The sequence below is a fragment of the Phyllostomus hastatus genome, unplaced genomic scaffold (genome assembly GCF_019186645.2).
Source record: "Phyllostomus hastatus isolate PE091 unplaced genomic scaffold, TTU_PhHast_1.1 phas_contig_150, whole genome shotgun sequence".
Classification (NCBI taxonomy): Eukaryota; Metazoa; Chordata; class Mammalia; order Chiroptera; family Phyllostomidae; genus Phyllostomus; species Phyllostomus hastatus.
The window spans coordinates 35,119,256-35,263,434 of NW_025333611.1; the positions used below are offsets into that span (position 1 = coordinate 35,119,256).

At 40.4% G+C, this 144,179-nt stretch overlaps 2 protein-coding genes and 1 pseudogene across 3 annotated transcripts; 1 reads left to right on the forward strand and 2 right to left on the reverse strand.

Annotated features, from left to right (window-relative positions):
- Nucleotides 1-33,065: 33,065 nt before the first annotated feature.
- Nucleotides 33,066-59,537, reverse strand: LYRM7 (LYR motif containing 7). Of its 2 annotated transcripts, XM_045829527.1 has the most exons (5): nucleotides 59,284-59,431; nucleotides 48,318-48,390; nucleotides 46,826-46,896; nucleotides 43,877-43,958; nucleotides 33,066-33,399 (listed from the first exon to the last, which is right to left on the reverse strand). In XM_045829527.1, exons 1-5 carry the CDS (start codon nucleotides 59,299-59,301, stop codon nucleotides 33,329-33,331), a joined length of 315 nt encoding a protein of 104 aa, XP_045685483.1. In that variant the 5' UTR covers nucleotides 59,302-59,431; the 3' UTR covers nucleotides 33,066-33,328. The 2 variants fall into 2 exon arrangements, with proteins under 2 accessions (XP_045685483.1, XP_045685475.1); XM_045829519.1 differs by lacking the exon at nucleotides 48,318-48,390 and having other exon boundaries at nucleotides 59,284-59,537.
- Nucleotides 51,459-55,568, reverse strand: LOC123807674 (annotated as a pseudogene).
- A 3,787-nt stretch (nucleotides 59,538-63,324) lies between the features above and the next one.
- On the forward strand, nucleotides 63,325-67,250 carry HINT1 (histidine triad nucleotide binding protein 1). The gene is made up of 3 exons (XM_045823800.1): nucleotides 63,325-63,499; nucleotides 65,412-65,516; nucleotides 66,942-67,250. Exons 1-3 carry the CDS (start codon nucleotides 63,389-63,391, stop codon nucleotides 67,104-67,106), a joined length of 381 nt encoding a protein of 126 aa, XP_045679756.1. The 5' UTR covers nucleotides 63,325-63,388; the 3' UTR covers nucleotides 67,107-67,250.
- Nucleotides 67,251-144,179: the final 76,929 nt, after the last annotated feature.

Below are 144,179 nucleotides of genomic sequence, written 5' to 3' on the forward strand. Positions count from 1 at the left end.
CAAAATACTCTTCCTTCAATTTCTTCCTTGAGACGTTACAGTAGCATTCCTTCATAAAGAGCAGTGAGAGAACTTGAAATGGAATTATAGTACCTACATGATTATTTCATGCTCATTGGTTTGCATTTAATAAATCATCAGTATTGTAGAGGTTGATTTCTCTCTGGTTAATTTTTTTTTAAGATTTTATTTATTTATTTTTAGAGAGGGAAGGGAGGGAAGGAGAGAGAGAGAGAGGAGAGAGAGAGAGAGAGAGAGAAACATCAATGTGCAGTTGCTGGGGGTTATGGCCTGCGACCCAGGAATGTACCCTGGCTGGGAACTGAACCTGGGACACTTTGGTTCCCAGCCTGCACTCAATCCACTGAGCTACGCCAGCCAGGGCAACTCTCTGGTTATTTTTTTTTATTAATCTGAACAGTTTTTTTAATTAACTAGGTTTATCTTCTTGTGAACAGTAATTGCACACACGTGAGATTCGATGGGCAATGTCAATTTCATGACCTATTCTGCTATTCACGTATTGTTTCCTAGACAATTTTTTCTTTTTTAAATTTTTCTCACATACAGACCTGCCTATTCTACTCCAGGTTCAATGTAAAGAGAAAATCATGAAAATCTCTTTGAAGAGCCTGGTGTCTTAAAAGAGAAAGAAATTAACTTATTTGGAGGAGGAGGAAGTTAACATTTTGACCATTTGACAAGTTCATGGGAATTTCTTAAATCAGGAAAAGATGAAAGTTTGGGGGTTTTTTAGTTGTTTTTTTTTAAATAACTACCTTTAGTAAAGAATGATCTCTATAATGACTTATTGGTTTAGAAAGGTGAAAAGGACCAAAGGGACTTTTCACAGTTTCTTGTTCAGCAAGATCTTCCCAACATATTCTTTTGCCAAGAAATGATTTCCTATTCCATTAACTGTGAATTGTAAATCAATAAGACAGATAGACAAAGTATTAAAATAAGTCACATACTTGTTAAAAATTCTGATAAATAGTCCTGGCTGGGGTGGCACAGTGAACTGAGTGCTGGCCTGCAAACCAAAGGGTCACTGGTTCGATTCCCACTCAGGGCACATGCCTGGGTTGTAGGCCAGGTCCCCAGTGGGGGCCACGTGAGAGACAACAACACACTGATGTTTCTCTCCCTCTCTTTCTCCCTCCCTTCCCCTCTCTCTAAAAATAAATAAATAAAATCTTAAAAAAACAAAGAATTCTGGTAGCTATAGTGTTACTCCTTATATCTTCACTTTATTTTTATATAGTTTTATTACATCTGTATATGCTTTTTAATAAATAAGTTCAGGAGTTTTTTAAAAAGATTTTACTTATTTATTTTTAGAGAGAAGGGAAGGGAGGGAGAAAGAGAGGGAGAGAAACATCGGTGTATGGTTGCTTCTCACATGGCCCCCACCGAGCACCTGGCCCATAAACCAGGCATGTGCCCTGACTGGGAATAGAACTGGCGACCCTTTGGTTCGCAGCTGGTGCTCAATCCACTGAGCTACACCAGCCAGGGCACATCTATATATGTTTTTAAAGTGCATTGTTTTCACTGTTGCTTCTACGTTGTGCACCTTTACTCCTGTTAGTGCCTCTGCCTGGAACCTGCCCCACGCCCCAAAAACACACCTGCCAACCTCCTCCTCCCCTTTAAGATTTAACTCAGGGGTCACTTTCTCCCGGCCACTTGTTTAAAGTACACTTTTTAAATTAATGGAATTGTTTAGTAGTTTTAGGTTTAGTAGTTTTAGGACACAGAAAAACTGGGTGGAAAGTACAGACAGTTACCATATAACCTTCATCTCCCACCCTGAAGTTTCCCCAATATTAACATCTTACATTAGTGTGGTATATTTTTTAAAATTAATATTTTAAACAAAATTTTAAAATTTCTTCTAAGGAAGTCTTGATATCTTCTGTTAGATTTATTCCCAGAGGCTTGATATTCTCTATTATTACTATAAATACTTTCTTCTTTTTAATTATGTTTTCTAGTCATTTGGTGCTAGTATACAGAGAAACAACTGGTGTTTGTCTACATTAGACATTTTGTTAACTTGTAGATTACTTTTGGTTTTCTTTGTAAACAATATCAACTATAAATAATGACCATTTTCTTTCTTTCTTGGCAAACTTTATGTCTATACACTGGTTAGGACCACCAATGTAAGACTGAATAGAAAAGATGATGGAGGGATCTTTGTCTCATCCCTGTCTTTAAAGGGAATGCTTCTAATATTTTCCCACATAAGATGATGTTTGCTCTAGGTTATTTACAGATAACTCTTAATCACATTAAGAAAGATGAGAAAGTAGATCCAACATATATAAAATTAGTGTCCTCAAAGATATGAGCCCTTCCCCCCAGAAAGGACCGTCTTAAGTATTTAAAGACATAAATCAAGAAAACTTTTTCTCCAAATAAATGGTAACTTGACTCTAGTATGAACCAACCAACATAAAACATACCCTAGCAAGGACCTTATTGAGCATCCTCATTAAGAAAGAAAACTTTGATTTGCCAGGCTTGAGTTTCATATTTCTCCACAGCCCTGATTAGAAGTCGGTTAAGTAATTTCTACAAAAAGCTCAAAGCTCTCAAGGATAAAAAGTGTGACTGAAGAATTTTATGCCCAGTGAATTTCTTTTCAGGTATAAAAACAATACGAATACAGTTCTGATAGAAGAACCCAGGGAATGTAATACCCATGAGTTCTTGAACTAATACTTGAGGACCCACTTTATGCAACTGAGAGATAAATGGGGAAACTATGGCAACAGGACAAAGTATGCGACATTGAATTCATGTAACTGGGAGAACTAAACAAAATAAAAGTCAGGCTTGTGGTTAAAATGTAAATGTTATAATTTCTGATGTTAAAGAAATGTTACTTTTAACAAAAGTTGGGACAGGAAGAAAAAATAAAGACTCAGATAATACATATAAGAAAAGTCATCCGGTATTGTGATTTTAGAAAATCCCTTCAGGTGATTCAAATATGCACCGAAATTTAGGAACCACTGCATTATGAGACTAATAATAATTACTTTCTTGTTTAAGCCTCAAATATCCGTCATAGGTTTGCCACACTGTGGACTTCTACCGGTCTGGGGACTGTTGGACAAGGAGTGGGCAGTGTGCAAGAATCCATCTATTCAATCTTGTATGAGAGAACCAAGTATTTTTTTCTTCTTGGTATAACACATTGTTTTAATGTACAGTCTTGGCAAGAACAGATGGTTCCTGACCATGAACCTGACTAATTGTTACAGAAATCACCCACAAGAGTTACAGTGAATAAACGTAATCAGCATGCCCTGTACCCGGAACATCCCTATCAATCACAGAGACTAACAAAAGAACAGTAAGCACGGTAAAAACCAAAAATAAGTAAGTCAGAAAACAAACAAACATCCAAAAATCCCCAGAAATAACTACTGCCAGCTCTGGTATCCAGCAAACCCAGCAAGAAGGCTTGGGGTCTCTTCCTTAGCAGAAGAGGAGTAGGGAACTGTTGTAATCCTTGTCCTTTCTTATTCCCATAATTTTCTTATTTCAGTCTGGCCTAATTACTTGTCTGTAGTTTTGCTCCACAGAAGCAGAGAAATGCATTCCAGACTATCAGCCTGGCTGTGATTCTGAGCCACTGGTAGTCGATATCATGACTTTTCTTCCACATTTTCTCTGTATACTATAGGAACAGCTCCAGTAATTGTGAATCCCTAGCTTTAGCCACAAAGAATACACACATTCACTTTGATTGATTGTTTTTCTGGTAGGAAAACAAGCCCGAGTTTCCTTTTCCCAATGAACCCACTGCTCCTCGGTGATCTGCATCTTTTCAAGTGTTGAGGATGAGTAGATCTTGCTGCGGTGGCCTAAGCTCTCAGGCTGGAAGCAGACTCTTCAGCAGCGTCTCTCACTCTTGGGATCCTGGGAGTCAGCGGCCACCCCACTCACTTCTGGGTTAGCAGACACTTCTGGGTTGGCCTTACCCCTCTGGGGCTTTAGACGCTTCGCTCACCCCTTTTCCAATACTATCTGGAAATGTCCTTTGTGTGTTTGAAATTACTGTGTTTTCTGGAGGTGTGAGTACAGTTTTCTCCATATGCCCATTAATCATATTGTTTAGATCTTCTTTACCTTTTTCTGTTTTTTTTGAGCCTGTTTATTATACCAATATTAAAAGACGTGACTTCATATCACCAATATGGTTGTGATTTTGTCTAATTCTACTGTAGTTACATCAATTTTTTAAAAATATGGGACCATGTTAAATACATACAAATTTGAAATTTTATATTTCCCTGGTGAATTGGAATGGGACCTTTTATCATTACGAAGTGTTCATCTCTAGTAGCACTAAAGCCTGATATTATTAAAGCTGCATCAGCTTTCTTTTTTGTTAGCGTTTGTATGGTATATAACTTTTTCCATTCTTTTGCTTTCAATTTCAAGATCTCCACTCAAAACAATAGGAGTTTACTGAAATCTAATGAGAAAGCCGTGTAGGTCAGCCCAGTGAATAACTCCATTGTCTTCCGGCTTCTATTGTTGTTGCTGGATCTGTGGCCCCTTTAAAGGTGCACACTGCAGATGTGAGCCTGGCTGCAGGAACTCCAGCTCAGACAGTTCGGAACAACTGTTGCTACAACAAAGCTCTCTCTCTCTCAAGGACTGAGGCTAGGAGTCTCCTGGGCTAATCCTGAAACAAACTGAATTTCTGAGGAGCTTTAACTTTTTATTGACATCCAAACCTCTCCATTTCACCAAGAATCTTTGCTTTAGAAATGACCTAGTTCTGAGATCAGAATTGGCTACATAATTAGTGCAAAATGAAAATGTGGAGCTGCTTGTTAAAAAAATTATTAAGCGCTGGCCGGGTGGCTCAGCTGATTGGAGCATTGTACCCGATGTGCCAGGGTTGCCGGTTCGATACCCAGTCAGGGCACATGCAAGAGCCAACCAACAAATGCACAAATGGGTGGAACAATGGATTGGTGTTTCTCTCTCTCTCCAGTCAATCAATCACATAAAATCAATCAATAAAAATATCTTTAAAAAATTATTAAGAATATCAACACAGCAATAGCAGAGCATTAAGCCAAGTTCAGGGTCCTTCCGAGCATGGGACCCTGCGTGATGACAGAGGCTGCACAGCCAGGAAACTGTCTGTCTGAGAGAGGCTCTGCTTGCTGACCAGATCCACTATTTCTCTGCACAGATGGAGCCATTTGTTCCATGAGGACTTGGGTGAAACTCAAAGGAGAAGAAAGCTAATAGCAAAAAATGAGCCATAAATCTTTAGGAAAAAATCAATAACCTTCTTGCAAACATATATAGACTTTTTCTAGAAAGAATATATAAATAATGAATTTATAGTTTTCAGCTATTAATTTCAGAAGACAACTTATCCTAATTGTCATAAGAAGTGTAAAGAGACTAATTTTTGCTCATTTACCACAACTATTACCACTTAGAAAAAGGTAGAATTGAGGTGGAAGGAAAAAAAAACAGAATTCAATTCTGTTTTCTGAATATTTCCCCACAGTCATCACCATCCTTCAGATTTCACTGCTGAAATAACTTAAATGAAACAGATGCACACCAGAAAGTAAACAGTAGTTCCATGATGTGTAGATGGAAGAGTATCAAGCCAAATTAAAAGTTGATACCTAATAAGATACCATGCTTTCATTACACTGGGAAAATGTAAAGCAATAACATTATTTATTTGCTCAACAAATCTTTATTGAGTACCTATTGTATGTCCAGTAGAGAGATAGTAAAAAAAAAATGATTGTATATGTGTTTGTGTATGTATCAAAGATTAGTGCTAAAGGGAACAAAGCGAGTAACAGGAAGAGGAAGCAGAGAGGGGTTGAAGTTTTAAAGGGATGGTGGTCAAGGCAGATTCCACTGAGATGACATTTGAGGAAAAACATGCAGGTGTTATGAGAGGTTTCAGTGTTTGTGGATATGAAGAGATTGTTGATAAAGGAGAAGACATAAATGACGCAAGATAGTCTGGGAGGGGACAAGGGGGTGAGTCAGGGGCACACGCAAAGGGGCTGGCCCTGTAAAGGGAAAAGACAACTTGTTTTCTGAGATCAGAGAAAAGTATTTAAAAAGGAATTCAGAGTAAGAGCGCTCTGCAAAGTGTTGACTTTCATGCAAAGTGAAGGTGATGTGAGCAGCCTGGGAGTGTGTGCGGCATGTGTGCCAAAATCTAAAGAAACAGTGGTGATGCTAGTAGAGAAAAGGAAGTACATAGGACAATATATAAATTGAGAGCTGAAGTATAAAATAAGGAAAACAAACTTATTTAGGATAATACATGACAAGATAGTGTTTAATGGATGATTAATATCACAGCTTATAAACAAAGCACCATGCAAAACTAGACCATAATTTCATAATCTTGAGAAAAACATAAAATAAATGAAGGAAATTCAGGGGGTAGAAATTTTCTAGCATGCACCAGAAATTTTTTTTAATGTCAATAAACATTGGTTTAGATCATATGTTCCCTGGCAATAAAGGCAAAAATGAATTACATTATGACATATATTATTCATTTCTGACATAAGAATGCCAACAAAATCACTGATATGGACATCTACTTTCCCAGAACTAATTTTAGGACAAATTTACCATAAGCTCTTTGATGTTTAAAGGAAACCAAATAGCATAATAGATAATACTTTTACCATGATTTTATTAAAACCAGGGAATTGCTATTCAAAATTTTATAAACCAGAAGGCATAATTCAGATCACAGGTACAAAGAGCGTAGGTCCTTTGTTTTGGGATGATCTCATGTTACACGGATGTTTACTTAAAAAATAAAAGATTTTACTGATTTGTTTTGAGAGAGAGATAGAGGGAGAGGGAGGGAGGAGGGAGAGGGAGAAGAGGAGAGGAGGGGAAGGGAGGGAGAAAGGGAGAGAATCATCGATGTGTGAGAGAAACATGATGGATTGCCTCCAGCACGCCCCCAACCAGAGACTGGCCTGCAACCCAGGCATGTGCTCTGACTGGAAATGGAACTGTCGACCTTTTGGTTTGCAGGAGGACGACCAACCCACTGAGCTACACCAGTCAGGGCAGGGGTGTTTGCTCTTAAAGAGTCGCACTGAAGTTCTGAATAAGATCTGGCTGGAGTTAAAATGATCTACAGAAGGTTGAGTTATGCTTGATTGCAGCTCAGCATATAAATGCACTTTCCTGATAGCTTTTACAAAGCCTTAAAATAAATGACCAGTAGAAATTAGATGTACAGCTTGAGAGGTAACCAGGCAAAAATAAACAAACAAAGGAATGTTAGGGGTAGAGAATCTGATACTGCTATGTTTATGAATAAAAGAATAGAATAAAAAAGTAGTTTAGATTCTGAGCTAAGAAAGAACAATAAAAATCCATAACATGATTTTGAAATTCAGAAAAATGTTGCTTCAAACTTATAGAAATATATAAAATCTGTAACTAAGCCTATAAGAAAGACAGAAAAGTCACCCAGGTGCCAGAAACGAAAAGATACGTCATTCTAAGTGGGAATGGTAAACAAGAATCTAGGTCACTTGTTTTGTGATCTCTGCTGATACTAAGGCAGATTACTGAATACAAATGTTGACTCTCATAGCTGGAGACTGGGGTTTAATAAGCATAGGAGAACACAACATACAGACTTGGGCCTTTTCAAGCAGAGATATGGAGCTGATGCTTCCCCCAAAAAGGCAATCACTGAATGGATTTCTCCTCCGGCTGGAAAAACTACATCAAATCACAGAGGAGTCAAGGAAGTTTGCCCTGAGCAGGACGCTGGCATAGAGATCCCCAACTGCCCCGCTGAGAAACAAAACCTAAAGCTAAGCCTCTCTCAGATGTGGAATCTGAATTTATTCTGCCCCCACGGTGAGGGAACTCCCAGCCGAGATATTAATATTAAAGCTGGTGCTGGACCCCAATGAAAAACACCAGGGTGCCTGCCCCTAGCTAACCCAAGACTGCTCTATAGAGATGCTGTTTCAGCAATGGTCAGGTGACTTCTGCATGCAGGGGTCACAATGAAAAATGACAAACTCACTCAAGATACATTGCAAGTCATTTAAAAAAAGTCAAGAAAATTAATTTCAAAAGAATTCATAATAATAAAGAAATTTTAAAGAAAAAATTTTAAGAAAAAAACAAGAACCAAAATTACAGGATAATAACTACGAAAAAGAACAGGTAATTTTGATTTTAAAATATACATATCTTCTGGAAATGAAAAATATCATTTGATTTGAAAAATTCAATGATCTTGTTTTTACTAAAGCACAGATTTCACACAGCTGAAGAAAACAGCGCAGTGGAGGATGGAGCAGAGAAGATGATTCAGACTAGATCATGGAGGAGTAAAAGGATGGGAAAATCACATGAGAGGTTAGGGGACATGAAGGGCAGGCTGAAAAGCCCAATGTCATCTAAAGGAGTTTTAGACAGAATAGAGCAGAGGCTATCTATGAAAACATAATGGCTGAGAATTTTCCAGAAATGATGAATGAAATAAATCCCCAAATCAGAGAAGACTGGAGAGAGACTGAGAACAAATAAAAATAAATCCAAACTCAGACACATCACAGTGATGCTACAACATAAAGAAGTTAAAAAGAAAACTCTTATGGCAACTTTGAGAAAAAATGAATACTACAAAATAGCTCAGATAAAAAGAAAAAGGTGAAAGGCAACTTGGAAGTACAATTTCACGGACAACGGATATGTCAATCGCAACACAGAAACCAGAAAGCAAAAAATAATACTTTCAAAGTGCTGAAGAAGACAAACTGCCGGAAGAGAATTCTGTAACAAGTGCAACTACTGTTCACAAGTGAAAGAAAATAGAGACGTTTCAGAGAGGTGGATTAAGGGAGTCTGCCTCTCACAGAACTTCATGTAACTTTCTAAACAAAAAGAAAATGCAACTAAAAAACAGGGAGATGCAAGAAACAATGGTGAGCACAGGACCGGAAAATAACTAAAAGAGCAACAAAAATGACTAAGTTGGTTGTTTGAAATAACATGACCCCCTTTCCCCCCACCCCTGCAAAACGACCAAAAACAGATTTTACTTTGGGGGGAACTAGATAAGTTGATTTAAAGTTTATATGGAAAAATAAGAATAGTTGAGAAAATGATGAAATAGAAGAATAATGAGTGTGACCTTTCTCTACAAGGCAAACAAACATGTTTATAAAGACAGTGATTTGATATTGGTATCTGAATACACAGAAAATCAGTGGAACAGAATAGAAAATGCAGGCATTTTGTTTCAACATGTTGGAATGTGTTACGTGACAAAGGTAGCACAAATCTGTGGTTTAGGCAATTCGTGTGTTAGAATAACTGGCAGCTATAGGGGAGGGGATAAATTTAATTTCTACCTGCCTAAAACCCCACACCAAAACAAAATCTTAGTGGATGAGAGACTTAAATGTAAAAAAAGTAAACTATAAAAATACTGTCAGAAAGTATGGAAGAATATTTATTAAAAATCTTGAAGTGGGGAAGACTTTTCTAAGTGTGACCAAAAATCCCAGAAACTGTCAAAGAAAACAGTGATAAACTTATCACATATATAACCAAAAATTCCTGAAGGTCCCCCAAATTTAAAAAGTTAAAAGACACATGATAACCTGGTGGGGTGGCGGGAGGAAATCTTGTAATCATAAACAAAAGAGAAAACCCCAACAATTCTATGGGAAAATGGCCACAGGCTATGAACTGACATTTCACAAAGGGAAATACCAATGGTTCTTAATATATGGATGTATAAAAAGACTTTGGACTTGAGTCATAATAAAAGAAATACAGCTCAAAAGTACAGCAAAATGAAGTCCTTACCTATCTGATAAACAACAGAATTCCAAATGCACTTAATGAAGGTATGGAGAATTTTTAAAAATAAATATGTAACTGATAAAAATGTATTTGATGAGCCTGAAGGTGATTGGATATAGGAAAATACTAGTTGCTGCTTCAGTTAAACTCCACAATTTCATTTACCTAACACAAAAGAAGTGTATTTTTTGTACATGAAATAGTCCAGCACAGGATTTCCTAGTCGTGGGAGTAACTACTTCCATCTTTTTGCTCTGTGGTCTTTTCAAAGATTTGGTAATTAGTTCCCTGTGTTAACTTCGCTCGGACAGACCTAAAGCTGTCTCTGTGTTTTGAACTGGAGAACAGCTGATACGGGGATCCATCCACCAGACTCTGCAACAAGTCTGATTATTAGTGGCGAGACGTTAGCGGATTTTCCCGGGAAGGCAAGACTAGGACAAGATGCCAACCCTGGCTGCTTCCCTGGAACACGGTCTGGGCAATGAGCAAACTGAAGTGGATTTTAAGGAATTAAAAAATAAGGCAACATAACTGTCATTAGGACAAATTGGATATTTGGCAACACTTCTGGGGACTATATCATTAAACAAAATCAACTGTATGCTTACAAATGCTATGTGAAAGGTTTCATTTCTTGAAAGAAAAGAAGGAATCATCAAAGGAAATATGGTAAAATGATTATCTGTTAGATATGGGTGCTGTGTGTATAGATGTCTCTTATAGTTTTCTCTCTTTCCTTGAAGAAAAAGAACTACTTTTGGTCAGAGCTCAAAGTTTTCTTACATTACTAAAACCCAACTATACAGTAAATTAAATTACAGAATACATGGGGACACTGTATAGGCTATTAATGCTTAGTAAATATTATATGAAAGAAAAATATTTCTGAAACCAATCACAATAATTTGATAGTATATATACCACCTTCTTCCCAACACTATAAAATGAACTTGTTTCCTCAGCACATGCGCACAGGGGCAGAGGGTGGGGGAAGGGAAGACAGAACTCAGATAAAGGACATAAGTCTCACAGAAGCCAAAGACTGAAGCCAAAATTTCAGGGAAACTAGAAAGCCACCAGGAACCAAGGCTGTTCTATGTTTATAGGCTATGGGGCAGATCCTTTATGTGGTGCTGCTGTAGGTTGGACAGACAACGAAAGACATGACTAATGTGCTTATTAACCATGAAGCTGGTTACGCACCTCTAACAAATAGCCCACTCATCCATTCATCTACTATAACATCAGTAAAATAGTGGCTGCCATTGTTAATCCTAAAATTTCCTCCTTTAACCTTCTTTGTACCACCTTTAAGTCTAGAATTCTAGAAACTGGTAAACTATAACACATTTGAAAGCCACTACATTTCAGTTACCCAAATAAACAGAACTTTTCACTTTTATACTTGGTAAGGAAAGTTACCAATGGAAACTGAAATAGAATAGCCCCAAATAAAATGAAATTCTAAAAAAATGAATGTTTGACTTCGGTTTTACAAAACAAGCATATTTAACCTGATGTGGGGTCATGAGCTACCAAATAGAGGAGTTGGATTTCATAACTATAAAGTCCTACTTCTTATAAGACCACATCTTCTCAAGGGACCTTCTTTAAAATACCATGAATACTACTGATGGTGATGGTGCCCTCTCTTGATTGGTCAGCTGTTGCACTGTCCAAGTCATCAGGCTTCTTCATTTCATACTTCTCTCCAACTGTATGATGCCAAAATCATACAGTTACCTGGGGGTAACACAATCTAAAATGCTCTGAGTAACTGTATCAGTCAGGGTTTGACCAGAGAAGCAAACCAGGAGGAAGAGTATTTGTATGCTAAGTAGAGGCAAGTTGGTGGTGATTTCCATTTGGCCTTTTCTACTAGAATAACCTTTATTCCAAGACTCAGGAAACCAATGTAGGGCTACTTCCAGATGCTGAGTATATCTATTCCAACTGTGCGTGCCAGAACTGGAGAAGTAACCGTAGGGTATGAATTCAGGGCCTTCAGAAGCTCCTCCTTTCACTGGTGGACCATGACCATGCTTTGGTCTCTAGGAATAAGTTCCAGAGTCCTACAATCCCCACAAAGTTAGGTTATTCCACTTCCCCAATGCACATCACCCTGGTAAATGACCACAGGTCCCTTTGGGGATGGTTATGAGGCAGACTTACGGAATATATTTTTGACTGTGTATCCCTCTGGGGAACCTGGTCTCCCTTAACGCTAGGGGCTCTGGGTTGTGAATTGGCTCAATATGGGAATGGTTTCAGGGGCCAAGACTCTCTGTTGTACAATTCAAGTCAGATTTCTGCTCATCTAAACTAGAGTTTCCAGACTTCAGCAGACTGGCCCTCTATTCTGACCTAGGGACACCATGCGCAATTAGCCCAAACCACAGATCTCCTTGAATCAACTTGTTCTGAGAACTACTTTGGCTCTGTGGTTGGTTAACCATGCTTACCTTGTGTTTGGCAATGAAGTACTGCCCCTTGGTCCCTGCCACCTCGGGAACTTACCCTCTTTCGGTTCCAAGTTTCAGTGAACATCCAAGTGAACTGGTAAAGTCACTCTCCATTCCTTGACCTAACCTATGGGGTCCAGAACTGCTGCTCCGTGCCCCCATATCCATACATTTGGCCCGATCTTACTTTATGCTCTTCCCACCCTGCTCCAACACTCTTAAAATCCCAAACACCCAACATGTTTTTATCAACTGAAATCAGCAAAAATTTGCCATATTTTTAGTGCACTTGGTTCCTTTTCATGAGTCATTTTATAACTGACCTCCTGAGGCCTGCCAGCATGCAAGCCTGGTTACAGGTCAAGAGACAACGAGAGGTGGCCCTGCACCAAGGTCCTGTGCAGGCTCCGTCTCCTCTCAGGTTCGTTAGGTGAGGGGGCGCTGACCTTTTCAGACAGGAGGAAGGGCTGCTTCTGCTGGCAAAGAAGGCTGGGTAGAATTTAGGTTGAGGACTGAACTTCATTTAAGTCTGCCCACAGAGTCCACATACTGACTGATTTTATAGAGAGAGGGGGAGGAAAAGAGAGAGAGAAAGAAATATCAATTCGTTCTTCTACTTCATTGGTTGATTCTTGTATGTGCCCTGACCAGGGATAGAACTTGCAACCTTGACGTATCGGGACAACGCTCTAATCAACTGAGCTACTGGCCAGGGCCCACATACCGGTTTTCAAAATCGCTCTTCTTCGCAGTCAATACCCTAAGTTGAACAACAACAACAACAACAACAAAAACCCAGTGGAATTGTAAAATCAATTTGCCTTGTAATTCAATCACTTAAAGAATTAACTTTTGGTTTGTTTCTTGGAAATCTTTCAGAAACTTTGTTTCTGCAAGAGATAGAACTTCTTTTAGGGCAGTCATAAATTAGTGATTCTGAATATCCCTAGAATCCCCTGACTTGTAAGTTACAAAAAAAAAGTCACCTTAATATTGAGAACCAAGTTCCATTCCTTCAAAAACTCTCACTCATGTGACTAAAACCTTGGGCCTCTTCTGAGATTCTGTCTTACAGACGTATCTCTGGGGTTTTCAGAGGTTGTCACAGTCTCACAAACCGTGCGAGTCTACCGTGTGTGGCACTGCTGTCCCTTGGATCTGAGTTCTGTCTGGCTCTGGGCCACCTGGCTCCTGTCCCTGCTGTGGTTACTGTATCTCCTGCGTCCAGTCAGCCCATGTCATTGTCACCACCAGTCTGCCCCAGGATGCTAGTGCTCACCTTTCTTTTCTAAAGTGGGTAAAGAAATCATTTCCTCTTCCTCATGTTCTGTACTCTTGTGGAAGCCCATTTCGGGGCTGCCTGGGGCCTGAGGTGTTACACAGTGCAAGGAGTTTTTCAGTATTATGCACACACTTCCCTTCCAGACATATCCGGGCTGGAGTCAGAACCTGTGGGGAGGTTGAAGAGCGGGAGGCAGTGTATGGACACAAATCCTCGAAGTCGAGAGCCTCAGGGCTGTTTGGTTGACCGTGTGGGGCTTCTTTCCCAGAGACTGTGACAAACTTCCTCTAAGCAGCTGTGTCATCCACTTTTCTTTTACCCAGCTTCCGACTCAGTTTGAATTCCTATATGAACATTTTTTCAAATACTTGTCCCAAAAGATGCCTGAATTTGCCCTGACTGTTGTGGCTCAGTGGGTTGGGTGTCGTCCCACAACCAAAGGTTGCTCATTTAATTCCGGATTGGGACACAGGCCTGTGTTGAGGGTTCAATTCCTGGTGGGGGCTAGTTTGATTCCCGGTGGGGTGTGTACAAGAGGCAACTGATCTACGTTTCTCTCTCACATTGATGTCTCTCTTCCTCTATTTCTCCTTCCCTGCCCTTCTCCCTAAAAATAAATAAATAAAATCTTTTAAAAATTAAAAAAAAAGATGACTCAATTTTTAGCTCAATCAAGAATATCAACAGATCCAGTGGTGTGTGTGGGCCTTGTTCACACTGGGACACAGAGGACAGCCCCTCCACTGCAGGATTTAAACTCACGTTTGGCTTTTTCCCAGGGAAGTAACACACTCACATATACATACATATGTGCATACACACACATCTGTGAACAAAACAAAAATCTTTGTCCTCCAGAGTTTACATTTTAGTGGAGAGACAGATAATAAATAACATAGAATAAATTTAAAAATATATGTATTAGCAGGTGATGACTACAGAGAAAAGGGAATTGTAGAACGGGTTAAGGATAATCAGAAGTGCCAGCCGTGTGTGCATGCACGTGTGTGTGGGTATGCGTGGGTACAGCTGTAGAAGTAAACAGGGGGCTAGGACAAGGCTCATTGAGAAGGTCCCCTCACTGAGGGGAGACATGAAGGAGAGGAAGTCAGCTAAGGAGAAGGACGTTGAAGGCAGAGAGTGCAGCCAGATCAAGGCCCTTACCCCACAGTGGGTCTGGGGTAATAGAGAAACAGCAAGGAGGCCAGTGAGTGAAGGGGAGTGGAGACTGAGACCAGAGGCAAAATGGGGTGCCTCGTTAAGTAGGACCCTGAGCCTACTGTAAGAGTTTTGGCTTTTACTCTGAGTAAAATGGGAAGTTATTGGAGGATTCTGAAGAGACAAATGACACGATCTGTTTTACATTCTTATAGTTCACTCTGGCTACTAACTATGGGGTTTAGGTTAGAAAGAGAGTGAGGAGGTTACTGGGTTAGTTCAGGTGCGAGAGGGTGGTAGCGCAGACCAGGGTAGTAACAGAGGAAGTGGGGAGTAACTAGATTCTGGTGATATTGGAAGGGAGCACCAAAAAGGTTTCCCGATACACCGGATGTGAGAGAGAGGAGTCAGAGCTCACACAAAGGCAGTGACGGAGCAGATGGAAAGATGGAGTTGTCAGGAACTTTCAAGTGCAGGTGGAAGAGCAGAGCTGAAGCTCTGTTTAGACCACAGGTGGCGAACACAAGGCCTGCGGGGCGAACCCAGCCCCCAACCTTGTTTTATCCGGTCTGGCACCTTCTTTCTACCCAGCTCTACCCAGCGGCAGCGCCGAGCTCCTTGCCCCTAGTTAAGGAGTAGTTACATTTACACAGTCCTAAAATTACATTTGGCCCTTTGAAGGTGATCGTGAGGCTGACGTGCCCCCGGTGAAAATGAGTTTGACACCCCTGGTTTAGATCTGTGGACTTTGAGATTCCTGTTCGATAGTCAAGGGGGGTTGTTGAACTGGCTGTTGGATACATGTCAGGAGTTCAAAAGAGATGTCTGAGCTGGAGAGATAACTTTGGGAGTTTTCAGACTGGAAGGTACATTTATAGCCCAGAGAACAGATGAGATCATCAAGGCAGGCAATGCGGGGAGAAAAGGAGGGAGGGCCCAGGACTGAGCCTGGGGCACTCCAACACCAAGAGGCTGGAGGGAGGAGACCAAGTCAGCCAGAGACTGGGAGGGAGGAGGATAACTGAGTGTGCAGTGTGCTGCAAGCCAGGTGGAGAAAGTGCATCGAGGAGGAGCGACTGATTGACGTCATAAAACGGTGCCAGTCAGGTAAGATGAGGTCTGAGGACTGACCACTGGAATGACCAGCATGAGGCCAGCCGATGGCCTTGACAAGCACACTTTCAGTGCAGTGGTGTGGGCAAAGGCCTTGCTGGAGTAGGTTCAGGAGAGAGTGGGGAGGGGAAGAGTGGAGACAGAATTTGCAGATGGCTGTTAAGGAGTTTGTACAGAAATCGTGCAGCAGATGAGAGCAAAAAGCAGGTCAAAAGGTGTTTTTTGTTTATTTAATCAAAGACAGTAGAAATAATAGCATGCTTGTTGGCTGACGGATGGTGAAAAATTGACACCACGGGCTAAAGAGCAGGAACAATGGGGACAACTTCACTGTCTACTGATTCAAACGCTAATCTCTGCTGCTGACGCCCTCACAGCCACACCCCAAAATAATGTTTAACCAGTTATCTGGGCATCCTTTAGCCCAGTCACGTCGACACAGACAAACTGACCATCACACCCAGCTAAAGTGACATGGATTTAGCCCCTCCACTGTGGACAGCACAGCACTACACACGCCAAATGCAAAAGAAGGGAGGAACGGGCCTCACAGCGAACAGCCTCTTGTGTGAGCACCCCGTCAGTGGGGAAAACCCACAGACAACTACGAGCAACCCCCGGACAGCCACTCTCCCTTTCCAGAGGATGAAGCTTTCACGGACTATTTCTATTACAGGATAGAGAAGCTTCATGCCTAACACAATATCCGCTGCTTCTACAATTTCTAAAGTAGAGAGGAAAATGTTTCTAGTTGCTTGCAAAAATAAATTCTTCTTTCTCATTTTCCCTCTTTTCAGCCCTTTTTTCCTTACTTCCCATCAGTTGTTTTCCATAGATGAATTGTGTAAATTTAATATTTTATTAATTATTAGCATTGAAAAGAACATGGCAAGTTACCATTGATTTTAATGTATATATAAAGTCAGAAATCAAATAACTAAACTCTACCCAAAGAATATTTACAATAAACATTGTGTAAAGTTATGCTTTCAGTGATAAGACAATTAGTAATATTAATAGTACATCGCTCCCCAAACCTTTCCAATAGCTGTGACTCATCATTACATAATGCTCACGTGATGAGCTCTCCTGGTTTCAATTCCTAAGAAAGAGTAACTAAGTTTTTCTACTTAACAGCTCTGTGTATACAAGAAATTCCCACTTAAATTTCAGTATTGGGATAGAATCTTACAGTGCAAAAATAAAACAGAGTTTTCATAAACGCACACACATAAAATCAGTAAGGAGTTCAGTTCTTAGCAGTCCAAAAGTCCCTGAGTCCTGAGACAGAGGATTCCAGAGAAGGTGAGGACACAGGCTTTTGCCTGTAGACGGCCTGGGTGGCCCCCCAGGTTTACCTACCAGCTTTGTGTGCGGGGTCAGGTTATCTAACCTCTCTGTGCGTCAGTTTCCTTATCTCTACAGGAAGAATAACTGTCTGGACTTGCAATTGATATTTTAACTACTTCGAAACAGCACCTGGCACATTGTAAGATCTTTATATGTTAGCAATTATTTGCATGATTTGATAATGACACTGAATCAAAGAAACCAGAGATACTGATACACGAACTTTAAAACAAACAAAATGAGTGGAGGTGCCGACTCACACATACCCCTGCACTGGCCTTTACGTCTCTAGTGCGTGCCTGTTGCAGATGAGTACCCTGCAACCCTGTTTGGCCCCAGGTGACACACTGTCCCCTTCTCATCCAGTTGTTCTGCCTTGGCAGCTTCTTTCACAGAGTGACGTGTGCTCTGCGTGTGCACTGGCACGGACAAGCCACCCTTGCCTTCTCAATACCATGTCCAGTGATTCCCCCAGAAAGACAGGCACAGGGACAGTAGCATTTTCTGCCTCCGTCCTGCCACTCACTGAGTTTTTGTTTCCTACTCTGCCTGCCACCAAGCTTCCAGATTTGCCCTAGATTCAAGTCTTCCGGCCTGTCCCCCTGGAAGGTACAATAAGCATGGACTGGTTTCTTGGCTAACGGAATTAAATCATTGTCACCCCACCCATTCTCTTAAAATAGCAGATTATTTTCTCACCTTCCTAGCACTGTTTCTTAGCTAATTTAATTGACTCAACATCACCCTATCCATGTACTTAAAATAGGAAATTGTTCCTTTCTTCTTCCTTTCTCGTTCTAAATGGAACTCAGCTAATTGTAAAACATGAGCCTTTCTTTCCTCTATTGCCATTTAACGTGCAGCATCTTCAAGCTAGAATTGAATGTCGATGGCCATCAGAAAGATGACTTCTTTCTTTGTCTCCCCTAAATACACCTGGGGCATGGGCCTCCCCTCTGGAGACTGGGCATGAGACTGACCGCAGGGGGCGTCCTGGGCAGGATGCATGGGGAGGCACAGATGCCAACTTGGAAAGCAGACTTTCCATTAATCTGACAAAGACTCTGTTCTCTTATGACCAATATTACAAATAAAATTTTAAAATGCAGTCTTCTTCATAAAACAAAAATCTCCCCCCAAATGGGTTATCATCATAGATGAATGATTTGTGTTCACCTCTCTTACCAGTGGGCATCATCTAATCCACTGAGGGCCTGAATGCAACAAAAAGGTGAAAGAAAAGCGAATTTGCTTTCTGTTTGAGCTGAGACATCCATCTTTTGCCCCCGGACATTAGTATTTTTGGTCCTTGGGCTTTCAGACTCTGACCAGGACCAACATCATCACACTCCACCACCCAGACCCCCCAGCCTCCGGCCTTCAGACTGGCACTGAATCACACCACAGCTTCCCTGGTTCTCCAGCTTGGAGGGGGCACATTGTGGAACTTCTTGGCCTCCATAAACAGCACAAGCCAATTCCTACAATAAATATAAATATTCATATCTATTTGTTGTTTCTCTGGAGAACCCTCACTAACACTCTGAGTGAGAGTGGACAAGCAGAACATTTAGTCTCAGGTGAGGTGCTCCCGAAAACATCCTGGCCTTGGAGACACACAAACGCGTGTGTTTGACTGGGGATTAGAGGCAGACACAGGCAGGCGCTGACAGCGCAGAACTGTGCTGCGGCGAGGGGGCCGTCACCAACGTCTCCGGGAGTCCCAGTCCATCCATGGCTCGTCCTGAGCAAAATTCCAGAAGTCGTTCTGCTGGATTTGCTTTGTGATCTTAAATAATTTATAGTCTTTGGTCATTCTACCTCATTTTCTACATCTATAATAGGACATTCTATCGAGGTGCCATAGAGTCACATTAGCTAAATGTGCTGTTGCAGAGGAAATAAGTGTTATAACTGCTTGCTTGGAAATATATTTTCTGAGAAAAAACAGGATTATTCCTAAAACAAATGACATAATTAAATGCAAGTATATGACCAGAGCATAAAGTGCTGACAGCTTACATTTATAGAAATTCAATACTTTTAAGTGATTCCTGTATCAACCATTACTCATCAATATGGATGTAAAATATAGAGGAATTAGAGTGATCATAAGCAGAAATAATCAAAACCTTATTCCAATACACTTATATTGCAGTTGCTGTGGCAACCCACAACTTTCCTTTTCCTGTATCGTGTGTGCATCGAAGCCACAAAACATCTTGGCAAATGACATTATAACAGCCCCAGGCCTGAGTACAATAGTTAATAACCCATCTCACTGAACTGTATTTCAGTCATATTTGTTCCTTACTGTGGAGGGAAATAATAAAGCACTACAGTTCCTGGAAAATATGACCAGACTTTATTTTTAGTGTAAAGGGTCAGAATTTCATTCTTCTGAAAAGGATACTGAGGTACACTCAGAATAAGCAACAAATGTGGACTTAAATGTAGGCTGCTATCAGGTAGCTTCTTAGTACCAAACTTAATTAAGTTAATTAAATGATAATTGATGATTTTTAAATCTTTTTTTAAAGATTTTATTTATTTATTTTTAGAGAGGGAAGGAGGGAGATAGAGAGAGAGAGAGGGAAACATCAATGTGCAGTTGCTGGGAGTTATGGCCTGCAACCCAGGCATGTACCCTGGCTGGGAATCGAACCTGGGACACTTTGGTTCCCAGCCCACGCTCAATCCACTGAGCTATGCCAGTCAGGGCTGATGATTTTTAAATCTTAAAATATACCAGGACTGTGGCCTTGCTACTTACCGATGTAATTTTATGTTCAAGTCACTATGCCAAGATCACAGGAGCTAAAAATATAATATAAATTGTACTCTTTTAAAATAAAAATTATATTGTAGCACAATATACATATATTCAGAAAGATACACAACTTGCAAGTATTTGAGCTCAATAAATTTTCACAAAATGAACATTGTGCAATACCCACTTAGATCAAAATATAGAACATTACTAATACCCTTGTAGCTTGCTTCCAGTTTGGGCTAATAGAAATGGTAATGCTGCCACCATTTTTGTACATGTCCTTTGGAGAACATAGTTCCATACCTCCAGGGTACAAATGCTGGTTCATAGGACATGCATGTGTCCAGCTTTAGTAGATACTGCTAAAGAGGTTTCCAGAGTTGGACCAATCTGCATTCCTGATGCTCCACACCCTTGTCAACTCTTGGTATTATCTGTCATTTACATTTTAGTCATTCTAGTGAGCATGTAGTCATATTGCCTTGCACTTTTATTTTTTCCATTTCCATGGTGAATAATATAGTTGTGCATATTTTTCACAGTTTAGGGGCTAATCAGGTATCTCCTTTTGGAGATGTCTATTCAAGCCCTGTGTCCATTTTCCTAAGGTAAGTCTTTTGTATATTGATTTGGAGGAATTCTTTACATATCCAGGATATAAATCAGGTACACAAATTGAAAATATCTTCTTCTACTTTATAGTTTCTGATCATTTTCTTAATCTGTTTTTGACAATGTGTTCTTAAGTTTAATGTAGCTCAATTAATCATTAATTTTCTTCTATGGTTAATGCTATTTTGTGTCCTAGTTAAGAAATATTTGCCTGACCCAAAGTCAACAAGATATTCTTTTATGTTTTCCTTTCAAAGCTCTGTTGTTTTCTCTTTCATGTTTAGATCTACATGACATTTGAAATGAATTTTTAAAAGATTTTATTTATTTATTTTCAGAGGGAAAGGGAAGGAAAAAGGGAAGGAGAGAAGCATCAGTGTGTGGTTGCCTCTCATGCATCCCCTACTGGGAACCTGGCCTGCAACCTAGGCATGTGCCCTAACTGGGAATCGAACCAGCAACCCCTTGCTTTACAGGCTGGCACGTAACACACTAAGCTACACCAGCCAGGGCTGAAATTAATTTTTCAGTTTCGTGTGAGATAAGTACTAAGATTTTTTTCATATTGACAACCTATTTACCCACTCCAGTTAGTGAAAAGAACATCTTTTCTAAAGACAGGCCTACACAAGAAGGCACTTCAGAAAACATGTCTTTAAAAGCAGAATTGTATATAATTATGTGGCAAATTTGGAATGTTCTAGATTGCCAATTAGATAGTGTAAGAAAATTAATTTGTCTTTAGACTAGAGGCTAGCAAAGTTTTAATGTAAAGAACAAGACAGTAGATATTTTAGGCTCATATAGTTTCTATCACAGCTGTTCACTGTTGCTACAGTATGCTGCTGTATCACAGACGTAGCCACAGACAACACCTAAATGAATGGCCATGGTTGCAGTCCAACCAAACTTTATTTATAAAAACAGGTGGAAGGCTGGATTGAGCCTGATGGAAGCCTGGATTTTGCTAACTCGTGCTCTAGATTGTCAGCAGATTACCAAATAATTACGTATTTCTCGATTTCCTTGCATCAGTGAAAGCCTGATACAGGAATAGGCTGCCGGCAGACCGGGGCCTTCTCCTGCTTGGGGACTGTTCACAGGACTCGGTGCAGATTCGCCCAGTCTCAGCTACCTCAGCTCTTTCCCGAGCACCTATGTCAAGACTGACTGAGTCACCACGAACTGCCCCAGTGAATCATCCCCAGGCGGTCATGTAGTAGGAGTCTCTGGGAAGATTTGGAAGGATCGATTATGAAGTTCCCTGAGATGAGAGGGAAGGATCTTCTTCAAGGACCTGACTGGAACACCGCCCCAGTGGACACACCCAGGGGGACCTGGAGATCAGGAAAACCTGCACACAGGACAGGAAATGCCGCTGTGTTCCCTGCTCCAGTGCAGACGAGCTGTGTCCACCGTGTAAATTTAAAAAGACTGTATCCTCACCCTCTATCAATGGCCTGTTTCTGTCAATCACTTCACAAGCCCTTAGAACAGCTACACTTCGGGTTACAGACTATGACCTTCACTGTAAGTGAAAATGAGAAATTGGTCTAAGCCACACACCAGTCACAAGGAAAAACCATGTTTCGTCCAAGTGGCAGACACTCTCCCCTTCTGAAAACATTCTTCATGCACTCCTTGATATGACATCACCAGGTAAACACAGTTTTGTTATGGGTCTAAATAGAAAAGTTGTCAATGCATTTTGCTAAGCATTTTAGGCTCCAGCCTCCCTCATGGAATAGTCAAATTTCCATTTGTAATTTATATATTTTAATTAACCATCATCATTTTTAAATAATGGGTTAAAGTGTCATGAGAAGTTAATCAAATTTTACTTAGGTAGTTGCTTAATCAAATCGCAGGATTTTAGAGATAACAGCAGTGGACAAGTCAGCTACCTCTGAGCATTCTCCTAAGTCTTTCCTGAGTTCCTCACGTACACACAGTTGTTTGAATCAAAGGTTGTTCCCTTCATGCAAACAAGGCCAACCAACTGTTCCCAGACAATTTGGAATTTGGACCAAGGGATTTTAGCCCGGAGTGGCTGCTCTTGAATAGAGGAGGTGAAAACTCAGGAGCTGCTATTTGCACTTACTTTCCTCCCCTGAACTGAAAAACAGAGCCAACTGAGTAATAGCGAAGAAGCAGCAAGTGCGGGGGCAGGGGTGAGGGCAGCGTGGGCTGCGTGCAGATGGCCCGCCAGTCTGTTCCTGCAGCCCCACTCTGACCAGCCTGAATCTGGGAGACACAAACTTACTCCGTAAACCAATTCCCTTTCTTTCAAGCTAGCCAAAGGGGGATTTCCAGTACACATTAGTAAAATATTTCTAACTAACACATTATCTAGTTCACACTTCTCATTACACAGGAAAAGAAACGGAAGTCTGGGGATGATGAATGATTTACTCAAGGACCCTGTTTCCAGTGACACAGCTGTGGTTAGGGTCTCGTCTCCTACTCCCTCTTTGGTGGACTTTTTACCAGGCGGTGCTAGACAGACATCTATGAAATGAATGAATGACTCCATTCAGTAACTCACTACAAATCTCAACTTATAATTTGCTCTTTTCTAATGGGCTTGACATCTTCATTTGGTCTGAATAGGTAATGTAACTGTCCCTGGGGAACTTTGCAGAAGAGGAACATCCAGCTTTGGTTGTACTTCTGCTCAAGCCATTTGAGCTGCCTAGGAAAAGCGTATGTGATGAAGTGGAGTTGTGCATTGCCCAGATGCCCTAGCTCCTGGGAGTGCTGGCTGCTGGAGGTCCATAGCTCCTGCTCTTTCTGAAATTATGCCCTGAAGGGGATTGCCTCACTGAAGTTATAAAGCCTTTTCCATGGGTTCAGCCTGCCCTCCATGGAACAAAAGCCGGTCCCTTGCCTCAATTCAGCACAATCTGGAAGGCCATTTAGCTCAAGGCCTTGTTTGTAGCTGTATCGCAGCTCCCCAGCTCCCTCTGCCCAGTCACCGCTCCCTCCCTCACAGGGCTTATTCCGGAGCTCACCCCCAACTTAACCTCCTACGAGGACATCTCTATCTCCAAGTCTGTTTTTCTGCAAATCTTACCTAAGACTGTAGCTCTTTCACTTTGTTGCCAGAGTAAAAAATAAGAAGGAAGAAGAAAAGCTCCCAGAACAGTTTGTGGCAGAGAGCTCGCTCCCCCAGTTCTCCTGCCTCACGAAGTCCTACTTTGGCTTCCTTTTTTTTTTTAATGGTGTTAGGTGTGAATTATTTTATATCTGTTTACTTCTCCAAGAGATAAAAAGCACATCATCTTTCTATTTATTATAGACCACAAACCACTTTCTAATAAATTACTTTCATATTCTTAAAACTCTGTTTAATCCCTAAAATAGCACTAATCACACCAAAATCGTCCACTTCCTTGCTGGTCTTCCCTGCTAGACTGTCTTGTCTTTGATTCTCTAGCACCTCTGTGAGACGGACCCTGGGCAATCCAGTAAATGCCAATTGAGTAAATGAAGAGACTGCAGTCAGTTAACATTAGGAAAAAGATGACAAACAGGAAAAAGCTCAACTGAAGGCCCAAATCATATTCTTTGAGTTAGATTTCTTATACTCAGAAGTCTTCAGATTTTAACAATGAAATGCCAGAAAGATATTTTAAAATATTATGTATTTTTTTTTTCCTTAGAAGTATCGGCTTCTGGAATTTGGAGTCTGGCAACACGAGAACTAAGCTAACATCAGACCATTCCCCCAACAAAATGCTGAATAAGATTTCATTTTCATTTCCTCCAACTTTGATTCTGAAAAATTTCAAAACTAAGGGAAAGTTGAAAGTCTATTAAAAAATGCATCAAAACCTTTTTTTCCCTTTCTCTCTTTGAGTATCTTCATGAACTTATGGGTTATTTTACTTTTTATGTAATGTGTTAGGCTATTATAGTTATTACTTTTTTATAAAGATTTTATTCATTTATTTTTAGAGAGGGAAGGGAGGGAGAAAGAGAGAGAGAGAAGAACATCAATGTGCGGTTGCCAGGGGCCGTGGCCTGCAACCCAGTCATGTGCCCTGACAAGGAATTGAACCTGCGACACTTTGGTTTGCAGCCTGCGCTCAATCCACTGAGCTACGCCAGCCAGGGATATAGTTATTACTTTTGATGCATAAGTAGCCCCAAATTTGATCAGTAAGAATCCCTTCAATCTCGCTCCTGTGTTCTTTTAAGACGACCCCATGAGTCTTTCAGCACGGCTTTGCATTCTGGCTTTGTCTTACAAGGCTGAGCTCACGAGAACAGAAAGCGAATTCCCACACGCCAGAATGGAGAGGTCTGAAAGCCGATGCAGAGTGAAACTATAGGCTGACATGGAGATGGTTCTGGAGGCAGTGAGGAACCTGACCATAGACTGTTTATACAGCTAGGGACTTAGCCAATTCTCACATATCAACAGGTGATGAGTCCCTGGACTTGGGTGTAGCAGTAAATAGAACTGTATCTGTTCTTTTTTTGTTTTGTTTCCTTTTTAGATTCCACATGAGACCATCCAGTATTTGTCTCTTTCTGACTTATTTCACTAAGCATGATGCCCTCAAGGTCCACCCATGTAGTCACAAATGGCAAGATTTCCTTCTTTTTTTTTATGGCTGAATAACATTCCATTGTATGCATATATATGTGTGTGCATCACGTTTTCCTTATCCACTCACCCACTGATGGACACTCAGGTTGCTTCCATATCTTGGTTACTGTAAATAACACTGCAGTGAACATGGGAGTGCACATGACTTCTCCAATTAGTGTTTTCAGTACCTTTGGGTGAGGACCTAGCAGTAGAATCGCTGGGTCATATGGTAACTCTATTTTTAATTTTTAAAGGGGACTCCACACTGTTTTCCATAGTGGCTGAACCAATTTACATTCCTACCAACAGTGCACGAGATTCCCATTTCCCCACATCCTCTCCAACACTTATTTCAGGTCTTTTTTTAATAACAGACATTCTAACAGGTGTGAAATGATATCTCTTTATGGTTTTGATTTGCATTTCCCTGGTTATTACTGATGTTCAGCACCTTTTTATGTCTGTTTGCCATCTGTATGTCCTCTTTGGAAAAATGTATTCAGATCCTCAGCTTACATTTAATTTTTTTTAATTTTTAAAGATTTTATTTACTTATTTTTAGAGAGAGGGGAGGAGAGGGAGGAGAGAAACACCAATGTGTGGCTGCCTCTCACACATCCCCTACTGGAGACCTGGCCCACAACCCAGGCATGTGCTCTGACTGGGAATCAAGCTGGCGACCCTTTGGTGTGCAGGCGGGCACACAATCCACTGGGCCACACCAGCCAGGACCTCAGCCTACTTTTAAAGTAGACTGTTTATTATTGTTATTTTTATCATTGCTTTGTATGACTTCTTCATGTATTTTGGTTATTAACACCTTATCAGATACCTGATGTGCAAATATTTCCTCCCATTCTCTAAGTTGCCTTTTCATTTCATTGATAGTTTTCTTTGCTGCATAACGTAAATAAGTCTTGGTATGGATAAATGCCTTAATTTCTATCAGGTAAATACCTAGGAGTGGCAAGTCCAGTATATGGGGAATATATGGTTAACTTTTTAAAAAACTGCTGAACAGTTTTCCAAAGTTGTTCTGCCATTTTTCATCCTTGCCAACCCTTAGTATGGTCAGTCACTCTAATTTTAGGTATGTAGTAGCATTTCATACCTTTTAATTTCTAGTGACTAATGATGTTGAGTTCTTATTTTCCATTTGTGTATCTTTTTCAATAAAGTGCTCAAATATTTATCTATTAAAAATTGGGTTATTTTATTATTATTAAAAGTTCTTTATATATTCTAGATAAAAGTTCCTTATCAGTTTATGATTTGTAATCATTTTCTCCCAGTCTATAGCTTGTCTTTTCATTAGCAGTTATCTTTTGCAAAGCAAAGTTTTTTAATTTTGATAAATCCTAGTTTATTAATTTTTTCTTTTATGTATTCAGTTTTTGGTGCCATATCTAAGAAATCTTTGCCTAACCCAAAGTCACAAAGATTTTCTCCTATTACTTCAAAAAGTTTTATAGTTTTTAAGTTTTACATTTAGGTCTGTGATCAATATTGAGTTAATTTTTGTCTATGGTATGAGGTATGAATCAGAGTTCCATTTTATTTTTTTGCATTGGACAATTAATTTTACTCTTTTGTCGTGGTTGATAGAGCTATTTATGGACCTTTATTATTCCTCACATATTTTTGAGTAAGTTTTACTAGTTCTTCAAAAAATCCTACTATAATATTAACTGTGATTACAATGAATTCAGAGATCATTTGGGGAGAACTGACATGAGCATATGTTAATTATTTCACTGAAATTCCTGAGACAATCATCAAGGCTACCTCCATTTTGCTAAGCCTATTGGAATTTTAACTGCAATTGCAATACTGGAATTTTTACTGTGACTATAATACAATTACTCCCTCTTCAATAAAACACTTTCTTGACTTGGCTTCTAGGACTCTACATACCAGAGATCAACAAACATTTTCTGTAAGGAAGCCAGATAGCAATTTTAGGCTTTGTGGATTCATTTTTGCGGTAATTACTCAACTATACCATTGTAGTGTGAAAGCAGTCATAGATAATATGTAAATGAATTAAATGTGGTAGTGTTCCAGTAAAAATTTATTTACAGGAAAAGGTAATGGGTCAGATTTGATCCCTGTGAGGCATTACTTGCCAACATCTCCTCTACATTCTCCTTATTTTCATCCTACCTTACTGGAGACTTCTGTCTCTTGTTCTTGTTGTTCCTTAGCTATTTAATCTCTTAACACCAGTGTGTCCCAGGACTCAATAATTTTTCTTCTTCCTATATAACCAGTTTCTTGGTGATTTCACCCAATTCATGATTTTATGTATTTTATATGTATCAATGGCTCCCAAATTTATTTCTCCACCCCAGACTACTTTCTGAACTACAGATATGACACCCAATGTCTATTAACATCAACACTGGGTATCTAACAGGCCTTTTAATCAACGCATGCCCAAAACTAACCTCCTGATCTTCTTCACAAGCCTAGTCTGTTTTCACCATCACAATTGATGGTGACAATATCCTTCCAGTTGCTCAGATCAAAACCCTTGGGAATAATCATCCCTGACTCCATTCTTTTTGTCTCATCTCACATTTAATCCACTCAATAAATCCAGAATCCTGACACTTCTCACCACTGTCTAAGCCACCATCATCTCTTACCTAGAATAATGCAAGACTTCTAACTGGTATCTCTGCTTTCACCTTTGCCCCCAGAGCCCATTCTCAGTAGAACAGCTTGAGTGGTCTCTTTAAAAACTTAAAATCAGATTATATCACTCTTCTCCATATCAGCAACCTTGAGTAAGAAGAACAAAGTAGGAGGGATCACAATATCTGATGCCAATCTATAGTACAAGGCCACTGTAATCAAAACAGTCTGGTACTGGCATAAGAACAGACACATGGGTCAATGGACCAGAATAGAGAGCTGAGGAATAAACCCAAGTCTCTATGGTCAATTAATATTTGACACAGTGGGTAGAAGATTACAATGGATTAAAAATAACTTCTTCAATAAATGATGTTGGGGAAACTGGACTAATACATACAAAAACATGAAACTAGACCACCAACTTACACCATACACTAGAATAAATTCAAAATGGATAAAAGACTTAATTGTAAGTTGTAACACCATAAAAGCCCTAAAGAAAAATATAGACAGGAAAATTTCAATTATGCCACACAGTAATATTTTTACCAATGAATCTCCTAGGGCAAGGGAAATAAAGGAAAAAATAAACAAATGGGACTACATCAAATTAAAAAGCTTCTGCACAGATAAAGAAACCATCATCAAAATGAAAAGGGAACCAACCATATGAGAGAATGTACTTGCCAATGATACCTTGGACAAGGGTTTGATCTCCAAAATGTATAAAGAACTCATATGACTCAACACCAAGAAGACCAGCAATCCCACTGCTGGGAATATTACCCTAAGAATCCTGAAACACCAATTCAAAAGAGTTTATGCACCCCTAAGTTCATAGCAGTGCTATTTATAATAGCCAAGTGCTGGAAATAGCCAAAGTGCCCATCAATAAATGAATGGATCAAAAAACTGTGGTACATTTACACAAAGGAATACAACACAGCAGAAAGAAAGAAGGAACTCCTACGTTTTGTGACAGCACGGATGGAACTGGAGAATATTATGGTAAGTGAATTAAGCCACTTGGTAAGAGGCAGATATCATATGATCTCACCTACAAGAGGAATCTAATGAACAAAATAAACTGTCGAGCGAAACAGAACCAGAGGCATGGAAACAAGGAACAGACTAACAGTGAGCAGAGGGGGCGAAGTAGGAGGGGGATAAGGGTGGAAAGAAGGAAAGGGACTAGGCAAGGAACATGTATGAATGACCCATGGACATGAACAACAGGGTGGGGACTGACTATGGGAGCAGGGGGTGGGCTGGGCAGAGGAGAGCAATGGGAGAAAAACTGGAACAACTGTGACAGAATAACAGTAAAATATTTAATAATTTTTTAAAAGGTAAAGTTAAAAGAACAGGCCAATAAATCCTAGACTTTGATTTAAAAAAGTAAAATAATGAGAGAGAGAAAGGGAGGAAGGAAAGGAGAGGAGGGAGGGAGAGAAAAAGAGAGAGAAACATCAATTTGTCATTCTGCTTATTTATGCATTCATTGGTTGCTTCTTATAAGTGCCCTGACTGGAGACTGAACCTGCAACCTTGGCATGTCAGGACAACACTCTAACAAACTGAGCTACCCACCGGGGGCCTGGCTCAGCATTTTATTAAGAGTAAAAACCACAGTCTTTGTAAGAGCCTACATAACCTGGCATTTACTCTCCACCTCCCTCTACCATGTATTTCTATGACTTTATCTCCCGTTTCTCTCCCTCTAAATCACTTTGCCCATCACTGGCTCTCCTCAAACACAGCAGATGTGAACCTGTCTCTGGACACTGTACTACAGTTTACTCTGCTTCGAAAGCTCTTCTCTTAGTTTTACGTGCATGGCTGGATTCCTCACATCGTTTGTCTTTGCTCAATGGACACTTTCTTAATGAGCTCTTCCCTGATCACAGTATTTAAAATTACAACACTCTGTTCTTCCTACCTTCCTTAACTCCTTCTCCTTTCTTATCTTTCTCCGTATTACTTATCACCTTCTAATTTACTTTTTAATTACTATGGCTATAACACCCTGATCCAATCTTGTCTAATTGTATTCATTGTTTATATCTCACTTCCAGGAAGTAAGTTCCGCCAGGGCAGTGAATTAGTGAGAGACCCGACAGGAAATACATGATGCATTTAAATTATGGTAGTCTGAGAAAGATTTATGAAGGGACTATTTACAAAACTGTGGGTATAGGAGAATCCACATGGGTAGCAGAAAAGAATTGTTGCTATTCCAGGCCTAAGGAGGGGAGGGAAGCTCTTCCCCGAAGTGGAAAGAAAAAACTGTGCAAAGATCACCTTAAGAGGAACTTTGAGGGATACTGCCAGCCTGAGGCAACCTTTCAGGGATAGAGCCAGGAAGAGAAATACCTGCCTTCACTCCACTCCCTCCTTTTGATCTCTGGCCAGGGTCCTCCCTGGCTGAACCAACCAGAAGTCAGGGGGTACAGGAGGCACTGGGGCTGGTTCACACAGGCCAGTCTTTCCAGGGAAGGCTGAGAACAGGGTCAGGAAGGACTGAGAGTGAATCTAGAATGACAAACAGAAGATGAGGTGGACATTTTTGTGACTTTGGTTCATGGCTGCACCCTACTTGTGTCAGCTTACAATCTACCAGTGTCAAGCTCTCCGTTTGGAAAAGAAGGAATGATCGCTTATGCCAACTGCTACTGAGAGAATGAATAAAGGGCGGGCTGAGAATTGACCTCTGCACTTAACAAGTTGAAGGGCAGGTAACTGGGACAAGAAGGGTTTTGGAGGAGAATCTTGACTGAAGTCTGCACTAGAGAGAGTGGGAAGAGGAGTGGATGCCCCTGAGAACAAAGAGCAGAGGAATGGTGCTGAAGCTTGAGGGCAGGAGGGGTTTCAAGTAAGTTTTTTTTTTTAAATGGGAAATATTTCAGAATGTTGAATGCTGTAGAAAACAATCTAAACAATCTAGTGGGAAGAGGTGAAAACATTTGGCAGAGAGAAATATTGCAGGAGCAAAGTCCTTGATGAGCTAAGAGCGTTAAACTAATTCCAACATACTTGAATGGTGAACATAGTGGCTAAGGGGTGTCAAAGCCCTGTGCGGTCGAGGATCCATGTATAATTTCTAACTCCTCAAAAACTCAACTTGTCCCTTGGTATCTGCAAGGGATTGCTCTAGGTCCCACCTCACAGATATCAAAATCCACGAATGCTTAAGTCCCCTACATAAAATGGTATAGATCAACGCATACAGCCAGCCCTCCGTATCCATAAATTCCTGACCGACTATGTATCAACAACTCTGCAGGCACTGGCAGCTCAGTTGGTTAGAGTCCTGATATGCCAAGATCATAGGTGTGATCCCTGGTCAGGGAACATACAAGAATCAAACAAATGAACATATAAGTAAGTGGAACAACAAATTGATGTTTCTCTCTCTCTAAAAATAAATTAAAAAAACTTAAAAAGAAACTATAGGTTTACTGAAAAAAAAAAAAAAATCACGTATAAGTGGACCTGTGCTGTTTGAACCTGCGTTCAAGGGTCAGCTGAAGTGTAACTTGGTATATGATCAAAACTGCTTTCTGTGTAACCAGGGGAATGATGGGCTATTTGATCAAATGATGCTGAGGCCAAGTGCTCTGCCGTAAAAAATGATGTAGATTCCTCCCTCATATCAAAAACAAAAATAAATTCTAGATGATATAAATACTGGAACATAAAAAGCAAAACTTCATTGTTCAAAGGAAAATTAGAACATTTTTATGACTTGGGAGTAGAAAAGAATTTCTTAAAAACATACAAAAGCAAAATTAATAAAAAAGATTTAAAAATGGATACATTAAAATAAACTTCCATAATACATGTTTATCATAAACAGAGTTAAAAGACAAGTCACATATTAGAAGAAGACATTTGCATCACAGATAACCAATACAGCATTAGTATACAGAAATGCATACACATTTAATTTTTGTGTAGGTATAACTTCCACATACATAATAAGAAATATACATGGGACATGAAAAGTTATATATCAAATCTTTTTACATGTATAATCCATTTCACAGACTACTAACTAATCAGTTCAACAGTATTAGGAAGCATCAAGGGTAGTGTCTGGTTTAATGTTAAGTGTACTACATCTAAATAATTTTGATAATGTTTTGAACTCCTAATACTATTTTTAAGTATGAAATTTGATATCTGACATGGATATACCAGTAAGTTTTGCCAAAAAACAAAGCATTGAGATTCTTGTAAAAACTAAAAACCCTGCCTGGGCTGGTATGGCTCAATGGTGTGAGTACCAGCCTGCGAACCAAAGAGTCATCAGTTCGATTCCCAGTCAGGGTACATACCTGGGTTGCAGGCCAGGTCCCCAGTGCGGGGTATGCAAGAGGCAACCACACATTGATATTTCTCTCTTTGTCTTCCTCCCTTCCCCTCTCTCTAAAAATAAATAAATACAATCTTAAAAAAAAACATAGAAAACCCCTAAAAACCCTGTGTCATCATCACTGAGTGAGAGAACTGATTAGAGAATGGGAGAAAACACACTGTTCACTGAGAAAAACTGAGTGGTAAAGATACTCATAAAAGAGAAACAAGAATATTAAATACGATTTTATAATTCCTACCATTAGATGGCAGAATGCCAGGATGTTTTGTAATACTGTAAATCTCTTCAGGACTGGGATGTGTGAAAGAAGAAAAGCCATTTACGTTTTACTGATGAAAATGAAGAGGATGCAGCCATATATTACATTTGACAATAAAGTCTAGCCGCGGTCTAAGCACAGCTAACTCTACTAGGGCTGTATTATACAGTTTGACTAAGGGTCACTGTTTCTTTTGAAAATTGAGATTTCTCTATTCCACAGTGATCCTAGGTGATTTTGATATTATCTATCATCAGAAGACTGATGAAAAAGTTGTCTTTATAGGAACAAAGAGATATTCTCTATCTCTACAAAGAAACTGTATTATTTACTACTTACGAAAATCTTTTCAGTGATTTAGGAAACAAAGGTGACCTTCTTGGAGAGTTGGCACACACTGTGATATTCTAACCAATTTAATGTGCTTGGGACTAATCGTCAATTTAATCTAATAATTTTAATCTAATAGTTTCATTTCACATAGGAGGAAAACCCATCCACTTGTCAAAACACTGCATTCTCAGTTATGCTAAGACTCATTGAAGTCAAAGAAAAGTAACCTCCCCAAACATTTATTTCACTTCATAAAGTTTGATTTTCAATGAAAATGAAATGTGTTATCTAATGTTCTTTAGAAATACTTAGCTATGGAATGCAGTTTTTAGCAATGTCCTTTTAAAGTGAAATTCAATTATAAAACTGTACTTTAATTCACTTATTTTCAGTATGCCAGTTCAGAATATCTGCATTTCCAGGACTTTTGTTGCAGTTATATATTTTAAAATTAAAGATTAAAGACTTGATTTTATCCTAGAAAATTCATGGCTTCTGCGTTGGTGCATCACAAAATGGCACATTATCTAGAAGAAGGTCTTTCCTGGGGACCAGTTCTGAAAGAAAAACAAAAAGGGAATAATTAACATCCTTAAAATTAAAAATAAATACACTCATTTGCCCTAAAATTTACAATAAAATATGGACTTTTAGGCAAATCTTCCAGAGATATTTTGTTTCAGTTAACTCCTAGGGTGGGGTCTTTTGATTTTAAATGTAGACAGTAGGATTCTCATTTCAGACCATATAAAAACATGTATGATCAACTTAACCCTTTATCACTTAATTATTAAATATAACTAATTAAATACCTGAACAGAATTCAACTAAAGCACATTATCAACCACCTGATTACAGTATACTGATAGTTAAAACCATTAATTGGAAAATGTTTTTATGCTACTTACTACAAAAGCAAGACTGCTTTCTCAATTTAAAGGTTCCAAATTTTACAGAACAGTGGTTCTCAACTAGGAGTGTTGTGAGTGGCCACACCAACTGAAGAATGCTACTGGAAGTTAGGGGCCGGAGCCAGGGACGTGCGGGATCGTCTGGCGCTGTGATGAACACTCCCGGTCATAATGTTACTGGTGCCCCACTGAGAAATATGAGCAACAACAAATACTGATTTCTAGGTAAGACATGTACTGGAATCAACTGAGGTAAAGCTCTTAAGATACAAAATTTTGAAGAGATATATGATTTCTCCTTTTTAACTCCAAAAAAGCTGAAGTCAGGTGAATTGTCAAGTTCAAAAAATGTGCACACCACATTCTATGAACTAACTTGCCTAAACTCCTCAAACACATCGTGAGCATGAAAGATGAAGAACGACTGAGGAACTCCTCCAGATTAAGAAAGACGAAAAAAACATAATGACTACCTGCCATTTGTGTGATTCTCAACTGGGTAGTAGAGCAGAGGAAGATTTTCTTTCCTGCTGCTATAAAGTGCAGTTAGGAGAAATGGAAAAATCTGAATAACTGAACTGTATCCATGTTAATATCTTGATTTTGATAGTTATATCGTGGTTACATTTTTTAAAAAGTCCTTGTAAATTTAGGAAGCACATAATAAATCACAGGTGGTAAACACAAGGCCCTCAGGTCGAACCCAGCCCTCCACCTTGTTTTATCCAGCCCAGGACCTTGTTTCTACCCAAGGCAGTACTGAGTGCTGGCTTAACTGTTAAGGAGTTGTTACATTTATACAGTCTTAAAATTACATTCGGCCCTTTGAAGGCAACCGCATGGCTGATGTGCCCCCGGTGAAAATGAGTTTAAAATATTTTTAAGAAATATACCCTAAAGTATTTCTCCAGTTCTAAATCCAAGTGGGCTACCATAATTTTTTTTTAAGAGCCTTAGCAAGAAAAGAGGCATTATCCTCAAGAAAGTTCAGGCCCAGGCTGGTGTGGTTCAGTGGACTGAGTGCTGGTCTGCAAACCAAAGGGTCACTGGTTCGATTCCCAGTCTCAGGCACATACCTGGGTTGCGGGCTAGGTTCCCAGTAGGGGGTGCTGAATGAGAGGCAACCACACATTGATGTTTCTCTCCCTCTCCTTCCCCCTCCCTTCTCCTCTCCAAAAATAAATAAATAAAATCTTAAAAAAAAAAAGGAAAAAGAAAGTTCAGCAAAAAAATGAGAAAGGATGGTGAAGCAAATGTGGTAAAATGTCAGCCTTTCTGGAATCTGGGTAAAGGAAATTCCCATATGCTTCAACTTTTCTTGCATCTTTTCTATAAATTTGAATTCAATTTAGAGGGAAATTAGAAATTCTCACTTATTTAAAAATAACTCATCTGACTAAAAATAATGCTCTTATTACCAAGATGGTAAATCTGGTTTACTAAAATAAAAATCAGTTAAATAAGTATTATTTAACCATTGTTTAAATCTCAACTGCTTGACCAAATCTTTAGAATTTGCACCAGATTATAGTTTAGGTTTTAACTTATTAACAAAGGCAGTACATTGTTCCATTCAACAAACATATATGTGCTTATTTTATGCTGGGCATTCCATGAAAAAATGAAGGTATAGAGGTGAATATAATAGTCTCTTCAATAGAACGTGGTGAGTATATTTCATAATACATGTTATACATTAAAAGATGCTAAGAAAATAGGTCTTAGAAGTCCTTATCCTAAGAAAAAAATGTAACTTTGTATAGGTCCTAAAACTACACTTTTTGTGGTCATCATTTCATAATATATACAAATATAGAATCAGTATATTGTACGCCTGAAACTAAAATAACATTATATGACAATTTGAACTCTCAGCTTCAGAGAGTTCATAGTCTAGTGGAAAAGACAGATTAACCAAAAGTCCAACAAATGATAGTTTAAATGAGTAAGAGATTTAATTTTCTCATATATCAAGAAATATAGAGTAGGTAGTCCTAGGCTACCAAAGATACTCAGTGCAGTAAGGACCCAGGCTCCTCTCTTCCTGTTCTGCCCCGCTTCATGCATGGTTTTTCCCTTCATTGTTGCTATCACAGCACATCTGCATTCCAGACAGGAAGGGAGAAGGACAAAGTGCAAAAGGAGAGTGATAGGTTGGCCTATGCCCTTTAAACAGGAAAACAATAGTCTTTTTGGAAGTAACGTCTAATACACAGCTGCTTACAATGACCAGAAATGTGTCACATTGTCTGCAAAATCACTTTTTTTTGCTTGGCACACTGCACCTTGAACACAGTATTTCAGCTGGTAAAAAAGAATGAACACTGGAGAGGCACAAGCAACCCACCATTTTAAAGCTACACATGGACATATGCCCTTCTTCCCATCTATAGAACATATTCATTTACTACCTGACCCCTCTGGTCTCACTCATCCAGATTCTAATCAAGGATCTCGGGATGATGTGCTTGCTTTTCCATTAGGTCCAGCTGTGGCAACAAGGTAGCTACCTATTAGACCATAGTAGAGAATAGGATCCAGCGATAACAACCTGGAATGGGAAACACACAGCAAATCCTAAAACCTGGTGGGCAGGAAAAGCAAGGGCTCACTTTTGGCAAAGCAATAAATTCTCTAGTCAGCCAATATGGCAGCTGCTAACTGTGTTTTCTGGGAGAGTCAAAGATCCTCTATTGCCCACTGTCCTTCACAGCTCCTGGTTCTGCCCTCTGGGGGTTCCTCCTTACCTGGAGGTAGGGATATTGGGGAAGATGCCCTTTTGTGAGTCTCTGAAGCTTTCAGAGTGCACTTCCTGTCGATATGTGTTCAGGGGCACAAGGCCGGCCCTGAGAGTTGAAGAACGATAGCCAGGCTTGGGGTATCTTGGCAATACAATTCATTCAAAAACTTTATAAGCTTTAGATATGTTTTTTTCTCAGTCATTGTCATGTACAAGTAGCCAGAGGCAAACATCTTGACACATACTTTCTAAGCATGAAGATGTTCATCCTTTGGTAATGGCTTCTGTTCTGCACATCCCCTAACCCTTAGCTAATGGACACTTCTTCTTCTTCTTTAATTGATTTGAGAGAAAGAGAAAGAGAGGAAGAGAGAGATTTGTTGTGCCACGTATTAATGCGTTCATTGGTTGATTCTTGTATGGGCCCTGATCGAAGGATGAACCTGCAACCTTGGCGTATCAGGACGACATTCGAACCCACTGAGCTACCCAGTCAGAGCTAATGGACACTTCTTCCTTTTCCTTTTTATTGTTATACTGTTACAGTTGTCCCAATTTTTCCCTTTTTGCCCTCCTCCTCCCAGCCCCCTAAGTGAACCTAATGGACGCTTGAAGTAATGAAAAACCATAGGCTCAAGCGAGTAGGTACGTCCTATATCTGATCTTTGTGTGGCAAACAAGAGGGCTTGGGCCATCGATCTTATTTCATGTTTGAGCTCAGAAGCCCCCTTCTTGTGTTGGCGTTAGTTTTAGTGGATAGGAGCAATTGACATTTTCAACCCTGCAAAGCTCTATCTAAATCAGGGATTTTCAACCTTTTTCATCTCACAGAACACATAAAGTAATTACTAAAAGTCTGCAGCACAACAAAAAATATATTTTTTGCCAATCTGACAAAATACATAGGTATAATTTTGACTCATTCACACCAGACAGCTATGGTTGTGTTGGCTGTTGTCAGTTTTTTATTTGACAATCTAAGAGAAAAGAGCTCAGTGTCCCTGACCACATAGTCAAGTTTTGCATGTTTAAAAAATTCTTGCTGCACACCAGTTGAAAATCACTGCTATAAATTATAGGAGTCTCAATCAGACTTCAGAATGTGGACAGAAGAGTTCCGCTTGGCAAAGGAGTACTTCCTTCTATCTTTGCTTTGCAGCCCAACTAGCTTAATCTGCCTTCATCCTCTTTTTCAATATTTTGCTGAAAGCAGGAAGAAATAATCAGTGCACACTGACATTTTGATTATTTCCCCTATTGCAGTAATCTCAGCCAGTACTTGGTCTGTGTTCCAAGAAACAGTGGGAGGCACCTACCTTACATTTCACCACACATGACAAGAGCCATCAGCTTAAAGCTTGTAATGGTCAGGCTCATGATAATCATACCGCGTTCCCCCATCCTTGCCTTCAATTCAACTAAATGAATATTTTAGGTTGTGTGATTTTCAGTACTTCATCTGTGGAAACAACTTCTATTGTTCTTATTTAAAAGTAACAGAAGCTGATTCTGGCTGATGATATAGAGAAGGCATTTAGTAATGGGTATTTGGTCTAACACGTGGAATTGTTGTAAGAGCTTAAAAATTAGGCAGACTTGCAGATAAGCTGCTAGGAACAATGTCCAAAGCCATGCCACAGAACTGGACTGATGATAAAAACCACTGCTGACTATGGGGCACTAGAAGAAACTGCCACCTTTTCTACCCCCATGGAGCATAAGATGCTACATTTCAGATGCTCCTTTTGACATCTGCTCCTGCCACCACACCAGGGCCATACTGTATCAGTCACTTGACTCTGCAACCACTGATGCTATTCCTACCAGCAAAACAGATTCTGTGCTAAGCCCCTTTTTCTCAAGTGCATTTCTGAATATGGATGAGTGTGTTATACCGTACGCAGCCCATGCTTGAGCTGCACAGGAAACTGAGGAACTGACTTTTCTAGATTCTATCCTGGGGATTTAGAACTACTCCCTGAAAAAAAGCAAGGACATTCAAAGAGTGGTAAATAATCAGAAAACCTGTCAGATTTCACTACTCCATCCCTTCATAAATTTCACCTTATTAGGTAATCTTTGGAATCAAAAGATACAGTTGAATTTTTCTGTATTCGTTAATTGCTAACACTTTAATTAGGCCAAATATATCAGTTAAATTTACATGCAATACATTATTTTTCACCATAAGTTTGTTTTATAATTATAAAACCCCGACTCTGCTCTACATATTATATATTAAAGTACCATAATAATATTAGTTTATTAAGTTGCCAGATCTTGATAAAGAACTACATTAAGATCATGGTTTATTTCCTATACTTTAAGCCCCTGACAAACTATCTACTATGGCCATATTAAATGTATTGTTAAAAAGTAATTCCTACTTGGCCATAAAAAAGCAAAAAAAATCTTACCATTTGAGAAAGCATGAATGGACCTATAGGGTATTATGCTAAGTGAAATAAGTCATTCAGAGAAAGACAAGTACCATATGATTTCACTAACTGTGAAATATAAAGAATAAAATTAATGAACACACGAAACAGAAGGAGACTCCTCATGGATACAGTGAACAAACTGATGGCTGCCACAGAGGAGGGGCGTTAGGGGACTGGGTGAAAAAGGTGAAGGGGTTAAGTACAAATTGGTGGTTACAAAAAAGTTACAGGATGTAAAGTGCAGCACAGGGAATATAGTCAATAATGTCATAATAACTGTGTGTGGGGCCAGGGGGTACTTTAAATATTGGGACATCGCTCTGTGAAGTACATGATTGTCTAACCACTACGCTGCACACCTGCAACTAATATAAAATAATACTGAACATAAACTGCACTTTGAAAATAAAGTTTAAAGGGTAATTTCTTAAAATAAAAAGGCTCAAACTCAATTATGGCCCTAAATCAAAATTTAGGTCAAGATTTTTAATAAATAAATAAATAAATAAATAAATAAATAAATAAAAATAAGCATGAAGGAACATTTCCAAACTCATTTTACGTGGCCAGTGTTGTCCTGATACCAAAACCAGGCAAGTACACTACTACGAAAGAAAATTGCAAGGAACAGGTATAAATGACCCATGAACATGGACAACAGGATGGGGACTGACTGTGGGGGGTGGGGCAGGGGACAGTGATGGGGGAAAATTGGGACAACTATAATAGAATTAAAAGAGTTTTTTTAATCATAAAAAATAAGTGAATGCAGAAAGTGTATTTAAAAAATTATAGGTCATTTGATATCCCTGATGACCATAGATGCAAATATCCTCAACAAAATATTAGCAAACTAAATGCAACAATACACTAAAAGAAACATTACACCATAATCAAGTGGGGTTTATTCCAGGGATTCAAGGATGGTTCAACATCCACAAATTAATCAATGTGATACACCACATTAACAAAATGAAGGATAAAAATCATAGGATCAGCCCTGGCTGGTGTAGCTCAGTGGATTGAGCTTGGGCTGCTAACCAAAGGGTCACCAGTTCAATCCCCAGTCAGGACACATGCCTGGGTTGCAGGCTAGGTCCCCGGTACTAGGCATGCAAGAGGCAACCACATACTGATATTTTTCTCTTTCTCTTCCCCTCTCTCTAAAAATGAATAAATAAAAATCTTTAAAAAAAAACTCATAGGATCAATTTGATAGATGTAGAAAGAACACTGGACAAAATTTAAACTCATTTATGATAAAAACTCTCAACAAAGTGGGTATAAAAGAAATGTACCTCAACATAAGAAAGGCCATATATGACAAGCCCAAGCTAACATTATCCTCAATGGTGAGAAACTGAAAGCTTTTCCTTAAAGACCAGAAACAAGGCAAGATGTTCATTCTTATTGCTTCTATTCAACATAGTACTGGGACTCCTAGCCAGAGCAATTAGGCAAGAAAAAAAGAACTAAAAGTCATCCAAATCAGGACAGGAGAAGTAAAACTGTCTCTATTTGTAGATGACATGACATCATTCATAGAAAGCTCTAGAGACTCCACCAAAAAAAACTGTTAAAACTAATAAATAAATTCAATAAAGTTACAGGGTAAAAAATCAATATATAAAAATCAGTTGTGTTGCTATACACTAATAATAACCAACTAGAGAAATTAAGACAATGATCTCATTTACAACTTCATCAAAGAGAATAAAATACCTTGGAATAAATTTAACCAAGGAGGTGAAAGACTGGTATGTTGAAAGCTCTAAGACATTAATAAAAGAAACTGAAGATGATACAAATAAATTAAAAGATATTCAGTGCTCATGGAATGCAAGAAGTAATATTGTTAAAAGTTCAATACTATCCAAAGCAAGCTATAAATTCAATGCAACCACTACCAAAATCTCAACAGCATTTTTAACAGAAATAGAACAAACAATCTAAAAATTTGTATGGAACAACCAAAGACCCCAAATAACCAAAGAAACCTTAAAAAAGAAGAACAAAGCCAGAGATATCACACTTCTTTATTTGAAACTATATTACAAAGTTGTATCAACCAGAAGCGTACAAAACAGACACATAGATCAATGGAACAGAATGGAGGGCCTCCGAATAAATCTATATATATGGTCAATTAATACATGACAAAGCAGCCAAGAATATACAATTGGGAAATGATAGTCTCTTCAATAAATACTTTAGAAAACTGAACAGCCACATGCAGAAGAATGAAAATAGATGCCATGTGCCCTGACTGGGAATTGAACCAGTGACCCTTTAGTTTGAAGGCCGGCACTCAATCCACTGAGCCACACCAGCCAGGGCCCATTTATATCTTAATAGAAAGAATAAGGCCATTATTAGAGCCATATAGCATTATATACTAATACATAAAAGAATCAAAATTTTCCATCCTGTGTGAAAATTAAATTACACAGAAAAAACAAAAAGTAAAAAGAAATTTAAACCAATACTGTCCTATTTAAAACCAGGTATCTGAAACATAGATATAAGATTTAATTATTTAAAATAACTTAAATTTTTATTCACATAATAGAAATAACCTTTACTTGTGATCCCCTGTATAAAATGTTGGCTATACACTACAGAGCTCTAAGGAAGAGCTCTAAAGCTAATAACTACAAATTTTTAATTTAAAATTAACTATGTTTACTATACTTATAAATATAACTCAGATCTAATAATTTCTGATAAATCCTCATAAACTAAAAATAACTTTAAAAGCCATATAGGACTGACATACATCACTAGGTATCATGATTTATTATAAGGCATTATGATATGTGATACAAGAACAGGAAAACAAATTAATTGAAGAGATTATAAAGCCAGAAACAGATGTAAACACATATACAGTTACTGGCTTCTAGGACAAAGGTGACCCCGCACCGCAGTAGGAAAAGAGTGCTGTTTTCAGTGAATGCCCGGTCAACTGACTGTTTACATGTAAGACGTAAATCCTGACCCCTCTCTCACACCACATATAAAAATCAACTCTAGTTGACATAAACAACCAAATGGGAAGATCCAACAATAAAGCTTTTGGAAGAAAGCATGCGTAGGAAAATCTCTTCAGGACCTTGCTTTAATACTTCTTAAACAGGACTCAAAAGTACAACAGGTCCTGAAATAATGCCATTTTGTTCAACCTCATATCAATGTAATAGTGATAAGATGCCTTAGGAGCTTAACTCTTGTTTATATCAATTAGCCTACAGAAAACTGGTTTCATTATATGTCACTTCACTAAAGTTGCAAAACATACTGGCACCGTTTAAGACTTACTATACTAAACACAAAGAAGAAAAATGGATACACTGGGCTACATTAAAATTAAGAACTTCTCATCAAAGGTAAAAATGAAAAAGGAAGCCATGAAGTAGAAGATTCTTGTCATTCATATATCCAGCAATGAATGTGTATTCAGAACATATAAAGAATTCTTTGAAAGCAATAGTGAAAAGGTAGATAATTGCTAAGAAAAATGGGCCAAAGGTTTGAATAGCCACTTCATAAAATACCTGGCCACTAAACAATTGAAAAGGTGCTAATACTTCATTAGTAACTAGAGAAATGCAAATTAAAGACACAATGTGATACCATTAGACAACCACCAAAAAGACTAGAATGAAAGAGACACGCAGTACCCAGTGCTGGGGAGGATAAAGCAACTAGAGCTCTCGGACACCACCGTTGGAAGTGTAACCATTTTGGAGAACTGATTAGCAGTATCTACTTAAAGCTAAATAAACACACAGTCCTTTTGACCTGGAAAATTCACTGCTTTATACATATTCCCAAGAAAATGCATTATATATGTATGTGTATGTAGATATATATACATGCACATACACATATTTTTTAAACCAAAACTCACATAGAAGAATATTCAAAGAATCATTATTTATCATAGTTCAAAATTAGGAACCCAAACAAACAACAGAAGAATAAATGAACTTTGGTATACTCAAACAGTATTCATAGAAATGTTGCTATGTACAACAATATAGATGATTTTCACAAATGTAATGTTGAGAGAAAGAAGCCAGACAAAATAGTAATCCTGTATGGTGCCGTTTATATAAAGTTAAAACACTTGATTAAGTTAAAAATTGACAGTGTTAGAAGTCAGGACAGTGGTTATACTTGTGGGGAGGGAGTGTGTGGCAGGGACATAAGGCCATGAGAGGGCTTTTGGGGTACTGGTAGTATTATATCACAGAGCTTGATGCAGATGTTGGTTACATGAATATTTCACTTTATGAAAATTCACTGGGATATAGGTACAAACTGGACACTTTTCTGTTTGCATGTTATACTTCAATCATTTACTTTAAAGGGGAAAAAAAGCCCTTCAAAATTGTCAGTGTCACCTTTTTGTTGTTATTGTTGTCTCCAAAGAAACTTTAGGGAATAAAAACAAAATACAATGTGAAATGAGATTCTGCCGAAGCCCCATCAGGAGCCTTGAGGTATAATGAAGGATCCTCTACTGTATTTTTATTTTCTATAATCCCAATTTTGATGAATTAAAATACCTCTAATCACAGAATAAAAAGTAAAGAAACAGACTTAGTCCAGGTAGGTGATAAATGATACTAGAAATGCTAATAACTTTAAATAAACATAATAAAATAGCCATACTATCCTTGTAATTATAGTTTTATAAATATAACCAGTAGTTAAGATTAAAAAGAAAAGTTAAAAAAGAAAAAGAATAAAATATGGTAAAACAAAGTTTCATAATTCAGCATTTTTAAATGCTTGCCTTACAAATGTATACAATATACATATACCACATTGTCTGGCAAAATCAAGCTGTTTTACTGATCAGCATTAAAAACACTGTTAATTGCTCAATATTTTAAAACACTGCAATCAGAAAATAGTTTTCTTTAACTTTACTTACTCAGTGTATCGTGATCTGTGTGAATGCCTTGTATAACACATGTTCTGAGTACCAATTCCACATCGGAACCTATTTTTATTAGCTGTTAAGAAAACCAAAACCAAAGAATAAATCCTTTGAATGTTTTTTCAATGGTTCATATGAATGTACTATTTTTGAAAAGAAATTGTTTATTACAATTTCTTTTTTTAGGTAATACTGCCTTTAACTTTTTTTTTTACTTTTTCTAATCATTGCAAGTGTACAGAAAGCTCAGATAGGTGTATACTTTTAACTTTCCCAAAACGGACTTAGAACAGTTTTTTTGTATATATACTTTACAGTGTGTTTAAATAGTTTTGTTTTGGCAGTATGTGAATATTTCTTGGACAGAGATGGATGTTCTGAGAACTAGAAAGTGTTGTATTAGGAGGCACAAGACTTGGATTCCAACTCTGGTTCTGTCATTAAGTGTATGGCCTTGGGTTAATAACTACTCTGAACTTCAGACCTCATCATCTGCAAAATGAAGACCTGGACTGGAACAGAAATTCTCAATGGTGTAGGCACCTTGAGGGGCTTTGAGACTCTTTCAGGGGACCCATGATGTCAAAATTATTTTCATAATACTAGAGCCTTCTGCACTGTTTGAGTTGTGAGAAGTAGAGCTTCTCTATGAAATACCTTTTGAACTTGAATAAACCACTGACAGGCAGGCAAACTACGATTATTCAGACTTGAGTATTTGGGAGACTTTCTCTTCAAAATGAGTGAAGTGAGGCAGGAAGTGAACAGGGGCCTGATGATACAGTCTCCCAGGTCATGGTAGATAAGGACTTTTAGATTCTGCTCTGGGTGGGATGGGGTATCATTAGGGTTGTGAGCAGAGGAGAGATAGAGTATGTCTTTTTTAGAAAGGCTCAGTCTGCCTTTAAAAGTACTGAGAACGGCCTGCAGGATGTTAGAGCAAAAGAAGGGAGATCCAGCAGGAAGCTGTTGAAACAATGCAGTGAGGTATGATGGTGACTTGAACCAGAAGATGATGGGGAGGATGAGAAGTGGTTGAATTCTGGATATATTTTGAAGGTTAAACCAACAGGACCTGCTGCCAGATTCAATGTGTGAGAGAAGGAAAGCAGACAAGAAAGAGACACCTAGGTTTTTGGTCTGAGCGTCAAAAGGAGGGAGCTGCCACTCATCAACATGGAGAAGGCTGTAGGAGAGCAAAGCTGCCCAGCCTGACAGACCTGAGAAGGGGATTAGCAGGGTAGAGAGAGGGGGAAGAAATAAAAGATCTCCCCACCCACTGGAGGTGCATAAACTGAGTGGAGTCCTAGGTCTAAGGCTGGGAACAAGGTCAGAAGGGGAACACGGGATTAGGGGAGACCAGAGGGAGTGGACAGGAGGTGGTATGTATACATCCTGGAGCATCCCCCTCCAGCCGCCAAAATATACACATATATCCATTGGTCTATATATCCAGTAGGTCTAATAGGAACAGAGTTTCACACTGCAACTAATCTTTAAGGAAATTTATCACTTGTTGGCATACAGTATCAAAGAATATTCACCATTATTTGAAAAGACTATTATATATCTTTCCAACTACTTAGTTGTGTGAGGCTCAATTTTCTTCAAATACTTCAACCTAAAAAACATACTGAATGAGGAAGCAGATACAATTTAGCTGACTTCTAAGCCAGACATGAAAGAGATTTGCAAAAATGTAAAGCATGTTACTCTTGTCACTAAATTATTTTGAAAATATAGTTAATTTTTCATAAACAATGTATTTTTAACATGTAATAAGCTTTTTGTTTTAAATGATTTAATCAATATGTATTTTTAAAATTTCTCAGTTTTAAATTCTAATATGGTAAATACTGATAGGTATGACATAAAAACAGCACTTTTTAGGGTCCTCAATTTTTAAGAATATAAAGGGGTTTTGAGAACAAAAAGTTTGAGGACCACTGGTCTATGTCTTCTTAACTTCTGTATAAATAAAAATTACCATATATATCCCTGTTTGCCCTTTCATATGCTTAAGAGAAATCTTTCCCTTTTTTCTTCATCTTATAGGGATAGAAATACTTGAGCTATCTCATTTTATATCATTAGCTTGATTATTATAGATATTTACTACTTCAGAAGTGCCATTTTAAAAATATAAATGCATATTTATCAAACTTTTTTAAGATGTGGACATTTTATTAAATATCCAAAAAGTTCTCTAATTTGTACCATCCTTTTTATCAAACTAATTCTAGGAATCATAACTACTCCTGCAAATAATTTTCCATTTCTCATTTTCTTCGTATGGGTCTTTCCCCCCTATTTTATACAAGGTTAGCTACTGGAATACTCGGGAAGTTCAAGACTGAGACAATGTATATATGCAACATGATTTTATACAGAAAATAAATCATTGTGCATTTTTTTCAATGAATATGTATTGGGAGTACTAGGGAATTCACAGACTAATATCAGTAGACTGTCTTCAACTAGAACAAGTGACTAAAATGCAAACATAGAAGGCAAACCAAGAGTAGGTCATAAACTGTGGCTGGTTAATTCCACTGCCAACATAGGAATTAAAAAAAAAAATATGTCTAGTTGAGCTCAATGGGGAGATGTTCCCTCTGTAGCTCCGAGTTACTACAGCACACATTCTCCTTACTTTCAGTCACTTGCCTTAAGTGAAGACAGCATTTCTGTGCTGTCTAGGATGATTCAGTTGCTCTTGTTTTGACCATGGCAGCATCCATGTTCTTTTCACCACACAACTTGCCATCTTATAGATACAAGCAGATGAACCAGAGGAGGAGAGCCATACTGAATAAGTGAAGGTTATCTATACTTGTTCTAACACTCAGGGTTTTTATATCAAATAATACTTCTATTTTCATCATTTCCTCTAATTGCCAAGAAAATTTATGAGTTTTATTGTAATTGAAAAGATTACTATACCTCTTCTATTTTCTTAGGAGAAGTTTCACTTTTATTATTTTTGAATTCTTCATTTATCTTTCTTCTGGCTGCTACAGAAAGAAAAATACATACACAATTATTTGCTTTTCTAATTTATAATTCCTGTCCCAATAATTTATATGTTATTCATTATGAATGGCTAGTTCTGCAGTAGAGGAAATAGTTTTGCCCCATGTAAAACAAAGTATACAAATAAGAAATAGATTAAAGAAGTGGACAGACTGGCAAACTTGTACTTAAACCTAATATAAACATTCAGCACTCTAATACTTTTGTTTCCTGCTTTTTACTTCCAACCTCATTTATGTATGCCTATCTGTTAGATTCTAATAAATCCAGTGTTTTGTTCCTATAAATCTAAGAATTTAAATTAAAATTTTTAAGATGGCAAAACCCAACATATATAAGCACATTAAATAACACATACATACACAAATTAAAATAAAGTTATAGCAGCCTCAGGGCCTTGGCCGACAGGCAAAGTGAGTGACAAATAAAACTGTTGTTTATATGCACCATCGAGACTGTGGCATCATTGCAGCAGCATAATCTGACAAACTGCCTTATTGTATTGCTGTGAGCATTTAATGGAATAACCCATGTAAAGTCGTTAGTAAATATGCAATGTCAGCTGTTCTTATAATTATTTCATTTTAAAACTTTTAAAATAGCAAAAATATGCTCTTTTGATGGAGAATAGTCATAAAACCTTCCTTCTATGCTTCATAATTGCAATATGTAAGGTGGTTAGGAGTCTGGGCTTTGGAGTCAGATTGCACAGACTGAATCCTAGCTCTCACTCTTACTAAGCACAATGTAGGGCAATTCCTTTCACATTTTTGTTAGTTTCTAATCTGAAAAAATAGAAATTATAAAAGCAACTACATCACTAGGCTGTTAGAAGAATGAAATGAAGAATTTGTACAAAGTGCAATATAAGGCATATACTTTAATATTCAAGAAATTACTTTCAGTGAACTCGAAAAACTTGAATTCCTGGGGACAGTGGGGACACTTTACCTAGGTTAAAGAGGTTTAGAAATACATGAGGACTGGAACTGAACCTGACCAACACAGAACCTAAGCTTCACATTTCTGACTTTCAGATAAGATAGAAACCACATAAAATAGTGAAATACTGAATTTGGAACTATTTGGGATAGATCCAGTATTATTTTTCATAGCGGCTGTCACTTCTAGAATGATACAAGGTATTAACAATGTGGTAGTATCAGGTCCTAGAGAGTGTGAAAATTTGATTATAAAATAGAGAAGTGACTTTAATTTTCTTTAAGTATATACTCCTCAAAAAGTGTAATGTCAACTAATCTTCATAATACAAAACAACATTAGAGAAGAGGTAGTGAAGGGCATTCCCTAAGATGAGTCTTGACTGTATACAAGGTCTCTTGGATATGCTAGCAGCCATCTGAAGAATGGACTTATTCCAAAGGGAAAAAAATTAAGTTACCTTTTAATGCTCTGGTATCATTTTTAAAAACTTGTTGTCTGGTCCTGTGCAATGTTTTAAAGAGTTGTAAAACCTATCAAGAAAAACAGAACTCAGACCTCAAAAGAAAAAAGTCACATTTTACATAATTACAAGATTTAAATAATATTTCTTTTCTGTTTGTTTCTTAGACTATTTTTCAAAGTAGCTGATGAAAACCAGGGTTTGTCAAAATACCTTTCCATTAATTATATATCCTTAAATTAAAAAAAAATAACTTTATTTACAAAAATAATACAAAATTCTTTGAAACAAAACAATTCAAAGATAATTAAAAAGTTAATAATCTCCCTGCCAAAACCAGTCTGCTAAGATAAACAACTTTACCAGTCTGGTATGTATTGTTACCATTTTTCTTAACATGGTGAGGCCTTCATCTGTTCTTAAAGTGAGACACACGTATATACAAAGTCATGATCTTACTACATCTTAAGAGAGCCCAGAACAAAGATATTTCAGGAAATTTTGGCAAGTTAAATTGTGATTTCTCAAAAGATAAGTAAAATGCTGAGATTTTTTAGTATTCTACGACTGTGCTAAAAAATGGAGAGAAAAGAGCCTGGCACTTTGGTAAGAGACAGACAGTGGCTGAGGCTACCTAACATTTCTCAAATCCAAAAAGGTCCTCAGTATTACTTCCCCAATATTGCTTTTCCTCCTGTCTTCTCAATGTCAGTTATGGAAGACACAGAATTTCTCAAGCCAAAAATCTCAAGGTCAACTTTAAATATACCTTACTCTTCATGTGGAAATGTTAGGATGTCTAATTTTTTGGTATATCCACCATATCCCCAAACTATTTAAGATCAGATGCTCCCCACCTCTTCCCTAGACAACTCACAGAGATTTGTCACCCTGCCACCCTTCTCTCCTTTCCTGCAGTCAGTTTATCACACAGTAATATCTAACATTTACTGAGATTATCCTGTGTGCTAGGCACTATTTTAAATATGCTAGAAAACCTATTACTTTAAAGGTAGACACCAAAACAGAAACAGGAAATGAGGGGCAGAAAACATAAAAATAAAACAAAACAAAACAAAAAACAAATAACTACAATTAACTCGTAAGTTATTGCAAACATGGAATAACAACAACAACAAAGTTAAATTAAAAAGGAACATTCAAAAACTCCCAAAAGCTCTTGCATACCAAATGAATGAGAGCAAAGATTAAGTAAAGTAAAACTGCCCAGAAAGTAGAATAAAAATTGAGAGAGAAATTGAGGAGAGAACAGATAAGAAAATTAAGGGAGTGGCCTAGATGGCTCAAACAACAGGGAACAGAGAAAACAGAAATTAAAATGGGGATAAATCAAGAAAAGTCCACCAAGTAAGCTACATGAGTTCCCAGATTGAAAGGGCTCCACCAAGTGCCCAACACAAAACCCATACCACTTCTCATCATAAGTTCAGCACAATGCTAACAAAAAGAAAAATCTGAGAGAAAAAACAGTTCACATACAAATGGTAAAAAATCAGAATGGCACCTGACTTCTAAATAGCATCACTGTGAGGAGACAATAGCATAACATCTGCAAGTTTTGAAAAGAAAATGTCCAGCTTAGAATATCATACATAGCCAAATTATTGGGTATTGTACAAGGGCAAATAGACATTTTCAGAAATGCAAATTCTCTTATATGCTGTATACCATTTCTTGGAACACTACATGGGTTCCACCAAATATGCTCCACCAAAACAAGGGATGAACCACAGAAGAAAAAGGCATGGGAATCAGGAAGACAGGTGATCCAACACCAGAGAGGCACAGATGATGGTCAAGGACAAATACAGGTCAGCATTTGTGCAACCAGCCAAAAAAGCAACTAGTCTGGACTATAGGAAAAGCCTGAACTGTTCCAGAAAAGATGTGACTAGGGAAAATATAAAACTGGTAGACTTTAGTTTTGTTCAGAGTTTGGGAATATATAGGAAACTAACTAATGATAAAAACAAGGCAGTTATTAATTTCAGAAAAATTAAGAATTACAAGCTAAAGCAATATAATTATATTTATATTAGAGAGCTCAGGTGTGGATAAGTTTTATATAGTCAAATTATACCAGAGACAAAACTGATTAACCATGGGAGGGAGGTGGGGAGGGCTAGGTGGGTGGGCTGGGAGTAAAAGATAGAAAACTATACTTGAACAATTAAAATAAAATTAAAAACAAATAAAAACTGATTAACAAACACTTGTATATTGAGATGAATAGGGTGTAAGGAGTAGCTTAGTCCTCAACCTCCATGGTTAAAAGTCAACCAATAATATCACCAAAGAGAAAATAAATTAACATCAGTTTAAGCATATTTAGAAACATAGAAGTAAATATCATAAGAAGAAGCTAAAATGATTAAAAATTCTCATCTCCGGGGAGTAGGAATTAGGACTATGTAGACAGAAGTAGACACCTACTGGTATTTGTGTAATGATATTTATTTTTTTCCTTTTTAATTCATTTGTATTTGTCACAATCTTTTTAAAGCAGAATGTGACTTGAGCATTACATTTCCATTCACAAAACTTGCCGAGTTACTTTTGAATGGCTTTATGACATGCCTAGGTTGGCTTATGATTTTGCTACTTTAAACAATACTTTTCTTTGGAATACAAGCCCTATAGATAATTACTTCCATCAAGTTGGTACAGCTTAGCATACTAATTTCTAGAGGCCATACGTGCTGTTGATAACTACAGGAGATGGAAGGTTTAAAAAGTAGATCCTAGGGGTTGAAGGTTGTTTTTAAACATGTACATCTCAGTATACTTCAGTGACAAAAAATTTGGTCTACTAAGGAATCCACTTGAGAGCTAAACACTTTAGACCACAAAGTTAACAAACATTAGATTACACATATCTCACCACAAACAACCTCATTCTGTTAAAAGAAGCCAATATGAAACTAGAAAAGAAAAACTAGCTCCGCTTTAGTGCCTGAAGTATCACAATATCATCCACTTAGAAGTAGAAAGAAACCTTTTCTTTAAGTACTGTCATACCATACAGATTTTTAGAATGTTAATTTAAAATAAAGGAAAAAGTCCTTGAAAATATATTACCAGAGGGAACAAAGGTAAAGTATTGAACACACATACAAGTTATTGTTCAAGTGAGCTTAGTCTACTTCCTCTGTGTGATGTGTCATCATTTCCTTTGAGGGCGGGTGGCATCTCTTTAGTTACACCAGCAATGCTGTCATCAGTAGTGGGGTCATCTTCATCAATACCTAGACCAAGTTTGATTATCCTGTATATCCTGTAAGCGTGTGTCTGGAGATCTTTCAGACTGAAGCCAGGCGACAGGAGCGCCATCTCATGGAGGATCACCAGGTCCTTCACTGACTTGTCATTCTTGTCAACCTCTGCCTTCTGCCTTAAGGTCTTGATGATGCAATGGTCTAGGTTTGTCTCCAGATATTTCTTTACTGCCATGTAACCCATTGTTGTTTCTCAGGGCTTTAGCCTGCATGATTCTTTCCATGTTTGCTGACCAGCCATAGGTGCTTGTGACAATGTAGCATGGAGATGTCACCAATCAGTTTAACATGATGACCTTTTCTACTTTTTTCTCCAAGATGTCCTTCATGATTTTTCAGAGGTTTTCAAACTTGTTTTTTTTACCTTTTCCTGTTGTTGGTTTTTCTCTTCTTCATCTTCTGAAGTGCCAAGCCCTCTTTGGTAACTGACACTAAAGTCTTCCCCTCAAATTCCTTCAGCTCCTGGACAGAGTACTCATCAATAGGCTCGGTCATATAAATAACTTCTGGGCCATGATTTCAAAGATGTTCCATGAAGGCCCGAGTTAGCTATCTGGTCCTTGGTCTCACCTGTGATGTAAAAGATGTGTTTCTGGTTCTCCCTCAACCATTCCATCACCAGAAGAAGATCATAGTCTATTAACAGCTCTGAAAGCTTCTGATTTTGAGTCTTCATGTATTCCAGGCCTAATATTTATAGAGAATTTCTCATAACACTTTTTGTAGTTTTCTTTATCTTCTGCCAGTTTAATAAAGAGTTCTAAGCATTTTTGACTGAATTCTTTCTGATAACTTTCAAAATTTTGCTTTGTTGCAATATCTCCTAGGAAATATTTAGAAAGAGATCCTCGGAATCCACCACACCTCTAATAAAATTCAGATATTCATGGATTAGCTCCTCAGTTATCCATGATGAAAACACTGCAAACATAGTGGGGGTTTTTATTTCTGTTTTTTAAAAATATATTTTATTGATTATGCTATTACAATTGTCTGATTTCCCCCTTCACTCACCTCCACCCTGCACACCCTCTCCCACCCACATCTCCCCTTTAGTTCATGTCCACGTGTCATAATTCTTTAGCTTCTACATTTCCCATACTATTCTTGCCCTCCCCCTATTTTCTACCTACCATCTATGCTACTTATTCTCCGTACCTTCCCCCCCCCCCCACTCTCTTGTTGCTAACCCTCCGTGTGATCTCCATTTCTGTGGTTCTGTTCCTGTTCTAGTTGTTTGCTTAGTTTCTTTTGGTCTTTGTTTTAGGTGTGGTTAATAATTGTGAGTTTGCTGTCATTTTACTATACATGTATTTTTTATCTTCTTTTTCTTAGATAAGTCCCTTTAGCATTTCATAAAATAAGGGCCTGGTGATGATGAACTCCTTTAACTTGACCTTATCTGAGAAGCACTTTATCTGCCCTTCCATTCTAAATGAAAGCTTGGCTGGATAGAGCAATCTGGGATGTAGGTCCTTGCTTTTCATGACTTGGAGTATTTCTTTCCAGCCCCTTCTTGCCTGGAAGGTCTCTTTTGAGAAATCAGCTGACAGTCTGGTGGGAACTCCTTTGTAGGTTACTATCCCCTTATCTCTTGCTGCTTTTAGGATTCTCTCCTTCATTTTTACCTTGGCTAATGTAATTATGATGTGCCTTGGTGTGTTCCTCCTTGGGTCCAACTTCTTTGGGACTCTCTGAGCTTCCTGGACTTCCTAGAAGTCCATTTCCTTTGCCAGAATGGGGAAGTTCTCCTTTATTATTTGTTCAAATAACTTTTCCATGTGTTGCTCTCCCTCTTCTCCTTCTGGTACCCCTATAATTCGGATGTTGGAACGTTTAAAGATGTCCTAGAGGTTCCTAAGCTTCTCCTCATTTTTTTGAATTCTTATTTCTTCATTCTTTTCTGTGTGGTTGTGTCTTTCTTCCTTCTGGTCCACTCCATTGATGTGAGACCCAGCTTACTTTCCATCACTATTGGTTCCCTGTGTATTTTTCTTCATTTCACTTATTGTAACCTGCATTTGTTCATCTAATTTGCGACCAAAATCAACCAATTCTGTGAGCATCCTGATCACCAGTGTTTTGAACTGTGCATCTGATAGGTTGGCTATCTCTTAGTCACTTAAAAGGATGGGTTCTGGGGCTTCTATTTGGTCTTCTGTTTGAGCCATCTTTCTCTTTTTTTGGTCTGGTCGCACCTATTAACATATTGAGGGGCAGAGCCTTAGGTGTTCACCAGGGCAGGGCACCCGTCGCTGGGTTGTGATGTATGTGGGGGCGGCTTGAGAGGGAACAATGGCGCTTGCTCCATTCCTGGGACTTCAGTCCCTTCTGCTGCTTCCCCTGAGCAAACTGGGCCCCTCTGGTGCTAATTCCCATGTGGGTGGGCTTGTGCACACTGTGGGACCCTCCAAGGACCTCTCCTGTGATGCTGGGTGTATCTCCGTGCGCCTCAACTCCCACAGGTGTCCTCAATCAGTGTCCCGAGGCTCTATTTCCCAGCGCTGAGATCCTGGGTTGCACACAGTGCCTTGCTTCACAATCGCTGCCTCACTGGGTCTGCTGGTTGCCACCCCTCGGCCAGGGTCTGCCAGCTGCCAGTTGCGCACACAGGGTTCACCCACTGCAGCCTTGTGTGCCTCAGATGACTTACTCGCCCCCAGATGCCTTATGTGCTGGTCCCAACGCTCTCTGCTTTTCACGCCGAGACCCATACATACCCTGCTGCCCAACTCTGCCCCTCCTACCGGTCTGGATGAATGGGTCAATTTCAACTCCTTGGTTGTCTGACTTCCATTCAGATCAATTTTCTATCAGTTCTGGTTGTTATTCTGTTTCTAAATTGTTGTCGTCCCTTTCTTGGTTGTGCGAGGAGGCAAAGTGCGCCCACCTATGCCTCCATCTTGGGCAGAATCTTCTTTCTGTTTTCAAATAGGTCAAAGGGAGCACATCTTGGGAAAAAAAGCACAGCTCCAAATTCCAATTGTCCTTTAACTGAAAAATGTTTCACTGCCAAGTGATCCTCATAGTCATTAGTCAAGCTTTTGTAGAATTCCCCATATTCTTTCTCAGTAATGTTGTCAGGATGTCTGATCCAAACTGTCTTTGGGTTGTTCAGCTCTACTTGATCACTGTACTTCTCCTTGATCTTCTTCTTCTTGTTGTCACCACCCTTCCTTTCTTCTTCCTCTTTGTCAGAACCAACATCTTCAGTTTCATGTTTGTCATTGAACTTCTTTTCTTTCTCTTACTTTTCTTCAGTTTCATCATCACTGACTTCTTCATCACATTCTTTCTCCACAAAAAGAGCAATGAGTAGTCAATAAATTGAGAATGTTTTTTTCACGATCTCCTTTATCTTTCCCTCCTCTGAGCACTCAGTAAGGTCTTCTTTCAGATGCAGGGTAACCTTTGTTCTATGACCCATGGGCTCCCTGCATCAGTCCAAACTGTGAACAATCCTCCTACAGAAGGCACCCATGCATACTGCTCATCATCATTGTGTCTGGTGATCACAGCCACTTTTTCAGCAGTCAACAGGCCAGTCTGACACCAAATTGAACAGAGAGATATCTGTACCAGACTGCAAAGCTTCCATGAACACTTTGGTCCCAGATTAAGCAATAGTACCATGGTTATTGATCACATTGGCCTTGGTCATTGCAATTTCAGTATCCACAATAGTGAGGATTTGGTCTTATTTGTTTGAAATGAGATTAAGGTGTTGCTCTTTCCCAGAGTCCAGTTTACTGGAATCTGTCAAGATTTCATATCTGATCTTGTCCAGAGCTTCTAATGAATTTGAAATAAGCTCCCTCAGAAAGATCTTTATTCAAGTAGAAAATATGGATGATCAGTGACATCAACTGGGCAACTTCCACCTGAAAGGCAAATGTCTCAACCTCCTCCTCCTCCACATCAGCTGCATGTGAGTCTGGGTTTCCTCAGGCATCTCAGCTAAGGGACTGTGCGGGCTCCGCAGTAATGCAGCACCAGCATGCAGAAGCAACTGGCCAAGATTTCTTAATCTTTACATACTTATCACCTGTATAAAAACTAAAAACTTTATTCAAAAAAAGAGGAAGGACACTATCAAAAAACAAAAGACATCCCACAGAATGGGAGAAAATATTTACAAATCATATATCTGATAAGGGGCTAGTTATTTTTGCTACTATACCTTCTAGGGCAAGGGTAACAAAGGAAAAAATAAACAAATGGGACTACATCAAACTACAAAGCTCCTGTACAGCAAAAGAAACCATCAACAAAATGAAAAGGGAACCCACCGTATGGGAGAACATTTTTGCCAATGAGGCATCTGATAAGGGGTTAATGTCCAAAATATATAAAGAACTTTACAACTCATCACCAGGAAGATAAATAATTCAATTGAAAAAATGGTCAAAGGACCTGAATAGACACTTCTTCAAACAGGACATACAGATGACCTTTTTTTTTTAATATGAGAAAAAGCTGAAGGTCACTAATCATCAGAGAGGTGCAAATTAAAACTACAATGAGGTATCACCTCATACCTGTCAGAATAGCTATCATCAATAAATAAACAGCAAGTGCTGGTGAGGATGTGGAAAGGGAACCTAGGGCATTGTTGGTGGGAATGCAGACTGATGCAGACACTGTGTAAAACAGTATAGAATTTCCTCAAAAAATTAAAAATGGAACTGCCTTTCGACCCAGCCATCCCACTTCTGGGAATATACTCTAAAATTCCCGAAACACCAATTCAAAAGAATATATGCACTGCTATGTTTATAGCAGTGTTATTTGCAATAGCCAAGATCTGGAAACAGCCCAAGTGCCCATCAGTAGATGAGTGGATAAAAAAAGCTGTGGTACATTTACACAGTGGACTACTACATGGCCCTAAAAAAATAAGGAAATCTAACTTTTTGCAATAACATGGATTGACCTGGAGATTATTATACTAAGTGGAATAAGCCAGTCAGAGAAAAACAAATACCATATGATCTCACTTATATGTGGAATCTAATGGACAAAACAGAAACAGGGGCAAGGATATATGGAACAGACTGACAGCTATCCAAAGGGGGGGAAGGGGCTGGATGAAAGGAAGTGAAGGGATTAGCCAAAGAACATACATGCATAACCCACAGACACTAACAACAGTGTAGTGATGGCCAGAGGAAAGGAGGGGCAGGGGCTGAGTGGAGGTGGGCAAAGGGGAGGAAAATGGGGACCTCTGTAATAGTGTTAACAATAAAAATAAAGTTAAAAAAAAGTTTTACAACTCAATAATAAAAAAATTAATAGGCAATGGATTTGACTTTTGTTTTTCTTAACCCCCCCTCTTTTTTTTTTTTTTTTGCCAAGGATTTGAATAGACATTTCTCCAAAGAAGAGAGATAAATGGCTATTAAGGCCATAAAAACATGCTCAACATAATTTTCCATTTGGGTAATACAAACTTAAATCTCAGTGACACTCTATTAGGAGGGCTATAGTAAAAAAGATAGTAAAAAACAAATGTTAGCGAAGATGTGGAAATACTGGAACTTATACATTGTTGGTAGGAATGTAAAATGGTGTAGCTGCTTCAGAAAACCATTTAGCAGTTGCTCAAAAAGTGAAAGAGTTATCACATGACCCAGCAATTCCATGCCTACGCATACATATCCAAGAAAAATGAAAACATGTATTCACACAAAAACTTATACATGAATGTCCATAGTAGTATTATTTGTAATAGTGCCAAAAAGTATAAACAACCCAAATGTTCATAAACTCATGAATGGGTAAATAAAATGTATATCCACATTGTTATGGTTTGACTTGTGTCCTCTCAACACATGTTGAAGTCCTAGTCCCTAGTACCTGAAATTGTGACCTTAGCTGCAAATAGGGTCTTTGCAGATATAATCACATTAAGATGAGGTATCATTACTACCCTGGAATTATCAGAGCTAATATCACCTTGGAGTTAATACACTTTTATTAAAAAGTAGAGTTAAGTCATAGATTGTCTTCTCATCCCCATTTACTTGTACTGATCGGACACATTTAGGCAGTGTATATAGAGAATGTATTCTTCAGTCAGATCAGTTTGAATCTGACTTGGGCACTTATTGTAAGCTTGGACAAGTTACTCAGACTTTTTGCCTTAATTTTTTTTTAATAATGAGGTAATTTTAAGGGTATATGGTATAATTTCTGTACTAGGTTTCACTGAAGATAGTCATTACTTACACCTTCCTTCTAAGCCAGGGTTATGTGCCCCTCCTGAGTATATCCCCAACACTGGGCACTTACTATGCTTATGTTAATTGTTTACTTGTGCCATACTTCCTCATAGGCTTCTTGGTTACCTTTACGTCCTCCGTGCTTAACATAGGTGCCTTCTACACATTGTAGGCCTGGCTAAAATGCTTTTTTGGAATGAATCCTTTCATTTGTATTCAAGTTTTCCAAACAACTTCTCATTTCAAGGACTTCCCATATGCTAATTCCTCTCTCTGGAATGGTCTTTTTCTTCCTTCTCCTAGCTAATTTCTAAACTTGAGGTCACAACCTAACTTTAACTTTTATTAGAGCTATTTTTTGGCATCCCTGCAGATAGGTTAAATCCCAATTATATGCACACAAATACACTGTATTTCCAACTCAAAGCGCTTAACACAATTTTAATTAAGTAACTGTTAAAAATCTCCTGACCTGCTAGACTTCTGTATGAAGGTAAAGGTGGCCTGTTTATCGTTGCATCCGCTATGCCTAGATAGTATAGGCTAAATGTTGGCTGTTAGGTATTACTAATAGCTATCATAGCCACTCCAGAAGTTTTCTGAATGAATAATCCTTTACAATTCTGTCTCTCTTGGTGCTGTGACATATATTACAACGTGCTGAGAGCAAGTTCAGCAGTACATGAGACACTGCTTAGCGGCTCCCTGTTACTGACAATAAGCATTGCTCTTACTCACTATATTCTAGCAGGCCATTTCCCCCTTTCTATGCCTGTGTTTGAGCCAGTGCCAGGGACAGATCCCAACCAGCCATGCTGATATTTAAGATTCAGAATGGCTCATCTCTAAGAATTACGCAAAGCCAGGAAAGTGCATCAGCTTGATGACAAATGGACCTGAGACCAGGTCCTCAGGAATGTGACTCTGGCAGGGCCATCGATTCTCAAGCTCATTCAGAGCGCTTGGGTCTCTGTTCTGTGTCGCTGTTATTTTTGGTAATGAACCTGCCAGGACTCGGTTTCCTTGGTTCCTAGACTTCTGTGTAGCTTCCAGTTATATGACTATACCTTTCACCTCTTTTGATGATGGTTGAAGAGCAGGGCTGCCTTTGGCGTCTCGTATACTCCCCAAGGATGGGAAATGGGTCCCTCAAATACTTGGTGGGGAGAAGAAACACGGGCAGAATTCAAGTCTTGCATCACAGAACACACTCGGTACCCCAGTGGACTAAGAACTAGAAGGCACTGGTGCCTCCCTCCCTCCTAGGCACCTGCACAAACCCTTGAATACTCTTCGGGGTTAGGCACCTGACGCGTCGGGGGCAACAGCCATATCCTCCGTGGAGGGCCTGAACCCCAGCTACAGGACTCCAGAAAACATTCATCAAGCTTTGCTCTTAACACCCACAGTCGACATCGCACCCAACACCTCCCCATGCCCTGTCACCTTGGCTGCCTGACTCATGTCTCTCCTCACCGCGGCGGCTACCTCTCCGGCGGTCTAGTCGCCCCGCCTCCAGCAACCAATCCCGGCTTGCGCGGCCAACTCCGTAACTACGCATCTTATGCACCGCAACCAATCAACACACAGCATCTCCTTTGTAGCCCCGCCTTTCGCGGAGATGGAGAGAGGGGAGTTTGGCGAACCAGAGCCGCCAGGATCCGGTAAAACCGCGAGAAGCCACGGAGGTCGATTACAGGCAGGAGGAGAACGGAAATCACCTGGACGCCATGTTAGTTAGGGGCTGAGTCACTTCCGGCTTTTCTGCTGCAACCCCTGGTGGCGAAGAGTGAATTGACATTTACAGGATGTCTTCAGCATCTTCAATATACATACCATTCATTACCTCCTGTTTCGGGTTACGGTTTATCTATTAAAGAACCCTTATTATAACGTTTTCCAGTTGCGACTGTCTTCTTGTAGAATTGCATAAGTGAGAGCCAAGTCATAACAACGGTAGCGGACTGACATCGATTGGAACGGTGACTCCCAAAAGTGCTCTGCGCACCTTCTCTCGTTTTATTTCCTTAGAAGGTGAGGATGAGTTACTTGCTTAAGGCCTCAGGGCTTGTAAATGGAATCCCTGTTCCTAACCTGAAAGCCTAGTCTTTAAACACCTAGCCTTACTTATTGGCTTTGTAGTCAAGCAGCCAGAAATGGTTTATAGATCACAAATAATCACAAAGCACTTATTTAAGTACATTTTAACTTATGACCTTGTAAGCATCAAGAAAAATCCCAACCTTGTCCCCACAGAATAATCTTTGTTTGCCTTTTGCATACCACACAGCCTTTCAGATAACTTGTAGATAAAACTTACTTTTTCTTAGAAATAAAGAGATTTTGACCAATGGGTCTCCAAGACCCTTTTCCTCCTCTGTGATTTATGTCATTTGAAAGTTATCACAAAAATAGCAAGATAAGTCTGCTTTGCTTTTTTAATACAATTTTTTATTTGTCAACACATTGGGCATTCTATATTATTTTATATTAATTTTAGGTGTTCAGGGCAGTAGTTAGTCATTTACATACTTTACCAAGTGCTCTTCCCAAGAGGTCTAGTACCCACATGGCACTGTACGTAGTTGTAACAATATTATTGACTATATTCTCTATGCTGTACTTTACATCCCCATGACAATTGTGAGTTGACTTTGCTTTTTTATAAAATATATTAGACTTGCAAAAGAGTGTTTAACACAATCAATTAAGCCAAAAATACTGCGTACTTTCTTTAATCCGGGAAACAATAAAGTGCATGATCTTGTGATATTGAAGTCTCCTGATTGCCAATGAATGATAAAAAATGCTTACTTCATTTCCAGTTAGGATCATAGTCTACCTTCCTGAAAGTTTATAATTTATTGTTATAATTTCTAGCTAACTGGGGTCTTGTATTCAATTAACCAAAACCCTTAATCAGCCAATATTTGAAAATACAGTCCCCATAGTGCCCAAGTCAGTTGAGTCCTGAAGCTTCTCTTTTCTTAGATAAATCTCTATGGTTCCTTCAGCTTTTCCATAAATGGGGTGACTATTCTGGTTGTTCTGGGAATATGTCTTAGTTTGTTGGCATCTCAAAGTATGGGACCCAGAACTGAACAGGAAAGTCCAACATGTTTATCATGAAAGCTCATGGAGCTACATGGTAGGCAGAATAATGGCCTCCAAAATCCTAGGAACTTCTGAATATGTTCCTTATATGACAAAAAGGACTTTGCAGATGTGATTAAATTAAGGATTTTGAGATGGAATGATTATCCTGGATTGTCTGGTGGGCCCAAGATAATCACAAGGATCTTTGTAATTGGAAGAAGGAAGCAGAGTTAGTGAGGGGCTTGAAGATGCCCTGCTTCTGGCTTTGAAGGTGGAGGAAGGAGCCACAAGCCAAGGAATGAATGTGGCCTCTAGAAGCTGGACAGGGTAAGGGAACCATTCTCCTCTAGTAGAGCCTCTAGAAGGAATGCAGCCCTGCTGTTACCATAATTTTAGCTCAGTAAAATCCAATTTGGACTTCTGACTCTCAGAATGCCATCTTCTTGTAGTCTCTTCCATCTTCAAAGCTAGCAGTACAGCACCTTCAATCTTAGACTTCCATTATCCTATCTCCTTCTTTGACTCTCATTCTCCTGTATTGCTTTTCCCTTATATGAGCCCCTGTGATTTTATTGGCCCCACCTGGAAAATCTAGGCATCTCTGCACCTCCAAGATCCTTACCTTGATTGCATCAGCAAATCCTTTTTACCATGTAAAGTAACATACTCATAGGTTTTAGAGATAAGAACAAGATCATCTATATGATATGATAGTAGCTTGGATTAGGGTAATGGAGTAGAGGTGAGAAGTGATTAGATTCATGAAATGTGCTGAAATTACAGACAGAAGAGTTAAGGATTATTTCAAGGCTTTTGGCTTGAACAATTCAATGAATGGTGTTATAGTAGATATAGAATGCTGCAGGAGGAGTCTTTTTGTTTGATTGTTGTTAAGGACAAAGTAAAAATAAATTTGAACTTAGTAACCCCACTTCTGGGAATATATCCTAAGAATCCTGAAACACAAACCAGAAAGAATATATGCACCCCTATGTTCATAGCAGCATTATTTACAGTAGCCAAGATCTGGAAAGAGCCTAAATGCCCATCAGTAGATAAGTGGATGAAAAAGATTTGGTACATTTACACAATGGAATACTACGTGGCTGGAAAAAGAAGGAACTCTTACCTTTTGCAACATTATATTGGCACCTAAGTTACACAGCTCCACTGTAAGTCAACTGATTTTGATAATTTTGGTGTGGATATGTGACAAAATTAACATGATTCTAAAACTTTTATATAATTTACAGGCATTATTTAGATTTCACCAATTGTCCCAGTAATGCCTTTGATAACAAAAATAACAAATGGGACACTTTTGACATCAAAGGGATCAATGGACTATCAGTAAATTTTGTCAAGACAAAGTGGTAAAATATGGTCACATATGGGTAGTGGGGAGGTATAGTTCATTTGTCTTAATAAAGACACTTGCAGATGGTTAGCTAGAGAAAAGGGCTAAGAACAGAATCCATTGAGAAGCTTGGAATAGGAGGAGGCCCATTGTGAAGGAGAAATAGCATCCAAAGAGTTTGAAGAGTGCAGTACTGCTGACACGAGAGTATGGTCAACAGTGGCCAACGATGCCAAGAGCTCTAGTAGGATGAGAACTAGAATTACTTATAGGATTTTGTAAGTGCAAGTCCTCAGTGATTTTGACAAAAGGGAAATGGGCTCAAAAAAGAAAGATGAGAAAGTGTTCACAATAAATAGAAACAATCTCAAAAATCAGCAAAGACATGGAAGATTTGTGGTTAAGAAATGTTTTGGTCCTGTAAGGTAGGGCATTTGGCATTATGTTGATTATTGCTGGGGAGGTTCACACAATACTGATGCCTGGGTCTCACAAGCAGAGTCTTATTGAATAGATCTGGGGTGTGGCCAGGTTCGCGGGATTTTTTTAAAAGCTCCCCAAATGACTTGAATGTGCAGTCCAGGTTGAGAACCACTGCTAGAGGGAGGGGGGGAAATAATGCAAGAAAGGCTTACGTGCTGGACCCAAGACCTACTGTAGATGAGAAATGAGTGTCACAGGGTCTCACCCAGCAAACAGGGCCAGCACTGCTTGAACTATCAAATCTTTTCATTTACAGTATCTAATTTTTCCTACAAGGGTCCAGAAAGCAAAAGAAGATCGGCTTCTACCACTAACTCCACTCCCTCAGAGACAAGAAAGGAACAAAGAAAAACGAACTCAGTATGGCTCCTTGGAGCCTTGGTTCAAGAACCCCTCTCCAGAACCCGGCTGCTTCCTCCGTCTCCCCTGCGCCCGCCGCGCCCCGCCGCAGCCGCAGCTCCGTTTGCCAGTGCGCAGGCGCAGCAGGACCAGCTCCTCCAAGCGATCAGCGGTCCCAGCGCAGGCTTCGTCTCGCGCTCCCGCCCTCTGCCCGCCCCCCCTTCTCCCCCCTCCCCCAAGCTTCTCCCCCGGCCGCTTTGCGGAAGGGAGGCCGCTATGGCAGATGAAATCGCCAAAGCTCAGGCCGCTCGGCCTGGTGGCGACACGATCTTCGGGAAGATCATTCGCAAGGAAATCCCAGCCAAAATCATTTTTGAGGATGACCAGGTAGGCACCGGGCGTCACCTCGCTCGTGGGCTCAGGCTGGGTGGCCACGCGTGGGAACGCCCGTTCCCCACCGAGGGTAGAGAAGGGTCGAGCAGCGCCGCGGGGAAGGGAAGGGACCGGACCCGGCCGACCTGTGCGGCCTCTGCCGCGGGCCCCCAGCCTGCGGCCTGCCGGCGCGTGCCGGCGCTCCGGTTACGCGTTATCAGCCCGGGCGCGGGCCAGGCCGCCGGGCGCCGCAGGGCCTGCGTCGCGGGTCTTTGCGCCTGTGAAGGGCGCGCCGGGTCTGCGGCGTGGGCGACCGCCTGCTCCGCGGCTGCCTCGGACCTCGCCTTTGTCAGGAATCTCACAATCTCGCCAACGCTCTGCCTGACAGGGCGAAACCCGATCGCGCCCTGACTCAGGCCCAATCTCCGCGATCTCCCGCGCACGCTGCCCGGCGATCCCCGGATCCTCTCCGAGCCTGTGGCGCTGGAGGGCCGAGGGCACGCGCTTCGGGGGCGGTTGGGGGGGGGGGTGCGGGCGCGGGCCGGTTCGTCACCCCCACTCGACCCCCACCTCTCTACTTTGGCTACGAACTTTGAACTAAATGGGCCTGCTTAGGGGATTTGCTTTTCTTTCGCCCCGCCCAGGACAAATGGTTCCTTTTATATTTGGCAGGAAGCAATTTTGTGCCAAGAGACTGAGAATGTAGTTCTTGTTGACCTCACCATAGGTGAAATTCAGTTTTAGAGAGGCCGACTTGATGTGACTTTCAGACATCTCGTGTGAAATATTTAATGGGCCGTTGTATTTCTGGGTTTGGGTCTCAGATAAAGCGTGGCAGGAGTTTGGTTGATTAACATGGAAAACATTCTGTAAACTTTGTTAAATTTAAGAAATTTGGAAAATAAGGGAAACATTCCTTTTAAACTACTAGGAGCGTTCTTAGACTCAAATTGTTAATTCCTCGAGGTGAATGAAATACTTTTGTTAATACTTAGGGAAGTTGTTTTGAAGAGTGCACATTTCTTTTGAAATAATTTCAGTTGCTTTTTATAAATGATCGTTGAAACACTGGCCTTTGAACCACCGTAGTCCCAACAGTGTAACAGCATGGGGCAATCTAAATGATACAGCATTCTATATGAAATACCCAATAGAATTACTCCTGAGACAGGTAAGCAGGATGGGTTCTAAGCAGCTTCCACCTTCAGTAGGGAACAAGAGATACAAAAACATTCATGTGGTATGTCATTTGTCTACATGCTATCTTCATTTCTACAAAAGAAAATAAGTACATTTCTTAAACCATTGAGTAAAATTGGAAGAAGTTGGTATTTATATAAATATAAAACTGATTATTGCAGTAAAGGAAAAAAGCCAGATATTACACAAGCAAGGGCTCCTGACCTAGGGAAGGTGAGGAGAGGCATCAGAGAAGGTATCCTTTTGGCAAGGAATAGCAGTTTAAGTTAGACCAAAGCTGGGGTGAGGGGGGAAGAGGATCATTGCCCTGGAGGAAACCACTTGAAAAAGCACTGAGGGTAAGAGGGATGAACCGTGTGGCTTGAGCTTCAAGAGCTGTATGAGATCAAACTGGAAAGGCAGACAATGGTTTGTCCACATTAATTTATACTAATCCTTTGGATCTGTTTAAATGTTGCTACCTCGAAGTTGCTACGCCCAATCTAAATCAGGTTTTTCTCTGATAGTCATTTATTTTACTTTTGTTCTGTAACATGTAGGATCTAAAGTCAGTCTTCCCATTAGACTGTAAGTTCCATGAAAAGGACCAGGGAACCACATGCATTTGGGTACATTACTGATTTCCTAGCATTTACTAGTGTCTCCCATGGGGTTAGTGTGAAAGAGTAAGTTTAGCTTACAAGATGATATATTCACTAAACTTTGATTTTTTCCCTCTCCTCTTTAGTGTCTTGCTTTTCATGACATTTCCCCGCAAGCACCAACGCATTTTCTGGTGATACCCAAGAAGCATATATCCCAGATTTCTGTAGCAGAAGATGCTGACGAAAGTGTAAGTGAAGTTACTAGCACAAATTTTATTTTCTTGCTTTTTGAATCGGGAGACTAAATTTTGATCTTAAATGGATGTTACATATTCGTTTTACCAGGGGCATTACTAAAGAAAGCAAAATCATTAGGGCTTCAATACTAATTACAAGTAGTTTGATTTTTAAAAAAGGAGATATACTTGACATGTTGGTTTTAAGTATACAACATAATGATTGAATATATGTATATATTATGAAATGATCACCATAGTAATTCAAGTTAATGTCCATCATCACAAATTCTTAAGCAGAAAGGGTTCCACATAACGATCAGTTGATGAGACTCATTTTTCCTCAAGTGGCATATCATATCAGGGAGGGTTTATAAATTCTTCTATTAACACTGTTAGAGGGAAAAATAATTATTTGGATTTACCAGGAGGTACAGGCCTCAATGAAAATATTTTCCTAATGCTCTTTGTGGTAGGTTGTATAATTGCTCATAAAAATTGATAATTCTTTAGGGTGCATTATACCTGCTGCCTCACTGATGTCAGGACTGGTGATATGACTTGATTTGGCCAATGAAATGATACATGTCTTCTGCATGGAAACTAAGAACTAGTACCTGCTTTGCCATGTTCTCTCTTCCCTCTGCCACTGTGGTCCTGTAGTGGCTGCTCCATCATCCTGGGTTTCAAAGTGAAAAAGATGTAGAAATAAAGCCTGTCCAACTTGCGATGAACATGTAGTGAACACAAGACATGTTTCTTTGTTTTGAGCCAGACTTTGGGGTGCTCTGTTACCACAGCATAACCAAACCTATCCTGATTGATACACTGTCCCATAACGAGAGAGCAAGATGTCTTGCTTTATTGAGAACACTTAAAAATTATTTATTATTTTTAATTTTTTAAAAGATTTTATTTATTTTTAGAGAGGGAAGGGAGGGAGAAAGAGAGAGAGAAACATCTATGTGCGGTTGCTAGGGGCCGTGGCCTGCAACCCAGGCATGTACCCTGAATGGGAATCGAAGCTGTGATGCTTTGGTTCACAGCCTGCACTCAATCCAGTGAGCTACGCCAGCCAGGGCAAAAATTATTTTTATTGAGAAATAGATATGTTTCTAATCTTTTGATTGGAATTAGTAATAAATAAATATCTAATCTTACTGGGTTTTTATTAAAAGTTATATTGTATTAGGATTAAAAGAGTTTCCAAATATTTCCATAGAGGAGAATTTTTAAAATCTCCCTTTTATTAATTTTTTATTGTATTTTTTCCATTACTCCATACTCTCTTAAACCACCCTCTCTCCCCCCAGAGTCACCACAAAGGAGTTTTAACCTGGCAGTTTTTGTAACTTAATATTTCACCTTGGTAGTTATGATTTAATGTCTAGAAGTTATAAATCACCGGTGCTTAAGACACTTTTTTTTCTTTTCCAGCTTCTTGGACATTTAATGATTGTTGGCAAGAAATGTGCCGCTGACCTGGGCCTGAAGAAGGGTTACCGAATGGTAGTGAACGAAGGCTCCGATGGGGGGCAGTCTGTCTATCACGTTCACCTTCACGTTCTTGGAGGTCGGCAGATGAACTGGCCTCCTGGCTAAGCATGTTTTAGGGATAATTTTCCCTACTGCAGGCAATGGTCAGTTTTACAAGTTAAACAGTATGCTTTTGCCTGTGTATGGAGAGATTGAGGAAATAATTTCTAAAACCCACATATAATAAAAGACATTGTTGCATGTTCTGAATTCTGTATTTGATTTATTGTTCTGAAAATATATCTGCTGGGATGTATGAAGGTGGTGATCATAACTTGGGAGGTTTTTTGTTTTTTCTCCCTTAAGTTGATAACTCAACATATGTACATTGGTATAATGGTGTGACCATCTTTGATGACAAGTTACAAAATTTCATAAATTTAGCTTTAGCTTTGAAATATCCTTTCAGTCCTAGAGAAGATTTTCTAGTCCAGTTTTCTTATTTTCTAAGAACAAAGGAATATGTGATGTGACTGAAGCACAAACAGTTTGGGGTTTAGAAATAATGTTGTCCAGCCCATACCTTTCCCCTGGACTGCTGGGATGATTTTGGAAAGGATGAAGGTAGATGAGTCACAGACTTTTGATGACCACGTGAAGCCATGCATGGTTATTTCCTTGTTACCGAAACTCTGGCTGCGAATTTATTATAAGGCCTTGGAAACCTGTTAGAATTAACTTCAAATTGAAAACTCGCTGTTTTGAATGGGTTACGTTCACACCAACAAAAATACTTGAGTTGTGCGCGAATCTGGCTGTGTGGAATTAGGGGGGAATCTCAGGGTCTGGGTGCTCCCTGCGTAGCCTGACAACCAAGCTTTCTTTTCAGTCTTGCCAGGTACCCTCGCCTGTCTGAAGGCCACTGTGGCAGGGTTTGATGTGTGCAATTGAAAATTGTTTTTCTTAGTAATTTTTAAATTTGTTAGTGATTTTTAAAATATTATTGGGGGATTAGGAAACTTGGCCGTTTATACCTTACAAATAATTTTTTCTCAGTCATTTTTGGTTTAAGGTGTTTAAAGTATTTATATAGTTAATGTATAAATTTTTATTTTATATTTTAAAAAGACTTTCCCACCCCAGGAGGATTGCTAAAAATTATTATTTTTCTCCCTAATACTTGTATGGCTTTATGTACTTTTATGACTTTTTTTAAGTGGGGGAAGTTCTGGGAAAAGTTTTGGAGGGGTTTGTGCCACTGTAAAGAAGGTAATGAAAGAAGCATTTGTATTGTGTGTTAGAGGGTTGAGTCAGCTTTTTAGGCATACTTCCCACTAACTTCATCAAACCAGTGCTAATAAATCACGTAGACAGCTGCTAATTTGTCTTCCTGGTTGTGTCTGACTTTTCTGTCTAAAATGGTTCTGAGACAAAATTTTCAACATGTGAAGGGGTTGGGGCTTCTACAGAGTACCAAGTTATTTTCCAGACATTAGCTGGGTGTCTTACAGTTCAACTCTGTTCTGACTCTTTGCCCAGAGATGGCATGGGATTCCATGGGTTAAGGGTTCAGTCCTACAACACTTCCGGCTTCCGTTGCCAGATAAGAGTCCAGGTTGTTATCAGTGCTTTGACCAATGGGCTGTAAAGCAGAGCTTCCTAAAACTCCTTCCTCTACTGGGAATAACTTTCGAGAGGAGCTCATAGAACTGAGACAGTTCCTCCCATCAAAAAGAGGGGAAGGGAAAATGCCAAAAAAGTTACGTTGCAAAATTATGTCCCTTTTTTGAAGGAGCTTTTCCAGACATGTCACACCACCTATTTATATATCATTGGCCACCTAAATCTGTAAGAAAAGCCAGATACCTTGCCACCCAGAAGGGAATGAAAGTGGAGTAGATATTGAGAGACAAGTTGCAGTCTCTGCTTTGTCACTGCTTGGAGCTATTCACGGATCGGGAAAAGCAGCCAGGCATTCTTGTACTTCACCTAACTGCTGGAAAAGATTGCTCCCAGTCACCATAATTTGTCTGTATTCACTCTTCACCACTGCCTCAAGACCAGGAGGCATTTTGTTGACCACTATAATCAGTGAATAATAGTAGTGGGTGTAACTTTAATTCCAACTAAAGGTCCTTCCTTTACTCCTTTCTGGTGCTCTATCATACTAATTACAAAACACCTTTTTCCATTCATAATGCCATACGAAATAGTGACTGAATTTTAAAAAGCCTTTTTCTTATGGCATGGGTTTTAGTTAAAGATAAAAAAGTGGTTAAGCCTTTCTCAAATATGTACTGTAAGTATGCCAAGAGTTGGTATCAGTCCTCTACGTATCAATCAGTCCTTCATTCATCTGTAAAGAGAGAAAACGAAAGCACCTGCTGAGTACTTCTGGTCAAGACAGGTAAACACAGCTTGCTTCCTTGCACAACAACTTCAAAAGTACAGCTAAGCTATAAACAACCACGACTCAGAACTGTCAGAAATCAAGTTGAATGGAAGTCTGACAGCTATGGAATTAAAAAAAAACAACAAAAAGACCCCACATCCATCCAGAGTGGTAGGAGGGGCATAGATGCAGTAGAGGCTGGTCCCACATCCAAGTGTGGTGGATAAAAATTCGGGAGGGATATCTTGGGAGTGAGGAGTCCAAGCCCCACACCAGGCCCCCCAGCCCAGGGTTCCAGTGCCAGGAAGATACGTCCCCATAACTTCTGGCTGTGAAAACCAGTGGGGATTGAGTTGGTGGAAGAAACTTCTGGAGTCCCATGCAGTTCCTCTTAAAGACCCTACACATGGACTTACTCAGATTCACTCCCACTGAGTTTCAGCACTGGGGTAGCAGCTTGAAAGCCACCATGGCATACAAGGAGGACCTGAAGTGTGTGGCATCAAGACAAGAGCTAGGGAAGAACTTTCTCTCAGACAGAAAGGCAGGCAAGGCCATTGTTCCTTTCCTAAACCCTCCCCGGACACAGTCACAGAGTTGGCAGGTGGTGCCATCTACGAGACTCCATCAGCCTGGCTAACACTGTTTGCCCCACTGGGGATTCCCTGAGACTCTGTCGCACCCAGCTTACAGGCCCACCCAAGCTGTTAACAGTGACTTTTCCATATGAATGACTGGTCTTGGCTCATGCTTCACAACTTCCTAAAATCTCTCAAACAAGCTACAGCTGGCCTCGGTGAGAACCCAGGTGCTACACCTCTTGCTAAGTGGCCCTTGGCCTGGCTCCAGTAGCAGTCACCCTAGATTCACGGCTTGGCTTTACCTGTGAATCTCCCAGCCCAGCACAAGTAGCAACCATCTCAGGTTGCTTTATAGTTCGGGCAGGGTGGCCCTGGGCAAAACACAAGTGGGTGCTGACCCTGGCCTGCACCACATGAGCTGACACTGGCCTGCAGGAAGGCAGTGTGGGGAAATGGGTAAAGAGGTGAGGAGACTTAAGAAGCACAACTAGGTAGTTACAGAATAGCCATGGGGATGTAAAGTACAGTACAGGAAATGGAGTAGCTGAAGAAATTATACACACGTCCATGGACGTGAACCATGGTGTGGGGATTGCCTGAGGGAGTGGGGGGGTGCTGAGTGGAGGGGGGCAAAGAGGACAAGTTTGTGACAACTGTAATAGCACAATCAATAAATATAATTAAATAAGAAGGAGTAAGCACCTGCTGCTGATGATAATTTCTTCTTGAATTGCTTTCTATGCTATATAGGATCCTTTAATAAAGACATTTTTGCCTATAATAGCTCATTAAGTTTTCTCCCTGAATATATTTATTATAATTATAGTCAGTTCTATAAGCTTCTCAAAAATAGTGTGACTTGCATATCCATTTGTTTGTTTAGAGTAAATGCTGATGTTTCTATAGCTGGTTTCTTCTCTGTTTCACACTGAACATTTTTTTTTTTTGCATTTGTCCTAGAGAAAATGCAATTGGTCTAACATGGATTCATTGTACTTTGTGTGACTATGACCTGAAACCTTGGGTGGTTATTTTTTTAAATATTCAAGAGCATTGATTTATACCTTAGAGTAAAATCCACCTTTTAAAATTGTACATCTCAGTAAGTTTTTACAAATGTACATAGTCATGAATCCAACACCAATCCAGATACACCCTAGTTTAGTCTTTCCGAAAAGACTTGTTAGGAGGCCAGTTTATAATCCATGCAAGTGGTGATGGTAGCCTGGACCAGTAGGAGTGATGGAGTTGATAGGCAATCAGACTCAGCAGGTACTCAGCAAGGTGAAGCTGGCAGGATTTGCCAATGGGTAAGATATGGGGTATGAGGCTAGAGAGGAGTCAAGAATTTACTATTTCTCAAGGTTCTGTGGACTGATGGGGCAGTCTCTGTGGCTTTTGCCTGAGCGTGGTCATGTCACTGTGGTCTGTTGAAGGCTGAAGGGTCCAAGTGGACCCCATTCAGATGGCTCACGACTGGCACTGGCAGTCAGCTGGGGGCCCTTTGATCTCCTCCGTGTGACCCCTTACTCTCCTTTAGGTTAGATCAGCTTACACGGTGGTCACAAAGTAATAAACCACCCCACACTTAGTTTTAAACAATTACAATATGTTATTTCTTATGACTGTGTGTGTTGATTGGGCAGCTCTGCTTCTCTCATCTGGACTCACTCATGCAGGCTAGAAGGAGCGGATCTGGCTGGGACAACTGGGACGGCCTGGCTTCTTTCCATGTTGACTTCAACCCCAAGCTTCTTAATGGTTTAAGAAGAACTGCCCACTCAACACACAAATAGTTGAAGGTTCTCAGGGAAGCATTTCAAGAAAGTAAATCAGATATTGCAAGGCCCCTGCAGGCCTAGGATTCAGAACTCAAATAATATCACTTCCACCACAGGTTGTTGGTCAAAGCAAGTTAAAAGGCTGGTCTAGACTCAAGGGTTTGGAGAAACAGACCTCACTGATGCATGGGGAAGGGGGAAAGTCCCGTTGCAAAGGGGCGCGCATGCTAGAAGGGGAGGAAGATGCAGCTGTGAAACAGTTTGCCCCACCACCATCCTGCTGACTCAGCTACTTTCTCTCCTGTTGCCATTTAAGACTTGTTGCTTCTTATTCCCTAAGAGAAGACAAGGACTCCTAAGGGATTAACTTGGGGCCAGATCTCCTTATAAACTACAGAAGAGCCTATGAAGGGCTGGTCAGTTTTCATTGTGGTGAGGCAACCCTCTATCCATGGTAGCCGATGTGTGTGATCTCACAGACTCTTAACAGAAAGGACAGTGGGAGTGGCAGGTCCTCTGAAGCATTATACAGGCACCTGGCTTTCTGGTACAGTGCACCTGAAGAAAGTTATTGTGTATATAAATATCGGGCTATAATTAAGTATGCAAGAAATATACCTCTTAGATTTTCTTTATTTGTTGTATTAAATATTTATTTATTTGTGGAGAGAGGGAAGGGAGGGAGAAAGAGAGGGAGAGAAACATCAATGTGTGGTTGCCTCTCATACACCCCCTACTGGAGACCTGGCCTGCAACCCAGGCATGTGCCCTGACTGGGAATCGAACCAGCGACCTTTTGGTTTGCAGGCCAGCACTCAGTTCACTGAGCCACCCCAGCCAGGGCTACCTCTTAGATTTTCTATAACAACTAATCTGTTTTGAGTCTGATCCACTAAGGTGAAGATTCTTAATTTTAGTCAGTTTAGAGTTTCCCCTCCAACCCCAGGGGCTGTACCTCATTTCTGGAGGGTCTTATACAGCACCATGGCATCAGGAGGGGCATCTGGGCCTCTTTGTCATTGGTCTCTACAGTCTACCTGGGACTTTTGTTATCTCACTTAATCCTTATTCTTTGATCCCTGTAGGTTGACATTTCATAATAGCAATCACCCTGATTATGATAGTAATTATAATAGTTTTATAATAGTGTGAATAGCAATTGCTATTTATTTAATGCCTGCTCTGAGGCAGGCACTGTGCGATTTGTGTTAGAGTACTACTCAAAACCCAGCAGCACAGTGCACCTCTATTACAACCTGTGGCGTTGCCCAGACTGCAGTATGTGTGATGGACACTTGTAATGATTGATGTTCACCCTTTGAACCCCCTTGGAATGTGGGGGATTCCCTGCCTCCCCAAAGAGAACTTGAAATGAACAGACACCTAATATTCTAGCTCCTCTGCCAGCTGGGATGTGGGCCCTTGTCTCAGGCTCTGCCGATCAGATGCACTCATCTGGGATTTTGAATTTGAAACTAATGACACAAAGGAACAAGGACAGTGGAGATTTCTTGCTGGTGTCAGTGACAGTAGCATCCAGTTGGCAGGCACAGCGGTGTCTGTGTTGCCAGCCGCTGGACCCGGCATTGAATACCAGGGATGACACCGGAGCAAGCTGCAAACCCTCTGTTCAGTGGCCTCGGCAGCTGCGCCCCAAGAGCCAGCTCCCTGGTTCTAATTTTGGCTGGGTATTATTTGCATGGCTTCTCTTGATTCTTGCCTAATTTCTCAGTTAATCTGTGAGCTACCCATTAAATACTGTTTCAAGAAATTAACTGTGGGAGAAATGTTTACCAGGAATGGTTGTAGGCAGCAGATCCTCAGGGCAAGGTGGTGGTGGTAGTGGAGGTGGGCAGGGTGGCTTTGAGCTGAGGTTAGTTATTTGGCCTGGTTTGCAATAATGGTCAGAAGATTTCAGCTAACACTGAGGAACTAGATTTTCTCAGCCCCTGGTAAGTAGTAGAAAAGAGCTAACTAAATAATTCCATGGATCACGTTTACTGATAGTCCAACTGAGGTCAAAACTTTGAGCTGCCAAGTGCTACTGCCATCAGTGTGCAGGGCAAGAGGACCTCAAGGACATGGAGGGGTTGTCGTTGCTTCCAATATTGCCGAATACCCTGAAGAAAGAACAGCAGGCGAAGACTTCTAAATTATTGGCTTAAATTATCAATGGAAACTTAAGGGCTCTTTTTGACTATGCTATAAATATTGATGAGATTATTTTTTTTCAGGAATAAGCTCTTGTCGCTGAAGAATTCAAACAGTTGTAAGCCTAACATAATGTTTGATCCTCGGTGTCGCCAAGTTTTAGTAGTTCAATTCATAGTCTGCCTGGTCTCTGATGAGGAAGTTAGGATATTGATCAGGAAAGAGTGGTGTCTGCATAAACGGACACAGCTACACTGGAGAATTTGGCTGACTGAGACCAGCCCAAATTCCAAACCGACTGAGCCTCCCCCGACAGCTGGGGCAGCGTCTCCTCTGGATTCTTGACGGCTTGAAGGCCCTTCTCAATCATTTCTCACACACTTCTGGTATTTTTCATGCCTCGCTCTACCAAAAGAAAAGGGGACTCTCTCACGACCAGTCCTCTCCCATTTATGCACCTCTTGCATTTCTTTCTCTGCAGTCATATTTGAAAATATCCCAGGTGATTCCAAATAGTATATTGGGACTATCCTCAGAAATGTAGAAACAGAAGTTACCAGGGAAACTGGCACTTTCTACTATTGACAGGATAGAGAAAGGCTGGAAATGCCCAAGAGTTACTGAGCTAAAAATAAATAAAAAAGATTAAAAAGTAGAGGCTAAAATCAAATACAAAGAGAACCAAATGAAAACAACTATGAGTAAATATTAAAAACATAAACACAAAGAAAATATAATTCAAGTTACTTCTGAACACAGCACATGGACTCATGTTGTCTGTACAATAAGTTCTAAGGACAAGGGAAACTGCAAAGAAATCCTGAACATTATTATCTCATGTGCTTGTTGGTGTTAACAATTGTTTAACTGTTTTTGAGAGTTATTGTAGGATAGAGCAAGTGGATAAAGATACTGGTGTGAATGAGAATCCAAGTTTTCATTGTGAGGAGAAGGGAATAAAGACATGGAACAGGGAAAGAAGAGAAAGAACCCATGAAGTTAAGAGTCACCAATATACACTGAGGATTAAGAAAACATCCTTGCCCTGGCTGGTGTGGCTCAGTGGATTGGGCGCCCCCCTGTGAACCACAGGGTTGCTCGTTAGATTCCTAGTCTGGGGCACATGCCTGGGTTGCAGGCCAGGTCCCCAGTAGGGGGCGCATGAGAGGCAAATGCATATTGATGTTTGTCTCTCTCCCACTCTCCCTCCGTCTAAAAATAAATAAAATCTTTAAAAAAAAAATTCCTAGCTTTGTCCACTTCAAAGGCCTAGTGACAGTAAACTCTACAGAAAACTCAGCTTTAGTTTTTAAATACCATCCTCAACTAAAAGGTTCCTTGAAGAAACGGCTGATCCTGGGTGTGGGTGGGGAACTGGAAGGCAAGTGTTGACTGTCTTCTTGCACCAGCAAACCAGGCAGTGGGAGTGCTCAGAGACTGATGAGGTCATGTCAAAAGGACACAGGAATTTGAATGGGGTCCATGTGGCCAAATTTGGGACAATTTCAACATAAGAATAATTAACAATGATCATAACACATGGACAAATAAATCTGTGAATATATATTGATTGGGGGAAAGAGAGAGAGAGGGGGAAGGAGGAAAGGAGAAAGAAGACAGGAGAAGAGAAAAAAAGAGAAGGGACAGAATTTTCTCATTTAAAATACAAGTGCCAACCAGTTAATGTAGAAGAAACAATCAAATAAAAAAAATCCACTGCCTTGCAACTCACAGTAAGTAATTGATTCAGGCAAGGATCATCAATGCATGCTAACACCACTGGGTGAAAAGTTTTGGGGGGACAGGGTTTCAAAATGTCTCTTTCAAATCACTTACTAATTACAAAAATGGTAAGTGTATGTTTACAATGAAGAAATTAGCACATTCAATATATGAACAAAAAATAGCATCACTTATAGGGATGCTATAAAGAAGTACAAAACACCATCTAGGTATTATTCTTGCCAGAAATATTTAATTTGAATCCGATAATGAGGAAGTGAAATCAGATAAATCCTCAAATGCAGAATGTGGGACATTTTATAAAGAATTGGGCTGAACTCTTTAAAAGAGTCAATGCCATAAAAAAATATCAGTATCACCACTGCACCAATGTCATAAACAACCACCAGAAAACAATGTTAGAACTCCTCTAGATTAAAAGATGTGAAAGAGACTTAATTCAATGTGTTTATAATGATTGGATCTTGGATTTAAAAACAGCCATAAACTACATTTCTGGGACATATTAGATGATATTAGTGAATTGTTAATTTACCGAGGTGGGTAATTGTGTTGAGGTTTTGTAGAAGAATATCTTTATTCTTAGGGGATGCATGCTGATGTATTTAGAGATAAAGTGAAGTATAAGCATGTCTGTAATTTACCCATTAACAGTCACTCCCTATTTGTCCTAGATTTGCTGATTCCCCAACTCTGGCAACCATGAATCTATTTTCCTTCTTTACAGATTGACCTATTATGGGCATTTCAAATAAACAGAATGATACATTATAGTCTTTTGTGACTGGCTTCTTTAATTTAGCATACAAATTACAGCTTCTGTCAATACTTCATCCCTTTTTACTGATCTACAATGTTTCACATGCCCTATTTTGTGCATCCATTCATCAGCAGATGGACATCTGGGTTGTTTCCACATTTGGCTATTATGAATAATGTTGCTATGAACATTTGCGGGCAAGTTTCTGTATAGATATATATGTTTTAATTTTTCTCAGGTATATACCTGGAAGTGGAATTGCCTATATTGGTTACTCAGTTGATCACATGGTTGGTCTAGGTATAACCTTTTTAGAAACTGCCAGATGTTTTCCAAAGCAGCTGATGATTTTCCAGGCAGCAGTGTGTCCGGGCTCCAGCTTCTCTACGTTCTCACCAACACTGCCTTTTCGGTTATAGTCGTCCTCGCGACGGGATCTCATGGTTTCAATTTATATTTCCCTGTAGCTGGGCATCCTTTCATGGGCTTATTGACCACTTACACATCTTTTTGAAGAAATGTCTATTTGGATCATTTGCCCATTTCAAAAATTGAATTGTCTTTTAATGACTGAGTTATAAGAGCTCTTTATATATTTTAGATACTAGACCCTTATTAGACATATGCAATACAAAATTGCATTGCAAAATCTCTATCTTTGAATCATCTTTTCCTTTCTGCATGGTACCTTTTGATGTACAAACATTTTAATTTTAATAATGCCCCAGTTACTTTTCTTTTGTCTCTATGTATTTTTGGTGTCATGTGTAAGAAATCATCACCTAATCAAGGTCACGTTTTACACCCATGTTTTCTTCTGAGTTTCGGATTTTTGCACTTACATTTAGGTCTTTGATCCATTTAAAGTTTTTTATATGGTATGAAGCCCCACTTGTTCTGCATACATCTATCCAGTTAGTCCAGTGCCATTTGTTGAAAAAGCTATTCCTTCCCCAGTTAATTGTCTTGGCGCCTTCCTCGGAAATCCGCTGACTGTGAAGGTGAGGACTTCTGTGTAGACTCAGTTCTGTTCCATTTGTCCACGTATCTGCCCTGACACCAGCGCCACACTGTCGTGACTACTGCAGCTTTGTAACAAGTTTTGACACTGGGAAGTGTGAGTCCTCCAACGTTCTTTTCCCAGATTGTTTTGGCTATCCTGATCCCTTGCATTTCTATATAATATTTTAAAACACACTTTATTTTCTAGAGCAGTTTTAGGTTCACAGCAAAACTGAATGAAAATTTCGCGTTCTGTACACCTCCTGCCCCCATTACGAACACCCGGAACTAGAGTGGTACATTTGTCACAGTGAACCTGACGTGTCATTATCACCCGAAGCCCACAGTTTACACTGGGGTTCACTGCTGGTGCTGAACATTCTAGGGGACTGGACAGATGTATCACGACATGTACCTGCCATTTCAATATCGTATAGAATAGTTTCACAAACCCTCTGTGCTCTGCCTTTTCATCCCTCCCTCCCCGCTACCCCTGGCAACCACTTGTCTTTTTACTGTCTCCATTTCAAAAGAGAAATAATTGGTAAATTGTATGCAGTTTCTCCTAGTATTTGCAATGGCATATTACAAAATGTATGCTGTCACTATTGTTTCTCTTATTTCCTCCTTACTGGGTGCATCTGTCCTGCTGTAAACAGCCGCAGCAGCTCCTGAAAATAAAACAGCCCTAAGACCATCACTGGCTATAAGACTGATGACAATCTTATTCTTGAGAGCAACAATTTATCCTTTCTAAAGTGTATTTTTGTCACATCACTTTAGACACTTATTTTTGGCCACATAGTATAGGAGCGCATTAGGCTTTTGCTCGACTGCATTTGTTATTCAATAAAACTGTTTTATGGAACACATTTTTGTTATTAAAGAAAATAAAGTAGGTTCCACTTCAAGAAGTCTTTCTCTGGATTTTTGTTAATGCTGTTAATTTTATTTTTATATCTGCTATAATAAGAAGGAATTGCATTGATTTTCCCATCTGAAGTTTAGGAAATGTTTCATTCCATTGTTTGTTTCCTATTAACTACTATTAAGCAGAGGACAAACGAATAAATTTTCTTTCTGTTGGAAATAACAGAGCAAGTTCTGCACGTAGTACAGTTGACCCCTGAACACTGTGAAGCTGGGGTGGAGGTATTAGGGCTGCCCCCCCCCACCCCAGTCGAAAATCTGTGTATAACTTTTGACTCCTCAAAACTTAACTACTAACAGCCTACTGTTGACTGGAAGCCTTACCAATGACATAAACAGTCATTTAATATGTACTTTGTATATTATATGTACCATGTACTGTATTCTTACAATGAAGCTAGAGAAAATATTAAGAAAATCATAAAAAATATTTACAGTGTTTATTGAACAAAAATCTGCATCTAATAAGTAGACCTGCACAGTTCAAACTGGTTCAAGGGTCAACTGTATATGTTTTGCAATTTACATATCTATGGAGCGTATCTACAGATGAATTCAGGGAAGGAAGATGGACATCAGAGTGTGCTCACATCTGCTAAATGGAGGACACAATCCTTCTAAAGATCAAGACATTGCGTGTCTTCAAGATTCAGCTCTTTGGCGTGGTTAGGGTTCTATACAGCTTTTGTTATCCATTCTTTTTAAATCCTAGTGAACAGCACGTCTCTTGGGAAAATATGAATTGCCTTGTACTGAGGTCTCCAGGAGGACCCCCAACAGCACCCTTCTTCTTTGCCTGAGTCTTGGACAAATGGAGGGAATAACACAAAGAGTAAATACAGAGGCCAGCGTTTTGATGACGTCTTTGTAATCGGAAGAGAGGAAGCTGGAGGACGGGGCCCTCAGTCTGCAGCCCTGTGTCTGTGCTAAGAATCGAGCCAGAATGGGAGAGATTTAACCCAGGGGGGTGGAGAGACAGGAGCAGCAGGGCATGTGAAAGAACAGCTAAGCTGAAAGTTGGCACTAGTGGTTATTCTTCATAGATTTACTGATCAGACTGACCATTCTACCTGCCTTGGGCGGAGTGAGAAAAGGGAAGAGTGTGCCTAGGAAAAAGCCCTCCTCCTGGGAGCAGAAGAAAGCAGGTGCATTCCCACCCCCAGCTCTTTTGTTTTTTTGGTCCATCGATTTGGCTGCTAAGCCTATGGTCAGCCTAGGGCTGCCCTCAGTTTTGTTTTGAGTCATGAAACTGCTCCTCTCAAACCAAGTACTTCTCTTCTGGGTGACGTCCAACAATGGATTGCTGAGGGAGTTTAGATTGGGCCCCAGAAGGCTCGGAAATGGGTGAGAAGGCACACTTATCGATCAACACCAAAGGTATTCCATTTCAAAGGCCGAACGTTCCCTATTTTTCATACCAAGCTATGACCCTCCCATCGCCCAGCATAGCGCATCAGAGGTTCTGCGTGAGGCTGAGTGAGAATATTAAGATACCCTAATAATAAAAACTCTGAAAATATGAACTGCATCAAGTATAAGTCTTTTCTCAACACTAAATTCTCAGGGAGAAATGACTGACTCAAGGTGAAGTCTTTCCGTAAATTTGAGGCTGGAGACAATTAGGTATGAAGAAATTAAAATCCAAAAACCAACATTTCTGGCTCGTGAGTTAAAACTCCAAAGTCTATGTTTCCTCCAGTCCAAAACCCACCTCCTCAAGTGTCTTTTCCTCCCTGGTTTTAGCCAGGAACTGGACGCTTCGGTGGGATTGGGGCTCCCTCTACAGCCGAGGTCTCAGCTGGCTCTCCTGGAAAATGTACACGCTTCGGAACTTCACCCACCACACCTGTGCAGACCCAGGTTTCTCCTGGGCCTCCCATTTTAAAGGTTCAAAGTGTTCACAGGCCCTCCCAGGCCCAAGTTTAGGAATGAGATGTCTCCACCTCAAGAGTGGGAAATGGAGGAAAGCCAGGCCCCCGACTTTGCCTCACTTCCAATGAACTCAGGGGTTGGGGTGGGGGGCGGGGGAGGCCCGCCGGGGCTGAGCGCTTTAAGCAGGAGAAAACCCACTGCCAAGAAAATCCCCACTCAGTCACGCCTCCCCTCTCAGAACCACCCTGCAGGCCAGGCCTCTGCCCTGTACCTCTGCACGAGTCAGAGTTCTCCAGAAAATCAGAGCTAATGGGAAAAATATAGAGATATGTATGAGGAGATTTATTATAGGAATTGACTCACCCTGGGCGGAGGCGGAGCGGGCTCCCATGATCTGAGATCTCCAGCACCAGGCAAGCCGGCTGTAAAAGTCAGTCCGCGGGTGCAGGCCGAGAACCAGGGCCCCTGCTGGGAGCCCCAGAGTCTGGAGGCTGGAGAATCCAGGGGCTCCGATGTCTGCTGTTCAAAGAAAGGCAAGAGAAGGTGGACATCCCAGCTCCAGAAGAGACAGAAACATTTCCCTTCCTCCACCCTTTGTTCTATCTGGGCGCTCAAAATGGATTGATTGGCTGATAGCTGTGCACTTTGGCTAGGGGAGACCGACCCTCTTTACCCATTCTGCTACTTCAAATGCTAATCTCTTCCAGCAACAGCCTCACGCATGCACCCAGAAGTAATGTTTTCCAGCTACCTGGGCCTCCCGTAGCTCAGCCAAGTAGACACACGTGTACATGAACCATCCCTCAGGGAGAACCAGCACAGGAGGACACTCCCTGGTCAGAATGCCACAACTTTGAAGTTTGTAGGTCACTGCTGGCGGTCGGTCAGTCCCACCCTCTCACAAGCACGGCACTCACAGGTAACCTAATTTTAATCCTGAGGACACCTGGGCCAACGGCTGCTGGTAAAGGCTTAGCAACGGGCTGGGGCTTGTGAGCAGAGAGCCCCTGTTTGTAGCATTTGCTGATTTTTGTGGTGTGAACACTCCTGCCAGGGCTGATTTCAAGCTGCCAACTGCACATTGAGTTTTGAGGGGTGATGTGCAGCCTAGCATTATATAGTGTTTCCACCGTACACACACAATATGCAAATAATCTCAAGAATACACCTGGCTGGTGAGGCTCAGTGGCTTGAGTGCTGGACTGTGAAGCAAAGGGCCACCAGTTTGATTCTCAGTCAGGGCACATGCCTGGGTGGGCCAGGTCTCCAGTAGGGGGTACACAAAAGACAACCACATATTGGTGTTTCTCTCCCTTTCTCTTTCGCTCCCTTCCCCTCTCTCTATAAATAAATAAATAAATAAATAAATAAATAAATAAATAAATATCTATAAAAAATCTCAAGAATACAGGTAATGGCAAATTGTGGTAGAATAATTAGAAAATGATGACTTTTGAGTATTGTTTAAAAGAATCCTTTTTATTTTGAAGTAATTGTAAACTCACAAGAAGTTGCAAAATAGCACAGAGAGGTTCTGTGCACCCATCACCCAGTGACCCCAGTGGTAACATCTTACGTAATTATCATACATGGGGTCAGAGCCAGGAAATTGAGATTGTATTACTTAAAAAAAACCCCACTTTTAAAAAAACTTTTAATTGTGATGAAGTACACATAGCATACAATTTACCATCTCAACCATTTTTAAGTGGTTACAGTCCAGTATTGTTAAGTATATTCACAGTGCCGTGTAAACAGCCCCCAGCATTTTTTCTTGCAAAACTGGAACTGTACCTATTGAATGTCTCTCCGTTCCTCCTCCCACCAGCCCACAGCAACCACCGTCCTACCTCCTGTGTCTGTGAGTTTGCCTCGGTGCCTCATGTCAGTGGAACCACACAGCATTTGCCGTTCTGTGTCTGTCTTATTTCACTTCGTATGATTTCCTCGAGATTTATTCGTGCTGTAGCATGTATCAGAATTCCCTTCCTTTCTAAGGCTGGACAATATTCCGTTGTGTGTCCACACCAAATTTTGTTTGTCCATTCACCTGCTGATGGACATTTGGGTTGCTTCCACCTTTTGGCTGTTGGGAATAATGCTGTTGTGAACCAACATGAGTGTTGACTTATTAATTGTTAAATTTGTGTAATTTTAATAATAGCTATATGGCTGACAAAATTCCTGAAAACTTAGTAACTGGCTACGGGACTGGCTCCACCGCACAGTGGATCGGGGTCACTTCGGGCACAGCAGTGGGCACAGCAGCAGGCAGAGCAGCGGGCACTGCTTGTGCCAAGCTACAGCAGAGGAGACGCGCAGCCAGTGTTTCCCCTTTGTTTTGTCCTCTCCCGCTGGCCCGCCTCCAGGCCGCGGCCACCATACCCTGCACAGACCGGTTCAAAACACTTCCCCATCAAGGATTTCTCAGTTTTCCTTCTCTACCTATTTGGGGTCGATCGTGGGAGGAGCCAGCGTTCCTAACAGTTTAACATCTCATTCTATGTTATCTGACATTTTGGCAATGTTTTCAGTAGTGAAGCGCACAGCAGAATGCCTGCCCCCTTTTACAGGAGTCGGACTTGCTAGTGCAGCGCTCCACACTCACTCCGGCCTTATCAGAAGAAGAGGGTGCATTTGTCCCTGGAGAGCATCTTTCTTGTTATCTCAGAGGCCTTGGTGGGGGTTTGGATAGGCTGCCTTGTCTCCTCCATCCACAGTGATTTCCCCTCTAGGCTACCACCAGTCTCTGCAGGGAGCGAACCGTTCCTGGGGGCTGGTGGACTGCTTTCATTTCCCTGAACACCCAACAGGCTGCAGAATTTCTGCTTCCACTGCGAGTGGGGATCATGGCCCTGCCTTAGGAAGTAATAGTGATCCTACGCAAATAGGGTAAAGACAGCCTTATTTGGTTCATGGTTGGTAGTGGAGTGTTAACCTTTCCAGAGGTGTGTTTCTTTCTCAAGTGCGAACTACACTCAGAAGTCCTGGCCACAGGACAACTACACTTTCGGTGAGTGCTATTCCAAAACATCAGTCATGCACTTTGGGGACTCATTCGATTTCATTTAGGCAACACATTAAAAAGTTCAAAAATCTGACAGGAAGTTGTTGTTCATCTCTATTTTTCTGCAGGGAAGAAGCTGAAAAACGTAGCATCTCTGAGGTGTGAGTGAGAGACTAAATAGAGGGGGAAGGCTCCAGAAGACAGGACCACTGGCCAGCCTGTGTGACCCAGGACATCCGGGGACATGCCACCTGTGCAGCCCAAGTCCCTGAAGTGCTCTGGAGGCTGCACGCCCAGCCAGCTGGCCATGGACACATTCCCCCTGCTTTCCTTAGGGGCTCTGGCAGTTTGGGGACAAGGGAACGTCACTCCCCCCACTTCTGACTCGGTACCTTTGCCTGTCGTTCGAGTAAGACTGCCAAGTGCATGTGTCCTGTGCTTCTCCTGCTGGTTACAGAGCTGCATCACCAGTGATACTTGACCATTTACTTAATTAATGAATACATTTATCTTGAGACTCCTACCCCTTTTGTCTACCAACAATGTGTTACTCTCCACAGGGAAGAGATACCACTTCCTATTCAATAAGCACGGAGCAGCTCTTGGACAGGAAGTCCTACATTCCAGAATATTAGTTGGGTATATTAGGGAAAAAAAACCCAGAGATGAATTTCAGCAAGGGTGTTTTTTTTTTTCTTCCTTGCATTGTTTGCAAGGGAGTTTTGCTTGCAGAAGTACCGACTCACTAAACCGAGAGAACAAACTACCGGTAGCTCAATACATGGCAGTCAACAATTCTAATTAGATAAAAGTTCCTGCGTTTTGGTGAAGGAAGCCAGGATGTTCCTATTATGCAATGCTTCTCTTGGAATGCAAAGCCTTCAGGAATCTTAGTCTTTCTTGGACTAAGAGGAGGAGCAGCTCCTTGACCACACTCATTGGAACTCTCTTAGCAACCAGCTCCCGACTGCAGCAGGAATCCTGCTGAGTCGGGGTGCCACCAGCCTCCTCCTCCACGCCTGTCTGTGCTCCTTCAACATTTCAGTGACTTTGCCACCATCCCCTAGGTGGTGTCTGATCCCCCTGCCCTGCCTTCGGAAGGAATCCTGTGAGGTCCGCTTTGCCAGAATCACCTTTTGTGCCTGATGTTTCCTCTTGAAGTAATTTTCTAATCACTGACTACCCCCCACCCCCACACACCAGGGCTATAACTTCCCACTTTTCCCTCTGTATTCGTAGCTGAGCCCTGTCTTGCTCCCTAATTACAAAAACCCGTTGTTGTAGCCCTCCTTATCAGATATATGGTTTGCAAATACTTTTCCTGGTGTGGTATTTCACTCCTCCAACATTGCATTTTGTCAATCTTTTAATTATTGTGAGTCTGACAGATGGAAAAGTTGTCTCATTGGCTGATTTGTATTGTGTTTTCCCCAGGTTGAACACATTTTTATACACTATTAGCTGTTATCGGTGCTTCTAATGTATGTTGCCTGGTCCTGTGTTTTGCCAAGCTTTGTTACTTTACTTTAAAAAAAATCTAGCTAACAAACATTTGGATACAATAGTCTGTTCTGGCCCCCCTTCTGGCTGATACACCTTCGTAGGACCTGAAAGGCTAGGCTCCAATTCTTCAGGTTCTAAGGCAGGGGTGTCCAACCTGTGGCCTGCGGGCCGCATGAGGCTAAGGATGGCTGTGAATGTGGCCCAAACAAAATCGTCAATTTACTTAAAATGTTATGAGATTTTTTTGTGTGATTATGTGTCATAATGTATTTAATGTGTGGCCCAAGACAACTCTTCTTCCAGTGTGGCCCAGAGATGCCAAAGTGTTGGACACCCCTGCTCTAAGGGGATTTCCTAGAATGTAGCTCTGTAGGGCGAGTGGGCCCCAACCCAGCGCCAAGTCTGTGGGCTCCCACCTTCCATCTTTTTCCCCTGAGGTAGAGCACAGGGCGCCCAGGCCATGACTCTCACAACCCCCACCCCAGCCCTGGTGACCAGGGGAGCCCAAGTCCCAGTAGAAGGGGGCAGACTCTGGTGGGCACATGGCCATGGCCCTGTGGCCCCTTGCACTGCGTTCCACGCACAAGGGTGAGACCAGTGCAGGTTCAGAGCTGGCATAGGGGCCTGTCTTGCAGGGGGTCTAATGAGGAATCACTTTGTAACAAAAATCGATGTACGCAGAATAAATGCTATTAGTAGTGACTTTAAAAATGGGAAAACCCTTCATCATAATGTCCACACAGTTAACTGGCAGAGAAACTTCTATAGCCACTCACAGGTCTGCAGCCCTGTTCCATCAAGTCCAGGTCAGTTCGACCCCAGTCCTCATATTTGCTGATTCCTGGCTGTGGCTGTCAACTGTCATATCAGCAGAGTTGGTCTGAGGGTAGGAATTTCATTTTTGAAAATGTAAAATAACTTGACCTTGAGGAGCTTGCTGGGGATATCAAACTAAATTTAGAATGCAAGTCTTTTAAAATTTTATTTATTTATTTTTAGAGAGAGGAGAAGGGAAGGAGAAAGAGAGGGAGAGAAACATCAGTGTGTGGTTGCCTCTCGTGTGCCCCATACTGGGGACCTGGCCCGCAATCCAGGCATGTGCCCCAACGGGGGATTGAACCAGTGACCCCTCGGTTCACAGGCCCACACCCAATCCACTGAGCTACACCAGCCAGGGCTAGAATGCAAGTTTTAAATACAATTGACCACAAGATTAAAGGCTACAAATGTAAAGGACGGTCACTGATCGCCCCCAGAACCCCAAACAACACAAAACCAAAACAAGGAAACAGAAACAATCAAAAGCCAGGCAGAAAGCAGGTAGTTTGCCAAGACCAAGCCCGATTAGCCTCTGGGGAAACTTCATATAGATGTATGGATTTTAGGAACAGGATTTAACCGAGTAGGTCAGAGCAATAGGGGAAAAATTTTTAGGAAAGTTCAAGTTCATTGTGGGCCTTCAGAGAGGACATAATGCTAATAATTAACTTACCTTAAACCAAGCCTGCTTAATGCCATATAATGCAATCAATAATTATGCTTTATTGTTTTTGTAATTTAGTTAGCTTCCTTTGTCTTCCAGTGTTAAAAACAGTAGAGAAAAACATGTAAATTGTCAGAGGTAGTCCTGATACTTCCTGCTCATTCAGTTTTGATAGGCAATTGTTAAGATCAGTCTGCTGAGTGGTTTTCCTTGAGGGATGTAAATGAACATCTTTGTGTAAGCGAAATAAACACTTGGGCTTGGATTGTGACTCTCAGCTGAGGAGCGGCCTGGGCCCACTCACCTCAAGCCTTCCGGGTGTCTTGTGTGCCGCGGATCTGGCTCCCCCAGAGCACTGCGTAGGGGGCAACAGAAAACTCTTCTGTGAAAGCACTTTGAAAAGCACAAAGAGCTGGCACTCATCTCAGGGCGTGGTTGTGAAGATTAAATGAATTAATATTTATTTGCCTGGTGCCTGACATTGGGTAATTGCTCAGTGAGTGTTATTGTTATCTCTGCTTTTCCCATGTAAACCCACACCAGTGAACAATATTACATCTTGGGGAATTAGAAGATAAGTACATGGGAACATTAAATTCAGCCTTACAAGTGGATCAGTTAAAAGTTGTCTGACAGCCCTGACCGTTGTGGCTCAGTGGGTTGGGTGCCTTTCCTTTAACTGAAAGGTTGCCAGTTCGATTCCTGGTCAGAGCACATGCCTGGGTCTTGGGTTCAGTCCCCGGTTGGAGTGCAAGCAGAAGGCAACCAATCAATGTTTCTTTCCCTCTTTTTCTCCCTTCTCCTCTCTCTAAAATAATAATAAAGAATAAAAATATAAAGCTCTCTGATATTTGCAAATCACTTGCCCTTTAAGTCATTTTTGTCTTATTCTTTTGCATCCAGTAACACCATACTAAAAAAATGAATATTTAATGTGGACTTCCTATTAAAAGCAAAGCCTCTATTTTATTGTGTGCTTTGCTTTGCTTCTTTGAGTGAAGGCATCTGTAGCAGCTGATTCGGAGCAAGAGCACGGCGTCCTCATGCATTTCCCCAAATTCCCACAGGAGGGCAGGGCAGCACCGTGAAATGCACACCAGCCCAGGTGAGCTGCCTTTGTTGCCTCGCAGGGCCCTGCAGTCTAACCTGAGGCCCTGCAAAGGCTTTGTTTGAAGTTGTGCCTATGAAATTTACAGCTCATTCCTGAAGGACCTTCATGCCCTCTGACACTGTGTGTGTGTGTGTGTTCAATATTATCCAAAGGACAATGGCCTTGTGTTTATTCTGTAAAACTGGCTTTCATTTTGTCTGATGCATTCCTTTGTGAGAGCAACCCGGCCTTCTGCTGGAGACCACCACTGGTTTTGCTGTTGTGACTGAGTAGCCCTTTCAGAAAGTATCCACCAGATGCTCCTGCTGGTCTTTTCTCTCCTGCGTGTAGGAGCAAAATTACAAAAGGATGCATCTGAGTCTTCCACATTGTTTTCACAGCTTGTTTGACAGTTACACAGGGATTTAGATGTTTTGTTCAGGCTTTCCCTACCTCCTGGCTTCTAGAGTAATCTTTAGGTAGCTCTCTGTGTAGTCACTGGTAAATTAATATACCAAAGATAGTAAATGGCATATATGGGCAAAATATTCTAATGACTAGTGTAAACCTAATCACTTACTATTTATCTTTTCAATCCTGGCAATGTTTTTAAACAAGTTCCTGCTTTTGTTTTTATTTTAAAGACTTTATCTTCTATTTTTAGAGAGAAGGGAAGGGAGGGGAAAAGAGAAACATCCATCAGCTGCCTCTAGCATGCCCTGCCCCAATGGGCCAGCGCCCTGAGCGGGGAATCGACCAGTGGCCTTTTGCTTTGTGGGATGATGCCCACCCCACTGAGCCCCATCGGTCAGGGCGACCACAGCATTTTGCTTCTCTACCTTGCTCTCCATAAAGCATAGGACCTCCACTGACACCAGTATTTTTCTATGATTTAGTTAATGCAGAAAAAAAAGACTTTCTAAGCTCTATTTTAAGCAAGTTATAATGTATGGTGTGTGTGTGTGTGCTAGGGATTATTTGGCGGACTCACATGTAAGTCAGTGAGCATTTGTTGAGTACCATGTATCGAACATTCTGCTGATGGGGGGACTTCAAATAAGCACAGAACGTAGGCTTTATGAACGTACAGTTTAAAGTTGAGTAATAACACATAGGAGATAAGACCTGGTGTCAGACAGCTTTTAGCATTGGAAATTTTTACCTTTGAAAATGGGTAAGCACTAAGGTTTTTCCAGTTCTAAAAATCTGGTTCTATGACTTAGAGGACAAAGGAAAAGAGTATATGATCAGATGCTAAATTTTAAGGCCTTGAAAGCTTTATGATGACAATGATTCAAAAGTCATTTTTTTCCCTCAAAAACTGTTAGTAATGAGTAATTAAGGTACAAAAGGAAGAATTCTTATTTTTTCATTCCTTTTGTTAGAAAAAACATAACCAGAGTTTTTCCAACCTCTGTGAGCTTTTTACTATATTCTCAACAAAAAGTGCTTAGGGTAAAAATTGAGCATTGTAAACCTTTCCCAATGCCGTATAAAAGCATATGAATTATCTTAAAAGCCAGCTTCCATTTTCATGTAGTCATCAAGTATTTTGGGGGGCCACCTACTGGGTGCAAGCCACAGAGAATGGAAAGGCGAATAAGAATAGGCTTTACTGTTCTACATTATACATATTAAATTTATATATTTCTTGTGAGTTATAAGGGAATGTACTAATTGTGGAATATACTCTGCCTATGGTTCTCTCTCTTGGGATAACAAAAACACAGGGCATGACTCTCTTGTGCATCCACATAACAGACCAACATCATTTGCGGGGCCTCAGAAGTCAGTGGCTACTCTCAGGCCACAATTTCAACATTGGCAGCATCCTCTACACAAATGACTTCCGAATCCACATCTCTATCTTTAACATGTCTGAATTCCAGTCACGAAACTCCAACTACTTAGTGGAAAGGCACTTAGATATCCTGCTCACCTCAGCTGAACTTGACTGTGACATTATTATTCATGGCCCCTGCTCCCAATAGAATTCTCTAATGGTGGGCACCAGCATTGTGTGTTCACCTATGGCTGAAACTTCTGAGCTGTCTTAGACTCCTTCCTTCTTCCTTGTATCAGTTGGTAAGACCCACCAACTCTTACTTCATATTTTCCCTCGTACCAGACTCCTCTTTTGACTTCTGAAGTCAACACTCTAAATTATTACCTGTCTCTCACCTCCTCACCTTCAGGCTGTCTGACCTCTCATCTAGCCAGCCATCATTTTTATATTAATTTTTCTCTAACGGCATTTCTAATTCAAAGATATTATAATTCTATTACTCAAGAACATTTAGAACTCCCTTGTTACTTGCAAGATTAAGCCCACACGGGCATTCAAGGATTTCCAGCCCAGTTCCAACACACATTTCCAACGATGTCCTCCCTTATGCCCAGACCAGGACCCTGCAGCAGACCTGGCCGTGCCTTCACGCTCTTCTGCATGTCCTTTGTCTGCTGTTTTTCTCTGTATTCATGTGTCAATCGTGTCTCCAAGCTGAGCCCAGTTATCTCTTTTTTTTCAGTTGAATCTTCTGTGATTGCTCTGTACACAGTGGTTTCTTCATTGGCTGAATCAACAGCCAGCTCCGTGCTCATATACGGCCTTGTGGTGTGTATGATGCTAACAATCCTCCCACTTAAATGGAGGTTGCCCATTATTCTTTGTATCTCTTATTGCAGGGAAAGCAGCTCACAGTACGTATTTCTTGGTCAGCCGGCTGCATGAATGACTTAATCAACGGAGAATGAATGAAAGGATAGGCCAAGCTGACTTGGACTCAGTCTTTCACTTAATTTCGACCACTTAAAACTTCAAGGACAGCATTCTGTTCTTCCCAAATGCTTTGATGGGACTGGAATCAAGGGAGGAAGAAAGTATCATTTCTCCCTCTGGAGGAAATTATAGACTTGGGAAGTTAGTGAGGAAATTTCGGCTCGAGTGCCCAGAGGGTACTGGTAGTCCTACATCCTTCTGAGCCTCTCATCTCTGGGTATCCCACGAAGACTGCAGAACATGTGCAGTGATATAGGAGTTCAAGACTTGCCTTGGCCCTGTCCAGAATAAACTGGAAACCAAAAGTCAACATCCCCGATCTTCTTTCAGACTTCTGGGAAACGCCTCTGCCGTGAAGGCACCAAGCATCCTTTTCTGCAAGAGGTTTGGACAAATAGCCACCAACCCGTGTTAGGTATTCATTTGAGCTGTCAGCTTCGGTATGGGGCACTCTGTCCTTAGAGGTGCCCAAGAGCGTGGCATGGTGAGACTCACCTTAGGACTCAGGCCCAAGAGTTTGCCTGCCTAGATGGGCACCCATACAAGTCCACATCGCACTCAACGGTCTATTCAATCACTTTCTACGGGGAATGGGACTGATCAGAAGCCTGATTAACTCACTCTGTGTCCATCCTCTTTAGTGACAATGGTATGTTCCATTTAGGCTTATCTATTTGTGTGGAGTAAGCATGATGAGATATTAAAAAGTTATTTTGTTTTATTATATTTTGATATTGTTTCACTGTGCTGTGGTTCAAGAAGTGAAGTGAATTTGACTGAAGACTTTCATTCTGTTACTAGTCAGCTGCCTGTGTACATGCGTTCAATGTTTCCTCTCAGCCCTGCTTCCACGGTCGTCACTGCTTTGGATCTGTCTGCTGTTGACCAACCAAGCTGACCCATAGCAGTTCTAATACTGCAGCTTTCTATGGCTGGTTTCCTACGCAGTAGCCAAAGGGACTTCCTCTCCCTTCTCACACGCTTGCTGTGTGGGAAGGAAAGGAGCCCGCTGCTGACACTGTGATAATGTTTTAGAGTGAGGCTGGCATTTCACACTAATCAAAGAATGTGTACCCAGTTCCCTGTTCTCAGCAGCAGGTGTGCTAAGCCTGCAAACATTCCTCTGTTTTTCCTTAGGAAACTACTGAAGAGCACTGTATCTGAGCCTCTGCTCTGCTTCTTTAAAGCCCAAGCAAAAGGGTTATGTTTGCTTAGTGTCCCCCTCCAAAAATACTGCCTCTAGAACTACACTGCATTTCCCAGACCTTGAGGATTCAAAGGTGCTGTGATTTCTAATGAGTCTTGGTCAACTTAAACAGATGCCTACTTAGTATCAGCAGCACTGTGGTGACAGAAGCACATCATGAGACATGAATAAGATTCATAAAAATGGACACATAGTATGAGATTTTGAAAATGACTCTTTTGACTAGGAGCCATTCATTCATTCATTCATTCAACAAATAATTCCTGAGTACCTACTTTGTGCCATGCACCATGCCAGTAACTGGGGATACAAGGGTGAACAAGGTAAGAAAATGCCTCATCTTCCTGCATCTTATGTTTTAGTAGGCAATACAGACAATAGGCAAGTAGACAAGTGAATAAATAACATAAATGTACATATGTGTACATTGTATTATGTGTTAAGGAAATAACCAAGCATTGTAGCTGGGTGGTCATGGAAGACTTCTCTGAGGAGGTGACATTTATGTTGAGATTTGATGACTGTAAAGAAATTGACAACATGAAAAGTAAAGGAAGAGATTCACCAAAAGATGGAAAAGTGTAAAGACCTTAAAGAAAAAGTGGAACTAGGTGAGTGGAGAGATGGGTAAGATCCGAATTATGTTGAGAGAACCCTGAAGGACACAGGATGGAAAGTGTTTACTGTGGAACCCTAAGTAGAGTGCAGAGGCTTGAAGGATCGTAACCAGTGTTGTGGTAAGAAATGAATTTCATGTTGAAATTCTGTGAAGGTGGGAATGAGGAAAAGGTCAGAAGCAGGCCAATTGGGACAAATGTGCTGAAATGTCTTCTGTTTGCTCCTACAGGTCTTCCGTATACTCTGTCCTAGGTGGCTACTCCATTATTTCAACAGGGTTCCCATGCCTTCTGGCTTCGGAAGGGTCTGACCCACACTCACTAGAGATCAGAGAAAGAGAGTGAGCGGAGGCCTGTTACTCATCTAGATTCTTTCCTTCGAGGTCTGTGTTCCTCAACTGAGGTCCTCGCTTCTCTCGAGGTGGCCTGCTCTTTGTGGTTCTTTCTCCTTCCGGGTTCGGGTAACCTTTCCCCCTTCATCCGTTGGAGGTTACACAGCTCTGATGCTGCCAGCCTGGGGCCTGCAGGTCTCCGCTCCCTCGACCCTGAATGCTTGTTTGAGGACAAGCCCTGAAGCTCTCGGTCACCAGGGTTGGACAGAGTCTTTCAGGCTAAGTCGCCTCCCAGGATTCCTTCTTCCACGTTGATTTTGGCTGCTGTAGATTCCTTCCTTTCTTGCCATCTCAGCAACTCACTTACCACGGTGTTTGTTACGTATTATTTAGCTTTTGTACTCACTCTGTTAGGAACATCATTAGGTTATCAAATCAACAAGCTTGCCCTTCACACATTCTAGTAACAGACCCAGAATATCACGACCACAGGATGGACATGAAAAGGCTGGGACGATTTTAGTCTCCAATCTCTCTGGGCTCATGACTGGTCCAGCCTGAGCATCTGCCCAGATAGGGGTGATCAGAGACCTTCCCCAGGATCCTTCTAACCAGAGCCAATAGGGGCAGGGGATTTCTCCCCTAGCTTGGTTTTGAGCTATGAGGATACGATACCAGAATTCCTAGCACTCATTTTCCCCCTTCCATGGGAAAAATGCCTGTTTGCTATTGGAGAGGTGGAAGCCAACCAGAGGCCAACAAAGATTAGAGGTGGGTTGAGAGAAAGTGATAGAAAAAAAGAGAAGACTTTGAAGGTGTACATTTTCTAGTTCCGATTGCTGAGATTCTTGAAGCTGCATGAGTTCCTGCAGCTCTTCCTTTGATTCTGTAACAAGCCCCAGTCTCCTCCCAATAAAGTGCCCAAGTCATAGGGGTGGTCATCCAATGGGACCTCAGAGCCCCAGCACTGTGGGACACTCGGGAGACAGCTTAATGTCATACTCTTACCAGTGTGACCCTGTTGCAGACTGGCAGCTTGTGAAAACAACTGCGTGTTATTCCCTGTAATCCCAAAGGAAGTCTGGGCAACAGCCTAGTCCTCTGCTTGAGGGTTTCTGGATCAGAGAGACTGGTTTTGAGTTCTGCACAGGGCTCCCAGCTCAGGAGCTGTATCAAAGGTAGCTGCGATGAGGCAGTCACCATATCGTCAAAGACAAAATTAAAACTGCAGTCAAATCAACATTTAGGAGTAATTAGCTTTCTTTTCTTCTCTGTTGCATTTCCAGCTGTTGCCAAAATACTAGCAGATAAGGCACCTCAAAGCATGACTGAATAGTTAACATATTTTAGAAAGTGAATATGAAAAACTAATTTCAAGATTAATTTCATTTTTTGCTTTTAGAAAAAAACTAACCAAATTCTACAAACATTTCCTCAAAAAGGAAGGAGAAGCACATTACATTAGTATTCATGTTCCTTCCCCTTTTAAAGCTTGCCAGATGGGAGGTTTTAAACAGTTGATAAGCAAAACACAGTCCCAGTGCTAAAATCGAGTTCCTTACCTGATTCCTTGATGTCCAGCAGTTTCCTTGTGCAGTTAGCTTCACCCGAGGTGGAGTCAGCAGGTGGGGAGGCAGGTGTGCAGCTCCATTCCCCATCGCCTTCCAGAGAGACCAGGTCAACTTTGAAGAATCCATTTACATCACCATTAGCGCAGCTCCTGAACTCTGACCAGGCAAAGCAAATGATGGATGTGTGAGCAAAGTGCTTCTACTGTCAGCCACTCTTTCAAAGACCAACAGGACCAGGTAAAAGGACCAAGCCAGCTCTGGGTCTGGGACGTCACCGAAGGGTCACCATGCTCACAGTACCTGAAAGTGTCTGTCTCTCTTCTCTCCCTTCCTCCTTCCCTTGCTCTCCCACCTGCCATCCTTCCCTGTCTGTACTCGTTTCCTGTGGCTGCTATGACAAGTTACCACAAACTTTGTGGCTTAGAACAACACAAACGAAGTATCTTACAGGTCAGAGGTGGAAACGGGTCTCACTGGACTCACATCAATATGCTGGTCCGGTGACAAGACTGCATCCCTCCCGGAGGCTCTAGGGGAGGCTTCTTCCTTGCCTTTCCCGGCTCCTAGAGGCCACTCGCATCGCTCGGCTCCCGGTCTCTCCAGCCACCTTCAGCTCAGCAACCGCAGCATTCTGACCCCTGCTTCCAGCATCCTGTCTCCTTCTCTGACCCTGACAATCACTCTTCCGATTCCCTCTTTTACTGCTAAGGATCCTTGTGATTACACGGGGCCCATGCAGGTAACATGGGATAATCCCCCATCTCAAACCTAACCTGTTTGCAGGCTCTGGGGACCAGGTGCAGACATGGCAGGGGAAGAGGTGCATTATTCTGTCTACCATGCCATCTCCCTGATGAGCCACTACAAAGCAAAAGTACTTTTTAAAGGTCAAAATAAGCCCAGGATGAAGAAAATGTTTTGGAAATAAATAGTGGCGACGGTTGCACAATCTCATGAATATGCTAAATAACTGCTTGATTGTACACTTTAAAGTAGTCAATTTTATGCTATGGGGATATGATACCAGAATTCCTAGCCTTGTTTTCCCCCTTCCATGGGCTTTTGCCCCACGGAAGTACCATATATACAAAAATATACAAAATGTACAAAAAAGTCTAAGTTCATTATACAGGTTCTGTCCACCCTGCTGCTTTGTCTGTGGCTCTACCTACACATGAGCAGGAAATACCACTCGCAGTCACTCCTTCCCTAGCTTCATCCAATTTAATTTTCTCCTGAGTGGAGGAAACGAGTTAATGAATCCAGACGTCTCAATTTCAAGAACGATTAAAGAAGCGACAGATGAGCGATAAAAGAGAATGTACTGGAGCATCAAAGATGCTTTAGGTACCTGAGGCTTTCAGCCCGTGACCAACCTCGGTCACACCCCGGCAGATCTCACTGGGCTGTGCGCGACTTGAAACAATCCCCAGGTAAATGAAGTATGCGCTTGAAAATGCCCTGGGAAGGTACGTGCAGAAGTTTGAAAGGTACACGCTAGTAAATATTACGAAGGAGGCGATTTGGACAACCTGGAATCATCTGCAACTACACACCAAAACGAGCAAAAGGAAGGCCCCTGCAGGCTGAAAGCATCTCAGGTAGGTTTTAATGACACCAAGTCATGAAGATAAAAGAAATAAAGAGCTCCAGGGGTCCTTTCTCTGAGACCACAGGCTTAAATCACCTAGAATCAACTAGGAAGCCCTGGTCTATCTGACAGCAGAGCCTCTGAAGAGATGGAGATGTATGTTCAGGGATCCCGGGGCCCAGAGGTAGCCATGAGGTGGACCAGAGGCTCAAAAAACTTCCCTCCGCCATCTACCTCCGAAACGAATGTGTAGGATGCTGTATGTGGCTGTTTGCAGCAAGCTCTCCCAGCTTCACTTCTTACACATCAACTTGGTTAGAAGGAAGAAGACATTAGAAATAGGAACCACAGAGCTGGAGAAGGTACAATGTTGCTTGTTCCTGAAACCTGAGCCCTTGACCCGCTGTCCAAGTTGGGGTGCGCTGCAGACAACCAGTGCCCTGCCTGCCTCCTTCAGCTCTGCACTCTCCGGAGGGGGAATTCAAACCCCGAGTTGTCGAGATGGTGTTTGCATCCATTGAGACTACTTTTGTTCACTCTGAAAGGTGCTTTCTTTATTCTTCAGGCAATCTCATAACACTTATTAATCCTCCCACACTGCTGTCATAAAAGACAAACCAGAGATAAGCTTCCTTTTTTTCTTTTTGCTTTGAGTTTGCATTTAAAAGCCTATGATGATGCAGGGAGAACGGCTTTAAGCATTTAAATGAACTCACATGGTTACTTACTGCCGAACTCTTCCTCTTCCTTTGCTGTCACCAAGGGAGCTCATTTACTACATTTTCTCCCCTTGTGCATTTCCATTTCTGAGAAGTCTCCAGAAATGGAAGGAAGTGGGGAATCAGAATACTTACTCTGCAGACAGGGAGACGCTTCATCCTTAATAGCTCATGATACCAATGGCATGGTTGAATCAACTCTATTTCTTGGCTAGAGACTGTGTCGGTCTAACTTGATTTTTCAAACCGTGATCAATCCATTCCCACTTCGCTCCTACAGCTGGATGTCATTCATATTTCAATGTCTCTGAAAATACAGGTTACACATTTTCTAGTTTTAGATGGGGTGGGAAAATCCTTTGGTGTATTTGAGGTGAAAAAATACCCATCAAAGAAGAGTTAAGCATGTGTGCCAGAAAAAAAATACATCTTAGTTCCATACTTGGAAAAAGGAAGAAAAACAAAACCAAAGACCCTGTAATTCCACGAATATATTTTATTAATTTCAGGTTTCCATAGTAATTTTATCCTAATCTCTTATGGGTCCTAGGACATGTTAAAAAAGTCAAACCAAAATTATCAGTAGGTTTACCATCCAAGCCTTAATTTATCCACAAAAAATTGTGGAACATCAAATTGTTTCTGCAGTATTTTTACACAATTCCCTCTAAAACTATCTCTTTCTCTCTCTCTCTCTCTCTCTCTCTCTCTCTCACACACACACACACACACACACACACACACACACACACACACACGGTATTAGTTGGTTAGTCTTTATGGATTGCAACAAAGCTTAACACAGTAAATTCCTGTTATGGGACACCCTGTTCTCCCACAGATTTGAAGGATAGCATGAAATATATAATTCTGTATTTCCCAAGCTGACATCATTGGGATCCAGTGCAATTAGCCTAAGCCATGAGCTATTAGGGAAGGTAAATAATCAGTTCTTCAAACAGGTTACCCACAGCAGGGTTTCCCCACATGGACACTATTGACACTTGGGTCCAGATAATGCTATATTGTCAGGCTGTCCTGTGCATGGTGGGACATTTAGCAGCATTCTTGGTCTAGATGGTACCCATGAGATGCCAGGATCACTCCTCTTCAGGTTGTAACAACCCCAAAATGCACTAGACATTGCCCTAAGTTCCCGGGTGAGTAAAATCATCCCTAGCTCAAAACCACCGATCGATAGTCATGGAAAGTTTGGATTCTTGTTTAGGCTCAGCAGCTCTACTGCTCCTCTTTCTTACTCTACACAGACTGAAGTGCATTTTGTTGTAGTTTATGTGAAATATGAACAGTTATGCAGAATGGGTTCTCAGACTTACACAATGCTCCCTTCCTCGCCAAAGGCAGTTATAGGAGGCAAACACCTTCTGAACTGATGGTTGAATTGCTTCACTCACAAATTGTTCAGTGGCTCTTTCCTTCTTTTTCGTTGAGAACCCTGAGCTTCCCTTGCAAATCACACCTGGTGTTATTCATTGGGCCAACATTACCTTGCTTGCCTTATTGTGTGGGCCTTCCATCTTCCTCTCGAATCAGTACTGAGTCACATTTTTGTGATACTATTTAAAAATTTTATTTCTTTTCTTTCAATTTTATTTCGTGTTGTTTGCAGGTTTGCAGCTTACTGGCTGGACAATCATGTACTTTACAGAGTGCTGCCCTCGATATTTACAGTACCCACCTGGTACCACACACAATGATCACAGCACTGTTGACTGTGTGTCCTGTGCTGCACTGCACATCCCTGAGACTATTTTGTAATCGCCAATTGTACTCCTTACTCCCTCCACCTCTTTCACCCAGGCCCCAACCCCTCTCCCCTCTGACAACTGCCAGTCTGCTCTCTGTGTCTGTGAGTCTGTTTCAATTTTGTTTGCTTGTTTTTCATTAGATTCCATATATAAGTGAAATCATATGGTATATGTCTTTCTCTGACTGACTTATTTCACATAGCATAATACCCTCTAGGTCCATCCATGCTGTTGCAAATAGTAAAATTTCATTCTTTTTTTTACGACTAATATTTCATTGTGTAAGTGAACCACAGCTTTCTTATCCACTCGTCTACTGGTGGTCACTTGGGTGGCTTCTGTACCTCGACTATTGTAAATAATATTGCAATGAACATAGGAGTGCATACATTCTTTCAAATTAGTGTTTTGGGTTTCTTCAGATAAATTCAAGAGGGATACTTTTTACACATATACTATGTTGTAGTTTAGTGTTTTACTATAGTTGATTGGGTGTTTGTTTAAACATCTCTGTATTTTTTGCCCTTGACATGTATGTGTGTATATATATGTATACATACATATGCATATATGTATGTATATATCCTGAGACTGCAAAAACAAAAGGTTTTCAAATAGTCTCAAGTGTCCCTCAGCCTTAAAAAAAGAACTTTCAAACTATTCTACACCACCTTGCCCCCCACCACCATAAGTTTTACTGGGATATAATTGACATATAACATAGTAGTTTCAGGTGTACAACATCATGGTTTGATACATGTATATTGTGAAATGATCATCACAATTGGTTTAGTTAACACCCAACCCCTCACATTAACTACAATTTTTTTCTTGTGATGCAAACTTTTCAGATCTACATTTTTTAGCAACATTTTTTGAAATCAGTACCACATGAAGTTTGGTTAACATCCATTATCTCATGTAGCTACGAAGAAAGAAAAAGGAAGAATATTATTTTCTCTGAGATGAGAACTCCTTGCATTTACTCTCTTAACAACTTTTATGTACACCATAGAGCAGTGTAACTGTAGTCATCCTGTTGTACTCTACATCCATCACTAACACTCAGTTATGACCAGAAGTTTGTGTCTTTGGCCCCCTTCATCCAATCCCACCCTCTTTTCCCCTCCCCGCCACCTCTGGTAACCACAAATCTGATTGCTTTTTCTGAATTACTTTCTTTTTCAGATTCCACATATAAGTGATATCATACAGTATTTGTCTTTCTCTGCCGGACTTATTTCACTTAGCATAAGGCCTTCAAGGTCCATCCATGTTGTTGCAAATGGCAAGATTTCTTTCTTATGGCTGAATAATACCCTGAATATATATATATATATATTCACATTGTTTTATCCAGGCATCTGCTGATGGACAGACACTTATGTTCTTTCTATGTCTTGGCTGTTGTGAGTAATGCTGCATTGAGTATGGGGGCACGGCTGTCTCTTCAAGATAGTGATTTCTTTCCTTTCAGATATGTACACAGAAGTGGAACTGCTGGGTCATATGGCAGTTCTATTGGTAATTTTTTGAGGAACTTCCATAGTGGCTACTCCAACTTACGCCCCCACCAAGAGTGCGCAAAGGTCCCCTTTTCTCACATCCTCACCAACACTTGTTGTTTCTTGTCTTTTTGATAACAGACATTCTAACAGGTGTGAGGTGATACATCATTGTGGTTTTGATCTGTGTTTTCCTAATGATTAGTGATGTTGAGCACCTTTTCATGTCCCTGTTGGATATTTGTATGTCTTCTTGGTAAAAATATCTATTCAGTTCCTTTATCCATTTTTAATTCTTCCTATTGATGTTTTTTTTTTCTATTAAATTCTATGAGTTCTTAATGTATCTTGGAAATTAACACCTTATCAGATATATGATTTGCAAATATTTTCTCCCATTCCATAGAGGTTGCCTTTTCACCTTGTTGATGGTTTCTTTTGCCATACAAAACCTTTTCAGTTTTATGTGGTCCTGCTGTATTTTCTTCCAGGAGGTTTATGGTTTCTGGTCTTAAGTTTAAGTCTTTAATCCATTTTGAATTGATTTTTGTGTGTTGTGTAAGACAGTGGCCAATTTCATTCTTTTGCATGTGGCTTTCTGGTTTTCTCAGTACCATTTATTGAGGAGACTAACCTTCCCCATTGCAAATTCTGGGCTCCTTTGTTGTAAGTTAATTGACTATATATGCATAAGTTTATTTCTGGGCCCAGTAGTTTGCTCCATTGATCCATGTGTCTGTTTTCCTGCAAACACCATATTGTTTTGATCACTATAGTTTGGTAATATAGTTTGAAATCAGTACATGTGATGGCTCTAAGTTTTTCTTTTTTCTCAAGATTGCTTTGGCTGTTTGGGCCCAGAGAAACTGGAGACTAATACTATCCCAGCATGTGTCATGCATCCATCCCATCACCAGGATGTTCTGGGTCTGCTACAAGAGTAAATGGAGGGCAAGTTTATTGATTAGATATCCTAAGGTTGCTCCCAAAGCAATGGGCACAAAAAGCAAATAATACATAATGACTGCCATGTTAAATGAGTTGCTGAGATGGCGAGAATGGAAGAAATCTATAGAAGCCAAAAAAAAAAAAAAGTGAACAAAAGAATCCTGAGGAGTGATTTATCCGAAAGCATCTGTCCAGCCCTGGTGACTAAGAGCTTCTATTTTGATTGCTTCATCCAGTATAAGAGAGAAGATATGTTTTTATTATATGTTTATAAAAATGGGTGATTTGAAAATATGAGCAAGGAACACAAGACCATAAAAATGATCTAACAGACTTGAACAAAAGCCAAACAGAAATACATGTCAGAGGCTGTCCACCTAGATTTTGTTCCTGGAAGACATAAGGACAACCTTAGGCCATCATTGGATGTGTAGCTGATCATTTCCGGGGACTCTAAACGGAGGCTTTGGGCCTGTGATAAAACCACCTTTCTGCGATCTAAGTGACCCTCCTTCTGCTTCGTTTACTTACTCATTCCACGGCCACTCCACGGACCATGCTGTCTCTGCCCTTAAGGTCACTGGGCCGTAAGAACTCTGGTTCACAGCCAGGCCATGACAATGCTGGGTGATAAGTGCTGTAGGGGAAGAGTCAACAAGGGGCAAGAGGTGTTCAGGAAGAAACTCCCGAGTCTACCTGGGTCATTAGGGGCAGTTTTACGTTGTGACCTGAAGGCAACAGTTGAGGTCTGCCATCCCGGGCTGCGGGAAGAACACGTGCGATAGCGTGGAGCTCAGGGGGCAGCATGGTGCATCGGAGCATTTCCAGTTTCAGTATTACTGCCTTATGGAGGGGTATGGGCAGAAAAGAGGAGGGACAGCCGACAGGGGCCGGGCCCAAAAGACCTTGAGGGCCATGCTTGAGAGCTGAGATGTTCCCCTGTAGGGCACCGCAGGATCCCAATATGGTCCGTCACATGACTATAGTAACTGGCAGGCAGGGCAGGGTAGCAGCTAGGCAGACAGGAGTGATTGAAAGCCTGGACCTGTGGGAGAAGGGGGACGGATCTGAGAGATTTAGGTTAAATCCTGTGACCAAAAAAATCCTATAAAAGAGAGAGGCAGGGCAAGAAGGACCCCCTGGTTTCTTGCTTGGGTCACTAAATGTAGATTAAAGTGTGAATAAAGTTTGACTTATGAAAATGAAAGATAAATATGCATTAGAAGAATATAATTTTAGAACAACAGGGGCCTGGGGCAAAAAAATCCCAAGGAGGGAAAAAATGGTCTGAATTTGTCAGCTGAGCATCAGCAAGTGTTACCGGACAAAAGCAGAAGGGGCAGGCTTTCGGAAAGTCCCGGGGCTGGTAAAACAAGCCAGAGAGAGGAGGAGGAGGATTATCTTGGTTTCCTGATGTCATTAAATACAGCTGGGATGGAAGCCCAGGATCTTATTTTAGCAGTTTTAGCCTCCTCTAGAGACAGAATCTTTGCTTCTTCTTACTTCTCTCATGAGAACAAGGAAAGTTTTTGGTGTTTACAGAGAGTAGTTATTTCTCCAACAGAAGAACACAATCTGACTTTATCATGTCAGGCTTATAAATGCTTTAGTGACCACCTTTGATTTAGCAATCGCCTGCGCATAGATTAGTCTCATCTTCACTTAACAGTGCCACTATCCATACTGGCTTTGCTTCTTGCTAAGCCTGGAGTATCCCCAAACACATACATCCAAATATGTGGTTTTCTAAAGAGAAGGTGGGAATAAAACAGTCTTTGGTCATTGCTGGGCTAATTTACTCATTATTGTCCTTCTCTTTCTCTGCCTCTTGCCTGAGACAGGACCATGAGTTGTATCTTTATACTCTTTGCTTCTGCTCCTGCTCACACTTGCACCTAGGCCTGACTTGCACCTGAGATTGCAAAAACAAAAGGTTTTCAAATAGTCTCAAGTGTCCCTGAGCCTAAAAAAAAAGAACTTTCAAACTATTCTACACCTCCTTGCCCCCCACCACCATAAGATTTACTGGGATATAATTGACATATAACAGTAGTTTCAGGTGTACAACATCATGGTTTGATACATGTATATTGTGAAATGATCATCACAATAGGTTTAGTTAACAGCCAACCTCTCACATTAACGCCTGACTTGCACCTCTTGACTTTTCCCCTCCATCCCCCCTCCCCATCGTGTCCTGAACCCCCCACCACATGTAGTTCTCTCATGACCTGAGTGAATCCAAGGGCACCTGGTTGCCCAATGCCAGCACGCCATCACATTCGAAGAACTGATCCGTCAGAAGTAATTAACACTAATTTGAACCTTGACTCTGTCTCTCAAAGAACACCAAGGCGATTGATCCAATTCAAACTCACAGGACCAATTTTTAGCTAGCCACTTTCCCATTCTTCTCATTTTCCATCTCTATCCCACCCCCGCAGGTGCTTCCATGGAGTAGTTTCCTCCAGACGTCTTAGTTCCTTGCCTTCACTTGCGGCTTGTTTCTGCATAAGAGGGCTGGGGTGGGCAGAAGGGAAGTGACATTCCAGAACTTTCTGAGTGGGCTGGGGTGGGAGACTCTATTGGTTTTGGTCACAGTGTTCTCGAACTTTTAACACTGTTGTAATTATATATTTGCTTGTCTCTTACACCTGGATCATCAGTTTCCCACCAAAATAGTCTAAGCCCACTCATATGCTGGAATCAGGCTTGAGAAAGGGTTTGGGGTATAACTACTGCTCAGGGAACTGTGCTTAACTCTCCATCTCTGCCAAAGCCTGGAGAGAGTGACTGTAAAGTCTGATGTACTGAGACAGTAAAATCCTGGACAGTAAACCGTGAAAGGGTCGGGACAGGCACCGTACTCATTTGTATTCTTCAGCTAGGAGGAATGAATACGTGCACTCGCATCATGTAGACTGGGGTCTCTTTCAGTGTCTTAAGCTCGAGCAGTTGTAATATAAGTCTTAATCACAAGTCGTTGCTTTCAAATGAAAGTTATTGTGGAGTAAGGAAGCAAAAAGGCGAAGACCAATTCTAAACTTATCTGATGCATACAGATTTGGGGGACTTTTCATTTTTTTTCTCCAGGAGAAATAATGAGCCTCATACTATCAGCCCAGACCTCACGATGTAGGATTTGTTTGAAACCCAGCATGATATTTGCTGCTCGAGTGTTCACATAACTCTATATTGACTCTGCACTAAAGAATACAGACAACCAGTTTTAGGTAAATAGTAAACGTGTGCTGGACTGTTTTTCTTTCCTTAACTTTGACTTGTCTTCTTTATTGCCAAACCCCTTGTGTGTATGTTGCTCTTGTGCTCATATGATTTTGCTGTCCTGGGAAGCTGACTTGGAGTGGAGATTTATGTGCACAAAGTATGCTGGGAGTACTTGGGATGGGCACCTGGGAGAGGAGTAACAGAAGCAGGATTAGGCAGAGGGAGAAATTTAACTGCCTTGTAGTTGCAACAGAGGACTCAGCCAATCAAAAAGAATTTTGGAGGTGGTATGGCCCTGTCGTGGGTCAATGCCACTAAATCTCTATACTCTCCCATCAGCCATCGGGTGAGAACTGCCCTGGGAAAACAGTGTGATCTCGGGGGAGACAGTCCTTTTCAGCAGAGGGCTGTCAGCAGGCAAGGTTGGCTGAAGCTGGGGGATGGCTGCTTCGGTCCTGATAGGAGCTCCAGTCCACGAGACACAGAAGTGCCTGGCATGCATTTAATAGATGTGAATGAGTAATGTCTTGAGTGAATAAGTTCAGGTGGGCAAACCTTTTTATATACCACATATATCCTTCCCCATAGAAATGGGAACCCAGAATTACATGCGTATAACACTCAGGTCTGATGTAGAGCAGGTGATTTGGGTGTAATGGGTAGAAGTCCTGAACCAGACGAGAGAAAAGTCAAGGAAGGCTACCTGCTGTTCAGCAAATAACCTAACTTGGCTTCAGTTACATCACCTATTTTGAGGTCCATGTTATGAGTTTAAAAGAGCTTCTATAATGCTGATGCTTGATAATTCTTAGCAGAAAGCAAAGGGAATGTGGACAAAGAAATAATGCTGATTAGAAGGTGAGCAGATTCTACTTATGTAAATATATAAGTTTTGTATTGAAAATAAAAATAAAATTGCCTTATTAAATAAGACAGTAATAATATTAGACAATTATAGCTCAGTGTGATAAATATACTTTTATAGGTGTAAATAATATAGATAACCAGAGTTTGATCAATTGCCTATTTACTTCAAAAATAATCTACTTTTAATACTATTGAAGTGTGACTTCTGAAATGATTTATTACATAATCCCAAATAATGCTAGCAATATAAATAAAAACTAAAAAATAAATGCTAGCCTAAAATGACAATCTTTGTGTTGTGTGTTGTACGTGTGTGTACATGGGTGTGTTTTGTATACATGTGTGTACATATGTGTATGCATTGTGTGTATACATGGGGTATGTTCTGTGTACATGCATGTATGTGGGTGTACAAGGGTGTGTGTTGTGTGTGTGTTGTGTGTGTATGTGGCTGTGTGTACATGTAGGCTGTGCTATGGGAAATATAAGATCCAATTTCATTACATATCTCAAATTTTAGAAAAAGCCCAGAAAATTTTCCCTGTAAAATAGCATAAGGATCATTATAATATGGATGAATCTTAACTCATTTTTTAAAGAACACAGCTAATTTAAATGTCTAATTGTAACCATGATGCTTGTATGACTAGGGTGTTAAATGCATCTCAGAAAGAAGTCGCATAACATCCCTGAAAAAGGAGATGATCACATTCCAAATTCAGATGGCTAATTGAAAAAAGGCATCAAACATCACTCCTTCCCAAATGCAACTAGAAATACCGTAGGAGTTTTAAAAAGGGATTTAAAAAATTAACTCGCAAGGACAGTGAGGACAGAAAAAGAGAAAACATGCACGCATTTCTGGAAGCTGGAAGAGAGATGATAGACGTAAGCAACTTAACAGAGTACAGAGCTGAATGCTAAGTTAATAAGGACAAGAACCAAGAAACATTTTCTCTGTAGAATAAAGACTCGGAAAGGGGCAGTACCAAACACTTCTGCTTCGAAGGCTTTCTCATGCTTCCACCCAGTTGACAGCCATTGTCCCCCTTCCCCACCTCCCCAGACAACCAACAGCTATCCGCAGAGATTAGTTTTGCCAGTCTTATAAATGGAATCATACAGAACACGCTCTTCTGCATATACTCTCTCAGTCTATGTCTATATAAACCCCCATGATGTTGCATAGAGCAGGGGTCCATATTTGCACTCAGTATTCCACTGTGTGAATAGACCACACTTTATCCTTCCTATTGTTCATTGGCATCAGATTGTTCCAGTTTTGGATGATTATGAGTAGTACTGCTGTGGGAATCTTTATACAGGGTCCAGCACAAATGACAGCCATTTTTTATTACAAAATCATAAGCATGTAATTCTGTAACATAACAATATCATACTCAAGCATACTACATAACATTTTAGGTGAAATGTTCAAATTAAAACTATACATTATTACACCCATGTTATTACCCTACCAACCACACTCAAGCAGGTCTTACTTATGCAGGACCCTGTATATATAAGCCCTCACTTCCATTAGATGTAGTCCTAGAAGAGAAAGTGTTGGACCAGAGGGTAGGCAAAGGTTTAACTTAAGTAGGTAGAGCAAAACAGTTTTTCAAACTGATGGTAGATGAGAGTTCTAGTTCCATGATTTGGCCAATATTTGGTATTGCCATTCTAATGAGTGGGTATCTCATTTGTGGGTTTTAATTTGCAACAAGCAAATTAAAGGTTATGTAGACTTATTGGAAATTTTGGATATCCTCTTTTATAAGTGCCTGTTCGAGTCTTGTGCCCATTAACTATTGGGTTGTCTGTCTTTTACTTAGTTATTTGTAAAAATATTTTTAAATATATATTTTGGTTTTGAGTTTATTACTGGATGCATGGATTGTGACTATTTTCTCCCAGTCTGTGACTCACCTTTTTACTTTCTTAATGGTGTCTTTTGATGAGCTTCTTAATTTTAATATAGTCTAGTTTATCAGTTGTTTAAAACACCCAAATACTTTTTGGAATGGAGGTAAAAGAAAATGACAAATAATACTGATTTGATGAAAATTGTATGAAAATGATATTTCTAAAACAATCAACATCATACATTTCTGGGTAACTGGGTCTACTCTACTCATGATAATTTAGGACTGAGGAGAGTAAAATACGGCATGTCTAGGCTGGGGATGTGGGCAGAAATAAGGGCATTGATACGGTAACAAAAATAACTAGGTTAAGTAATCTTGTACAGATTGCATGCTGAAACCCCCAACCTCCCTCCTCCCCTTCCCAGACCTCTGCTACACAGAGTTTTACTCTCTGAAAAGAAGATACTTAGGAAAACTGATGGGCCCAAGAGAAAATATCTAAAAGTACCAGGTACCAGAGTTTCTCAATAACCTACCTGATCAGTTTTCCAGGGAAGGTTAAGCTCAGCAAGTCAGCTCATTTGTTCAGAACTCTCAGTCACTTTTTGAAACTTTCCATGGAAGACATTTAGAAATAAGTAAACAGAAAAGAAAGTAAAGGCCATTTTTTGGAGACAGAGCTATGTAGTAAAAATAAAAACAAAAACAAAAGCTACAGAAAACTTAGATGAATATACCAAGTACATAAACTGAGAGATTCAATCATGAAAAATATCAATAATTCCCTGATTAATCCAAAGATTCAACAGAATCTAAATAAATATCCAGGTAGAATTTTTTGGAGTAGAAATTAACAAGCTCATTCTAAAATGTGTATGGAAATGCAAAGGGCCCAAAATAACAAAGACATTCCTGAAGAAGCAGATAAAAACTTGACATATTATCCTTCAGATATCAAGATTTAGTACAAAGACACAGTAACCAAGATAGCATGGTATCGAACAAGATCAATGGGACAGAATAAGGAGCTGACTAAAAACTGAGACAGACAAATACAGAGTTATTCCACATGCACTGTCATTCCAATGGAGTGAGGAAAGAAGGGTATTTTCCCAAAGTGCAGATACACAAGTAAAATTGAGTAAAAATGATAAATCCAGACCTCTCCAGTCTTGACCATATCCATGGCAGGAGTGTCTTCCTTTGGCATGGCAGCGTGCGCCGCAGCAGGTCACACCACACAGAAATGTTAGCTATGGCACAGATGTCACCATGACTGGCTGACAGGAAACCCAGAGCTACTCATGCCGCTGAGTTGAGAATGATCTCCAGTCCACATGAGGAAGAGATGGTATCGCTAATAACTTCCACTAGAGCTAGTGGCAAGTCTGCTTCAGTCTCTTCTATGTGTTAAGATTTGCACCTTGGGAACAACTGCTCTGACTGCATAAACACTGAGTCGCTAGTTCTGTCCAGGAGAGTGCCTGCATAATCAAGGGCAGCTGGATTTTGGAGGTCACGTCTAAATTGTAATTTCTAGCCTTGGTTTTTATAGAATTAGATTTCAGATACTATTCCTAAAACACATGAGATGTTGGTCTGAGGCAAACTGAGCCAGATGTCTGGCTGTAAAGGTAGTAGATAGTAGGAACACAGGGGAAAAAAAGGGTTATTCAAAGTGTGAGATCAGAACCAAGCCCTACATTAGCTTGGCTATATTTGGATCTCTAGAAGTCTCCTCTAAGTGACAATTTCTTGGCCCATTATCCAATGAAGGTTGTTAAGTTCAGATTTAAAATGACCTCTGATTGACCAGTATGATACAAGTTTCCCCCACCGTCCGAAAACAGAGCATTCCTATGAAACCTTTCATAAGCTGAAATGGCATAAAGCGAAGAAGAAGCCATTATCATTAATGTATATGGAAAAATTCTGAGCATTTTCAGACCCCCAAAATAATCTACTAAGTCAGACCAAATAACACATAAATCCTAAAATAACACTGACATACAGTAAAAGCAGGAATGATATCATAAATACACAGCCTGGATAAAGTACAGATAATGTAAGTAAAGGGTGGTTTCACTTACTGAAAAGACTGACTGATGTCTCCTTATGTACAAGACAACGGAACACTACGTTTTGTACACCCACCAGCCCACCTCAAGCAATGCTTTCCACTTTGTCCATTCCTGGATGCCACCTTGCCACTAGCAGAACCAACAGTGATTTCAGCAGCTTTCATGATTCTTTCTGTCTGCGTGTAAATAGCACAAATCGTGAACACAGGCATGTTCAGTGCATGCTCAGTGTCTTTGTTTCAGTCCTCATGATTGGAATGCTAAATTACACCTAATCTTAGTCTAAGCATAACCACACCTACGAGCTCTCTTAGGCGTTTCTGATACCTTAGGACACCTCTTGCTAACGACGCACAGAATAAGTTGAGAACACACACAGTTCGAAGCCATGGGGCCTGAGCTGAGATGCTGAGTGTGGTGCCCAGGGAAGGAGCTTGGGGGGCGGAGCCGCTCTCCACCGAGTGCGCGCACTGCATCTGGAAAGGCTGCAGCAATACACACTGAATGTGCTATTTTGCTTTTCACCATTTTCCATAAAAGTGAAAAATCCTTGGACTTTGTTTGGTTAGTAAAAACAGGTACTAAGTATATACAGTTCTTTCACAAAAGCAAAGTGGCCGAACATGAGCTTCGAAAAGCAGGGGATACCTGTCATCAGGTTTTTTATCAAAGACATGGGGAACCATCAGAATCACAGGTTGATTTTTAAGGTCATTTGTCCATGTAGGTGCAAGTGGCCATGCCATTGGCTATAACTTCCTGTGGTCTCGCTTGCCATCGTGGGAGCCTGGGGATGGACAGTGTGGCCAGCAGTTGGGAAGGTTAAGAACAAATGCGGTGTGCGCTTCTCTCTTTACCTCCTTTGCTGTAACGATGTCATGTGGCATATTATATTGAACTTCAATTGTATATTTTTAAAAGAACTTTAATGAAAAAAGGTGCCTGAAGCCATTGCATTCTTTGACTGGAGCTATCTAATTTACTGTTCCTGGAAGTGTGTCCAGAATACTATCACTGCTGGGTGTAAACAGGTGTTACAAGAAAATAGGAGAAGAGGAAGAGAGAGACTGAGATCAAACAATTATAGGAAAAAGCAATGTGCCCATCGATAGAAAAATCATTTGGTTTTGCTTTATCCTTTAAATATTTTTCAAAGCACATTTATTTCAAGGTGAAAACATAGTTTTACTTGTTAGTATGTATGTAAGCCATGAAAAGTCACTAAAATGCACTGACTAATGAAATGATCAAAGTAAATTTTTCCTGAAGAAGGAAATGGCTGCAAAGAAGCAACGAATAATTGCTTAATAGTTTTGTATGTGTGTGTGCGTGGGGGTGGTGCTGAGTGGAGGAGGACAAAGGGGAAAAATTAGGACTTTAAAAAGTTGACATTAAAAAAAGAAATAAAGCCACAAGGAAAACAAAGAAGCCCTCCCAGGACTCTCCCTGCAGCTGTTGCAGCCGGTGATGAGTTCCAGCCTCACGGGAGTGAGCCATTGTCTTATCAGATTGGCATTACAGTCTGGCTGTGCTGAAATCTTCCACAAAGCATTGATTTGTGGCCTTTCCTTTGAAAACCCGTGGGGATACTAAATGTACACTTATACTAGGTAACATTTAATAAAAGTGTATTTGACATTTTAGGGTTCAATTAACATAACTAAAGAAAAGTAAAAAATCTTACACTCAAAAGATGGACTAGGGTAAGCAACAATTTTAAGGGGGTAGAAAATTAAGCATTAAACAACAGTATAAAACACTAAAAACAGGCAATGAATATTATTATTAGGAAAGTTTCAGAAGTAGTTCTTCATGGAAAATTGTTCAAATATTATTCATGACACATTCTACACTGCCAAGATTTCATCCCCTAGGGAAAAGAAATTATGTCTCTGTATTAAGAGAAGGGGACATAAAACTTTGACTGGAGAGTGAAAAAGAATAGTAAATTGAACTGACCTGAAGCAAACACTCTCCTCTGGAGGACATACATTCCCCAGCTGCTCCCTCTTGCATCAAGCTGCGGGGAACACTGAGATCATCTCGGTCAGCCCTTCTTTTCTTCAAGGGAGGCCAAACCTCCACTGAACAACTTAAGAAAGCTAGCCCACATAATTTGTTTCAGCATGCTTCAGTTGTTGGAGGACTAGTTGAAGTATCTGCTGAGTCCTGCCAGTAGAGAATATTTCCTGGACAGTGTCTATTCACAGTAGCCAAGACATGGAAGCAACCTAAATGTCTGTCAGCGGATGAATGCATAAAGAAAATGTAGTATTGATCTTTCCGGCCAAGAAGAAGGCATAGGTAGATACACTTTGCCTCCTCACACACCAAAAAAAAGGACAGCAACAAATGTAAAAACGAAAAACAACCAGAACTGACAGAAAATCGAACTCCCTAGAAGTCCGACAACCAAGGAGTTAAAGAAGAAACATTCACACAGACTGGTAAGAGGGGCGGAGTCAGGCAGTTAGGGCAGAGAGGACTCCCAACGAGGCGGTGGCTGGTGGACCAGGCGGTCCTGCATTCATGTGCACATAAACCAGGAGGAACAACTGGGGAGCGAGACAGACCTCACAACCTGGGGTCCCAGCTCAGGGAAATAAAGCCGCAAAGCCTCTGATTGAAAATACCTGTGGGGGTTGAGGCAGCAGCTGGAGAAACTCCCGGCCTCATAGGAGAGTCTGTTGGAGAGACCCACAGGGTCCTAGAATGTACACAAGCCCACCCACCTGGGAATCAGCACCAGAAGGGCCCAATTTGATTGTAGGTAGCAGGGGAAGTGACTGAAATCTGGCAGGGAGCAGAGCAATCTATTGTTCCTTCTCAGACCCCTGACCCACATACAGCATCACATTGCAGTGACATGGTGCCCTGCCCTGGTGAACACCTAAGGCTCCACCTCTCACTACGTAACAGCTGTGCCAAGACAAAAGAAATATGACCCAAATGAAAGAACAGATCAAAGCTCCCAAAATATAACTAAGCAATGAAGAAATAGCCAAACTATCAGATGCAGGGTTCAAAACACTGGTAATCAGGATGCTCACAGAAATGGTTGAGTATGGTCACAAAATAGAGGAAAAAGTGAAAGCTATGCAAAGTGAAATAAAGGAAAATATACAGGGAACCAACAGTAAAGGAAAGGAAACTAAGACTCAAATCAATGGTTTGGACCAGAAGGAATAAGTAAACATTCAACCAGAACAGAATAAAGAAAAGAGAATTAAAAAAAAATGAGGAGAGGCGTAAGAACCCCCAGAACAACTTTAAATGTTCCAACATCCAAATCATAGGGATGTAAGGAGAAAAGGAAGAGCAAGAAATTGAAAACTTATTTGAAAACATATTGAAGGAGAACCTCCCCAATCTGGTAAAGGAAATAGACTTCCAGGAAGTCCAGGAAGCTCAGAGAGTCTTAAAGAAGTTGGATCCAAGAAAGCACACACCAAGGCACATCATAATTATACCACTGAAGATTAAAGATAAGGAATCTTAAAAGCAGCAAGAGAAAAGGAGAGAGTTACCTACAAAGGAGTTCCCATCAGACTATTAACTGATTTCTCAAAAGAAATCTTACAGGCAAGGAGGGGCTGGAAAGAAGTATTCCAAGTCATGAAAGGCAAGGACCTACATCCAAGATTACTCTATTCAGCAAAGCTTTCATTTAGAATGGAAGAGCAGATAAAGTGCTTTCCAGATAAGGTCAAGTTAAAGTAAATTCATCATCACCAAGCCATTATTATAGGAAATGTTAAATGTAAAGGGACTCATCTAAGAAAAAGATGACCAAAAATACGAACAGTAAAATGACAACAAACTCCAAACTATCAACAACTGAACCCCCCTCCCCCCCAAACAAAAACAAAAATAGAAATGAACTAAGCAAACAACTAGAATAGGAGCAGAATCACAGAAATGGAGATCACATGGAGGGTTATCAGCAGGGAAAGGGAGGAGGGAGAATGGGAGAAAAGGTACAGGCAATAAGAAGCACAAATCGTAGGTACAAAATAGACAGGGGGAGTTAAGAATAGTAGAGAAAATGGAGAAGCCAAAGAACTTATATGTATGACCCATGGACATGAACTAAGGTGGGGCAATGATGGTGGGGGGTGGCACAGGGTGAACGGGAATAAAGGGGAGAAAAAAATGGGACAACCTTAATAGTATAGTCAATAAAATATTTAAAAAAAGAAAAGTAAATGTAATACACACACACACACACACACACACACACACACACACACACACACACACATATACATACCATGGAATATTATTCAGCTATCAAAAAGGAAACCCTGCCATTTGCAACAGCCCAGATGAACTGGAGGACATTATGCTAAGTGAAAAATAATCCAGACTCATATGGACAAATACTACATGACAGCATCCGTATGAAGAATCTTAAATGCTCAAATTCATAGAAACAGAGAGTAGACTGGTAGCTGTCAGAGGCTGGGTTGGGGTGGGGAGGGGAAAAGGGAGGTGCTACTCCAAGGGTACAAAGTTTCAATAAAATGAATAAATCCTAGAGATGTACTATGTAGCATAGTGTCTATAGTTAGTAATACTGTATTGTACACTTTAAAAATGTTTAAGAGGGTAGACTTCTATTAAGTGTTCTAATAATAATAGTAATAAAGAGGGTAGAAGGGGACTTTTGGGGGTGATGGGTATGTTTATGGCATAGATTGTGGTGATAGTTTCACAGATATATACTTATCTCCAAACTTCATTGTATACATAAGTATTTTTATATGTCAATCATACCTCAATAAAATGGGTTTTAAAAAAAGAAAGAAAATTTCAGTTAGGAATTTGTGAGGGAAAAATATCAAAAGTTGTCAAATTTGAACACTTTTTAAATAGTACCATGAATCACTGAAAATAATATTTAGCTACTTCTGTAACCCAAGTGACAAAAAATATTTAAAAAGTAAATATAAGAGGTAACATGCCTGTAAAAGAAAAACTTTAATTCAAAAATGAGAAGACTTGCTTCTTTTAAATAATCAGGAATGTAAAAATTTCAACAAAAAGCACAGGAAAGAATTCTGTTAAGACATAGAATCTGTTGTGCCGTGTACCTAGATTACTCAAAAGGTAAAGAAAAACTTTTTACAACCTCTTAATAAGAGTAGTCCAATAACCCAAGCAAAATTTTTCATTTTAAAAGGAAGAGAAAATCAAACTCTAGTTTTACACTAGTATATAATTGATTCTAAAGCTCATTTTTAAACATGTTAGAAGTAAATCCATCAGGTCTGTGTTGGTCAATATTTTTCCTCAGGCCCACTTACCAGTTGGGCATATCACAGGCATACTAAAATGCTGTGGTCCTATATAAAAACGATACCACAAAACTGGAACTCACAGAGTTGAAGATAGGCATCTCCCTCCAAAAGCAAGGAGGGTAGCAGTTAATGATCTCTCCCATTATCATTTGGATCTCAGTTTATTCCACTCACTAGGTAAGAATTCCCTTCTTCCCTAACCAAAGCAATGTTCTGCCAATAGCTTAAACTTCTGAGTTAGATGAGTATAATTCTCTAACCAAGGAACCTTACTTCTCTTTCCATCTATTCTGTCTGGAAATCCAGTCATTTGTTAGCATTAATTGAGCTCGCCATATGCTGCCGCACATGACAGTGTTAATCAATTCCTTCTTCCAGAAGTTTTTCTTCCCTTGCTTTTCAATTTTCCCTTCCCTTCCGGAGAGCTGCCCAAATAAGAAAACTTGCGTCATTCTGAACACTTTCCTCTCCCATATCTTTTATATTTTGTTTACATAACCTCTCTCATTCTCACTCCGATATGCCCTTCTGTGAAGCAGAATATTTAAGAGTGGGGACTTGAAGCCAGACAACCAAATTTAAATTCTAGCTTTATTGTTTATTGGATTGTTACACCTTTATGATCCTGGGAAACAATTATAATAATGAAAGTACGAATAAGGCTATGTGTCAGGCACTATTCTAAACACTTGAAAGTTATCAACTCATTTAATTATCACAACTTACAATAATAGGAGGTAGGTCCTATTATTACTCACATTGTATAGATAAGAAAACTGAAAAGCAGAGCTAAAATAAGAATTCACTGAAGGTCACATAGATAGTAAATGTTCAGCCAGGACTGTGAAGCCCAAATAGCCTGACTGAAGAGTTCATGCTTTTCAAAAAATCCTCAATAGAGGAAATGTTTATTGACTTTTAGAGAGAGGGGAAGTGGGGGAGGGAGGAGGAGGAGACAGAGAGAGAGAGACAGAGAGAGAGAGAGAGAGAGAGAGAGAGAGAGAGAGAGAGAGAGAGAAAGAGATTGATTGATTGTCTCCCATGAATGCCCTGACTAGGGGTCCAACCTGCAATCTAGCCCTGTGCCCTGACCGGAGCTGGAACCCACAACCTTTTGGTGTAAGGGGCAGTACCTCAACTAACTGAACCCCGCGGCCAGGGAAAGGGTTTATGCTTTTAACCACTTGGTTCTTTTTGCTCCTAGGTCACAGTTTGGTACCTACCATGGAGTAAACAATAAATATCAGCACTCTTTCAGTACAAGTGTGTGGCTTTCATCGTTTCTTGCTTGTACTAACACATTCGTCTTTGCATTATCTCATTGCAGGTCCCCACGTTAGTCAATCTTGTACTGTTACCAAGAACATCTTTTAAAAAACAGAACTAACCATGTTACCTACCTGTATTAGAAACTTTTAATGATTTCCATTTATCTATCAAATAATATTCAACCACAGCATAATGTTCAACGGCCTTAATGGTTTTGCCCCCAGTTAATGAAGCCCCATATTTTATTTCTCTTTTCTCACTCATTCCACACTTGCCTGACCCCCAGCCACACCAAGTGTACTGGTCCACGTGGCTCTGTGGATGTTTACATCTTGAGGGAAGCTCAGTGGCACCACAGCTCTGTCAGACAGTTGGGTATCACCTAGACCAAGTTTGACTTCATTTGCAAAGCATGGGGTAAGAGGGCCTCTGGGGACAGTCTTTCACCAGCATGGAGATGCCAGGTAAGTGAAGGGAAGCCAGGTCCATGGAGGAAACCAGCGGGTTATCCTGGTCCCGGGTACTAGGTCTGATTGCCACAGAGATGGCAGCAAGCAGACACTCAGGTCCCAAGCCCTGCTGCTCTGGACCTCTGGGGACCAAGCGTAACAGCAGCTTGGGAGCAGGTGGTCTCGCATTTCTGAAGCAAATTCAAGAACGTCCCAGGGGCAGAAGGCAGGCGATAGGGCAGCCCCTGACTCAGCACCTGAGGAGTGGGAGAGCTGAGAGCAAGCTCCTGAGGCAGGCAGAGGGCAGTCACAGAGAGGGATGTCACATGAGGCTGCTGATTCTGAGGATGTGGGAGCCATGTCAGAGATCTCAGCAATGACAGAGGAGGTCCTGTGGCTGCTAGGAAGCCGAGATACAGAGATAGATATTCTGTAGCTGGACTTGGAGCTGCAAATGGGGAGTTGGGGCACAGACCAGTGAAAGCTGGATAATAATGTGGCATTTGCACCCTCAAGTGGGATCACTGAGACCTTTTAGTCTAGCAGTCGTGACATTTTGTGATATACTCTACAACTCATCTGGCTGGACCAGTATGTTGTAACATCGTGTTTAAGAGTGCCTGATCTCCCAGATTTGCTGTGACCCTCCTGGCGGCTCTTCAACAGTTCTCAGGTTTTCCTCTGCCTTTTCTGTAAGTGGAAAAAAGAAGAGACCTAGGACCCAATGCAGGACTGGGTTTAAATGCTGGACGCCGAGGTGTGAGCATCAGGATTGAAAACTGGTGACAAAAATCAGTCTGGACTTCTGCTGGATGGCAGGGTGCACTGTGAATGCTAGAAGATACCACCATCTGCAGCGGTCAGATTCCAGCCTCAAAATTACAATCTCGTGCGACGTACTGTGCCTTTTCCAAGACATCCACAGATGATTCATACTCTCACTCCATCCTCTGAGTGGCCCCTGAGTCACTCTCCATCCAGGCCTGACTCACGCTGCCCCTGCTTGTGCTTAAGCACATCAGACAGCAGCTATTTTCACACATGTCATGATTTCCACGCGGGACATGTTTCTAGAGTGATGCTGGAGCACGCACCTGTGCAGAACTTCTCACATGGGTGCGGTTACCTGGCGCACTGGTGAGGGGCCTGGCGTCCCTAAGTCTGTCTCTAGGCATCAAAGTCCTTAACAGGGATTTTAAATAACCTCCTATTTTTTAATGTTTTTGTTCAGTAGTAAAGAAACATTAGAGTTTGGTGGATGTGAATTCTAAGTGGTATAGAAAAGGGACCAGTAAGTATATTTTTAAAGTTCTAATCAGCCTGATACTTTAACCTAGTCCTAAGTGCCTCTGACCTATAATTCCCCACTTGAGACTGCAATAAATTTGATTTTATCTAATTACCAATGAGAAAGTAGACAATTCATCCTTTGTTATCTCCTTGCTATCCTACTTATGACATTTAATCTGGTATCACATGATTCTGAAAGTAAATATTAGTATTCATTACTACTGTACCACTTTATCTGACAATATTCTACTTAATGTTGTTTTCCTGAACTGTCATCGAAGATGTCCATTAATACTAATTTTGTAGTTAATACACTTTAAAAAATTCTCACCCAAGGATATGTATATTGATTTTAGAAAGAGAGGAATGAGGAGGAGGGGAGAGAGAGAGAGAAATATTCAAATGAGAGGAAAACATTAATCAGTTGCCTCCTGTATGCACCTTGACCAGGACTGGAACCTGCAACCCAGGTATCTGTCCTGATCTGGAATCGAACCTGTAACCCTTTGGTGTACAAGTTGATGCTTCAACCAACTGAGCTACCTGGTCAGGGCTTAACACACTTTTTAATGCAAGCCATAGATACTCACACACTTTTTTTTAGGAGACCCTAACTCTGAATGTATGGTATATGTTGTGATAAATATATAAAAGAAAACTAGTCAAGATGACATATACCCAAGTCAAAATCTTTTAGTTATAAAGGAAAAAGAAAACATCATTTATTTGCCCGTATTTAAAAAGTATATTTTTAAATATTAAAAACAAATAGAAACCACATAAGTAAATAAAAGGTTCTCAAGCCCTGGCATTCGAATCACAGCTGTCCCGTAAAGCAGACTTTGCAATGGGTCTGGGCTATGATGTAAATGCATAGAGGGAGCCACTTAGTATGCGTTTGCATGTCCATGTGAATCCGTTTTCCAGACTGTAAAGTGGAGATAAAAACATTCATCCCCAGATACTATTTCCTAGTGATTTTATCCAAATAGACTTAAAAACCCAAGCGATCCCATTAGTGTTGTACAAAATACATGTGATGTGTTCTTACTCTGATGTACTCATCAGGGAAGATCAGAGCTATTCAAGCAGCAGGTCGGAACCATTTGCTGTGGGTCCAACATGAGATAAGGAGTTTGTATTAGAATGTAAGTCAAAGGCATCACAATTCATTTTCCCATTAATATATCAGAATTGTCAACTAGAAGGTGTCTGTTATCCTTGTTATAATAATAGATTTTTTACCTCAGTGTTTGTAAGTATGTTGATCCTTTTTCTTCATCAAGAAAGCCTTGCTTAAGAAAAAAAATGTCAGCTGAACTGTACAAAGGGCTTAGTAAACAGACCACAGTATTTTCGTCCTGGCGCAGCTGCTGACCTGGGCAGGGACCACCATCAGTGCATGTTCCAGCAGGGGTCTGCAGGCTACCCTTTGAGTAGCATTGTACCTGTAGGGTTGGAACAAATACCTAACACTTCAGTCTAAGCAGAGTCCAAGCTGGACTCGAAGAGTATGAATATTGCTGGGTGAAAAGGTGAAGGGGTTAAGTAACCAAACAAACAGCAGCAACAAGAACTCACAGAGACAACAGCATGGTGATTACCAGAGAGAATGAGGGGCGGAGGGAGGTAGAAAAGGTTAAAGGGGGATAAATGGAGATGGAAGGAGACTGGACTTGGGGTGGTGAACACATAACACAATAGACAGATGATGTGTTACAGAATCATATACTTGAAACTTGTATAATTTTATTAACCAATGTCACTCCAATAAAGTCAATTAACAAAAAGAACTGAACATTTGAGTGAAGTGTTCATGGAATCTTTAGTCCTTTCTTTCAATCAATCAATCAATCAATCAAAAAGCTAATATCTAATTAGAATATATAATGAGCAAGGTGCTATAACAAAGGTTGGGGAGGATTTGAAAATTGGGGTCCTTGCTGGCTTTAGGAAGTTTGCCATCTAAATGGAGAGGAAAATGGCTGCAGAAAACCAAGAATGATACTTAGGCATTAAAGGTCAAAGCCAAGCAAGTGGCGCAGATCAGAAAGAGCGGTACACAGAGCTGACTGAGGGGGCTCCAGGAGGCCTGCAAGGCCCCACCATGGAGGGAAAACATAAGCAGGCCCTTTAATGAGGAAACCCTCCATATGGTCTGAGAAAACTGCAGAGGATGAAGAAACTGGCACGTTCCCAGGAAAATGAGGAAAAGTAATGAAGTGAAGAATTTGAAAGGAAGGGAGAAGTAGACGGGGGTGGGGTGGGGGGGTAAACTTTCCCTCGGGGCCATGGGGTGCAGGTGCTTAATAAGCATATGTACTGAGTTTCTTGAAGAAAAGCTTTTCATTACTGAAGGCTGATTTAATAAGTGAGTGAGGACTTGGGTAGGGATGATGTTTTCCATTTGAGTGTGCACAGTGCACCTGTATGCATAATTCTGACTGCATGAATTGTCATGAATACCTTGCAGGTTCAGTTTTAGTTCCGGTTTACGTGTTAAGAATGGGACATTTCATGTGTGAATGGCTTCTAAAAAGTCCTGCTCTGGTACGTAATGCATATATTCATAGCCTTTAGAAGTATCTGATCCAGGGTGTAGGCTTAAATCAAAATGAATTTTGCTAGGAAATCTTTAGTAAGTAATATCCTGGGATACATTCCAGGAATGATCAGTTTCCATGTTATTCTCCAAATTTTATGTGGTGAGTTTAAATTGAGAAAGCTCCTTAAACTACATACATTTGTTACAGAAAATAAGCTAACTTACTTGGAACAAATATTTCTTTAAGATGGAATATACATTATCCTCTCTGTTAAGCTTTTTTCTTACACTTTATTTTCATTTTTACAAAATGCTAAGCATATGAATCCATAAATTCAAACTGGTGAAACACAATGCTTGAATGTGAGGTTTGCTCCTCTCCTTTTCTCAGTCCTCACACGAGGATAGGTTTACTGATTAGAGAGAGAGAGAGAGAGAGAGAGAGAGAGAGAAAGAGAGAGGAGGGAAAGAGAGAGAGAGAAACATCCGGATCAGAGATCAAACCTGCAACCCAGGTATGTACCCTGTCTGGGAATTGAACCCGCGACCTTTCCCTATATGGACTGAGCCAACCGGCCAGGGCTGCTCCTTTCCTTTTCCAAGTTCAAATGCCTGTCATTGTCCTAATTCATGAGAGGACTGTTCAGGGAATATCCTAACTGCCAATTATACCTGTATCTCCACGCAGTTCGTGTAGTAGAAGAAAAGCCTATAATTCTGCACAGTTAAACTTGCATGACTCAAAATCACTGACTGAAAGATTTAATGATCTAAATTATTTCATGGGAGGGAAATGCCTCCCAGAAAATCCATTAACATGGCAATAATTTCACTAAGTTTCAGTAAGTGGTTAAGGTGATATCAAGATGAGGTATATTTGCATTTTGGCTTAGAATAAACTGACATTTGCCTAACATTTTCAAGTTCATTTGCATATCTTTCTCACAAGCATTTGTTTTCAAATTAGTTGCTTCTCATTCCCAGATATACCATTGTGTAATTAGAGTTAATTCCAAACTAAGCCTGAACAATTTGCTCAAGAGTGCTTGCGACCCAGAGCGGGACAGGGAGTCCCCATCCAGCCTCTACAGACACAGGCAGTGAGGGAGAGATACCTGGCCAGAGGTACAGGTTCCATGAAAATGAGGAATCTGGGCGGATGAGCTTCAGTCAGGTCAGGGGCAGGGAAGCTTTTTGGAAGAAAACACAAAGAAAGGGGAGAAAAGAGAACATAATGATGAATTACAACCCAGGAGTCAGAGCACAGAAAGGAGAGACGGCTTGCCAATTTTTCATCAAGTTTTAGGAGTTAGTGGGATCAGATGAACAAAGTCGTGACTCCTGTGGTCAATGAGATGAGTGAGCTCCGGGGGAGGGGGCCTGACCTTAGAAAGGGCCCTGATGGCCAGATTCTCTCCCTTCTGCCTTCCAGAGTGTGCGGTATTGAGAGGTGTGCCTCCACGTGGTTTCGGTCTGCCTGTGCGTGCATGTGTAGTCTCCCCTAAAGAAATCACGGACCATCCAAGTTTTCACATTTTGTTCAGTGCCCTTCCACTAGTGAACTTCAGATGCAAAAACAGCCATTCAGTAGGTTCCTTGGGGTCAAAGTGTGAAAGGAAAGACTTTCTAATTTGGAGTTCTGGGTAGAGCTTCCCTGAAGGTTCTGACACTGCCTTGGATTTCCACCCTTTTGCTGCCAATTACCGAGTTTCATGTTGCCTGGAGAGAAATTTTTTCACAAGCAGTTGCTTTCTTATAAGATTGAGTAACACATCTGACAGCATTCTCTGTGCCCTATCATTAATTCATTTTATTCACTGTGGTTGCAAAGATTAAAACCAGCTCCCTGATGCATTTGTAAACACTCACAGAATTCAATTTGAGTTCAGCATCAATTAATGTGCCATTAAGCATGTTCTCTTTTTTCCTGACACTGCATGATACTAAATCCTTTTAAAATTTCAGTTGTTCTTAGTGATTTACACTGTTTGAAAATAATATGCAGTGACATAGCAACTGGAAGTCAAATCTACAGCTGATTTAACTCAATGTATTCCAAATCACAGTTCATTTCCCCATTAATATATCAGAGTTGTCAACTAGAAGTGACTGTTATACTTATTATTAACAGGATTTCTATTACAGTGTGTGTCAAAAAACCTTCATAGAAAATACTTTCTGATGTGCATAAGTCTCATTAGAGGTCTTGCTATACGTGGAAATAAAACTAGATTCCCTAGAAATCCCATTGTAGAGAAGATGTTGGAAAAAGGATATGATACTGAAGTATTTTTTCTTAGGGTAGGTAAGAAAAATTAGTATATTAGAATTGATAAATTACTTCCTAATGTTTAGCAAGAGTCTGGTATTTTTGTCACTATAAGTCACCCGATCTTTAAATTCAGAGCATCTGTGTGAGGCACTGATTCAAAGAAGCTTTTCATGACGGTCCATTTTGGATGAGTATTGCCTGTGTTTATGCTTTTGTCTAGGAACTAAGTCATGGAGACAAGTCATTTCAACACTGTGTCTTTGAGAAGCGGTACTCGACTGAGTGATACTGGCTCTTATATTCAAAGAATGTGTGCCTGCCCACCTGGGTGTGAGAGCAGGCAGATTACTGGAGGCTGCGATTTTTGAACAGCACCTGTGTAGGCGGCTTCTTTTTCATCACCGCTCAGAAAGAAAAAGAAAAAGAAAGACTTATGTAAACAGTTCATCTGTGCTTTCTCAAACAGAGCAAACCATCTTTCTTTTTAAACAACTTTCCACTTCTTTTTGCTGTTGAATCCTTCCATTGTTTTGGTTAAGCAAAGGCCCCTTTTTGTATGAGAGAGTAGACTCTACGTTAGGCCTACTGTTTGAGAATCAGGGAAACTACTGAAGTATCTGAGAAAATTAAATATTTTTTGATTAATGAAATATTTCAGGAATTATAATGTTTTAAATAAAAATGCATTTATGCCTTGAATTTATGGGAAACATTCTTTTGTTGTAGTTTTTAAAAATTAAAAAAAATTTAAATTACAGTTGACATAAATGACCTTCCATTTTACAGGAACATAAACCCATAATTGTCACAGCTAAAATGTATTGAGCATGTTGTTTGTGACATTCAAATATGACACATGCAAAGCAGTCTGTGTCCTATAGGGGAGGCTGGCAGAGGCACGCCACGGGTCCTGTGATTCCCTCCATAACAAAGACATGAGGAGATGCTACAGCAAGTGGGAAGGAATTCTTACTCAAAATGGTTTGGCTGAGCTGCCTGTACAAAACATAAACTATGCCATATTAGAGGTCATTATAGTTATTAATCATATGAGTTCATTAATATATTTAATTATAAACACAATTGACAAGATAATTCCTCCAAAATATCACATGGGTCCAATGATTAAAATCTAACAGAGCTTCACATACTTTTCCATAACAAAACACAAATTATGGAAAGAGCTTCCATCAAAATGTACAGTTCTTATACGTTAGGCACTATTAAGTTTCAAACAGGAGACATCTTTGTGATGTTTTATGTTGTGGAACTTCTAAGATGGATTTCTAAAAGACCGAGTTAATAAATACTCTGAACTGTGTTCATGTCTCCAGCCGGTCATCACTTTCCAGAGTCCTGAACACAGCAGTCTTTAGAAAAGTGAAAGAAAAGCAGGCATTTTTAAAATGTGATTACTGGATGCTTTTGCACTGAGAGCCTGGAGTAACTGAGAAGGACACTTTTTCATATAAACTACAAGAGAGAAGATGGTCAGCTGGAAATTTTGAGCAATCTCAGGCTCAACCTTTTCCCCAACCTCAGGGCAGGGGGACCTGGCTCAGGTGGTCAACCGGATGAAGGGCACACTCAGACGGGACACATGGTATGAACTGGTGGCCCAGTGCTGGGTGGGGTGCTCGAATGGTCGATGCAGACGAGGTAGAAATGTTTGATGTGGTCAGTGTGTCTGTTCGGACATGTGTCCAGATCATTAGCCTGAACAGTTCCTGTGTCTGGGTTTTCATATGATTATTAGAGGCTCAGATAACAACTGGCTTTAGTTTTACCTGCAAATCATGCCTGGCAAAATCTTGGGGGGAAATCTCTAAGGTGGGAATGTACAAAGATCATTTTAAAGGTAGCTATGCACATATGACATGATAAGCATCTCTTACTAGAACACACATCTGGGTGTCTGACTGTGGAGACAAGGGAATTCTAAGTTCATCATGCCATAGATTGACATAAGATCATAATTATTTTGAATCTAGATAAACAGACAAAAAGGAATGGCAGCAGTTTATCTTTCACTTTATTATTTAATGAAAGATAACTGCATTTTGTTTTGAGAGTTACAAAACCCAGATACTGATTCTTGCCGGGGTTTCTCCTACTTGCCCCCCAACCCACCTCGGACTTGAAGTTCTTGGGTCACTGTGGCAAAGATCACAGCACCCCAGACAAGCCTGCTCTGCCCTTGCCCTTGAGAAATCCCTTGAGAAAGACACCTTTCTTCTTAAAACAATGCAATGGAACCTATGTGTTCAGCAAGGGTCTCTACTGAATTTCAAAGACCTTGGGGTGAAATGTGTTCCTGCCTCTTCCTAAATTGAGATGGTCAGTCCACTGGATAGTGCCGGCCCTGGTTATAGCACATTTTGCATCAGACATTATCTTTTGTAGGCCAGATGACATCACCATTAGGAGAGGAATAATCACACACAGTGCCTCGTTTTCAGTCTGTCCGGGCATTCAGCTGCACGGCCATTCCTCTTCACTAGGTCCTAAATGGCAGATTGACGGGGAGGGGAGTGGGGAAATATGAGGGAGCAGTAAAGAAATTTATCTTGAATTGCTTCAGGGAATTCAATTTGTGGCTCAGCTGAAATAGGTAACCTCTCCTAGTTAACAGCCTATAAACAGATATCAGATGGCACTGTGACAAATGTTCTTTAGGACGACCCTTGGCAGGCAATGGCGGGTCCCGAGGCTTCTGAGGCCAAGAGGAATGGTATTGCTTTCTCGTGAATTTTCCTGTTAACATTCCCATGAATCAGAGGAGTCAAAAGGTTGGTGTCTTATCTAACAGACATTTTTGTGTATGCTTATTTCACCTATTGTAGTAGGACCACCAAACAGTGAATTTTGTGGGAAAAAAGGAGAGGGGTGTCTGAATGCCAAAATTCGCTAAGAACATTAAGACGTGGGCTGCATTAGGCCTTCAGGGAGGCCTGCTGTGGTGCCTGTCGTTCTGTATTTAGATATGTAATTCGGACTGAATTCCAGCAATCTCAACTAACATATATTAGAAAAGGTTATTATTCTCCCCAACAGGTTCTCTGGTTTTACTTTATTGCAAAATAGTGATGGAGATTAATGTAAACAGAACTGGAAAAAAACTTAGGTAAAGATAAATTGCTCTTAGTTGAGGATCATAATACTTAACAGATAATTATGACTTTTCCAGGATAAACAAAAAGTTATGTGTAGAATTATCAAATATATTAAATATATCAATTCCTACAGTTTCCTTCAGATTTTTCAGAGCTATCATGTTAGAGTTAACACATGTCTCAAGCTTCTGAAATTAAATGTGTTCTTGCAATCAAGAATGCCCTTCCTGATCCATGATTTATCCAATATTAGCAGTACTCATTTTTCAATGCTTCCAAGTTTCCATGAGGTTTCCTAAATTATGTATAACTATAACCACCCTTATCATAGTCATCTTTTATAAAAGTTTGGCTAAGTGTTTGCAAAACAACCCTGAGACCCTGGAAGCCTGACCTTTCACACAGAGATTCACTCACACTCAAACTAAAAGGAGGAAGAAGAGAAAGGAAGTGGTTGTGTCAAGTTATTAAAAATAAAAGAAACTGTCATTGTAAGCCAGCCACTATTCCAGATTTCATGGTGTTATTCCTCTATGTGGTGACACGAAAGAAACAAAAATGCGTAAGGGAATCCTACAGAGAACAGGAGGACACTACGAATCTTAGATGAAGAATTAAGTGAAAATTAGAACAGGAATGTAAATGAAGGAGCTAGCCAAAAAGGGCAGAGGAAAGTGGATAACACATAAGAGAGCAGTCTGAAACATTCTTCCATGTGAGACAGGATAGTGAGAAGCTAGGAAAATTCCTTGGCAAACTGAACAGGGAGACTGAGGCAGACAGCTGTTCACAATGGCCCAGCAATGTACAGCCAGATACGGAGGGTCATCTCCCTGGAGATAACACCTAGGCCTCAGCTGTGTTTCAGTTCCAGGCCCAGAAAAGTGGCAAATCCAGGTGGGCGATGCCAGGACCAGCTGCAATGACTAATGGCCCTCTGCCCTGTGACTGACCAATCAGTGGAGTCCATGACTCTGAAAAGGTGCACCTGGAGAACTGATGGCTATTCTACTGAACCCTCCCCTAAAACTTCCCCTAAGATCCCTACCTGCAAGAGAGAGATAAAACTCTGAAGACGAAGGACCCAGCTCGCCTGTGCTCTCTCCTCTTCTTCCCTCTCTGATCTCTACACATGCACGCAGATCAGACTGGCAACCAGGGGCAAAAGGGACAGCTGGCAGCTCGTCCTGGGCTGATCCCCTGAACCTGTCCCCCAGACACCCTTTTCTCTGACTTCCCAGTGAGCTAAGGCAGCCCAGCCTAGGCAGTCCTGTTTCTTCTATGCTAAGTCCTTCCTTGTTTTGCCGTCTGCAGCTTTAATAAATGTGCCCTCAGCAAACACGCTCAGGGCCAGGGCCCCTGTCTGCTGACATATGGACACTTCTAATCTTTCTGACTTGTTGCCTGGCTTCAAATCCAAGTACCATGTTATGCAGAGGAAAGGGAACAGTGAGAAAATGAACAATTTTTATCAAGCAGAAGTAATAATTTCTAAAATGAAAAATTCAATAGAAAACAGGGAAGACTGTATGGAAGATATTTCTCAGTATGTGAAGGAGAAATTGGAAAAAAGCAAAAATATTGAGAAGTATGGTAGTGTGAGAAATAGAGTATAGCTTCATCATCGAACTATCAGGAACTCTAAAAGAGAGAAGTGAGAAAATATGAGAGAGAAATATCAAACAAACAATATAAGATAACATCTTAGAGTAAAAATATAGACCTTGAAAGTACCCACAAAAAACAGTATCAGATTAGCATCAGCACCTAAAATATATTAGGTACAGAGTCCATATCTGTTAAGAGGATCAGCTAAACAGGATGCTAAAAGATGATGAAGTAATACCTTCAGAGAGTAAGGAAAAAGATATTTGATCTACAATTCTGAGCCCAGCCCAACTCTCAATTAAGTGTGAGTGTTTAATAAATTTATTTTCAGAAATTCAAGGACTCAGAATTTGTGCTCTACACATTTTTTTAGTGAAGAAAAAACTTGAAGTTTACTCTAGGAAACTAAGAGGAATACCAGACTGTGAGATAAAATGGTGACACTAAACCCAAAAGGAACAAAGGAAAAAAAAAGAGGTTATTCAAATATTTCATTATTAATTCTTAATTTTACAAATATGAAAACAATTCACTAACAACTCTGTGCAAGGTTTATGATATTAACACACAAGGTACACATTATTTAGAATATAAAATGAACTAATTACTAATTAGCCCTAATCACAGAGTGTATAATAAATAATGCTATACTGCCTCGCTGGCCTACCTGGCAGGTAAGCTGCTCTGAAGGTCCGTTACCCACCATCAGCACAGCACTCTATGACAACACTTCAATGAATGTATTTATGTGTAAACTCAAGTTACAAATTAGTTTTAGCACTTATTACAAATACTATTAAAATGTTTTTCCTCTTTCCTGGCTGGGTAGCTCAGCTGGTTAGAGCATTGTCCTGATACGCCAAGGTTGCAGGTTTGATCCTTAGTCAGGACACACAGAAGAATCAACCAATGAATGCATCAGTAAGTGTGCGCAGGAAGGACCAAGCTGCACCCAAAGTCTGCCAGCACCGGGAGGGAGGCAGGCCAGTAACAGTCCCAAGCACCCTGAGGTCTGCCTCTGCCTGTTGCTGCCTGCGGGCTCAGTCACTGAAAGAGCCTCTGGCGGTATCCAAGTTGCATGAGGTGGGTTCTCAGTGAGTCACCAGGCAGGGGTGAGTGAGGTTCACCAGACTGACAGATTCAAACTCAGTACCAGTGCTGGGTCTGACGCCACTCAGCAAATGTCCCAGAATATCCTAAGTCTAGCTGACACCTGCTGGCTGCTCGCACACCTTTGTGGTGGCCTGAGGGCTCAGAGATTCTTCAGGGTGAGGCCAGGAGAGTTTATCAGGCCCAAATGGATCAAGCTTTGGCCTTATGAAGAGAGGGCTCTGCACCAGTTGGGTGTGCAATGGAAAAATGTCCTCCATCCTAGAACCACACAACCAAGTCTACAAAGGCAACTTTTAAAACACTATTTTATTTCTTTACTTTTTTGAGAGAGGGGAAGGGAGGGAGAAAGAAAAGGAGAAAAACAGCAATGTGTGAGAGATACATCAATCAGTTGCCTCTTGCACACCCTCAACTGGGACCTAGTCCACAACCCAGGCATGTGCCTTGCCTGGGAATCGAACGGCAACCTTTCAGTTCCCAGGCCAGGGCTCAATCCCCTGAGCCACACCAGTCAGGACTACAAAGGCAAATTTTAAATGAAAATGATCTATTTAACCTTGTGGCTAGGCATGTGCTTCTTTGAGGAGCACAACAGTGATGATATTAGAACTTAGATAAGGGAAAGTAATGGGAGCGTATTACCAACATAAAAAGAAGACAATAATATAAATGCTGTTCATTTGAGCTTGTCCTTTAAAATCAATATTTATATATGACTTTTCAATCAACAAGTAATTACAGTAAGAGAAGAGAATGTAAATTGTATCGACCATAACCAGGTGGAGCTGAGAAAGGTGGAGGACGCAGTGAGGAAGGAGTGGAGAGGGGGAATGACAGGGTGCCAGGAATAAGTCTGGCTGTGCCTGAAACCAATGAAACAGCAAGGAGAGGTAGAAGAAGTAGAAGCATGTTATTTAAAGTAAAAGTAGGAAGAATCTAAAACAATGTTATAACTATTAAATATTGGGAAGGGGAGGACAAATGAGGCACAATTTGAGTTCATCCTCATTTATCCATAGTGGAGAAGCAACAGGTACCACCTCAAAGTGATAAACCAAGGAACAGTACTACGTATTGCTTAGAGGAACTAGCTGAGCGTGCACACACACACGCAAGAACTAAAACTAGGAAAATCACAGTGTGGTTACCTCCAGAGGACTTGAGCTCAGAAAGGGAATAGAGCAGAATATTGCAAGTATGGGGTATGCAGATCCATTATTTTATGAGAATATTTCACTGTTTAAACACATGAAGGCAAGTTATTATAGGAGCTATGTAAGACAAGTAGCGTGACCAATGCTTTGCTGGGGATGGAGGCCTTATGAGAGATGGGTTACAGAGATCAACATTTTGATGAGTACAGAAATTTTGAAAGGAAGGTAGCAGGGCTAATTTTATCTCCAATGCCTGTACCAGGAAACTGAGGCTTAGGGAGTTTAAGTGAATGCCCCAAGATTTACCAATGGTTAACAGGGAATATGGAAGTACAGCCCAATCTCCTAAGTTTTATGTACTTTATACCCTTTGAGATATACCCTTATTCCAAGCCCTGAAAATGTCCATAGAAAAGTTAGAGTAACATATTCCAAATCCTTTTTTGTATTTTTTATAACTTATTTTCCTGCAAAGTACAAACTTAAAAAAATTTACTCTGTCTTTAAAGTGATTCAATTAAAAAGGACCACATAACACTTGTGTGAGGGACAGAACCAGCACGATGCAGTAGGATAAAGTGTTCTTTCTACCGTGCATAGTAGATAATCTCCCGACTTCCACAAATTCTCCTACCTCGTCGCCTTAAGACAAAATAACAATGGCTTAGACATCTACTTAATTAAACAGGGGACTTTTTGCAAAGCAAACCCTAACTCTATGTTGTATTTGAGACATACCACCTCAAATAAAGTAATTCAGAAAGCCTAAAAACAGAAGGATGGGCTGAGGCATAACAGACAAACAAAATAAATAAGAAAATAGAGGCCATTGCCTGATATCAAACAGGATAGAATTCAGACCAAAAGGCATTGAATGTAAAAAAATACAGTTTATAATACTTTTTAAATAAAGTGGAAAGCAGGCTTGAAGATCCTCCAAGCAGACAAAAATTAGTTTAGCCACACGTGCAAAACTTAATTCAATTTATTTCATGGATGTAAGCAAAACTTAACTGATTTCTTGTAAATATCCCTGATAATCACAAACACAAGTTAAGCCATCTTCTTAAAATGATATAAGAAAATCACTTTTAATCAATCCCCTTCATTTTAGAAACCCCAATTGTAACAACCAATTGCTCGCACTTTGGACGCCATCCTGTAACGACATGCCTCTGAACTTCAGACCAGTTTCCAGTTTTAAGTCTCCCTATTGGTGAATAGTTCGTTTCTCACTCAATAAAATATTCACATCAAGTAAAGCTTTCAGAATTTTCTTCTGACATACTACAGCCACAATGCACAGAGAAGATAAAATATTTATGAAGGTCTTTTCCTAGAAACATAGCAATCCCTTTCATAAAGTAAAAATTATAAGGGAGGAAAAGGGAAAAAAGAGAAATCCACTAAAAGAGTGGATGTCATCATAACAGTCTTAGTCCAAAAGAGATCAAGTGGACAAAAAGCAGGTGAGGATACCGAGGCCTGTGCAACAGCATCAATAAGGTCCACATCACACTGTGTAGTGTACTCTATAACCCCAGTGTAGGGAGCGTTCCTTCCCTCCAACAGAAATGGAATATGCACCCAGCATTAAGTCATAAAGACAGCCTCAGTAAGTTCCACAAAATAGAAATAATAGAAAAAACATTTTTGGATAACAATGCAATAAAACCAAAATTATTAACAAAATCAGAAAATCCCTGGACATTTATAAAAAGAAAGTCTACATGAAAAAATTCTTGACTGAAAGGGAAACTACAAAGTGAAATTCCTGCATTTTTGGAGTAATGATCATGTAAACACAGTATACCAAAATCTATGGGTGAACTTAAAGCCACGACTTCACACATTTAATGAGAAAGAAGTGATCACTTAAACATAAGAAATGAAAACAACCTTAGGAAACTACATGATTTATGCAAACAATTTTAATATTTATACAGAATAATTAATAGTTATTTAGAAAAACACAATTTACCAAAATTGACTCAAATTAAGGTAGAAAGCTTGAGCAAACCAATTTCCACAGATGAACTAAGGGTATCAAATTTCTACCCCACAAAAATGGCACAAGATCCAGATGATTTCACAGGGGATTATTACCAAATTTGTAAAGAACAGGTATTTTAAATATTGCTCTAGAAGATACAAAATGAAGTAAAACTCACAAATTTCTTTCATGAAGCAAGTATATAACATTAATTCCTAAATTTGTGTTAGATGTCATCTATACACATACACCCCAATCTTAACTATGAATATAAAAGCAAAAATCCTAAATAAGAATAAACACCATATTACATTTAGATAAATAATAATACATAATGAACATATAGGTATGATTTTAAGAATGCAAAGATATAGGAATCCATTACTGTATTATAACAAATTATATTAACAGACCTAAGGAGAAAAATCAGGTAATTATCTCAAAAAATGCTTAAAGGCCTTTGAAAAATTCAACATCTATTCCTTATAGAAACATTCAATGACAGGGAAATGATACTCCCTCATCCTGCTCTCTCTCTCTCTCTCTCTCTCTCACACACACACACACACACACACACACACACACATACACACACGAGGCCTGTACTATATTCCTTCTACTAGAAACCTCTGGGGAAGAAAGAAAATGACCCAGTTAAATCCCCTTGCAACAAAGAAAGTCTACATGAAAAAATTCTTGACTGAAAGGGAAACTACAAAGTGAAATTCCTGCATTTTTGGAGTAATGATCATGTAAACACAGTATACCAAAATCTATGGGTGAACTTACAAACACATACAAACACATTAATGGTATTTACTAGCAATAAGATCATGAAGAGTCTTTATCTATAAAATACTTTTAGTAGGACAGAACTTTTAGTATTACCATAGCTGCACATTTTATAGCAGCTCAGATATAGGTTTATAATTTACTGGAAAATGTCACATAAGCTGTGTATCCAGAAGGGCAGAAAATGGGTACATTCTGCTGAAACGGCTCTCAGCTCAAGTAATGTTGCATACACACTACCTAATACTTTGCCTGCTGAACCCAAACCAGAAGACATCCTTATAAGGCAGAGAAAGAACATTTGGGGAACTGTGTTGATGGTCTCAGACCACTGCAGAAAAAGAACCTGTATTTTGCTATTATCGACATTGTTATAGTTCTTAATAAGTTTAGTATTGCATAGGTTTTCCACTTTGTGTCGAACATAACTTTGCAACCCTCCTCTAGATGTCACCTCTCTACCTGGCAGGAAGGTGATGATGGTGAAATTGACAGGGACAGAGGTGATGGTTGAGGAGCAGGTGGAGGTGGACACAAAGAAAGAGACAGATACCTCCGATCCAACGCGGTACCTAATTTACTGGGGGAGACAAGAGTCACTCTCACTAACATAAGGGACAGAGTCAACGTATGCACTGTCTCCACCTTCATTTAAGACTGTACTTGGGACAATGGCTAACATGATCAAATAAGAAAAAAACCAGAGAAAAAATACTGGAAATGAAGAAGTAAGCTGATTTCTCTGCCAGTGATATGATATAAAGAGAGGAGAACTCAAAGAATCAATGGTACATGTTATTCAGTAAGCTCAGTGAATTAGAAGTATATAATATTAATGCACAAGATCTGCCATCACTTACTTATACAACAATCAGTTACCAGTTATAGTAGAAGAGAAAATCCCATTTACAATATCATCAACAACAACAAAAAACTTTAAGAATAAACTTAACAAGAAATAAGTAACACTCACATTTCTGAGAGATATAAAAATAAATACCTTGTTCTTGGACAGAAAGATTGAGCATCATAAAAATGGCAAGGCTCCCCAAGTTTATATATGAATTAATGTGATCTGAATGAAAATGCCATATTTTTCCCCTGGAGCTGGACTGGTTTATTGTAATTTCATGTATAAAAATAAACATGTAAAACTAGGTAGGAAAACTCTAGGATTGAGCTTATGAGATATTAAAACATACTAGACATTATAAATAATTAAATGACTGTAATATTTACACACTTGTAGACTGACAGACTAGTGAAAATTCCAGAAATGGACCCAGAAACATACAGAAACCTAATATATGATAAAGGTGTTATTTCAAACCACTGCAGAAAAAAATACTTTTTAATAACTTACATGGGAAATACTGGAGAGCCATTTGGAAAGAGAGAAAATTGGATACATACTTCACACCAAACACCAGAATAAGCTTCAAATAGATTCAAGCTCTAATAGTAAAAAGCTGAGAATGCAGAAGTCTTGGAAGAAAATACATGTGATTTCATTTTTATAACGTGGGTATGAGAAACCCAGATGCAGTTTTAAAAGATTAATGAGATTTGAAAACAATACATTGCATGAAAAAAATCATAACAAAAGCCAAAAGAAGTCATCAAACCAGAAAAAAATATTTTAAAAATATATCACCTGTAAAGGGCTGACATCTGTAATACATACAGAACTCTTAAAAATATAAATGGAAAGGCAAAAACTTGATAGAAAATTAGGAAAAAGAGATTAAGAGCTAATTATAAATACACATACGTAGACCTTAGATATATGAAAAACTGCTGAACTTCATCCATAATGAAAGAAATGCACATTTAAGCCACATTGACACCATTTCTGACTTAAGAAATTAGCAAAAATTCAAAAGCTTCACTAACATGTTGGTTAGCTTGTGAAGAAACAATACCCCCTTCCACTGCTAGGGGGAGTGCTGAACTGTGCAATCCCTGTGGAGGTGAACCTGGCATTATCTAACAAACCACAGGTATGCTTATCTTTTTGCCTGGGAATCTCACATTTATGACTTTACCCTGAATATGCACCTCTAATAATATACAAACACCTCTGAACAATTTGTTAATTTTGTGTTAATTAAAAAAGAAAAATATTGGAAACAACCTAGAAAGCTCAAACACAGGAGAGAAAGTATGGCACATAGAATACTATTCAAGTGTATAAAACAGTAAGCTCTCTAAGAACAGATATGAAGTAATTACTAAGATATATTTTTAAAACAAAATATATAACATGAAGAGGTCAGATTTTTAAATCTACCTCTTGTGCAAGAAAGATATACATATAAGATATATTCATCATACACACACACACACACACACACACACACACAATTTCTCACTAAGAGATTTATGACCCCTTGGAGCCAATAAGGTAAGGAATGTTGAAAGTAAGCCTAGAATAATGTGTTGTGCCAGAAACCAAGGAAGTGCCAAAAAACCGACATAGAGATGTCAAAAGGACACAGGTACTCTTTTATAATAGCCTTCACTTGACAATCTGAATATTTAAAAAGTAATAATAGATTATGACACATTGAATAAAAATGAGTCCATGGGTCCTTAGAAAGAATGGAAAGTTCTTTACAGAAGACTGTAAACTAATAAATGTCTGAGAAATGATAAATTACAAAATCACAACTTGGCAACTACTAACAAAATAAATGATTCAGGAAAGCATCACTAATGAATGCTCAAACCATTGAATGGAAATTTGTTGAGGAACCGATATTCGTGCAGCGTCAAATTATCACTGTGAAGATTTTTCTATAAACTAGGAAAGTGACCTTTAAAAAGCTGATGCACTGTGAAGGACATAATGTTTCCTTTGATACACTTCCCAGAAAATGTTAACCTGAATCTAGAGCTTCTGGCCAAGATGGAGGCTTCGGTAGATTTGCTTCACTTCCTCACACAACAAAAAGGGTAACAACCAATTTAAAAATAAAAACAACCAGAACTGCCAGAAAATAAAACTGTATGGAAGTCCAACAACCAAAGAATGAAAAAAGAAACATTCATCCACCCTGGTAGGAGGGGTGGAGACAGGCAGCTGGGGTGGAGAAGACACATGGCAAGTTGGCAGCTGGTGGACCAGGTGGGCGAGGTGGCAGCTGGCAGAATGGGTGGTCCCACATTCACATGCGAATAAATCAGGAAGAACAACTGGGGAGCAAGTGAGACTGCATAAGTCAGGCTTCCAGCTATGGAAAAGAAAGCCTTAGAACCTCTGGCTGTAAAAACCTGTGGGGGTTGTGGAGGTGGGAGAAACTCTCACCCCCGCAGGAGAGTCCATTGGAGGGATCCACAGGATCCTAGAATGTATGCAAACCCACCTAACCAGGAATCAGTACCAAAAGGGCCCAATTTGCGTGTGAGTAATGAGGGAAGTGACTGAAAGCAGGGTGAGAGCCAAGCAAGCAGCACTGTTCCCTCTCTGACCCCTCCCCCACAGACAGCACCACCATGCAGTAAGTGGGTCACCATGCCCTGGCGAATAACTAAGGCTCTACCCCTTACAACATAACAAGTGTGAGACAAAGAAATATGGCCCAAATAAAAGAACAGATCAAAACTCCAGAAAAAGAACTAAGCAATGGGGAGATAGCCAGCCTATCAGATGCAGAGTTTGAAACACTGGTAATCAGGATGCTCACAGAATTGATTGAGCTCAGTCACAAAATGAGGGAAGAAATGAAGACTACACAAAATGAAATAAACCAAAATATACAGGAAACCAATAGGGAAGGGAAGGAAACTGGGACTCAAGTCAGTGATTTGGAACAGAAGGAAGAAATAAACATTCAACCAGGACAGAATGAAGATACAAGAATTCAAAAAATGAGGAGAGGCTTAGGAACCTCTGGAACAACTTTAAATGTTCCAACATCTGAATCATAGGGGTACCAGAAGGAAAAGAGGAAGAGCAAGAAATGGAAAACTTATTTGAAAAAATAATGAAGGAAAATGTCCCCAGTCTGGAGAAGGAAATAGACATGCAAGTCCAGGAAGCTCAGAGAGTCCAATACAAGATGGACCTGAGGAGGAACACACCATGACATCATAACTAAATTACCCAAGATTAAAGATAAGATGAGAATCTTAAAAGCAGCAAGAGGAAAAGAGAGAGTTACCTACAAAGGAGTTCTCATCAGACTGTCAGCTGATTTCTCAAAAGAAATATTGCAGGTAAGGAGGGTCTGGAAAGAATTTTCAAAGTTGTGAAAGGCAAGGACATGCGTTCAAGATTACTCTATCCAGCAAAGCTATCATTTAGAACAGATAAAGTGCTTCTCAGATAAGGTCAAGTTAAAGGAGTTCGTCATCACTAAGTCCTTATTCTATGAAATGTTAAAAGGACTTATCTAAAAATTAGAAAAGGAAAAATTATAAACAATAAAATAACAACAAACTCATAACTATCAACAACTGCACCTAAAAAACAAAAACAAACTAAACAAACAACTAGAACAGGAACAGAATCACAAAAATGGAGGTTACACGGAGGGTTAACAGAGGGGAGGGTGAGAATGGGGGGAAAAGGTGCAGGGAATAAGCAGCATAATTGGTAGGTATAAAATAGACAGGGGGAGGTTAGGAATAGTATAGGAAATGGAGAAGCCAAAGAACGTGTATGTATGACCCATGGACATGAAGTAAGGGGAGTGCAAATGCTGGAGGTTAAGGGGTACAGGGTGGAGGGGAGATAGGGAAGGAAAAAATTGGGACAACTATAATAGCATAATTAATAAAATATACATACAAAGATTTACTACCTAATTTTTTATAAATAAATTCCATTTTGGGGGGTCACCTCTCATAGTATGACTCTATCAGTTTAATCATCAGTAACACTAATTTAAGAGGCCATTTCTTAAGAAACTCAGGGGTGAGGAGGTAGTCTGAGGGCATTTGGGGATTTTGGGATAAATGAGAGAAGGGAGAAGAAGCCCAGTCAGATGCTCAGAGGCAGTGTAGACACACCAGTCACTCACAGGTCTGTCTCAAGGCCCTTCGCATGCACATAAAAACCTGAGATGCCTGAGAGAAAAGCCAGTCTGAGTAGAGCCAAAGCAAGGTTCTTCCCTGGACAATGGAGAAGAGCAGATTACTATGATGGAAGGTACAAGTTTTTTCTGTTTTTCACTCCAGGTGGTGCCAGCCTGGGAATAGTCGACACTGTCCAGAGACTTAGACATAAACCCTATCTGTCACGAATAACCTCAGAGTACTTAAGAGCACAAAGTACTATGGTGTATCTCGGCGATTTCAAACTTTTTCATTTCATGGTGCACATAAACTAATTGCTAAAATTCTGCCCACTCAACATATTCTTTGGCTGACAAAAAAATAAGTATAATTTTGATTCATTCACACAAGATGGCTATTATTGTGTTGGCTGTTGTCATTTTTTTTTTTATTTGAAAATCTAAGGGAAAAGAGCTCAGTGCCCCTGACTAAATAGGTATTGCATGTTTTAAAAACTCTTGCAGCACACCAGTAGGAAATCACTTGTGCCTCTCCATTAAAATGTCTCTAAGTGGCATACTCTATCTCTCTGTGCTCTAAACATTCTAAATAGCCCATCAAAATGTACCATGCTCCAGAGGGCAAATGGTCCACCAGTGGCCAGGCAGCAGATCTTCAGGAGCAGCACTCAGAGAATGGGCACTGACAGGCCAGGCACAGGGTCCCATTCATCGACCACGTGAATCATCAGCTGAGCTTTAAAGAGTTTCATCATGATGATGCTTCATGAGCCCGGAATGAAACTGTAGATGGGCCCCATGTTAGGCTGCTCTGTGCAGAGACAAGCCCCCAGAGCCCACTTCCAATATGCCAACAACTAACACCCAGCAAATGTCAGAAGCGCCATTGGCTCCTCTGTTAAAAAGGATGCTGTTATGTGTGGAAGAGTTGGCTTATGTGTAAAATAAAAGACACATTTTTCTTTTTTTTGACTTTTTAGTTTTAGTTTTTAATTTTGTTGTTCAAGTATAGTTTTCTTTTACCTCATCCCAGCCCACCCCCCCCAACTCTCCCCACCCCCCTCCTGTTTCCACTCCTTCCCCTTGTTATTGTCCATGTGTCTTTTATCCTTGTTCCTGTAAACCCTTCCTGTTTTCCCCTGAAATTCCCCTCTCCCCTCTGGTCACTGTCAGCCTGTTCTCTATTTCAGTGTCTTTGGTTATATTTTGCTTTGTTTGTTTTGTTGATTAGGTTCCTGTTAAAGGTGAGATCACATGGTATTTGTCTTTCACTGTCTGGCTTATTTCACTTAGCACAATGCTTTCCAGTTCCATCCATGCTGAAGAGACACATTTTTCATTTTCACTAATAACTTTATTTATTTCAATATTTTGAGTGTGTCGGCTGTCTCCCATTATTGGCTTCTAGTGGGTAGAGGCCAGGGGTGCTGCTGAACATCTTCCAGTGCATACAACAGCCACGCTGCAAAGGGTTATTTGGCCAAAATGTCAATAGTATCTTCACCTGAATCTATCCACCCATCTCTCTCTCTCTCTCTGTCTCACACACACATAATACACTTCTTACCTGTCTCTATATTTGCACTCTTTGCTTTTGGGTGGATTCTCATGAGTTTCTAGTACCAAGAAACCTCACAAACCACTTTTGACACGTTTGAGCAGTCACAACACCTCTCCATACACTGCACAAATCTCTTTATTTTTGCATTTTAGTTGCATTTTTACCTTTCTTGGAATAATGAAGCATGATATGCCAAAAATGTTCTGTATCTTCTTCCAGCTTCAGTGTTAAATGGCTGCATGAAAATTCACCAATTTTGATAGTTTTTTAAAAATGCACACTGATGACAGGTGTCACAATACAGTCTAACAAAATTGTTTTGAATGAAATTAAAGACAACTAAGAGCTACTGGAGCCATCACATGGAGAAAAGTAAACGAACTTCTTGGCCAACCCAATAGTTCATTCTCTCTCCCCTGCCTCGCGCGCCAGCAGATGTGACTGAGCCTCAGAGAGACGTCTCAAGAGCAAGGAGGCGGCGGGGCGAGGCTGCTGTCAGAGCTAGAGCTGGCGAGCGGCTGGACAGCTGATGAGATTGGGCCTGAGTGGTAACAATTACAGCTTCTCGGGCTTTTTAATGGGTTTTAGAAAGTCAGATTATTCTGAATGTCATGAGAACTTCTCGTGTGAAAGCTACAGGGGGATATGGAAGATTTATTTCCATGGGTCAGTGATTCAGTGAACTCAACATGGGCTTAAAAAAGAGAAGCACTTTTATACTAATGCAGACACAAAATTTAGACAAAAGGAGTAGCAGAAATAGATTAGGTTCTCTTTCACTTCAATATATACAGGCAGACTCCTTCTTGAAGATCAATTAGTAATAAATAGAGAAAAAATTTGCAATATCTTTAGAGCTTATTAAAACTTTGTCACTCTTACAAGTACTAATGCCTACAAACAAACCCATTTTCTGAGTTTTTATCCATTCGATGAACATCCTGTACAGTGTTTTTATACAACTAAGTTTCTGTATTTGGCCAGTGCATTGTCAGCCTTTTCATTTAATTTTTTAATTCCAACTACATATTAGAAGAAGCCCTGTCTTTTCAAATAAGTGGGATATTAAACTATAGATTTTGAGCCAACTTAAAGATTCATTAAGATTTTATTTTCCCCACTCACAGCATTCTTTTGGGGCTAAATAAATTGTTTAAACCAGAGACTGTAACTATTTCTTAATGTACCCCATCAGCTTTCATGTTAAAATTACTTTGTTTTCTTCATAGAATAATATATGGAAGGGAATGTAAATCATTTTAAACCATTCTTTCTAGTTTAAGAGAAAAATTAATGAGTAATACAGTCATTCATCAGGGTTCCAGGTTAAAATGGTAACTTGAAAACATATACCTAAATTCATTCTTTCCAGAAGTAGAACCAAATGGGATGTTTAAATAAACAAACAAATCCCCCACTGGAAAGAAAGGAAAACATACTCTCAAAGATGCGAGAAAAACAGGTACTGACTTTTGAGACTAAAAACACAGGTATGTGGATGGCCACTGATTAAGTGACTCTCGGAGAACCACCCTCCTGAGCCTGTGGAGGAGAAGAGCTGGAATCGACCTCACTGACTTTATGCAAAAGTCCTCAAAAGGCTCAGGAGCTGGTGACACCAGGGGCTTCTGGTATTTTCAGAAATGGGAGTGAAGGGGTCACGGGGTATGTGGAAGAATAAATGAAGAGACATGGTAAAAGCTGTTTGGGAATCTTTTAAAACCCTAGATGCCCTCCCCGACTATAGTCCTTGGAGCGACTGTGCCACTTCTACCCAGACAGAGGTGTGGAAGCTTACCTTCTTCAGCAAGTTTTCAATGGACACTGGGCACGCTAAGCACAGCTGGGAGCCTGGGCAACTCACTGGAAACATGGGCACTGAGCTGAGTATGAGCAGTGGCTGCCGAGTCCTGGTACCCTCAGCACGCCCCGCACCCACCACCTCACCTGCCAGGACTCTCGCAGCCACACCTCTGTCCTCTGGCTGGGGACCGGGGGGGCCCTGCTCTGGGACCCCTGCTCAGCCCCAGAGGAAAGACAGGCAGATACCAATGTTTGGAGCTTGGCTGCTGCTGGTCTGGTCTGTGCAGACCTCCTTGCTGTGAAACCACCAGTTCCCATACTCACAGCTCTCAGTCAGCTTCTATATTTATTTTTTCAAGAAAGATTTTATTTGTTTTTAGAGAGGGGAAGGCAGGGAGGAGAGGGAGAGAAACACTGACATGGAAGAGACACATCCATCGGTTGGCCTCCTGCATGCCCCGAACCGGGGTCCCGGACTGCAACCCAGGCATGTGCCCTGACTGGGAACTGAACCAGCAACCTCTCAGTTCGCAGGCTGCTGCTCAATCCATCATTTTTAAATTCTCACTCTAACAAGCAGACAAGAAAGGATCTACAAATATCTAAGGGAAGCCTCTAACAGGAAGATGACAATAAAAAATCGTCAAGACTGATTGACTGATTGATTTTTTAGCCACTTGGAGGACAACAACTGCACAGGAGAAGAACACTAAAGGGAGACAGTCCTTCCTGGTGTGCTCCCCGATGTGAGCGAGCACGTGCAGCCACGATTAGGGCAGGAAGTTACAGGAGAAACGTATCCAAAGAACAGAAAAGAGAGCTTGGAAATTAGAAACAGGATGGCAGAAATGAAAAACATCAACAGGTGGACAGGAAGGTTGATTTGAGGAAATCTCATAGAAAATACAGCAAAAGACAAAGGTGAAAAGGAAGGTGACTCGAGAGAATAAGAGCAACCCAGGAGTTCCCCATTAAAAAATGGCAGTTCAGAAGGAAAGAACTGAGAAAACAGGAGAAAACCATCCACGAACAAATCAAGGACATTTGCACTGAAAGGGCCGCTGAAGGCCACAGGGCGGGTGAGAAGAGAGCCAACTGCAACACAGCACTGGGTGTCCCACGGCCTTGCTGGGAGTCATCAGACCCCAGCACTTAGTATAGAGAGAAATTCATGCATCCAAATAAACTTTTTCCAGAACAATGAAGAAAATGGGACAATAGTTTCCCACTCTGAAGGGAAATTATTTCCCAAGTAGCATTCCATGCCTAATCAAACTGTCCCCCACACAGGAGAGTCAACTGAAGCTATCTTCCTGCACAGAGAAAACATGCAGTTTTCTCCCTTAGACCCTTTTGTGCAACACCAAAACGAGGATGTAGGTTAGAAAGAAAGTTTTCACGGGGCACAGCAGATGACAAAGGAATCCAAGGCTGTCTTCTGAGAACCAGGCACAGGGGTGCCTTAGTTAAGATCCAGCATAAGCCCTGGTTTCCCAAGCACAGTGGCCTGGAGAAGGCAGAGTCTATTTCTCTCTCAGGTGACACCGCCACATTGAGCAGTGGAGGTTGGTGGGGCACCTGTGCTTCACACAATCATTCAGGGACCCAATTGCCTTCATCTGGTTGCTCATCCAGACTGTTCTGCTTATTCTAAGTGTGAGGACAGATCCACGTGCCAGTTTGTGGAGAAAGGATGAGCACAGATCCAGAGTAATTGATGAAGGTAGAAGTTTACACACCTCATGTCTACTCTTACAGCATCAGTGATAACTGAGTCATAGGCTCACACCGACCAGAGAGCTTGTGAAATATATTTCCTAGCTACATAACCATGCGTCCAGCCTAAGTTCTCTTATCATGGGAGAGAGGAAAGGCAGGTTTGTGGTGTTGTTTAGTCTCTGTCATAGAGAGCAATCAATCCAGACAGAATCACATTTTAAAAACTGTGGACAATAGCAGTGGCTCCTATGGCCTGGCTGTCTTTCCCCCAGAGTGAACAGACAGGCGTGGCAAAAGTCCATAAAAAGACAACTTTGAAAAAACAGGGTCTTTAGACGACACCCAACAATGGAATAACATGGTTGTGTATTCCTAAGATGAACGGTGACTAATTTCTCTCTCAACCAACATCTTAGCGAGAGCCTTTGAGGTCTCATAGGTGCAATGCCAATGGAGACATAAATAGTTCCGCATCAGAGGGATTTCCTAACCCCAAACATACATGCCTGTTTGCATTTGCATAGACTCTCTATGACAGGACATAGAAGGGGCTGTTAACAGTGGTTGTTTATAAAAAAAAGAACTGGTAATGTTTCCACATTTTACCTTTTTGTTTCTTTTGAATTTATAGGTTATGCATGATATACATTTGTGCATTATAAAAGAATTTATATTGCATCTACAAATAAAATGAAATGCATCTTCTAAAAAATGCATGTACTCTCTGAACCAGCAATTTTACTTATAGAAATTTATCTTACAAATATACCAGTACAGCATTCTTTACAGTTAAAAAAGAGAAGACAATCTACATATTTAACAATAGCACACTGATGAAATTAAGTATGCACATCTATACAATGGAATACACTACAGCCTCAGTAGTGTATTCCTTAGTAAAACCTTAGAAATTTACCGCCCAGCTAAAAACCTGTGTTCCCCAGCCTCTCTGTGTGGCAACTCCTCGCCTCAATTTGCTGTAAAGTGTAATGGAGGCCAAATAAGTACATATAGAAATTATCTGTAAACTTACTCTTTTGTGGCACCAGCTTGGGAAGGTGGTAAGTCTTGTCTCTCAGCCAGGAGCCCTCCCCTAACCTGACCTTTGGAGCAAGGCGTGATAGGAGTTGACAAAATAATTCAGTTGGTTTGACCCAAAGAGATGACTATGACTATTTCTTTTGTGAACCACAAAGAGTGAAAAAGAAGAAAAAAACCTGGAACCAGGTATCTAATTCTAAGGATGGTCTTCTGCTCCTCCAACAAAGTTGGCAAAAGACAACCACTTCTTCTGAGACTAGAGAAAAGGAATTAAGAAAACTGAGATTTAGAAAATAGTTAGACCCAAGGTTCAGAAGACTGTGTCTCCCCCTGCCAGTCCTGATCCTGGACCTCACTGCAGACACCAGAGGGCTTTTGTTCAGCGTGGTGCCCTAGGTCTTAGCTCAGTGTCTGCCCCTGGCTCTGTCTTGTGGGTATCTGTGCTTCCCATTTTTTGCCTCAGGATTCCTATGGCTCAAAGACAGTAACTTGCTCTGCAACTAAACTAAGTAATCAATTTGGAGTTCAGCTGTCCTTAAATAATGACACCGCTTTATTTCATAACACAGTGTGTTGTAGTCATGAAGTCGGGATCTAGCGATCCTAGGTCTCAGGCTTCGGCCTGCAGGTGTCCAAGTATTCCTGTCTCCAGTTTGATGCGAGAGGTACAGCAGGATTAAGGAATTTGTCTAATGTCACTTTCCTTGTTCACCCAAAAAAGAAGAGAACCTAGGTCTCTTGTCTCCTAAAAATTAACCTTTTCTATACTTCCTAGAAGGGAGTCACTTGAAGTTCTTAGCAAAAGAAAAAAAAATACAGTGCAGAAGTTTCTTCAGTGTTGCTTATCAGCAAGGGTAATTATAGGAGAAGTCATATAACTACCCACAATTCAGTGGCTTAAAATATGTCATTGATTCTCAGAGATCTGCACATCAGTTGGGATGGCTCTGCTTAAATCTCTGTCAGCTTGAACAGAAGGGTGGTTCTGCTTCCCCTCTCTCACACCTTTCTTCCAGGGCCAGTGAACTGACTGGACAATGTCCCTCACAGTCATGACTAAGGTGCAAGAGGGCAAGTAGAAACACATGATGACTTCTTAATACTTCCACTGGCCAAAGCAAGTTAGGAGGTCAATGCCAACATTGAGAGTGTGAAAAAGCACACTCTACCTCCAGCTGAAGGGGGTGCCACAGAGCAACCTGACTGAGGACATGGAGTGTAATCCTTTTGGGAAGTGGCTGCCGCCTGAGCAGGTCTGGGGAATGAGAGGGGAAGAGTCCGAATAACAACCCAGCCTACCATCACATACTGGAAAAAATGGGAGTTTTTATAAAGGTATATTATTTGCAATCAATGCCTATTTGCATAACAACAAATTGTCTCATAGTCTCTAAAATTCATTTAAGTGATTACATTTCCTAGAGGAATCAAATGTAATCCAAAATACAAATGGTTTTTGGAGAGAATTGATAAAGAAGACAAAGTACTTGACTGAGGAAAATTGACTGTCAGCAATATTTTTAAAAGGGTTTCATTTAGAGAAGTAGATAAATGTTTATTACTTAAAAAAAGGGATGAAATGGGTGAAGTTGGATGAATAACAAGGAGTTTTAAAATGTCAATTCAAGAACTTCAGGACTTCCGGCCAAGATGGAGGAGTAGGTAGACACATTGTGCCCCCTTACACAACCAAAATAAGGACAACAACAATTTAGAAACAAAAAAGCAACCAGTACTAACAGAATATTGAACTGTCTGGAAGTCCAACAACCAAGGAGTTAA

Excerpts from the sequence above, each read along its gene's own strand:
- LYRM7 (XM_045829519.1), bottom strand. The coding sequence starts at position 59,398 with ATGCGTAGTTACGGAGTTGGCCGCGCAAGCCGGGATTGGTTGCTGGAG. Across the intron at positions 46,897-59,283 it reads ACATGAGTCAGGCAGCCAAG|CAGCCAGAAGAAAGATAAAT; the intron begins GTGACAGGGCAT and ends TTCTTTCTGTAG. Across the intron at positions 43,959-46,825 it reads CTCCTAAGAAAATAGAAGAG|CTAATAAAAATAGGTTCCGA; the intron begins GTATAGTAATCT and ends TTTTCTTAACAG.
- HINT1 (XM_045823800.1), top strand. The coding sequence starts at position 63,389 with ATGGCAGATGAAATCGCCAAAGCTCAGGCCGCTCGGCCTGGTGGCGAC. Across the intron at positions 63,500-65,411 it reads TCATTTTTGAGGATGACCAG|TGTCTTGCTTTTCATGACAT; the intron begins GTAGGCACCGGG and ends TCTCCTCTTTAG. Across the intron at positions 65,517-66,941 it reads CAGAAGATGCTGACGAAAGT|CTTCTTGGACATTTAATGAT; the intron begins GTAAGTGAAGTT and ends TTTCTTTTCCAG.